General features: G+C 37.7%; 1 protein-coding gene across 3 annotated transcripts; it reads left to right on the forward strand.

Annotated features, from left to right (window-relative positions):
* The first annotated feature begins 13,125 nt into the window (after nucleotides 1-13,125).
* LOC124510805 (zinc finger MYM-type protein 2) lies at nucleotides 13,126-115,690 on the forward strand. 3 transcript variants are annotated; one of them, XM_047077469.1, is made up of 26 exons: nucleotides 13,128-13,356; nucleotides 14,484-14,549; nucleotides 46,360-46,861; nucleotides 47,123-47,216; nucleotides 51,621-51,906; nucleotides 53,430-53,595; nucleotides 54,330-54,542; nucleotides 67,650-67,721; nucleotides 71,630-71,780; nucleotides 72,723-72,838; nucleotides 73,554-73,670; nucleotides 75,834-75,984; nucleotides 78,528-78,700; nucleotides 85,588-85,753; nucleotides 86,327-86,361; nucleotides 92,902-93,031; nucleotides 93,721-93,836; nucleotides 94,847-95,018; nucleotides 96,263-96,388; nucleotides 97,673-97,767; nucleotides 99,011-99,179; nucleotides 99,431-99,582; nucleotides 111,749-111,863; nucleotides 112,757-113,008; nucleotides 113,271-113,391; nucleotides 114,818-115,690. In XM_047077469.1, exons 3-26 carry the CDS (start codon nucleotides 46,370-46,372, stop codon nucleotides 115,008-115,010), a joined length of 3,873 nt encoding a protein of 1,290 aa, XP_046933425.1. In that variant the 5' UTR covers nucleotides 13,128-13,356; nucleotides 14,484-14,549; nucleotides 46,360-46,369; the 3' UTR covers nucleotides 115,011-115,690. The 3 variants fall into 3 exon arrangements, with proteins under 3 accessions (XP_046933419.1, XP_046933425.1, XP_046933434.1); XM_047077478.1 differs by lacking the exon at nucleotides 13,128-13,356 and adding an exon at nucleotides 13,400-13,650; XM_047077463.1 differs by having other exon boundaries at nucleotides 13,126-13,356; nucleotides 46,360-47,216.
* The last annotated feature ends 28,489 nt before the right edge of the window (nucleotides 115,691-144,179 follow it).

Genomic DNA, 144,179 nt, shown 5'->3' on the forward strand with positions numbered 1-144,179 from the left:
AAACATTTAAAAAAGAAGAAGAAATAGAGTTCATCCTCAATGGTGAACCAAAATAGGGGCTAGACAATGTAGTAAACAGTCCTTTTCTTCCACCTAGTGATGGAGGGGTGATTTCTTAATCTACTCTGAAATTGGAAGCATTCACAGAAAACCTACCTCTTTGGTTTGCTTAAACAAACTCACTAAGGTTCTCCCAAACTTGCTGTTTATTATATGGTCTGATATTTGCTACATTACAAATTGTTAATCACCACTTTCTTCCCATTCTTTACTTGCAGTGCTAGCCTATAGGTGTTTTTTTCTCTGAAAACAACAACAAAATATTTTATTTTTTTTAATGTTTATTTATATTTGAGAGAGAGAAAGAGAGAGAGAGAGTGTGTGCGTGTGAGGGGCAGAGAGAGAGGGAGACACAGAATCCGAAGCAGGCTCCGGGCTCTGAGCTGTCAGCACAGAGCCGAACACAAGGCTTGAACTCAGGAACCGTAAGATCATGACCTGAGCCAAAGTGGGACGCTTAACCGACTGAGCCACCCAGGTGCCCCAAAGATTTTGTTTCTTAATTTTTTTTAATTTGTATTTATTTTTGAGAGAGAGAGAGACAGAGTGAGAGCAGGGGAGGAACAGAAAGAGAGAGGGAGACGCAGAATCTGAAGCAGGCTCCACATTCTTAAAAGTCTTTTACTGATCATCTTCTTATATTGCTCTGCAACAAAACACAAAAATATGTGAATAAATAGTTGAAATTAAAAATTTTCTAGGCCCATAAAACTAAGTATTAAACATTTTGTATCAGTGAATATGAAATAAATTATGAAATAAATTGATAAATTTTTATCAATAAATTACTAAACCAACATGACGTATTACACATTTTTAAAAATGTTTATTTATTTTTGAGAGAACGTAGGCAGGGGAGGGGCAGAGAGAGAGGGCGACAGAGGATCCAAAGCAGGCTCTGTGCTGACAGCGGAGAGCTGGATATGGGACTCAGACTTACAAACTGTGAGATCATGACCTGAGCCGAAGCTGGATGCTCAACACACCGAGCCGCCCAAGTGCTCATTTTCAATTAACGATTTTTGAAAAGTTGAATTTCATAAAAATATCTCAATTGCATAGAAAGGAATTTTAAAAGTAGCTCATGAATCTTTGGATGAATATAATTTTTGCTATAATGGGCCAGATTCTATTTTCCCCCTTTTCAGTTTTATGGATGTAAATGATGAGAAAACTGGTTAACATAAATAAGTAGATTAAAGTAGGAGTAGGGGGAGAGGGGCGAATGGGTGATGGGCACTGAGGGGGGCACTTGTTGGGATGAGCTCTGTGTGTTGTATATAAGCAACAAATCATGGGAATCTACCCCCAAGACCAAGAGCTTACTGTGCACACTGTATGTTAGCCAATTTGACAATAAATTATGTTAAAAAATAATAAAACAAAATAGGTTATATAAAAAAGTAGGAGTTTCATTTAATGCAGTTTCTCAATTATTTTTAACTCTTTGGAAATTACCTGCTAAAAGCTATACATAGAAATCTGTAGGGGCGCCTGGGTGGCGCAGTCGGTTAAGCGTCCGACTTCAGCCAGGTCACGATCTCGCGGTCCGGGAGTTCGAGCCCCGCGTCAGGCTCTGGGCTGATGGCTCAGAGCCTGGAGCCTGTTTCCGATTCTGTGTCTCCCTCTCTCTCTGCCCCTCCCCCGTTCATGCTCTGTCTCTCTCTGTCCCAAAAATAAATAAACGTTGAAAAAAAAATAAAAAAAAAAAAAAGAAATCTGTGTTCATTTCCTAGGGCTGTTTTTTTTTTTAACTTTCTAAAAAAGTTTATTTATTTATTTTGAGTGTGAGAGAGAGAGAGAGCTCTGAAGGGGCAGAGAGAGAGGGAAAGAGAAAGAGATTCCCAAGCAGGCTCTGTACCATCCACACAGAGCCCGATGTAGAGCTTGAACTCAAGAACTATGAGAGCATGACCCGAGCTGAAATCAAGAGTCAGTCACTTAACTGACGGAGCCATCCAGGCGCCCCTCCTAGGGCTGCTTTAATAAAGTGCTAAAACTTGAGTGGCTTAAAACAACACACAATTTTTTTATCTTATAGTTTTGGAGGCTAGAAATCTAAAATCAAGTTGTTGGCTGAGCCAAGCTCTCTGCGGACTCTAGAGGAGAATCCTTCCCCGCCTCTTCCAGCTTCTGTGGTTTGCTGGTAACCCTCTGCATTCCTTGCCTTGTAGATGCATCATCCCAGTCGAGTGGCCATCTTCTCTGTGTCTTCCCATTGCGTTTTCCTCTGTGTGTGCCTCTGTGCCCAAATTTCCCCTTTTGACAAGGAGAGCAGTCTTATTGGATTAGGACTCACCCTTGTGAGCTTTTAAGAACTTGATTACCTCTGTAAAGGCCTTATTTCCAAATAGGGTCACATGTAAGATACTGGGGGTTAGGATTTCTGAACACGTTTAGGAGCAAGGGACAAAATTCAACTCAAAACACCACCTGTTATCAAAAGTTATTTTAAGGACTTATCAGCTGACATCCCTAAGTTTTGTTGAAAATAAAGAATCTTTAAAAAGTTGTTACTCAGTCGTAAGAGCCATCAATTTACATTAAAACTTACACCAGCATTTCAAATTGCCCTTTCGTTGGGCACCATGCCTGCCTTTTGTTTTCAAGTGGGAGAAGGTGGATATGAAAGCACAGCTTTACCCTAAGGAGTTCTCAGGAGGGTCAATTTTAGGAAAGAGTACTGCTGAACTTGAGGATGTGGAAACTGATCTGGTGAAGCTGTTTTTGCCCCTGTACTATTTGGAGAGTGTTTGTAAATCCCAGGGGTATGTGTACCCAAATATGAAGTTTCTGACTTAAAAGTGAAATAGCTCACCAGACTGAGTGGAAGTCAAGTTTTTACTAGTTTGAGGTTATAGAACAAAGTCGGTGTCTATTAGAAGTGTCCGGAATGGTTGGGGAAGAATAAATCATCCAGGGTGCTTAGCATGCTGGCTGTGTAAAACATTTTTTTTTCATATTTATTTACTTTTGAGAGAGAGAGGGGGGTGGGTAGAGAGAGAGGGGACAGAATCTGAAGCAGGTTCCAGGCTCCGAGCTGGAGCCGGATGTGGGTCTCGGGCTCACAAACCGTGAGATCGTGACCTGAGCCGAAGTCGGGGCCACCCAGGCGCCCCGACATGATGGCTGTTCAGAGGAACCAGAGGGGAGTTGAGGGTGGATTAGTGGGCAGCACTGTGAAGTATTTATGGCCATTAAAAGAACTTTGGAGTCTATATCCTTTGGGCAGCCTTGGAAGACACGGGTCTCTCTTTACTACTTCTCTTTTGAATATTTAAAAGCTCTTCTCTTCACCCTCATCTTTGGTCACTCTTTCCCTCCATCTACCACTCTGCATTCTGTGATCGTCCAGTTCCTAAGACGAGTTTAATTCTTGCCTTTCCTGCGATTTAGGACAATATTCCTTTGGTTATTCAAAATAGCCGCTCCTTTGGCAGATCTGTTTGAATGTTACTGCCTCAGAAAGATCTTCCATATGACCACGAGTCTCCCCTGCTATTCTCTATAAAGAGGTTCTGTTTGCCAAAGCATAAGAGACTCTTAAAAACTGAGAACAAACTGAGGGTGGATGGGGGGTGGGAGGGAGGGGAGGGGACGTGATGGGCATTGACGAGGGCATCTTTTGGGATGAGCACTGGGTGTTGTATGGAAACTAATTTGACAATAAATTTCACATAATAAGAAAATTAAATTAAATTAAAAAAAAAAGAAGTTCTGTTTATTTCCTTCTTAGCACTCAAGTGTAATTATTTTATTTATTTTGCAGGTTCCGTGCTTGTTGTCTCCTTCTAGTCTAGGCTGTACATTCCATGAGGGTAGGGATTGCATCTTATCCACTGTTCTGTGCCCAGTACTTTTCATCGTCTCTGACATGACATAGACACTCAATATTTGTGGAATGAATGAACAAAGATCTTAATACAAGTTCCACGCTAAGCTAGTAACAATGACAACTTTTTATTACCACCACTAAACATCAGTTGATAAAACCTTTCTGTCACATCAAGTTTGATAACTCTAATGTTGATTACAATTCTTTTTTCCTTGTTACATTTAAAAAATGATGACCAGGCAGACAGCCTCTCCTTTGCTGACCTGCCCTCTATTCCCTTGCAATATATTCAATGAATTTCTATCTCCTTAAAAAAAACAATAATAATTAGATCCAAAATTAGTTCCTTCCCACCAAAGATACAGTCTCAAAAGCATTTTCCACAAACTATTTTGTATCACATAACACAGTAAATAAGTATGTCTGGCGTTTTTATCTTCCTACCAATTATGAGTGTGCGGTGTATCTCAAAGTGCCACTTTTTCATGGGTGGATCCGTAACCCGATTTCTTACCCAAAATTTACTGGTAGAAGCAAGCTAAAGTGCAATTCTTTTTGTAGCTTCATATTAGTCTCTACTATACGCATCTCTTCTTAAAGTCTCTTTACCCGTCTGACAAAAGCAAAATGAAGATGATGACCCTATTTTCACAGGCAATTTTATTCCTCTGATCTCACCAGTTCTTTAGAGAAACTTTTCTTCATGTCTATGCCACACCATAAAAAAGTTACCAAGAGATAGTTTTGTGAGTGTTATAAATATTTTTAAACTTTGTGGAAAAGGGGGCACCTGGGTGACTCAGTCTGTGGACCAACTCTTGATTTTGGCTCAGGTTATGATCGTGGGGTTGTGAGGATTCTTTCTCTGTCCCTCTCCCTCTCTCTCTCTCTCTCTCTCTCTCTCCTCCCCTCACACATTCTCTCTCTCAAATAAGATTAAAACTTTTTTTTCCTGTGGAAAAATAAAGTCATAAAATATTGGTATGTCAACATGTCGACGATGTAAAACAACGAGATACCACTATACATATACGAGAACGGTAAAAATCCAAAACACAGATAACACCAAATGCTGGTGAAGATGTCCAACAACAGGAAGTCTCATTCATTACTGGTGGAAATGCCAAATTCCAATTTGGAAGACTTTTGGCAATTTCTTATAAAATCGCACATACTCTTATAGTCATATCCAGCAATCTCACTTCTTGTGTTTATCCAAATGAATTGGAAACTGACGTCCACACAAAGACCTGAACACAGATGTTTATAGCAGCTGTATTCATAATTGCAAAACTTTGGGAGCAACCAAGATGTGCTTCAGTAAGTGAATGGATAAATTGTGGTATATCTAGACAATGGAATATTATTCAGTGCTAAAAAGAAATGAGCTACCAAGCCAGAAGAAACGTGGAGAAACATTAAGTTCTTATTGTTAAGTAAAAGAAACCAATTAGAGAAGACTACATTAACATATGATTCCAATTATATGACATTCTGGAAAATGCAAAACTATGGACTAAAAGGCCAGTGGTTGCCATGAGTTAGGGGGCAGGGAAGGATAAATAGATGGAGAACAGGGTATTTTCAGGGCAGTGAAACTATTCTAGATGATACTATAATGGTGGATACATGTCATGATACATTTAGCAAAACACATAGAATGTACAATACCAAGAGCGAACTGATGTAGTGATGTAGTCTATGGACTTTGAGTGAATACCATATATCAACGTAGGTTCATTCATTGTAACAAATGTACCACTATGGTGTGGAATGTTGTGAGCGGGGGAGGCTATGCATGTGTGGGGACAGGAGGAATATGGGAACTCTTTGTACTTTCTACTCAATTTTGCTATGAGCCTAAAACTGCTCTAAAAAGAAAGGTGTTGAAAAAGATGTTAACAATAGTTATCTTTGGGTGCAAGGATTATTGGTAATTTTTTTCCTTCACATTTTCAGGTTTTCCAAGTGTTTGGGTTTTTTTTTTCCCCACTGTGGAGACAGGAAAAATATTTAAAAATATAAATACATAAATTCAAACTGTTAGACCTGCTTGATTTTAGGTTTTAATGTCTTAGAGAATAACTACGTAGCACAGAAACTCAAAAAATAATAGTTGTTAATATGAGGAACCCATAATGGGCAAAATTAAACTTGAAACCATTATTTTCAGCTTATGATTTTATAAGATCATATAACTGAGTTACAGGAAAGGACCTCCATAGTCATCTAATCTATATATTCTCTCTTAAAATTTGCTTCTATTTTCCAGTGAGTACCTCTAAAGCTTAGAAGGCACTTGGGTGGGCAAAACTGTCGGGGACATAAAATGAGGAACATGAGGGCTTCCCAGACTCCAGTGTGAACCAGGGAAGGAGGAGTGAAGAGCCATCTTTGCAAATAATATAGGGTAACCATATTTTATTATTTCATAAAATAGCCATAGGAGCTGACATGAAAGGATGGAGTGTTCATAATAAGCTGGAAAAGTAAGAAAGGGTTGGTTGAAGGTATTGGATCCCAGGGGATAAGAAAGGAAAGGAAAGGAAAGGAAAGGAAAGGAAAGGAAAGGAAAGGGGATTTTTCTTTACAGGCATATTGTGTACAATTCATTTTATTGAAGAAGAAACTGAAGCTCAGAAAGGTCTAGGGTCACAAAGCTAATGAGTGGTGGGATCAGTGTCCACTCCAACTCTGCCTTCTTTCTAAATTGATACATTGCTTTTCCAGAGACATTGTTAATCAGCTGCATTACAGTTTTATCAAGTGTAAAACTTGTCGTTAGGAAGGAATAAGGAACTCATATATTTAGGAAGAATGACAGCTTAAATCTCTATTTTTAAAAATGAATTTGGGGCGCCTGGGTGGCTCAGTTGGTTAAGCATCAGACGCTTGATTTCTGCTCAGGTCATGATCTCCAGGTTCATGGGATCAAGTCCTGCGTCAGGCTCTATGTTGAGGGTGGAACCTGTTTGGGATTCTCTCTGCCTCTCTCTCTGCCCCTCCCCATACATGTGCACACGTGGGTGTTCTCTCTTGCTCTCTTTTCTGTTTCTCAAAATAAACTGAAAAAAAAAATGAGTCTTTCAACCCATAGTTGATTCTGGATTACTCAGTTTCTGACATCATCTTGTGTTTTTACTTCTGTTTTAGAACTTGATTTTATCCCTGATTTGCTTTCTTCAGAGTAGTGTTTTTCAAACCACAGTTTATAATCCATGAAATCAACTTGGAATGATGAAACCACTATTTATTTTTTTAAAAATGGAAGAAAACAGTATAGACTAGATTTAAATAGACTAGAATAGAAAATATTGAATTCCATCTTAGGTAATAAAGGAAATAATTCTACTATGAAACTTTTGCTATCCAGTAGTGAATATAGGTGACTTTGCAATTGGTCTCTACGCATAATATATATCCTAGTGGTTGTCATGGTCAAAAAGTTCATAAGCCACTGCTCCAGAGTGTATTATTGGACTGTGTTTTGAATTATCTAAGATGATGTATTTAAGAGTTTAATTTGAAGAATTAGGAGAAGACTATCCTGGAGGGGCAGAATGCTGAGGTGGTTAAGAGTATGACTGTGGGGTCAAGAATCCTGGGATCATGAGTCCCTCTCCATCACTTTGTAGCTATGTGACCTTGAATAAATTCCCTAACCTTTTTTTTATTCTTCATTTTATTTATTTTTAAACAGCAAACGCTACACCCCACATGGGGCTTGAACTCATGACCCCAAGATCGAGGATAGCTCGCTCTACTGACTAAGCCAGCCAGGTGCCCTGCCCCTCTAACCGTTTTTCTCATACGTAAAAGTGGGAGAGTGATATTAACTACTTCGTAGAGTTCAGAGGATAATGAGTTATTATTCACAATGAACATACACAATTCCTGGAACTATAAATACTATACAAGCAGTTTATTAAGTAAAATTGCACAATTGACTTGTTTTAATTTTTCAGGACTTCATCTTTTCTTCTCAACGGTAGAACAACATTATTAAGATTTTTATTGGTATAATATGATACCAAACATTGCCCAGTATAAGCAAATTAATAAAAGTCAAACATGCTAAAACTAACAATTTTTATTTGATGTGATTTTTAATTCCACTAGAAGCAGTCTACCCAGGTGTACTATTTTTGTAAAGCAATTAGCCATGTTGAGTTTCTTTCACTTTCTCTTCCTTCTCCCACAGAAAAACTTCCCCAGTGCTTCAACAGTTAAATTATTGCTTTTTATGTCCTTCTCTCTTTTTTTTTAAGTTTATTTATTTTTGAGAGAGAGAGAGAGAGAGAAGCAGAGTGTGAGTGGGGGAGGGGTAGAGACACAGGGGGAAATAGAGAATCTGAAGGCAGCTCCAGGCTCTGCGCTGTCAGCACAGAGCCCGACGCGGGGCTCGAACTCACGGACTGTGAGGTCCTGACCTGAGCCGAAGTCGGAGGCTTAACTGACTGAGCCACCCAGACGCTCTGCTTTTTCTTTCCTTTTCAACAGTAAAAGTTAAAATGTTAGTCTGCATTAGCTCTCCAATCCCCAGCCTCAAACAAGTCTTCTTTCCGAACTTCTAGTTTCCTACTATCCATACTGGGAAGATGAGACATACCATGTGATTATACTAAGCTCCTTTCCAAGAAAAAAAAAAGGACTTTGATTTGAAATACATTTTTTCTAAGATTGGTGATGGTGATTATGATTATGATTGTGTGTTTTAGATTATGCACTAGCATAGTATTGATGGTAGATATATCAGTATGTTTCTCTTCCTCACATAATATTATAAAGAATTTAAAAAATATTCCACTAAATCAGTTATCAGTAATAAAAACAGCTAAAGCTTTGAGGTCCTAACAAGTATGAGGTGCAAATTTCACATGTGTATGCCCATTGAATCCACCCCCCCAAAAAAACTATGTGAAAGTGAAATTATTATCTACATTTTACACATGTTAAAACTTAGAAAGTTAGCACATCACTAAAATCACCCAGCTGGTTGTGGATAAAACCAGAATTCAAACTTGGACATTCTGGCTCCTAAGCTGTGCTCTGAATAACTGTTATATTGCATGTCAATTACTGGTGAGCTCTTCTACACACACACAAACACACACACACAGTATAACTGTATTGATATATACAGAGAGAGAGAGAGAACGGGAGAGAGAGAGAGAAATGATCACCACAGTAAGTCTAGTTAATATCAATGACCACACAATTGCAAATTTGTTTTTCTTGTGATGAGAACTTTTAAGATATACTCTCTTAGCAACTTCTAAGATTTTTATGTTCTAACACTTGAACAGAAGTTATTTGGTTGTTACAACAACACTGCATTACTTTCTTTCATAAGTGACTATGGGGCACCTGGTTGGCTCATTCGGTTAAGTGTGCAACTTCGGCTCAGGTCATGACCTCACAGTTCCTGAGATTCAGCTCTGCGTTGGGCTCTGTGCTGACAGCTTGGATCCTGCTTGGAATTCTCTCTCTCTCTCTCTCTCTCTCTCTCTCTCAAAATAAATAAACATTGGGGCGCCTGGGTGGCGCAGTCGGTTGAGCGTCCGACTTCAGCCAGGTCACGATCTCGCGGTCCGTGAGTTCGAGCCCCGCGTCGGGCTCTGGGCTGATGGCTCAGAGCCTGGAGCCTGTTTCCGATTCTGTGACTCCCTCTCTCTCTGCCCCTCCCCCGTTCATGCTCTGTCTCTCTCTGTCTCAAAAATAAATAAACGTTGAAAAAAAAAATAAAAATAAATAAACATTAAAAAATGACTATACTGAGGCTCAGAGAGAAGGTAATTTGTTCAAGGTTTTGAGTGGCCAACAAGTTATTTATGTTGCCTTCCTTCAACGCTTAGTATGCTTTTGTGATTAGTACTGAATAATTCCACAAACGCGCACACACATATGCACACATTAAGCAACAGCTTTATTGAGTTATAATTTGTACCATAGAATTCTCCCACTTAAAATGAACAATTCAATGTTTTTAGTGTATTCATAGATGTCCAACCCTCACTACAGCTAATTTTAGACATTGTTCCTTCTCCATTCACTCCCTACCTCCCTATGCCTAGGCAACCAATAATCTACTTTCTGTCTTTATAGATACACTTAGCCTAGACAATTCACATAATCATACAATGAGTGGTCTTTGGACTTCTGTTTATTTTCCCTGGCATAATGTCTTCAAGGTTCATCCATCTTGTACCGTGGATCAGAACATCATTCCTTGTTACAGATAAATAATATTTCATTGTATAGATATTCCACTTTTGGCTTATGCATTCAATCAGTTGATGGACATTTGTGTTGTTTCTACCTTTAAGGAAATTAAATAATGCTGTTATAAATATTCAAATATTTATTTTTAGAAGTACTTTTATATAAAATTAAGTGTAATTTTTATTTAAATTATGACATACAAAGTTGTTTTTTTTTCCCTACCAGTTCTAAGCTTTCAACTAGATTTCTCCGTGATATTATGCAGGCAACCCAGTGAGCATTTTCTTGGACAAATAGATTTACTTATTTTTGTTAAAAATTTTTAAGTTTATTTACTTATGAAAAAAAATTTAAATGTTTGTTTATTTCTGAGACAGAGAGAGACAGAGTGTGGGTGGGGGAGGGTCAGAGAGAGAGGGAGATATGGAATCTGAAGCAGGCTCCAGGCTCTAAGCACAAAGCAGGGCTTGAACTCACCAACTGCGGAGATAATGACCTGAGCTGAAGTAGTGTGCTTAACAGACTGAGCCACCCAGGCGCCCAAGTTTATTTGTTTCGAGAGAGAGAGCAAGCAAGCAGGGGAGAGGCAGAGAGAGTGAGAGAGAGAATCCCAAGCTGGCTCCGCACGGTCAGTGCAGAGTCCAATGCTGGAACCCATGAACTGTGAGATCATGAGCCGAGCTCAAGCCAAGAGTCAAACTCTTAATGGACTGAGCCACCCAGGTGCCCCTTCCCGGGCACATAGATTTAAATGAAGGGATACAAATGTGAATAATATATCCTACTGTAATTATCATTCGTATTAATTAATTATAAAATGGCAATGATGCCAGGAATTGGTAGCAGTTTAGAACTTCCTCAAATTAGGGGTGCCTGGGTGGCTCGGTCGTTAAGCCTGGGGCAGTGATCTCATGGTTGGTTAGTTCAAACCCCACATTGGGCTCTGTGCTGACAGCAGGAGCCCACTTGGGATTCCGCTTCCCTCTCTCTGCCCCTCCCATCCTCATGCTCTCTCTCTCTCAGAATAAATCAATACACATTAAAAAAAAAAAAAGAACTTCCTCAAATTGGACAACATGTGGAAGTCTCTGACAGAGCTTACTGGAAAGTATCGGTATTCAAGCCTTTCAAGTATAAACTCAGTGAGTACTGGCTATTGCCATGGTATAAGGTTACGGAAGAGGGATGGTGTAAGTTTTCAACAGAATTATTACAAGGATGCCCCGCATCTGGTAATAGAGGGTGTTTCTGTTGTGAAGCTAGTGACATCAAGAATGTCAATGTGAAACAGCACTGTGTAATATAATATAAAGTCTTGCGAGGATATTGTATTGAAAACTGACAAAAATTTCAATTATGAAATAAAATGCTGAAAAATAAAAGCAAGCAATACTGTTCTGAGCTGGTTGAAATACATGCTGGATATTCTCCAACTTAAATAAACAACGGTGTCTTTATTGCAATTAGCTCTAGGTGGAAGGATTATTTGATTTTTCAAGTCACAGTGAATGAATAAATTTCAATTTCTGCTAGATGATGCTATGTAGTCAACGTCTAAAACACGTTTAGCGGCAGTCTTTACTGAGAACTTGGATGATTAACTCATTAAAAAACTCGTGTTCCTCATCATCGTGTTGAACTTCAAATTGTAACAGAACACGTCTACGTATTAATAGGCAGTGTGTTAGAGAATCATGAAATTGAGAAGTCTAATTTATCCATCCATTTATTACCCCAACACCGTCAGTTGTAATCCCACGAACAACCGCTAGGGTGGGACGAAAGAGGCCTCGCTTTCATCTTTACACGGAATCTTGGATGTCGCACGGCACCCTGACGTGCGCCGAAGACGTAGGTGTAGACGGTGAACAAAAGAGAAGCCCCATCGTCGATGTGGCTTCTCCGGGCACACCCGCCCCGGGGCGCGCCGCAACGCCGCGCACCTTCGCTCGGCTCCCCGCAGCCAGGCCGGCCCCGGTCGGGCGAAGCGATGGAGCAGGCGGTGGAGCGGAGACCCCATCGACCGTTGAGGACCAGGCGGTGGTGGAAGGCAGTGGGGAGGCCGGGTAGAGGCTGGGGGAGGGCAACGGAAAGAGGCCGCGGAGGAGGACGACGGCAGCGGCGAGGGACGCACCGAGGGGAGGCTCCGGCCCTTCCAACAGGCGGGAGCCCAGCTCCAGGGGAGCCCGCAGCTTCCTCCATCTTGGTTGATGGAGGCGGGGAGCGGCGTCTGGGTCCCTCCACCGTGGCGCCCGTCCCCCAGGGCCCCTCAGACGCAGACGCCGGCATCGGGGGCCGTCCCCCCGGCCGAATGGCGGAGCCCAGTTGGGGCTTCGCGGGAACAAGTTTCCCAGCCCCACGGGGTCTGGTTTTGAACTGGTCCCAAGTTCCCACAGCAGTCCCGACAAAATGGAGGACGTCGTCTCCTCCTGCAGCCATGACGGGAGGTGGGGGGACTATTCCCCACGGGGGTGAGGCGAGGGTGGAAGCGCTCCCACTCCCCGCGGCACGTTCGGGAACCCACTTCACCCGCCGCCCCGACCTCCCACTTGCAATCGCTCCAGCCCGTGCCCGGGGGCTCGCCCCTCTCGGGGGGCTTCAGGAACTGGACAGGGAGGGCGTTGGGGACATCGAGGCCGCGTCTCTCCTCGGGCAGGGTCGTTGGGAGCGGCTGCAGCAGCCTGGGCGCCCAGGCCCGAGCCAGGGCAGGCGGCCACGGCCTCAGATTCGCGGGCTGTCCCGGGCCCTGGAGGGCACCCCGGGCGCCCAGGGCCGGAGCCCGTGGCCGGTGCAGCGGGCGGCGAAACTCGGGCTGCCTGACCCTGACGGACCCGGGGGTGGGGGCGGGGTGGGAGGCGGGGGTAAGGAGGGGAGGGGACGCGGCCGAGGGCCGGGAGCGGGCGGAGGGGGGGAGTGGAACGGCGACGCCGGGGGGGTGTGGCCTGCGCCTGACGGACAGCCTTTCGGACCACCCCCCCGAGGGGGGTCCTGAAGGAAGGCAGATGTAGCCAATGGACGTGCCCGAGGCGCCGCGGCCCGCCTTTCCGGCCAGCCAATGAGGGCGCGGAGGGCGGGGCCTCTCCGGGCTCGGCCGCACCGCCGCCTCCTCCGTCTCCTCCGCCTCCTCCTCCTCACCAGCGCTAAACCCGGGACTGGACCGAGCGGAGTTGTGCGTGTTGCCGAAGGGGGGTGGGCCGGGGGAGGGGAGGTTCGTTCCGCGGAGCCGCAGCCAGAACCGGGTGAGGCTTATCCCCGCTGTCTTTCCAGCCCAGGTCCGCCGATAGTGGGGGTGGCTGGGAGCAGCGCAGCCTCGGGAGGAGGAGGCGGAGGCGGAGGCGACTGGGGAGGCGGAGATGGGTGAGGGCAGCCTCCGGAGCCTCCCACCGACCCGGGATTAATACCCCGCGGCGCGGCCGCCGTCGCCGCTGCCGCGTCGGGGCCTCGGGGTCTCCTCCGGGCTCCGCTCATGTCACAGGCGTCTTCGCGTGCGGCCCGAAGGGCTGCGAGAGTGAGGGCGAGGCCGGGAGGGCTGGGTGAGGCGGACGCCAGAGGCGGGGGTCGCTCGGGGGGCGGGGGTTGCCCGGGCCGGGGCGGTGGGAGGTCGCGGGGTATTTTTCCCTTTCTTTCTTGCGGGGGGGGGGGGCGGAGGAGGTAGAAAGGTGGGGGGAGGGGCGCCTCAGTGCGTTCTCCCGCTCTCGGGGCTGCGCTCCCGCTGTCTCCGCGGTAGCCCGAGGTCCCCAAGTTTTTCGGGGCGAGGGTGCTGCCTCTTCCCCCACCGGGTCCCCTCCGTCGCTCTTCTCTTGCCTGGGCTGCGCTGCGCGGCTCTTGCTCTTCACGTATTGTTTGGCTGGGTCTCTAATGGCGGACGGGGAGGCAGCGCTGCCGGTCGCCGACTGCAGGGGGGGGGGGCAAGTCTCGGGCCCAGGGCAACTGCTTGGGGCAAATATGGGAGATAGCAGCCCAGCGGTGACGTGAGCCGCCCCTTACCTCCGAATTGGTGCCCCGAGTGACGGGGATGACGCTGGGTGGGCAAATTTAGGAGGGAGTACAATTCCCCTGCTGGCGTCGAGGCAACGTTTTCCCTTCCCCCCCCTCCCTTCCCAGTAGCAGGCTTGGTGCCCTCCAGCCTCCTCCCTCCGGATTTTGCCTTTCACGTGGGCTTTGGTCCCAAATATATGTTTTGCGCCGTTTTGCTCCACTTTACGTGGGAGGGGACTGTTGGTCGCGGGCTGTGGAGTAATAATAGAGGGGCCAAACCTCCTTGACCTCCTGCTCCCGTCTCGGCCTCCTCTTGGTGGAATGGGCTTTGGTTCTCCCACCTGGTTAGATGTTCCTGATCCATTTGCCATTTTTCCTTTTACCCCAGGACCAGGAATCGCCTCCAACCCCAGCTGGTGCATCTTTGGCAGAAAGTGAGGAAAACACCCCCATTGTGAGTCCTTCGCCTCTAATTTGTTGCTCTTAGAGGACGTGGTCGGGTTGTAGGGGTTTAGCCAAGGGACTTGTCTCTCCCCGTTGTTTTGAGGGGGAGGAGCCTTTCCTTGGGTGGCAGCTGCCCCCGGGGTGAAGCCTGGGTAATGGCTGGTGAGGCAGCTGGGAGTGGGCGCTGCTGTTTCCACCGCTGCAGACATCTCTCCTGCTGCTGCAATACCAACCTCAGCAACCAGACGACGGGCTCCTGCAGCTGCTCACGTTACCCGGGAGGAGGGGTGGTGCAAAGGAGGGCATATTTCTGGTGCCCTCTAGAGTTCCAAAGTGGGAATTGAAGGTACTCGTTGGAAATGCTGTGCATGCAACCATCTTTAACACTTTTTCTTCCTTTACAATGGATGATTGAGTGTAGGGATTGGAAAAAATAGGCTCCCTGAACGTTTTGTTTGTGTCTAATTTGAAAGACGACTTTCGACTCTTAGGGCTCATGAGTTGATGGACGGCGCGAAGTCCACTCTTCTAGTGTTCTAGCTCATCCAGGTGGTTGACCAACTAGTGTGCTGATGACACTGGCCCACTGCTCCAGTTAAATCTCCCCCCGCCCCGTCTTCGGTGTTGATTGGTCTTCACTGGAGCCATTCTTGGATGTGTCACCTGAGTTATTGTTTAATGCTTGTAATCTGTTGGTTTTAAGGAAACGGTCTTGTAATATGCTAGCTAGTGGAATAAACATGACTTGTCAGTTGAAACTAGTTACAAAATATCCATGAAGCCAGCACTCTGGACACATTGTCTTTCCTGAGCTCTGGTCACATTGTATCTCATGGACAGTCCATATTGTAACTTGAAGATTTCTGTCAGAGGTGACATAAATACAGTAGCTTATGCTTAGATATTAAGTCCCTGATGGTTCAAAAGATAGCTAATTGAAGATGAATATTTGCCGAATACTGATTGCGAATGATAACGTGAGGATGTTAATGTATATTTTAATACACAACAGTCTAGACACACTGCAGGGCCCTTTCATGTATTACTTCCTTTAATCTTAGCAGTTATCCTGCGGAGTAATGAAAATAGCACATATTGACCCCTTAGTATATGGCAGTATAATTCCGAGTTTTAAAAAAATGTTTGTTATGATAACTTAAATTTGTGAGTGAGGATAGTATGCTGAACCTTTGTGTGCCTGTTATTTATATTCTATAATTATCAACACATATCCAAACTGATTTCTGATATGCATTTAATAATTTAATCCTCACAAAATGAGGTCCTCTCTGATAGTGTGACACTGTGAGAGATCAGTGATATAAGTAGTTTATATTCCTAATTTGTAGAGGAGGAAACAGAGGATACCCAGGTAGAAGTAGTATTAGTATAAAACAGGCAGTGTGATTACAGTGCCCAAGTTTAGCTCCTATGCTGTCCTGTTTCAAAGTACTTAATATTCTTGTTTTACACATTTAGAAATTGAAACACTGGAAGAGCCAAGGTTAGAATTCTCTCAGCTTCTGTTCTTTTCCTGGAGAAGAGTGTGTAAACAAATAGCAAATGTTTGAATCTTACTGAGTATCTTTTTAAAAAGTTCTAGAACTGCAGTTGTCGATTAGATTATTTTACTGTCTTATTTAAAAACTGTATTTGAATCAGAAGTAATATGTTCCCTTTTTTCAGTATGTCTGTATACATTGTAGGGTCTATAATTGTTTCCTAAATACTGCAACTTGAATGAGTATAACTTGGTGTCACGAGTTTAAAGCTCTTTTCAGGTATTAGATCATTCAGATAAAATGGATCAAGGATCAGATCTTTCACATAAAAGGGCAAAGCTTATATTATTAACACATAGTTTCATGAAAGATTTAACTTTGTCATATTTTTTTCCTTTGTTCTCAGCTGTGATGTGGGGAAGGTTGGTAATTGGTTTATATTTAATAAACATTTGGGGAGGAGGACGTAGAAAATGTGTAATCTGGATTATCTGTCATGTCAACACATATGTACTAATGAAGGCCGTGGTTCGTTCTGATGATACCAAAATGTTGTCCTTGTTCTGCTTAATGATTTAGCTCAGAATTTAAAATTCCTTTGCTTAAAAGACACCAACTAATGGTGCTTTAATGTGCCAGATAGTAAGATGAAGATAACATGATTTTTAATTGACCTTGGCTAAATAAGTTCTTTATTATACTTACTGTCAGACACTTAATGTGAGTTAGGTGCTTTTATGTGTACTTATGAAGTGTTTTGGCAGTTAAAAATACGTTGCATATTAATGGCATCTTTCTTCAGAGCATCCTTAACAGTATGTATTCCCATCTCCTGCCTGCCCTTTTAAACACTTGGAAGAAAGATACAGGGTGGTTTCTACTTTTCCCTGTTATATATATAATCTCATGGGCTGGACCTTTGTATCTCATGTGGTGGGACAACCCCGTTTCACTCAGATATCACACAGGTGCTGACATGAATGTTTCAAACTTGCGTGATACGGAGCTTAATGTACCGTCTTTGTATAACAGTGTTATTAAAGATTCTTCTATTTTGCCCTTGTTTGAGGTTCATAAGTGCATACTCTTAATACATTTGAGACAAAGTCTTAAAATCAGATGGTATGGTATATTACTGTGATGGAAAGAATATATATGAAATCCTGGAACACTCTCTTCGTTGTCAAAAGGTGTATAATCGGAAATTTTATATTTTTTGTTTTCTAGGCGTTAATATCTCTGTCTATCCCCTTAGCAGTGTTACTAATGTACATATTATTATATTGAATAATATTTATTTTAAGAAGATTGGCATATTCAGTTTGCCTGTATTTTTTAGGTGAGCACAGTGGATTCTCAAATAGTATTTTGTGAAGGACATTTTAAATTAGGAAACAAGCATAGAGATTACTTTGTCTCTGCATTTCCCATTTTTTAATTTCAGTTTGTTAATTTTCTCCTATTCCTGTGAGATCATAGAGTTGGGATTAAAAAAAATTTTTTTTTTAATGTTTATTTGTTTTTGAGAGAGAGACAGAGTGCCAGTGGGGCAGGGACACAGAATTTGAAGGAGGCTCCAGGCTCCGAGTTGTCAGTGCAGAACCTGACAACGGGCTGGAACTCAAAAACCGCGAGATCGTGACCTGAGCCGAAGTTGGATGCTCAATTGACTGAGCCACCCAGGCGCTCCTGGAATTGGGATTTTAGACTTGAACAGGAGTTTTGAACTATTCAAATCTAAAAGTTCTCATGCGCAACTGATCTGTAAGACCTATAAAGTCTGTGAGAAAAATTGCTGTTGGATAAATTCATGAGTTTGAACTATGGAATTCTGGGTAATAACTGTAGCTTATTTTTTATTTTGGTTTGGCAAGAAAATTGTTTTACGTAGTTGCGGTTGCACATTTTTTAAATCTGCAACCTGTTTTTTAAACAATTCACTTTGTAATCTTAGGTTTCTGTTATTAAAATAGAAATGGGAAGGGAATTATGCGGGCCAGCACCATTCACATACTTAGTAATAAGATAAGTTGGTCATCTTAAAATGTCTTAAAATTTGGATCACAACACATTTTGAGCTTATCTATTTTATTGCATATTTTAAAATCTATTAATTTTTTGCTTCAAGTTTCATTCAACACTAGTAGCACTCTAGAACTGCAGAAAAACAATTGTAAACCAATGGAGAAATCTATTGTAGAGTTAAAAATTGATGTGTAGAGAGGTTTGCAAAATCACTTGGTCACATGATTAGTTTGGGATTTGTTCTTAGTTCTATTTTATTTTTAACTTCATAGCAGTACATTGAAAGAAGTAATACAATTGAATAAAAATTCATGGTCTGTAATTTGAAAGAAGGATATGACCATTGGGGTTTTATTGTTACTGATTTGATTAGTGTCCTATAAGTATTGATATTTACTGTTACAAGATATGATTTAAGAGTAAACTTTGGATATTAGGATAAGTAGGTAATGAATATTTCATAGCTCTGATTTAAGAAAAAACTTCTGAATATGTGTTTCATTATCCTGTTATCTAGTTTTTGTTTATCCTTCTTGAAGAGTTACATTACTGTTAAAGAATTTTAACCACTCTTATTTTTATTTATTTCTTTAATGTTTTTATTTATTTATTTATTAAAAAAATTTTTTAACATTTATTTATTTTTGAGACAGAGAGAGACAGAGCATGAACGGGGGAGGGGCAGAGAGAGAGGGAGACACAGAATCTGAAGCAGGCTCCAGGCTCTGAGCCATCAGCCCAGAGCGCGACGCGGGGCTCGAACTCACGACCGCGAGATTGTGACCTGAGCTGAAGTCGGACGCTTAACCGACTGAGCCACCCAGGCGCCCCTTACTTATTTTTGAGAGAGCATGAGCTGGAGAGAGAGAGAGGGAGACACAGAATCTGAAGCAGGCTCCAGGCTCTGAGCTGTCAGCACAGAGTCTGATGCGGGGCTTGAACCTGTGAACCAGCAAGATCATGACCTGGGCCAAAGTTGGGTGGTCAACCCAGGGTGCCACTAACCACTCTTTAGTGTCAATAGACTGCCAAGGGTCAGGTTTCTCTTCTCCAGAGGGTTCTAGATTTTTTTTTCCTCTGGCGTTCTTAGTGAATTCAAAGATCAAATTTGTTACGTGAATTTAAAATTTAAAGGTTAAGGGATGCCTAGGTGGCTCAGTTAGTTAAGTGTCTGACTTTACCTCAGGTCATGATCTCGCAGTTTGTGAGTTTGAACCCGCGTCGGGCTGTGTGCTCACAGCTCAGAGTCTGGAGCCTGCCTGGAATTCTGTGTCTCCCTCTCTCTTTGCCCCTTCCCCACTCACACCCTGTCTGTCTCTCTCTCTCCTTCAAAAATAAACATTAAGGGGCGCCTGGGTGGCGCAGTCGGTTAAGCGTCCGACTTCAGCCAGGTCACGATCTCGCGGTCCGTGAGTTCGAGCCCCGCGTCGGGCTCTGGGCTGATGGCTCGGAGCCTGGAGCCTGTTTCCGATTCTGTGTCTCCCTCTCTCTCTGCCCCTCCCCCGTTCATGCTCTGTCTCTCTCTGTCCCAAAAATAAATAAATTAAAAAAAGGCAGTGACTAGCTTTAAAAAAAATAAATAAATAAATAAACATTACAATTTTTTTAATTAAAATGTTAAAAAATATACCTAAACTAATAAAATGTTATATGTCAATTTGATCTTAAGTTTTAAAAGGTTTTACAACATTTTATTCTTAAATTATTAAATATTTTAGTATGATTCTGATATTTAAAATTAATATTAAATTGTAATTTAAGATAATTGTAATTTCTTAGGAGTAGAATTGTTGCAACCTCATTAGAATAATTGAGAATAATATTATAATTCTTAGAGTAAACTTCTTTTTAACTGTACCTTTAGGTTGGATTAAAAAATACTTAAATGGCTATTTTAAGTAAGATTGTGGTGCTTACTTCAGATGGAAGAAAGTTCCCAAAATGTGACAGAATGAGACAAATTCTTCAGTTTTTTTACTTTGTGGCCGTGCCATGTGTATATTACTTTTGCCGTAGTCACCTAGATAGAGCTGTTGTCTGGATTTAGTGTTACAAGAATTTGGAACTGCTATTATGGTTCTGTAACCAAAAGACATTAAAGTTTGAGACATTTTTTGTAATACTATAACAATTTTATAATTTATTTCTAAGAAGCATGTCTTTTGACTAAGAAGAGGGATGTTTCTTGGATTATTCAGTTCACTGGACCAGACTGAATATAGTTTAGGGTAATCAGAAATCACTTATTAAAAAAATTGTGTGTTGTAACATTTACTATATATCAAGTAATTGTAAAAAATGTGTTCTGTTAAGAGTTGGCCAGCCCTCTCTCTGCCTCAGTGCTTGCAAGAGCATTTCATTTAGACTTCTAATGCTATATTCTAGGACTTTAATTTGGAATTTGTAAGCTTCTGGTTAGGCCAGTGATGATCAGATTAGTTAATTGTGTTTCCAGTTCTGTAGCATTAAAGAAATGTCAGAGTAGGAGTAAAAATTCAGTTTAAATAAAATTTTAAGGGGTACCTGGGTGGCTCAGTCAGTTAAGCATCTGATTCTTGGTTTTGGTTCAGGTCATGATCTCATGGTTTGTGGGATCCAACCCTGCGTCAGGCTGTGCACTGGCAGCACAGAGCCTGCTTGGGATTTCTCTCTATTTCTGCCCCTCCCTGGACTTGTTCTCTCCCTCTCTCTCTCTCTCTCTCTGTTTCTCAAAATAAACATTAAAAAATGAAATTTTTATTTTATCCTTTTGTTTTAGATCTCTTTGTATTATGTATCGTCATATTTTACCTATCTATCCATCTGTCTAACTGTCTATCTATCTATCTATCTATCGAGAAGAGAGGCAGGGAGAGGGAGAATCCCTAGCAGGCTCCGCACTGTCACCTTGGAGCCTGGCGTGGGGCTTGAACTCATGAACCGAGCTGAAACCAAGAGTCGGACACTTAACTGACTGAGCCAGCAGGCGCCCCTTTATTGTTATATTTTAATTAGTTCAGTTTATTTTAATTAATTCTGGCCCTCACATGGTATCTAAATTCTTACATGTTCATGGTTCTGTTTCTAAAGTAATGAAAATTTTGTTTTTGTTTCAATTTTATAAAATCATTACTATAAAATTAATCTAGTTTTAACTTTACAACTTTAATTATTATGCATATTGTCTCACTTTGTGTTTTTAATTTTGTTTGAGTCTCTTAATAGTGTATAGTTCTGGTTCTTAAGTTTTAACTCTTGCCTAGGAAGTCCTGTCATTCCAGTTTTATGTTGCATATCAAAGAGAAGCTTCTGTTTAAGTTAGTCTGTCTTTCATGACCCTGACTCCTGACTTCTATGATGCCTTATTTTCTTCATTTGTATATCCCATTTTCCATCCTTATGTCCTTGCCCAGCTGTTTTCATCCTATCTTTCTCCTGGATTTAAGTGTTCATTTCTCTTCTTCATTTCTAACTCCTTTTGCATTTAGAAAAAAAATACCACATAGTCTGTGTACTTTTTTTGCTGTACTTGTATGAGGCATATCCAAATTTTAGTAAACTTTTGAATTTGCTGAGATCATGGAATGTGGGTGTGGTTCTAGTGGTATGTTGGGGCCTCACATGGAAGGGGGACTAGTGGGACTTAATTTTAGAGTTTTTTCTGCCTAAAATTTTTATTTTTGTTACTTGATGTTGCTAGGGGATTTGCAGTGTGACATGAGTTTGAAGACGAGAGATTTGGGTTCAAATCTACCCTTATGAGGGAATTTTTGGGGTGATGAGAGTTTTCTTAAATTAGATTGTATTGATGACTGCATACGTATATAAATTTACTAAAAATTTTCACTAAAATGAATAAATTTTTATCACATGCAAATTATGCCCTGATGAAACTGTTAAAACCAATTTTGCTCTACCATTTATTTACTAGTTTGTGATCTCTGGTAAGTTATTTAACCTATGAGCCTTGGTTTACCCATTTGATAAATGTGTATGATGATGCCTGCTTTTTTGTGATTGTTATGTGATAAGAATTAAAAATAATACAGAGTATATGACTGGCCAATAGATGTGTAGTCAACAGCAGCTAAGGTCTATAATCTGTTTGAATGGACCAAATATCATGAGATTCTTGCCAGTAGCCTCACTGAATTGAATGCTCATCTGATAGAAGGAATTCTCTTTATCTTCACTGACTTCTCTCTGCCTGCTCCTTTGTTGGTCTGTAAGAATGCTGAAGTGCTCTATCCTTCAGAATCTCTACAGAATCTTTTGCACGTCTTCTGCTTCATTTTCCCGTACTTTTCAAAAGAAATTTCACTGATTTCACTCACAACACTATACAGGTACTTTTTTTGAGATCACTGGTGATTTAATAGTCAAATCCTTCAGTGCTTCATTTTTGTCTTAATTCTGTAGCATTTGGAATTAAATACTCCTTGAAACTCTTGATTTATGGGTCTGTGAAGTAACATGGTTTTATATTTCTGACCGTCTCCTTCACCTACCCTCGTTAGACTCTCAAATGTTGAGACCTTTAAGTGTTCTTTTATTCTAAGGCACTCCACTGTCTCTAGTTTTGTTTTGTGTGTTGACCATAGTCCGTTTTGTTAGATAATAGGGATTTATATATACAAAGCAACTTTCATTCTATTCCTTATTCCAGTCTACAACCAGATTAATTTTTTCTAAAACCCGGTCTGATCACATCTCTTAGTTTGTAAAAACTTCAGTGATTCTTGTTGGCATGTGAAACAAAATAGGAACTAAGCTTTAAAACCCTTAAAAAAAAAAAGCAATTAGGAAATGTCATATGTGATTTTTAGGTAGGTTCTCTGTGTTCATTTTGAGGAGACAATCATGTAAATGAATGAATATAAACGATGCATAATAGAAAATATACAGACATGAATAGTTACATGCATGTCAGAAAGGACAGTTCTTTCCTTATTTATTTTTATTTTATTTTAGAGAGGGAGAGAGCATGAGCAGGAAGAGGGGCAGAGGGAGGGAGAGAGAATACCAAGAAGGCTCCATGCTCAGAGGGGAGCCTGACTCTAGGCTCGATCCTACGAATCTGGGATCATGACCTGAGCCAAAATCAAGAGTTGGTCGCTCAATTGGCTGAGCTACCCAGGCGCCCCAGAAAGGAGTTTTTAATACTTTGGTTATAAAAATAAAACATGCCCTAGTGGTGCCCGGGTGGCTCAGTTGGCTAAGTGTCCAACTTCGGCTCAAGTCATGATCTCATGGTGCATGAGTTCAAGCCCCACATCGGTCCCTGTGCTGAGAGCTCAGAGCCTGGAGCCTGCTTCGGATTCTGTCTCCATCTCTTTCTGCTCCTCCCCTCCTCATGCTCTGTCTCTCTGTCTCAAAAATAAATAAACCTTAAAAATAAATAAAAACAAATAAAACGTGCCCTTAAGTACTAAAATCTTCAAGTACTAAAAAAAATGTGGTGGAGAAAATGGAAGTTCCTCCTAATCCCATTTTATATGAGATGTTTCTGTTTTTAAATGTATTCCTATAATTGTTTTCCCTGTTCAGCATACTAATATTTCACACGTATACTATTATCAGTAATTGACATTTTCTACACAAGTCTGACATTCTTGTAATTCCTTCCCTATCCTTAGGTTGCAAAAGTCTTCAGTTGATTAATGTTTGAATTCTAGTGGTCGGTATATTAGAATAGTTCATGAGTCTCAGTTCTTTGTGATTAAGGGATGGTGTATAATGAAAGGTATGTGGACTTAGTCACAAACCCTGGTTTTGTACCTAACAGTTACAGTCTACCATAGGAAAGCTACCTGATTACACAAAATAGCTTACTCATCTGCCAAATGGGGTAATAATAATATATTTAAGATATCTATTATGAGGTATATTTTAAGGTAGTTGTAATGAGTATGGTACCAAGTATGTCTTTTAAAATTGGTAGTTGTTATATTAGGTGTGTGATAAAATTTAGAGACAAAAAAGTAGAACTCAGGTCATGAAGGGGCTGAAGAAAAGGGATAAACTGAAATAAGACTGCCTCTGCTTCAGAGTTTCACCTATTTATTACACAGTTTAAAAAACAAAAAACTGTGGCCGTTGGGTGGTCAGTCAGTTGAGCGTCTCACTTTGGCTCAGGTCATGGTCTCATGGTTCGTGAGTTCAGTCCCCACATTGGGCTCACTGGTGTCAGCCTGTCAGTGCAGAGCCTGCTTCGGATCCTCTGTTCCTGTCTGCCCCTTCCCTGCTTGCGCTCGCCCAAAAATAAATATTTTTTAAAAAGTAAAAAAAAAAAAAAACCAACTACATTGAATTGTAAACGATAGGTAGGATTGTATATTTACTTTCCATAATTTGTCTACCAAGGAGAAGAAAACACAGATTTTCTTTGGTATACTCCATGTTCTTTTTGTATTCCTTTCATTTTAAGAGCAATCAGTGAATCTCTGAGGAACATATCTCTAGGAAAGAATTCTAGTAATAAATTGAGTCTTAAAAAACACAGGGAGGGGCGCCTGGGTGGCGCAGTCGGTTAAGCGTCCGACTTCAGCTCAGGTCACCATCTCGCGGTCCGTGAGTTCGAGCCCCGTGTCAGGCTCTGGGCTGATGGCTCAGAGCCTGGAGCCTGTTTCCGATTCTGTGTCTCCCTCTCTCTCTGACCCTCCCCCGTTCATGCTCTGTCTCTCTCTGTCCCAAAAATAAATAAAAACGTGGAAAAAAAAATTAAAAAAAAAAACAACACAGGGAATAGGTTTTTATTTAGTAGTAATCTGTATTGGAAAAGTAGACTCAGTACCTGAAGCTTTTTCGAATCTGTGGTTTCATTTGCTTATTGATGCACTTATTATTGTGTCTTTAGGTTAGATGAGTCAGTCTTTTTTTTTTTTTTTTTTTTAAAGTAGGCTCCATGCCCAGCATGGAGCCCAATGTGGAGCCCAACGTGGGGCTTGAACTCACTACCCTGAGATCAAGAGCTGAGCTGATACTAAGAGTTGGACGCTCAACCAACTGAACTACCCAGGCGCCCTGCCCCCCCTCTTTATTTATTTTTTTTTAGTAAGATGGGTCTTAATCATGGGACTTTTGAATTCATGTAAAGAAGATACATTCTTTTTAAAGCCATTTACTCAATCGTGTTAAAAAACATTGGGAAACAAAGTGATTACACTAGATCATAGATTAGGAATACCAAGTGTTTTAAGAATAAATGAATGTTTCCAAATTAACATACGTAGTTGAAGTTTACTTGTGTTGTTGTAGATTATAAATTATGTTTGGAGAAGGAAGTGTGGGCTTATTTAGCTTCTTTGGTTAAGGGTTAAAGAAGCTAGGGTAGGATAACCTTTTATTAGGGTCTAAGATTAACCATGTTACCAATTATGTATGTTGAGTATGGAAGTAGTAAAAAGTCATAACCAAAGATACGGGGCAGATTTCAGTTTTTCATCTTTTGAGGACTTTATTTTAATTTCCTATTCTATAATGGGTAAACTGAAGCTCAAGGGTGAAATGATTGTGCTTTGGACAACAGGAAGGGAGGGGGAGATAGAGTTAGAATTCACTTGTGGGGAGGTGATAGTGGGGTAGCAGAAAAACAAAACAAACAACAACCCAGAAAAGTTATTTGTTACCTCCCTTTATTAGAGAAAAATAGTAAATTTTGGGCAGACATTACGTTAAGTACGGAGGATGCAGTAATAGACAATAAGGACATAGGTCTTTGCCCTCATGGAACATACAGTATAATGGGGGATACAGATGACAAAGTAAACTAAATTACAGGGGCCCTTGGGTGGCTCAGTCGGTTGAGCGTCCGATTCTTCATTTTGGCTCAGGTCATGATCTCATGGTTTGTGAGTTTGAGCGTTGGTTCCCGGCTGTGTGCTGACAGTGCAGAGCCTGCTTGGAATTCTCTCTCTCTCTCTCTCTCTCTCTCACTCTCTCTCTGCCCCTCCCTCACTCGTGTCTCTCTCTAAATAAACTTTAAAAATCGAAAAAAAGCCCATAAAATTACAAATTGGATAACTATAGCTGAGGAAATGTGTGTGATAATATAATAAGGGAGAACTTACTTAGACCAAGGATGATGGGTTAATTACACTTGATCTTAGCCAAAAGGCCAAGAAGCGATGATGATGGGTTAATTAAATGTTTGACAGAGAAAGATCTTGGGAGAGTGACATTTACCTTTATTTTTTTAAGTTTTTTTTTTTTTTTCAACGTTTATTTATTTTTGGGACAGAGAGAGACAGAGCATGAACGGGGGAGGGGCAGAGAGAGAGGGAGACACAGAGTCGGAAACAGGCTCCAGGCTCTGAGCCATCAGCCCAGAGCCCGACGCGGGGCTCGAACTCACAGACCGCGAGATCGTGACCTGGCTGAAGTCGGACGCTTAACCGACTGCGCCACCCAGGCGCCCCTATTTTTTTAAGTTTTTATATAAATTCCAGTTAGTTAACATACAGTGTAATATTAGTTTCAGGTATATAATACAGTGATTCAACACTTCCATACATCACCCAGTGCTCATCACAACAGGTGCCCTCCTTCATACACCATCACCTGTTTCACCCCTGCCCTCCCACATCCACCTCCTTTCTGGTAACCATCAGTTTGTTCTCTGGAGTTAAGAGTCTGTTTCTTGGTTGGTTTGTCTCTTTTTTCCTTTTGTTCATTTTTGTTTTTTAAATTCCACATATGAGTGAAATCATACGGTGTTTGTCTTTCTCTGACTGACTTATTTTCCTCGGCATAATACTCTAGATTTCATTCTTTTTTATGGCTGAGCAGTACCCTCCTGTGTGTGTGTGTGTGTGTGTGTGTGTGTGTGTGTGTGTGTGTGTGTGTGTACACCACAACTTCTTTACCCATTTGTCGTGGACACTTGGGCTGTTTCCATAATTTGGCTGTTGTAGATAATGCTGCTGTAAACATTGGGGTGCATGTATGCTTTTGAATTAGTATTTTTGTAATTTTTGGGTAAATATCTAGTAGTGTGATTGCTGGATGAAAGTTTTAACTTTTTGAGGAACCTCCATACTGATTTTCAGAGTGGCTGCAGCAGTTTGCATTCCCCCCAGCAGTGCAGGAGTCTTCCCCTTTCTCCACATCCTTGTCAACACCTGCTGTTCCTTGTGTTGTTGATTTGAGCCATTCTGACAGGTGTGAGGTGACATCTCATTGTAGTTTTGTTTTGCATTTCCCTGGTAAGTGACGTTGAGCATCTTTTTACATGTCTGTTGCCATCTGTGTGTCTTCTTTGGAGAAATGTCCTCTTATGTCTTCTGCCCATTTTTTAATTGGGTTATTCATTTTTTTGGGTGTTGAGTTTTATAAGGTATTTATTTAAACACTTTTTTTTTTAATTTTTTTTTTTTCACCGTTTATTTATTTTTGGGACAGAGAGAGACAGAGCAGGAACGGGGGAGGGGCAGAGAGAGAGAGGGAGACACAGAATCGGAAACAGGCTCCAGGCTCTGAGCCATCAGCCCAGAGCCCGACGCGGGGCTCGAACTCCCGGACCGCGAGATCGTGACCTGGCTGAAGTCGGACGCTTAACCGACTGCGCCACCCAGGCGCCCCTTTAAACACTTTTAAATGTTTTTATTTATTTTTAAGAGAGAGACAGAGCGCGAGCAGGGGAGGGGCAGAGAGACAGGGAGACACAGAATCTGAAGGAGGCTCCAGGCTCCGTGCTGTTAGCACAGAGCCCCACGCGGGGCTTGAACCCACGAACTGTGAGATCATGACCTGAGCCGAAGTTGGACGCCCAACTGAGCCACCCAGGTGCCCCTAGTTTTATAAGTTATTTATATATTTTGGATACTGACGCTTTGAGATAGGTCGTTTGCACATACCTTCTCCCATTCCATAGGTTACCTTTTAGTTTTGTTGTTTCCTTTGCTATTGAGAAGCTTTTTATTTTGATGTAGCCCCGGTAGTTTGTTTTATTTATTTATTTTTTAAGTAAGATCAAGGCCCAATGTGGGGCTTGAGTTCATGACCCTGAGACCCAAGAGTTGTATGCTTTACCAGCTGATCCAACTAGCCCCTCAGTAGTTTTTGGATTCTGTTTCCCTTGCCTCAGGAGATGAGGGAGTGACATTTAAACAGTGCCTGGAAAGATGCTCGGGAAAGATTGTTTCAGACAGAGGAAGATTGTGTGCATAGGGTCCCTTGAGCCAAGGAGGATCTTGGGCTCTTCCATGAACTAAAAGAAAGCCTAGTTTAGCAGAACCTTAGTGATCGAAGTGGGGAAGAGCAGTGCTGAAATTGAGCCTAGCAGGTAGGCAGGGATCAATCAGGCAGGAATCGGGGCACCTGGGTGGCTCAGTCGGTTAAGCCTCCGACCTTGGCTCAGGTCATGATCTCAGGGTTCGCGGGTTTGAGCCCTGCGTCTGGCTCTGTGCTGACAGCTCAGAGCCTGGAGACTGCTTCGGATTCTGTGTCTCCCTCTCTGTCTCTTTGCCCCTCCCTAGCTCGCTCACTCGCTCTCTCTCTGTCTCTCTCTCTCAAAAATAAACATTTTTTAAAAAGTTAAAAAAAAGTTAAGAATGTTACAGGTCAGGGGGAAAATCTTAGGTTGTCTCCTTAGTACACTGGAAAGTCACGTAAGAAGTAATTGGCATTGTCTGATTTAATTTTTAAAAGGATCTTTGGGTATTCTAGGGAATATGGTAGATAATGTCAGTAATCTGGCATCAAAATGATGGCGAATTTTTAGGGTTAGAGGGATATCAGAAGAGATGGATTAAAGTGGACAGTTTCTTGAAATGAAAAAAACCAAAAACTAGAATTTAAATAAAAATTTGAAAAGAAAAAAAATGGACATTTTCAATATTTATTTTGGAAGTAGGATTGGATTTGGGGATGACATGACTGGAAGTGAAGAAAAAAGAAATTGAGAATGACCTCCAGATTTCTGGTATGAATAGCTAGACATAGCTGGCAACGACTGAAGGAGTTGCGGCTACAAGAGTGAGAACGCGAGTTAAAAGAACTAGATGTAGGAAGCAGACAGTTTTGGGCTTTGGAACCACTTGATTGAGATAAATTAAGGAGACTAGGGTATTGGTAATATTTAAAATCAAGGGAATGGATGAAATCCCCACAGAAAGTTAAAATTACTTGAAAGTACTTTGCAGTTAAATTGTGGTCCTATGGGAAAGAAATGATTCCATATGCCTAGAAATTCTGTGCCCTAGAGATAACCTGAATGAGTTAATTGATTATTCATTTATTAGATCAAAGAGATTTTTGTTTAGATTCTATCATAACTCTTGAGTGGATTTTAGTATATTAATGATTTTCTATCAGTTTCTAAAACCACAGTAGCATCATTTTGAGTAACTGATGAAGAACTGTTAAAAAGAAACTTTTGTGGCTATATTGTAAGCATCATGAGGGTATTAATCTATCTGTTAAATCATCAGTCAGTGGTCTCTTGGCCTTTCTTCACTTCCTCAGAGATTAGTAGTAGTATTACCAATTTAGTGTTTATTACTCCAGATACTTTTCAGTGCACATACTAATATGTACCCATAAGAATTATAATTTCATGTGTGCATTTGTGTGTGTGCGTGCGCGCGTGTGTGTGCGTTTTAAAAACGTATACTGTATATATCTTCCTGCTACTTGCTCTTCACTTACTGGTATGTTTTCTATATCTTTGAGTTAGTACATAAGGATCTACTCGTAGCTGTTGTGTGATATTTCATTTGGTGGATTTAATAACATAGTTTAGACATTCTTCTGGTGCACATTTAGTTTATTTGCAATTTTTTATAACAGTGCTACACAGAATATATGTGTAGTAGTTTCTCTGGGTTCATGTGTGGTTTTGCTGGGGGAAATTCTGATGATAGGTGTGAAAATAGGAATTGCTGAGTCAGAGTATATGTTTATGTATTTTAATAGATAATTGCCAGATTGTCTTCCTCTGGACCACTGTATTGACCGCATTTCCACTAGTTTCTCCACGTTCTTGTGAACACTGGATATTATCGAATAAATTTTTGTCAGTTTAATTTGTGTTCTTTCTAAAGTATAGATGTCAATTCTTTGTTGTATCTATTAAAAATATATGTAAATGTAGAATGTACATTTTTTATTTTCTACATTTCTATATCTTCTTGTTTTTTGTTTTTTTGCTATGTAAACATTTTATAAGGTAATGGGAAAAAATCCATGTTAGTATTGCAAGATAGAATAATTATAATGAATATGCAAGGCTTTTATGAAGGAACTTATAAAATAATACCATAGGACATATAAGATAACCATAATGGAAAGGCATGCATATGTCTGAATGGGAAGGCTTCAATAATGTCAAAACGTTAATTTTTTTGTCTCTAATCTCTAAATTCCGTGAAACCCTAATCAATTCCTAGTGTATATGGAAATGGTACCAAATTTAAAAGGTAGAAAGGATAAACAGTGAGAAGGAAGACTTTCCTCTTCTCCCAACCCATTGGCACAGTTCTCTTCCCTACAAGCAAACCACTGTTATCATTTTCTTAGATATTTATCTAGAGATAATATATGCATATGTGTGTGCATATGCTTCTCTGTGTGTGTATGATGTTTGTGTTTATCCATTGTTCTGTACCTGGTTTGCACTTAATTTAAATGAGAAGTTGTTCCATATTAGTATGTAAGGAGATTTTTAGAGCTGCCTTGTGTCCAGGACTGCAAAATACTGTATTGTCTTCATCATCATTCAATTTATCAGGCTTTTGAGAGAAATTTAGGGTGTTTCAGTCTTTTTACTTCTCAACAAGTATCCTTTGATGTTTTGTTTTTTAAAAAATGAGATAATGTGTCTGTAGGAAGGATGCTTAGAAGTGGAATTGCTTGGTTAAAAATATTTTTTTGAGGTGCCCTCCATTAAAAGTTATACCAGTTTACACTGACTTATGGTATGAGGCTCTTCCTGTGCTGTTAAGCCTTTATTTTTCTTAAGTTTTTATTTAAATGTTTATTTTGAGAAAGAAAGATTGCATGCACATGTGAGTGGGGGAATGGCAGAAAGAAGGGGGGAGAGAATAGACCCCGGGCTTATCCCATGACCATGAGATTACAACCTGAGCTGAAATCAAGAGTCGGACACTCAACTGACTGAGCCACCCAGGACCCCTCTTAAGTTTTTATTTAAATTCCAGTTAACATACAGTGTAATATTAGTTTCAGGTGTATAATGTAGTGATTCAACTCTCCTGTATGACACCTGGTGCTCACTATGACAAGTGCTCTCCTTAATCCCCATTACCTACTGAATCTGCCCCATCCACCTCCCTTCTGGTAACCATTAGTTGTCTATAGTTGAGAGTCTGTTTCTTGGTTTGCATCTCTCTCTCTTTTTTACCCTTTGTTTTGTTTCTTAAATTCTGCATATGAGTGAGATCATAGGTATTTGTCTTTCTCTGACTGACTTATTTCCCTCAGCATAATACTCCCTGGCTCCATCCATGTCCTCGCAAATGCCAAGGTTTCATTCTGTTTTTTTTTTTTTTTTTAATGGCTGAGTAATACTCCATTGTGTGTGTGTATAAAGATACGTGTATGTATGTGTATGTGTGTTCATATACATACATACATATATTTATATACATGTATATATATATACATATACACACACACACACCACAACTTCTTTATTCATTTGTCAATCAGTAGACACTTGGGCTGGTTTCATCATTTGACTGTTGTAAATAATGTTGCTATATAAACATTGGGGTGCATGTATGGCTTTGAATTAGTATTTTTGTAATTTTTGGGTAAATACCTAGTAGTGCAATTGCTGACTCGTAGGGTAGTTTTTAACTTTTTGAGGAATGTTTTGATCTTTGTCAATGTAAGCAAAAAGTGGTTTCCCTTTAGAATTTAAATTTGCATCTTATAAATATTTCATATATTTAAGAGCCACTGTATTTCTTTTTCTACTGAACTGTTTTTTTTTTTTTTTGTTTTTTTTTTTGCCCTTTATTCTCTTTGGTTGTTGGTTTTATCTTATTGACCGTAGGACCTTTTTATCTTGATTTTTTTTTTTTTTAGGATATGAGTTGCAAATAGTGCATCATTGTGGTATTCCCCCCCCCCCCCCGTAAATATCTGGTAAAATAAAGGAATGTAAAATTTATCATTTTTTTCTTTTAAGTATACAGTTCAGTGGCATTAAGTATACTTACAAATGTTTTGCAAAGATCACCATTATCCTATCTAGAACTTTTTCATCATCCCAAACAAAAATTTTGTACTCTTTAAACAATAATACCCAGTACCCCTTTCCCCCACTTCCTGGTGACCTCTGTTCTATCTTTTTGTCTGTATTAGTAGGCACCTCAGATAAGTAGAACCATAAAATATTTGCCCTTTTTGGTCTGAATTAGTTCATTTATCATAATTGTTTTCAACGTTTTCTGTGTTGTAGCATGTATCAGACTTTTTAGGGCTGAATAATATTCTGTTGTGTGTACATTTTGTTTGTCCATTCATTTGTTGACAGACTTTTGGGCAGTTTCCATCTTTTGGCCGTTGTGAATAATGCTGGTGTGAACATTGGTTCACAAGTATCTATAGGAGTCTCAGGTTTCATTTCTTTTAGGTATATACCAGGAAGTGGAATTGACTGATCATATGTTAATTCTGCATATAACTTTTTGGGGAACCCCGAACTGTTCTCCATGGTGGCTGTACCCCATTTTACATGACTCTGGCCAGCAATGCAGAAGTGTCCAAGTTTTTTTCAGAAGTGTTCTATTTTTTGTGCATTTTTGCCTTGTTATTATTTATAAAAAAAGAACTCCTTCCTAATTGCTGTGAAGTGGTTATCATTTTGTTTTTTTCCCCTTATTTTGTTTTAAATTGCATAAAACACATAAAATTTACTGTCTTAACCATTTTTAAGTGTATAGCTCAGATATCCACGTTATCACACAGCAGATCCCCTGAACTTTTTCATCTTGAAAAACTGACACTGTACTCATTAAACAATTCCCTATGTATCCCTCTCCTAAGCCCCTGGTAACCACTCCTACTTCATATTTGTATGAATTTGGCTTGTTTAGGTACTTCATGTAAGTGTGATCATACAGAATTTTGTCTTTTTTCACTTCATGTAATATCCTCACTATTCATCCGTGTCATAGCACATAATAGGTTTTCCTTTCTTTTTATGGCTGAATAATATTCCATTGTATGTGTATATACACATTTTACTTAGCTATTCATCTGCCCATGGACATTTGGTTGCCACCTCCTGGCTATTTGTGAATAGTGCTGCCATGACTGTAAATGTGCAAAAATCTCTTGGAGATCCTGCTTTCATTTCTTTTAGATATATTTCCAGAATTGGGATTGTGGTATTATATGGTTATTCAGTTTTTAATTTTTTGAGTAACCTTTGTACTGTTTTCTATAGTTACTGCTCCTGTTTTAACCATCAATGCACAAGGCATCACATTTCTTCAGCCAGCCAACCAACCAACTGACCAGTTGCCCCTCACCAACAATTACTACTTTTTGTTTGTTGTAGCCATCCTTATGGAAGTGAGATGATATCTTCTGGTTTTGATTTGCATTTCTCTAATTAATAATGTTGAGCATCTTTTCACATGCTTATTGGTCATTTGTATATCTTTTTTTTTTTTTTTGTATATCTTTAAGATACAGAAAGTACTTAAGTCTTAAGGCCCATTTTTAAATTGTTTTTGTTGTTGACTTGTATGAATTGTTTATATATTCTAGATACAAATCTCTTTATCAGATGTATGATTTGCAAATACTTTCTTTAGCATTTTTTGCACAGAAGTTCTAAATTGTTTTCAGCTTTCCCAGTGAATTTTATCCTTTTTTTTTTTTAAGTTTATTTATTTGTAGAGAGAGACAGCATGAGCAGAAGAGGGACAGAGAGAGCGAGAGCGAGAGCGAGAGCGAGAGAGAGAGAGAGAGAGAATAGATCCCAAGCAGGCTCCATGCCCATTGCAGAGCCTGACCTGGGGCTTGAACCCATGAACTGTGAGATCATGACCTGAGCCAAAATCAAAAGTTGGGTGCTTATTTGATTGAGCTACCCAGGCGCCCCTGAATTTTATACTTTTCATATGTTTTCCTGTTATTATTTTTTTTTTCAGTGTTTACTTATTTTTGAGAGAGAGAGACAGAGTGTGAGTAGGGAAGGGGCAGAGAGAGAGGGAGACACAGAATTCAAAGCTGAGCTGTCCCCACAGAGCCCGACGCAGGGCTAAAACCCATGAACCGTGAGATCACGATCGGGCTGAAGTCGGACGCCCAACCGACTGAGCCACCCAGGCGCCCCTGTTTTCCTGTTATTATTAGTGCCCTTTTGTTTTAGATGAGAATTCTCTTTAACAGGTCTTGTAAGGTCAGACTAGTGATGATGAACTCCAGCTTTTTGTTAGTTTGGAAAATTTTTTATTGTCTTCAATCCTGATGGAAAACATTACTAGGTAGAGTATTCTTGATTGTCAGTAGTTTTCTTTCAGCATAACATTTTTAATTTTGATGATGTCAAGTTTATCTAGTTTTTCTTTTATTGCCTGTGTTTTTGATGTTTTGTATCCAGGAAATCATTAACAAGTCCAAAGTCATGAAACCTTTCCTTTATTTTAAGAGTTCTATAGTTTTAGTTCTTTAAATGTAAGTCTTTGATCCATTTTGAGTTAATTTTTTATATATGGTATGAGGGTTCTGTTGCACCCTTTTTTTTTTTTTTTTTTTTTGAAATGACCTTTATCATTGATTGATCTTGGCATTCTTGTGAATTCACCTGACTATCTGGAGATTTCTTTCTCGGCTCTATTGTTTGTCATTGGCCTATATATTTGTCTTTATGTCAGTACCAAGCTGTTTTAATGTACTGTAGTAGCTTTGTAATAAGTTTTGCAATCTGAAAGTGTCAGACCCCTCTGGCTTTGTTCTTTTTTTTCAAGATTCTTGTCCCTTGAGATCCACATGGATTTTAGGATGACACTCTGCAAAAAAAAATTGGGTTTTGTTAGGGATTGCATTAAATCTGTAGATTGCTTTAGGTGTAATAGCGTCCTCTTCATGTTAATCTTTTCATCCATGAACATGGTATATCTTTCCATTTATTTGTGTCTTTAATTTTCTTTTAGCAGCGTTTTGTAGTTTTCATAATACAAGTCTTTCAACCTCCTTGGTTAAATTTATTTCCATGTATTTTATTATTTTTTGATGTTACTGTAAATGGAATTGTTTTCTTAATTTCCTTTATGGATTGTTCATTGTTAGTGTGTAGAAATGCAACTGATTTTTCATGTTGATTTTGTGTTCTGAAACTTTGCTTATCTTTTCAAAATATAAGATTATGTCATCTGCAGAAATGATTTTACTTTTTGCTTTTCCTATTTGGATGCCTTTTATTTCTTGCTTAATTGCTCTGGCCAGAACTTACTGTACTATGTTGAATTAAAATGGTGAGAGTAGGCATCTGTGCGTTCTAATCTTAGAGGAAAGACATTCCATCTTTTACCATTGAGTGTGATGTCAGCTGTGGTTTTTTCCATATGTGGCCTTTATTATGTTGCAGAAGTTTCCTTCTCTTTGTAGTGTATTATTTCTATCATGAAAGCATGTTGTATTTTGTCACAAAACTTCTTTGCCTCAACTGGGATGATGATGTGTTTTTCCCCCCTTTTTATGTATTAATATGGTATATTATTTTGATTTTCTTACGTTGAATTACCCTTGCATTCTGGGATAAATCCCACACGGTCCTGATGCATAATCTTTTTTATGCTTCTGATTTTCTCCTGTTTTGTTGGGGATTTTTGCATCTATATTCATAAGGAATATTGGTTTATGGTTTTCTTGTAATGTCTTTGTCTGGATTTGATATCAGAGTAATGCTGGCCTTGTAGAATAAATTTGGAAGTGTTCTCCCCTTCAGTTTTTTGGGGAAGAATTTGAGAGGGAGCAATGTTAATTCTTTAAATGTTTGGTAGAATTTATCAATGAAGTCATCTGTTCCTGGGCATTTCTTTGTTTGGAGATATTTGATGACTGATTTAATCTCCTTGCTTGTAGATCTGTCTAGGTTTTACATTATCTTATCCAATCTAATCTCTGCACCCAGTGTGGAGCTTGAACTCACAACCTGGAGATCAAAAGTCTACCAACTGAGCCAGCCAGCTGCCCCTAGATTTTGTATTTCTTCCTAGGGTAAGTTTTGTCAGTGTGTGTATCTAGGAATTTAGCCATTTTATCTTGGTTATCTGATTTTGTTGGCATATAATTGTTCATTGTGCTCTCTTATAATTGTTTCTATAAAATCAGTAGTGATGTCTTGCTTTAATTTCTGATTTTGATAATTTGAGATTTTCTTTTGCTTCATAGTCTAGCTAAATATTTAATTTTTTCAAAGAATCACCTTTTAATTTTGTTGATGTCTCTCTTTTTTTCTCTATCTGTGCACTAATCTTTATTGCATTCTTTCTGCTAGGCTTGGGTTTAGCTTGCAGATTCTGTTTTCTTAAAGTATAAAAGTTATTGATTTCGGATATTTTTAAATGTAGGTGTTAATAGCTGTAAGTTTTCTGCTGAGCACTGCTGTCATTGCATTCCATATTTTGATAGTTTGTTATGTTTGTGTTTTGTCTTGTAAATTATAGGAAAAAAGTACTCATAAATTAAAAGTACAGTAATACTGGCTTTCTGTTGATTTATGTAGGTAATTTCACTTACATTCTTTATTTCTTATGGCTTCAATTTATTCTGTAGTGTGTTTTTATTATTGCCTGAAGGGTAGCATTTCATGCAGGTAGTAACATTTCATGCAGGTAGTAAACTCCTGCTTTTGTTCTCCTGGAAATGTCTTAATTTCTCCTTAATATTGGAGGGATTTTTTGCTGGATTTAGAATTGTTAGTTGACGTTTTGTGTTGTTGTTGATCACTTTAAATATGTCATCTCACTAGCTTCTGGCGTCCGTGGTTTCTGATGAGAAATGAACTGGTAATCTAAATTATATTGAGCATTCATTGCACGTGATGAGTGACTTCTTTCTTAAAATTATCTATCTTTGGTGTCTATAATTTGATTATTATGTGTCTTGTTGTGGATATCTTTCAGTTTATCTGACTTGGAGTTTGTTGAGCTTGTTGGATGTGTGTCATCCAGCATTTGGGGCTTTTTTTGCCATTATTTCTTCAATATTTTTTCCTGTCCCTTCGTTCTGTTTATGATACATATGTGGGTATGTTTGGTAATGTTTTGTAGATTCCTCAGGCTCCATTCATTTTTCTTCCCTTTTTCCCTTGCTCCTCAGACTGGGTAGTTTCAGTTATTCTCTCTTCCAGTTTACTGATTCTTCTGCCTCTTAAGATCTGCTATTGATCTTCTCTAGTGAATTTTTCATTTGTTATTATATTTTTCATTTACAGAATTTTTACTTGGTTACTTTAAAAAAAATTTTTTTTTTTAACGTTTATTTTTGAGACAGAGAGAGACAGAGCATGAACGGGGGAGGGTCAGAGAGAGGGAGACACAGAATCTGAAACAGGCTCCAGGCTCTGAGCTGTCAGCACAGAGCCTGACGCGGGGCTCGAACTCACGGACCGCGAGATCATGACCTGAGCCGAAGTCGGCTGCTTAACGGACTGAGCCACCCAGGTGCCCCACTTGGTTACTTTTTATAATTTGTATCTGTTTGTATTTTCATTTTGATTATGCATTGTTTCCACATTTCCTTTTGTTCTCTGTCAGTGCTTTCCTTTAGCTCATTGAGCATATTTAAGATAGTTGATTTAATGTCTTTGACTACTTTTTCCAATGTTTGGGATTTTTCAGGGATGGTTTCTGTCAAATTCTTTTATTACTGTGAATAGGACATATTTTTTCTGTTTCTTTGTATGTTTTACAACATTCTGAGTATATTATGTGTAACTCTGGATGTCTGACTCTCCCAGTCTTCACAGATGGCTGAGTTTTTACTTGTTGAGGGATGGAGCCATTTGTTTTTGACTTTTTCTAAATAACTTTAACAAAATGTATATTTCTTGTTGTCATTGAAGTTTCTGTTCCATTATTCCTATGGTGAACTAGTGACTGGACAAAAATTTCCTTAAGTATTGGGGTGAAAAAAAATGAGATAAAGGGTCATGTCTCATTAGATAGATGCTTTTGGGAAAGCTGCTCCTGCCTATACAGATGAAGCCAGGAGAAGATCTGCTCCAGACCACCCAAACACAGTCCCAAATTTTTAGAAGTTCCTCACTGCCAGTCCTCTGACAAGCCAGACTCTCCAGGAATGCAGGATGCTAACCCCATAGCCAAGTGGGGGTGAGGAATGGGGGATGGTTGCCGGTTCATGCATTTGCTTACTTGTGAACGATCAGCGTTATCTTCCTCAGGCACTGCCCTGGTGATTAATGAGTGTGTTCAGTGGGGTTTCAGGGATCTATAAGTGGTTCCAGTCACTCTGTCCAGCTCAGTGGTTACTTGGGTGGAGGGACCCTTACCTAGAACTTCCCACTTTGCCATCTTGTTGATACCTGTCTTGATTTATTTTTCATATTGTACTTAAGAGGACCTATCTCTTTGTTCCTCTGAAAATTTTGTGGTGATCGGGATACTTTTTACCTTATGACACTTGAATCTTAACTACAAGTTTAACTTTTCTTGTAATTTGGTCATTTCAAAACTTTATTAGGTGTTAAAAGAATTTTACCATTTTGAGGCATTCAGTCATGATGAATCCATGCTGTTCTGTTTTTCCTCTTCTAACATTTTTTATTGTAAATTTATGTTGTCTTCATTTTATTTTACTTATTGTTTATTTTTTTTTACATTTTATTTATTTTTGAGGGAGAGAGAGCACAAGTGGGCCACCTTGAGGTGCAGAGAGAAAGGGAGACACAGAATCTGAGGCAGGCTCCAGGCTCTGAGCTGTCAGCACAGAGCCTGATGCGGGGCCCGAACTCACAAACCGTGAGACCATGACCTGAGCTGAGCCGAAGTTGGACGCCCAACTGACTGAGCCACTCAGGCACCCCTCTTTATTTTATTTTATATATTTTTAAATATAATTTATTGTCAAGGTAGCTAACATACAGAAGTAAAACAATTTGCTCATTGTAAAATAGCTAATTAGAATTGACTCGGTGCAGAAAAGTGCCTAATGATATAGGCTTTATATAGATAATGTAGAAGTGGTCAACTTTTAATCAGATTTAAATCAGATTTAATCAGGTCAACTTTTAATCAGATAAAAGGAGTAAATTAAGTGTTTGGTGGTTGAAACATTCTCAGTGACATACAGAGGTGGCTAAATTCATTTATAGTCTAGGATTTGGGAACAGTTGTTATAGTTGAGTACTTACTCTGTTTTTGAGAAGTTGATTACTGCAGAGAACTAACTGTGGTAAAAGAAAGTTCTATTCTCTGCTCCACTGTTTTCTTCTGAGAAGAATGAATTGGTACCTAGCAGCCAGCCACCAGAGGGAAGTCAGTTCTAGCTTTTCTGTCTTGGAAATCGTCTTCTGTTTTAGGTGTGCTAAAACCATAGAAAGGATCCAGAGAACTCCTGCATTAAAAGCCTATACATTTCATATCATAACATCAATAGATTTATGCCTTATTCCTCTGAAAATTGTCACCTTGATGAGGATATTTCCTGCCTTATGGCACATGAATATTAACTGCAAATTAAAGTTCATTTGTTTTTTTAAATCCCTTTTAGCCTGGCACTTGGGCTTGATACCTCTTTTTTTTTTTTTTAAATTTTTAATGTTTCTTTATTTTTGAGAGAGACAGATACAGAGCATGAGAGGGGGAGGGGCAGAGAGAGAGGGAGACACAGAATCCAAAGCAGGCTCCAGGCTCTGAGCTGTCAGCACCGAGCCCAACGCGGGGCTTGAACCCATGAACTGTGAGATCGTGAACTGAGCCGAAACTGGACGCCCAACCATCTGAGCCATCCAGGTGCCCCAAGCTTGATATTTCTCCTTTTGGATACTTGCATTTTTTGAATATTGAGTTGGTTTTTGTGTTACTGAATTTTTGATTAATAAGAACTGTGCTATATTATTTTATTGTTTAATATTTGATTACATATTGGATATCATGAATATTCAAATCCTGACCTCTGACTTCTTGCCTGTGGTCTTGGGCAACTTAGCTTTGAAGATGATAGTGATTATTTTTTTAAGTAAGCTCTAGGCCCCACGTGGGACTTACACTGACATCCCTGGGATCAAGAGTTGCATGATCAACCAGCTGAGCCAGCCAGCGCCTCTTGTTTTTAGATCTGTGTGAAGACGACATAGTGATTTCCTTCATGGATTTGCTTTAACATGAATATTTGGCTCATAACAAGCATCAAATAGATGTGAAATACTACTGGATGGATGCACTAGTTTTTAAAAAGTTTCATTGAGTCATGAAAATTTTGAATCAATGTTATTCAGCATATTTCAACTTTTAATACCTTCTGTAGGGGCGCCTGGGTGGCGCAGTCGGTTAAGCGTCCGACTTCAGCCAGGTCACCATCTCGCGGTCCGTGAGTTCAAGCCCCGCGTCGGGCTCTGGGCTGATGGCTCGGAGCCTGGAGCCTGTTTCCGATTCTGTGGCTCCCTCTCTCTCTGCCCCTCCCCCGTTCGTGCTCTGTCTCTCTCTGTCCCAAAAATAAATAAAAACGTTGAAAAAAAAAAAATACCTTCTGTAGAGTGGTAATGTTAAAAATTTTTTTGATGTTTACTTAAATTTATGTGGAGGCCTTATGTGAAGGTTTCCCTTAGCATATATTACTGTTTTACCATGAAGAAGTCTTCCTTAGTGAGGAACTGTTTTAGAGTAATGGTGTATATATATTTTAGTTTTTGGAAATATTTAAAACATCTTAGAGTGTGGAATGGTAATTTGTAGATCTTTGTGAAAGGCAAGTAGTCACCTCTTACAGTTTTAGATACGATTCTCCATTTTCTTTAAAGCAGATGTAAATGTATCTTCTGCCATTTTTCAGTATTAGCATGTCATCCACACTGGTGCACATACAGCTCTTGCTCTCAGAGCAATGATTTTGAGACTGGTTTTGGAATTCACCTTTTGGTTTTTAAAAAAAAAAATTTTTTTTTTTAAATTTACATTCAAATTAGTTAGCATATAGTGTAACAATGATTTCAGGAGTAGATTCCTTAGTGTCCCTTACCCATTTAGCCCATCCCCCCCCCAGCCCCTCCAGTAACCCTCAGTTTGTTCTCCATATATATGAGTCTCTTCTGTTTTGTCCCCCTATTTTTATATTATTTTTGTTTCCCTTCCCTTATGTTCATCTGTTTTGTCTCTTAAAGTCCTCATATGAGTGAAGTCATATGATTTTTGTCTTTCTCTGACTAATTTCACTTAGCAGAATACCCTCCAGTTCCATCCACGTAGTTGCAGATGGCAAGATTTCTTTTTGATTGCCAAGTAATACTCCCTTGTATATATAGACCACATCTTCTTCATCCATTCATCCATCGATGGACATCTGGGCTCTTTCCATACTTTGGCTATTGTTGATAGTGCTGCTATAAGCATGGGGTGCATGTGTCCCTTCGAAACAGCACACCTGTATCTCTTGGATAAATACCTAGTAGTGCAATTGCTGGGTCATAGGTTAGTCCTATTTTTAGTTTTTTGAAGAACCTCCATACTGTTTTCCAGAGTAGCTGCACGAGCTTGCATTCCTATGGAATTCAGCTTTACACATAGTACTTGAATTCTGATGTCTTGGAACCATGGGTAGTTTTAATGTATTGAAGTATGGCTTTATTATAGAAAAGTTAAAATCTATTTTATTTAACTCAGAAGAGGTTTTTGTCACAGTTAAGTGAAAATACAATAGCCATTCTTATAAAATACTGTTTGTTACTACAAACATTTCATTACTGTGTTAAATAGGATGTGATGCCCTCTGGAAACTAAACTTGGTTTAAGTAAGATGCTTAATGGTTAGAGAATAGCACAGTATATATCAAATAAGGGATCAGAATTTTATAAGTAAAGGTTACTTAAAAATAACTCTGGTAATCAAAGTTAACATAGGGGTTTTTGCCTTCTTGCCTTTCCACAAATATTTGGGGAAACTGAGTGTATACTCTGTGCCCAGGCACTGTTTTAGACAGGCAGTGAGAAGAGCAATTAGTTATGGTCTATCCAGTGTTTTCATAAAATGGTTGATATACCCCTATTTAATGTCTATGAAAAGTGCTTAACCTGTATTCCTCTTGTATCTGGTGATAATTCCTTCATCTTTAACTAACGCTTTATCAACTTTTTATTATATTCTGTCCTGACTCCTGTCTTCCCCATTACTTGTTTTTAAAAAACATTTATTTATTTAAATAATCTCTACACCCAATGTGGGCCTCGAACTCCTCACCCCAAGATCAAGAGTCACATGTTCCTCTGATTGAACCAGCCAGGTGCCTGTTTTTTCCATTATTCATTCAGGTGCTTAGCTGCCTGAAATTCTTTTTAGATTAATGTTGACTCTTAAGTACAATTTTGTGGGACTCCTGACTGAGTCTTGATTTTGTCTCAAGTCATAATCCCAGGATCATGGAAATGAGCCCTGTGTTGGGCTCTGTGCTGAGTATGGAGCCTGCTTGGGGTTCTCTCTCTCTCTCTCTCTCTCTCTCTCTCTCTCTCTCTTTCTCTGTCCCTCTACCTCTCTACCCCTCTGCCTCTTTCCTCTGCTTGTGTGCTCTCTCTCTCTCTCTCTCAAAAATATAAATAAATCTGAAGTGCAACTTGTTGGTCACCTCTCTTACTCAGACTCCCTGCTTCTCCCATAAGCAATGTCTATCAGTATAGTGTGATCCTTACAGAGTTTTTTTTCATGAATTTACATAAAAGTTATGTAATTTAGGAAAAATAGAATATGTGTGTGTATGGGTTTTTGGGGAATGCATAACGTTGTAGTAATAATACTCTTTTCTTGTAACTGTTTTTTGGTCCACAGTAATCTTACTGATCTTTTCATGTTAGTAAGATCTGCTTTTTAAAAAACCCTAATCTGTTCAATTTTTTTCCATCTCCTGTCGTCACCTTTCTTTTCAGCTACCATCATCTCTCAGCTGGATCAATGGCCTTCTGGGTGGTTTCTTTGCCTCTAGTCTTGCCTTCTCATCCATTTTCCACATAGCAGCCCGGGAGATGTATTAAAAACATAAGTGACATGTTAACCTTTTGGTGGAAACACTGCAATGTTTCAGCCTGTTACAGTAAAATCCAAACTTGTGTTTAAAATTCATGATTTCTGATTGCAGGGAATGTGTTTTGTTTGTTGATTCCCACTCTCTCCCCACCGCCCTCAGGTGTCCAGATCAGTGTCCTGTGCATACTAGGTTGGATGCTTTTTAAATCTTTGTTGAATGCAGTTAATGAATTAACTTGTTGTCATTGGAAGCTTGTTCCGTGCATGTTTTTATATCTCCTACAATTCTTCCCTACCTTGTTCAGCCACATTGGTCTTTATTTTATTGCTTGGATTCACCAGCTTCATTGCCTTCAGGCTTGAATGTAGGAATGCCCTTCCTACAATTTTGCCACAGTGAATCTTTCTTGTCATTCCAGATTTCAGTGTAAATGTCACCTGGCCAAAGAGGTCTTCTCTGATAACTCTATTACCAATTTGTTGTTAAAAACTTTAAATTTTGCTTTAAAAACAAGTGAGAAATTGTGTTCAAAAATTAAGAAAAACAATGAAATATACAATGAACAATTTCTCTATCCCTGTCCTTGTTACTCCATCTGCCAAAGTGATATGTATAGTAGTGTCATCTTCATTGTTTCAGGAGCTCTTTATAGCAAAATAAGCAAATGGCAGCATATATGAAGTAGTAAATGTTCTTAAACCACCCTTTTTTGTTTTTTATTTTTTTAAACCGGGCTAAATGACTTTATTAGAGAAAGAGGATTACAAAAGACTCAAGAGTTGGCCTTGGGGCTCTTGAACCAGTCTTTTAAGACTTGTACAACCACTGTTTTCTCACCATCTCAGAAAACCTACTTTATGAAAATTAGGCTACCATGTATAAACCGCTTCAAATTCCCGTCCACCTTGTCTCCAAACTAACCTACACCCCCCCGTCCCTTTTTTTTAACCTACAGTCTATATCCACCCTTTATCCTCTGCCTCTTCTATATTTTCTTTCCTGTTTAGTCACTGAAACTAAGGTGATTGATGTTCAAGATTAGTTCTGCTACCACCTGTGTCCATGACCTCATCTTCTCCCATTGCTCAAGAACTTACCTTATTTCTTTTTGGCTCTTCACTGTTAACTCTTTGCAGTCTCTTTGGCTTCAGCATAGCCCTGCATATTTATCAGGAGCTCAGAAAATAATTGGTTGAATACAGCAGAGTAATGAAGAGTTTGGACTACTGAGTTATAAAGACCTGGGTATGCATTTTAGCTGTGTGACTTTGGCAGGTTAATTAGCATCTCCAAGACATAAATTCTTCTTCATTAAAAAGGGACAGAAACTGGGGCGCCTGGGTGGCGCAGTCGGTTAAGCGTCCGACTTCAGCCAGGTCACGATCTCACGGTCTGTGAGTTTGAGCCCCGCGTCAGGCTCTGGGCTGATGGCTCGGAGCCTGGAGCCTGTTTCCGATTCTGTGTCTCCCTCTCTCTCTGCCCCTCCCCCGTTCATGCTCTGTCTCTGTCCCAAAAATAAATAAAAACGTTGAAAAAAAAAATTAAAAAAAAAAAGGGACAGAAATTATAACTATATCAAGTGTTATATTGAAGATATAACTAGGAAGTGTAGCATATATATTTCCTGTGGCCATTGTAACAAATTACCATAACCTTGGTGGCTTAAAACAATAGAAAATTTTTGCTCTCATAATTCTGGAGGTCAGAAGTTGGAAATCAGTGACACAGGGATCAAATCAAGGTGTCAGCAGGGCCAGGCTTCCTCTGGAAGCTTTGGCAGAGAATCCATTCCTTGCCTCTTCTACATTCTGGTGACTGCCAACATCCCTTGGCTGCATCACTTCAGTCTCTGATCTGCCTCTATGCCTGTAATCTCCTTCTACGTCCCTTTGCAAACTGGTGCATTTAGGGCCCACCTAGCTAATCTGTTTCTAAATTCTTGACCTTAATCATATCTGCAAAGACCCTTTTACCATGTAAGGTAACATTTACAGGTTCCAGGGATTGGGATCTGATATCTTTGGGGGCCATTATTCAGCCTGATACATGGATATAAAGCATACAGCAATAGTGCCTGGCAAATAAGGATTTAAGCTTTCTGGATAAGGTCAACAAGGATTTCAGATTCTCAGAAGGATTCAGTTATATAGTTGTAAGGGGGCCAGGGAATATGAAAAAAAAGGGATTAAAAAAAGATGAGGCAAGGGAAATTAGGGATTAGATCATGTCACCTTATTCAATACAGTAGATACATAGGATAAATGTATAGAGAAGGGATTTTTATTGCCAGGCTTTTGTTATTTTCCTGTTCAAACGTATATTGAAGGATTTATCCATGTTTCCAATGGTAAAGTTTATAGCTTAAATAGTATGGTAGAAAGGAGGTGGTGGAAGTGGGAATATACTACATATCATTACTGAAAATTGGAGGATTACCTTTTTATATTGCAAGAGGTCCCCATGGAGACTATATGAAATTTAGTGAATGACATCATAGAATGGGTACCAGATTTTTCCTTTATTAAATAAGAATTGTCGGGGCGCCTGGGTGGCGCAGTCGGTTAAGCGTCCGACTTCAGCCAGGTCACGATCTCGCGGTCCCTGAGTTCGAGCCCCGCGTCGGGCTCTGGGCTGATGGCTCAGAGCCTGGAGCCTGTTTCCGATTCTGTGTCTCCCTCTCTCTCTGCCCCTCCCCTGTTCATGCTCTGTCTCGCTCTGTCCCAAAAATAAATAAAAAACGTTGAAAAAAAAAATTAAAAAAAAAAAAAAAGAATTGTCATTTAGAATAAAAAAGAAAATTACCTTTAAAAAGTTCTTTCAGGGGTGCTTTGGGTGGTTCATTTGGGCGTCTGACTCTTGATTTTGGCTCAGGTCATGATCTCATGGTTTGTAAGGCTGAGCCCCACGTCAGGCTCTGCATGGACAGTGCTGAACGTGCTTGGGATTGTCTCCCCCCGCACCCCCCTCCCCCACGCACCCCCCTCCCCCCCGCCGTGCTTACATGTGCTCACATCCTATCTCAAAATAAACACATAAACTTTAAAAATAAAAACCAAATAAATAAATAAATCTTTCAGTTAGAATAACAAAAGATTATACTGACATTTGTTTTCTTTTTCTTCTTTCCATCTCCTTGACAGGTTTTTTGGCATGGACACAGGTTCAGTGGGAGGATTAGAATTGACTGATCAGACTCCTGTTTTATTAGGGAGTACGGCCATGGCAACTAGTCTCACCAATGTAGGAAATTCATTTAGTGGTCCACCTAATCCTTTAGTTTCTAGATCTAATAAATTTCAAAACTCATCAGTGGAAGATGATGATGATGTTGTTTTTATCGAACCCGTACAACCTCCCCCACCTTCTGCACCAGTGGTAGCTGATCAAAGGACTGTAACATTTACGTCATCAAAAAACGAAGAACTACAAGGAAATGATTCCAAAATTCTTCCATCCTCAAAAGAGTTGGCTTCTCAGAAGGGAAGTGTAAGTGAGACAATTGTCATTGATGATGAAGAGGACATGGAAACAAATCAAGGGCAAGAGAAAAATTCCTCCAATTTTATTGAACGGAGACCTCCTGAATCTAAAAACAGAACCAATGATGTGGATTTCTCCACTTCCAGTTTTTCAAGAAGTAAGGTAAATGCAGGAATGGGTAATAGTGGTATCACCACAGAACCAGACTCTGAAATTCAGATTGCTAATGTTACAACCTTAGAAACAGGTGTAAGCTCTGTGAATGATGGCCAATTAGAAAATACTGACGGGCGAGATATGAACTTAATGATTACACATGTAACATCACTGCAGAATACCAACTTGGGAGATGTCTCTAACGGACTGCAGTCAAGTAATTTTGGTGTTAATATACAAACATACACCCCATCTTTAACTTCACAGACCAAGACTGGAGTAGGACCTTTTAATCCTGGTAGAATGAATGTGGCAGGAGACGTATTTCAGAATGGAGAATCTGCAACTCATCATAATCCTGGTAAGCAGTACGTGATCTACCCCATGTAAATGAATTTATTTGCTTGCTCCTTTTTTTATTGTAGTAATTGGTACTACCTCGGTTAGTTTACTCATGTAAGATAAGTTAATTCTGTTGACTTGTAAGTTTGAAATTTTAGCTAATAAGAGATGTAAAACCATGTATTTCTCTGCAGATTATTAGAAAATCACAGAAATTTATGTCTAAAGGATTGGAGAAAAATGCCTTTTACATTAACTACCACTGAAGTCTAACAGTTTGGCATCTTACTTGTCATGTAATTACTTTTTGCTAATACAATTTTAGTTCTGTCTAGTAGTAATGTGTAAATAGTGAAAAAAAGATAAACACACTTATGTAACAACCTAGTATTGTATAATAGGCACATTTAGATTTGTTTTTACTTTACTTGTGTTTAATTTTGACTCTTATCTGATTTTAATTTTTTCTTACTAGCATTTTATATTTTAATATTTGAAGGCTGGTAAATTTCGCAACTATCTGAAAAATTTTTCTTTAGACAGTTTTGCTCTGTGAAAACATTAAAAAGAGAAGTTACAAGAACTCTGGCTTTTTGGTGACCATGTCTTTGTATGTCTCTTTATCTTTCACCTCTGCCCCTAAACCTTTATATGTCTGTCTTTCTCATATATCCTTCTTTCTGTTTCTCTCATTTTTTCATCCTTTTAGGCTTATTAGCAACTTTATCAGCCTAGAAATTGTGGAGAATAATAAAGAATGACTAAAGCTTAGTGTAGAATGCTATAAAATGCTGGTCATTTTTCCTTTTTACTTATTTATTTTGGTTATGAGTGATGTTTAATTGTTGAAGAATGTTTGGAAAATCTGTAATTAAATCCCTGATAGTATTTTATTAACTGAAGATTACCGCGTCAGTCCTTTGAGTGGTTTTCTTTCAGTCTTTTTCCTTTGCATCATCACTTGGTTGACATGCAACTCTGAATAATTTTGCTTCCTGTTTTTTTCCCATTTTAATATTATGTTGTATTTTCTCATACCAATAACATTTATATACAAGTTTTAATGACTGCATAGTGGATATGGGTATATCATTCCCATATTTGGTGTTTACAGTTTCCCATATTTTGCTATTATAGATTTATGATGAACATCTTTGTTCAAATTTCTCATTATTTCTTTAGAGTATATTTCTAGAAATGAAGTTACAAGGCCAAACGATATCACTGTCCCTATCCTTCCAAAGACTTTTGGTTGAAAAAAAAAATCTATCTGGTTTATAATGACTTTGGAAGAAATGTTCCTTACTATTGAATTTGTAAAATATCTCATGCCTTCCAAGACTCTTTCCCTCTATGTGTGTATATGTATTTTCGTAGGCAAGTCTGGGTATGGGCATGTATCTGTGAGTTTGTATGAGCATTTTAAAGTTGTAGAAATATATTGTCATATTGCCGTCCAGAAAAGTCTTACAAACTTACACGTCAGCTGTCTATATGTTAGTTTCTTTCTCATTGTAACTTTCAGGCTCAAATAAAAGTTTAAGATGCTAATGCTCAAATTAATTTGAAAATAAGTATTTTGTCTTTATTGTAATTATAAATATTTTAAAAACATAAGAGTATGAGGAAGGAAATAATCTCACCATTGAGAGTAGTATATTTAATTGTAACCTGAGATCATAGTTTAGGTATTGTTTTGTAAACTCTTTCCTCCTACTACCCCTTTAAATACCTAACAAAACATCTTGAACTTTTGGCCATATCAAGTCCACATGTTTGATTTATTCTCTATTTAGCTTGGTTCCAGTTTTCACTATTTAAATAACTCTTAAGGATATTTTTATGCCTGTATCTTGAAATACTTATTTCTTTAGGGATATTGTTGAGTCAAAGGGGCATATCATTGTAAGAATTGTGTTTCTGGGGGTGCCTGGCTGGCTCAGTTGTATAGTGTGTTACTCTTGATCTTGGGGTTATTGGTTCGAGCCCCATTTTGGATGTAGAGATTACTTAAGAAAAATAAAAAATAAAAAATCTTAAAAAAAAAACCCAATTGTGTTCCTTTTTACTCAAGCTCTTATACAAGGGAATGTATACTACTTATCAGAAAAAAACTGAACAGATATACCTTTTTGCTCTTTTGTTTCTGAATTCGCTCTTGTTGTTAAATGTGCTGTTTTTATTAGTAATAGGGAGTTATAAAATCTTGGCTATTTATACTAGCTGTCAGACTAATTGTGATTTGGGCAAATTAAACTGCTGCCCCCTGATGTCCTTTGAATAAAATAGAAGGTTTAGACAAAACTTACCTTCCTAAAAATATTTTCATGTTGGAGGATGTGAAAATTTGGTAGCAGAAATATATAAGAACTGAAAAATAGATAAATGGAGACATATTATTTATACAGGGTCTAAAACTAAATTAGAAAAAAAAGTATGCCTTTTTTTTTCAAAATCAAGTTAATAGATGCCCTTAAATTTAACTCATTTCTTTAAGAATATGTTCAAGTGATAAACCTGCAAAATTGAGCATATGTTCAAATACGAGTTTTGATTGGAGGGCCTTCATAAGGTGGAATTTTCAATTAGTGACTACAGTTGGCTCTTAAAAACATAGTAAGGGTGAAGAGTGTCAACTTCCCCTCTCTCCCCACCCCCCATGCACTTGAAAAATCCATATATAATTTTTTGACTACTCCAAAACATAACTACGAGTAGCCTTCGGGTTTTGTTTTGTTTTGTTTTTAACTAGTAGTCTACTGTTGACTGGAAGCCTTACTGGTAACAGCATGTATTTTCTGTATGATATGTATTATATACTGTATTATAGTAAACTAAGCTAGAGAAAAGAATGTTATTAAGAAAATCATAAAAAAATACTTTTACAATACTGTAGTATAAAAAAATCTGCATGTAAGTGGACTCAGTTCAAACCCATGTTGTTCAAGAGCCAACTGTATATTCTTTGTAGTCATTAATGTTTGTATCTATTTATTAAAACTGGTCTATTACCCTGATCATAGCAGAATAACAGGATTCCAGAATGCACTGTTTATTCAGCATATGAAGTATAATTTTGTGGAGAGGGGTATTACGGACTAAGGTAAAATTTCAGTAGCAGTGTTATGTAGCCCCTTGAAATAATTATATTGATGGACTGGGTCGGAACCAGGAAATCTCCCTCTTCAAGGTTTTGAAAATAAAGAAGTTTTCCTGAGCTCTAGATAAATTTGTACTTCCTGTGGAAGGAAAGAGACCATTGTTTTTCATATAGAAGGGTAACTTTTTATGTATGGAAGTTGAAAATTTGGAATAACCTAGAAAAGAAAAAAATTACTAGAGACAGTAGTAGAATTTAGAAATGGTGGCCTGTAAAGTTTCAAAAGGAAAAAAGGTTATGGTATTGATAGTGTAGTGAGAGATCTGTGGAGCAGTAACTAGTGTAGTAAGTAGGAGACTTTCTGCTAAGTACCAGCTTAAGAGAGAAAAAATAAAGTGTGCACTCTACTGTTAATGTTGCACATATCTTTTAATTCTGTGCTATGCTGAAACCGTTTGCAGTGAGACCGTAATAATGATGTTGGATGAGTCACTATACGTTGGCTTATCATTTCTGTGTAACACTCTAATTTCTTTGGTATTATGTGGTCTATTTTGAGGCCATGGAACTAAACATGGGAAAAGCTGTTTTTATTTTTAAAAATGTTTATTTGAGAGAGAGAGAGCGTGCGCGCATGCGTGCAGGTATATGAGTGGGGAGAAGCAGAGAGAGATCGGGAGAGAGAATCCCAAGCAGGCTCCACGCTCAGTGCGGAGCCCTACGTGGGGCTCTGTCTCAGGATTGTGAGATCATGATCTGAGCTGAAATCAAGAGTTGGATGCTTAAGCAACTGAGCCACCCAGGCACCTTGGAAAAAGCTGTTTTTGAAAAGGTGTTTTGAATATAATCATATATACAGTTTAGCAGACCTGTATTATATTTGTCTAGTGTTTGGCCAAAATTTTATTATAACTTTCATTATCAACTTTTATGTTTATGTATGTGTTCCTTACTTAAAGGAATATTCTGTAAATTCTTGTTTAATCAATAATGGCTAATATTTTTTAATGCTTCCTCTATGCTACTTACTATGTTTTATTGCATGTATTATCTTATTTAATGTTACCATTCCTATGAGGTTGGTACCATTTCCAGTTTAGAGAAGAGTTAGGTACAGAGTTTAACTTTCCAGTTTAGTAGGTGGAGTCTAAATGTCAACTAGGCATTCTTAGTCCTTGGGTTTTTACCTCTCTGCTACATTGCTGCCTTATTAATGTCTTAAACTTGTACAGGATGGGAAGTTAAAACTGTTTCTTTGATAGAGATCCCAATGTGTATAAATACCTGTTTCATTTATTCTTCCTTGTGCATTTTGTTTTTAAGATTCTTGGATTTCCCAGTCAGCTTCATTTCCTCGTAATCAGAAACAACCAGGGGTGGATTCTTTATCACCAGTGGCCTCACTTCCTAAACAAATTTTCCAGCCTTCTACACAGCAACAACCCACTAAACCAGTTAAAGTCACTTGTGCAAACTGTAAAAAACCTTTACAGAAGGGACAGACGGCTTATCAACGAAAAGGATCAGCTCATCTCTTTTGTTCTACCACCTGCCTTTCTTCCTTCTCTCACAAGCCTGCTCCAAAGAAACTTTGTGTTATGTGTAAAAAGTAAGGTTTACCTCTCTCTCCTTCTTTTTTTTTTTTTTAAATGAAGTACAGTTGATACACAGCGTTACATTAGTTTCAGGTGTACAATATAGTGATTGGACAAGTCTCTTAAGTTATGCTGTGCTCACCACAAGTGTAGGTAAGGTTTACCTTTTAGCATAATTCCATGTGGTTGAATATTGGTGGTATATAATTTTAGGAAAATCCTGAGTCTTAGAGGCAAATTATGATGTTTGAAAAATTGGTAAGCTAGTTGTTTGAATCTTAAAGCAAAACTCAGATTTGCAGTGGCTTTGGAGGATTCCCTGCTACCACTGGGTGGCTGATGATTAAAAGGCTTCTTATTTGGATAGGGTTTGGGGTTGATTTAGATAACAGGCCCTTGTAATTAATTTTGGCTCTAATCTCCATTGAACTCCTTGAATTTGTCAAAATGCATGTTTATTTGCATTATTAATTATTAGAATTCTAGCCAGATAAAATTGTTTTGCAATTTATATCACATTAAAATAGGTCAAATTTTGTACTATCTTCATATTAAGATTATTTTAAATTGGCAAGTCTTTGGATTTTATGTTTTTATGTTAGTTTTGAACATTCAGTCATTACAATGCCCAGTGTTTTAAGACTCAAGTACCAGTTTTTGGATAGCTTTGGGGAGAGACAGTTCTTTCTTACATTATTTTTTAGGTCTTGCTTCACTAGTTAAAAATAGCGGAACATGGTATATTATGTGCACGGTCGAACCAGGTGGGCTTTCCTTCTGTGCCATCTCTTGGAGCGGCCCAAATTTGGGAAGATAGTTTAGATCTTAGAACTTCGGAAAGGTTCTCTGTACAAGTTTAATAAATGCAAGTATTGGAACGGTTACATAGTTTTTAGATTGCTTTACAGTAGTAGACTTTTACATACTGTAGTATAGGATCTTGAAATTCAGAATTTCATTAAAGGAAAACTTCACAGGTCATCACTTTTGTTTCCTACCATTTCGAATTGCATTACAGAGCTGTACAGAATGGTAGGTGGGGTCCTTTTGGGTTATGGCTATAGGGGTGTACCTAAATAAGTTCACATATCCTCTCTAGAATGTATGTCATATTTCTGTGACCTAGATCGTTCCAAGTTTTCTACTTACCTATGGGAAAGGAATTGACTAGGTGTTATAAGTTTGTATCTCAGGAAATTAGGCTTTGATGTTAAACTCCATATAAATAATAGCAACTGATTTTTTTTATTTTTATTTTTTAAAGTGTTTCCAATGTCTGAAAGCCTTGTTAAGGAGTTTGAAGATAAATTGGGTACTGACAAAGATTTAATAGTATGAAATCATTTTGGTTCCTTATCTTCTGTGTTCACATTTTATTGCCAAGAGTTTTTAAATAGTAAACGTGATTTAATGGATCTAAAAATGGTGTTTGATTCCCAGGGTAAAATATGCGGAAATTAGAAATGTTAATTATTACTCTTACATTTGATTTTTTTTTAAATACAAGTTGACTTTAAGCTGTTCACTTGCTTTTCAGAGATATAACTACGATGAAAGGAACTATTGTCGCTCAAGTGGATTCAAGCGAATCCTTCCAGGAATTCTGTAGTACATCTTGTTTGTCTCTCTATGAAGACAAACAGAATCCTACTAAAGGAGCTCTAAATAAATCAAGATGTACAATTTGTGGTAAACTAACAGAGGTTTGTATTTTTGTGCCTTCTCTCTTAGTTCTAACTAATGGGAATATTCTTAGCTTTATTTAATAGTTACGACGTCATCAGTATATAGTTCTTTAAAAGTGGAGATGTATATTCCATTATGTAATCCCTGTGGGAGAATGATTTAGGAAATTTTAAAATATAATACTTTTTCCCTGAGGGTTGGAGCATGTAGAGACAAAACCATAGTGTTTAAATATATAGACTTGACTCAAAACTACCATGCTTAAGAAAGAGAACAAATGGAGGAAATATTTTTAATAACTTAACATTATTCATATGGTATTAAAGTTTTTGCATTTGATTACATTAAAAGAAACCTGTGTATTATACATACCTCATCTGAATTATTTATAACATTGGTTTTCTCCCTACCTTTCTAGAGCAGTGTATTTTATTTATAGTTCCTTTTGGATTTGTCTAAAGATTTCCAGTCTCTTTGTTTTAGAAGTTTTATCCAAACTGGGTTGTTTCCTATCATTTTTAGATCTCTCTAGAGAGGTTCGTAGTGATGTCGCTAATGCTTGCCCCTCTGCCATAAGTGTATTTATTGTGTGTATAAAAATAAGTTCAAAGAATCGCGAACGGTACTTTGTCTTTCTTTTTCCCTAAATAAGCCTTCCACAGAAAAATTATTGAGGCATTTTCTATTGGAGCACCTTGTTATTTAGCTACTTGTGATACTCATTTATTTCTTAAATTTTGTTTGTTTTTAGATTCGCCATGAAGTTAGCTTTAAAAATATGACTCATAAGCTGTGCAGTGACCACTGCTTTAATAGATACAGAATGGCCAATGGTTTAATAATGAATTGCTGTGAACAGTGTGGAGAGTACCTGCCCAGCAAAGGTGCTGGAAATAATGTCCTGGTGATTGATGGTCAGCAGAAAAGATTTTGCTGTCAAAGCTGTGTCAGTGAATACAAACAGGTAACTCATGATCTAATCAAAATTGGCCATTCTTTTGAATATGTTTTAAATTGCTATAATAGCTTTATTTTAGCAGCATTTATTTATACTCTAGATTTATCCTGGAATCTCATTTAATTCCATTGTTATCTTCATCTCTTGGAGATAACATATCTCAAATGAATACTGATATATGTAAATTACTAGAAATTGTGATTTTACATATAATGGTAAATGCTAGCAGAATGATTACTCTTTTGAAATATTACATATGTATTTTTTGCTGGGGCGCCGGGGTAACTCAGTTGGTTAAGTGTCCGACTCTTGGTTTCGGCTCAGGTCATGATCTCACAGTTTGTGAATTTGAGCCCCGTGTAGGGCTTTGCTCTGGCTGTGCAGAGCCTGATTGGGATTTTCCCTCTCTCTCTGTCTCTCTCTCTCTCTCTCTCTCTCTCTCTCTCTCTCTCTCTCTCTGTCTCTCTCTCTCTCTCTCTCTGCTCCTCTCCTGTTCACATTGTCTCTCTTTCAAAATCAATAAACTAAAAAAAAAAAATATTTTTGGGGCGTTGGAGGAGAGGTGTTGCAAATATGATTTTTCAAAAAGCTTTGTTTAAGAAGATTATTTATATTTCAGTTTTAAGGTCTTTTGATGTAGTTTGTTTTTGAATATATTCAAAAGTAAAATGTACGTTAAAATATATGTTCAGAGAAAACCAGCTCCTGTTTCTATCTTCTTTTGGTTCCTACTTATCTTTTATAGGTATCAGTTTTTCAGTTTTTATTATTTTATAGTTTCTCTTCTTTATGAAGAATTAAGAAAGTATGTATGTCATTCATTCTTCGTTTCTCTTTTTCCTATACAAAAGGCAACATATTGTATGTACTACGCTGCCTCTTCAATGTTTCATTTCACAGCGTATCTTGGAAATCATTGTCTATCAATGATATATGGACTTTTCCTCTCTTCTGTTTTTTAATGGCTGTTCAAGTTAAATTTTCAGGAAAACTATGAGCTGGTTATTCAAAACATTAAAAATAAATTGTATAAACATAGATAAATTTCTAGGGCTGCCGTAACAAAATGCCAGACTAGAGGGCTCAAACAAATTTCTTTTGTCACAGTTCTGGAGTCTAGGAGTTCAAGTATCAACCTTTATGGGTTGGTTTCTGGTGAGTCTGCTCTTTGAGGATTGTAGATAGCCTCCTCTTTGTGGTTTCCTCACATGGTCTTTCCTCTTTACAAAAGGGTGGCGTAGGGAGGGGAGGGGAAGGGATCTCTGGTCTCTCTTCCTCTTCTCATAGGATCTTTGTGTCCTGTATGGTTAGGCTCGCAATCTTAGGACTTACTTAATATGATCGCATTGGGAGTAGGGCTTAAAGATACGAATTTTATGGTGCCTGGGTGGTTCAGTCAGTTAAGAATCGACCTTTGGCTCAAGTCATGATCTCATGGTTCCTGAATTCCAGTCCTGCACTGGGGAGCTAAAGCCCTGCTTCTCTCTGTCTGTCTGTCTCTCTGTCTCTCTCTCCATCCCTCCCCCCCCCCCTTGCTCACTTGTGCCCTCTCGTTCTTTAAAAAAAAAAAAGATGAATTTTGGGGGAACACAATTCAAACCTCAACAATATTGAAAATAAAAGAAGTACACAAAACCTATTACTTCCTAATTAGTTTAATGTATTTTAATATTATTTGTATTCTTAAGGTTATTTGTGTCTTATGTTTATACAATGGACATTTTACAAATAATGGTGTGCTTCTGTGTGTCTCTTTCCAGTTTCATGTTTGGTTTTATTTTGTAGCTGAAATTAGCCATAGTGGGAGTGTTTTCATGACAAATGTTGCCAATTATGGGGTCTCCCTTAATCTAAGAGCTAGTGGTTAACCATGTCCCAGACAGCACTGGGCTATATAATAGTTTATTTGATCACTTTGCTATTGGATGGTCTTCAGGTTATTTCTGGTACTTTGCTATTATAAATAGCAGGTGGTGAATAACCTGATGTATTTTCTCTGTATTCGTGGAGGTATGGTTTTAGGGTAGACTCTTAGAAGCTGGCTGCTTGCCAAAGGAGTGCATATGTTAGTTAGTTGGACATGTTAAATTCCCTTCTGTTGTAATTGTGCCAGTTTGTATCTCTCTTAGTAGTGTATGCTGAGTGCCTGTGTCTCCACTCCCTCTCCAACAGAGAGTATTAACACATAATTTTGATTGGGAAAGATGGTATGTTGATATAGTTTTAATTCATATTCCTTTTATTAGGAATGATGAGCACTTTTTCATATTTCAGAGCTACTTGTCTTTCCTTTTCTGTGAACTGTTTATTTTTTACACATTTTTTCTTTGGGTTTTGATCTTCTCCGTTTTTTCCATTAAATTGAACATTTATTTTAATGAGCAAAATGCATTTGTAGTTTGTTTACAAACAATTGCCCCTACCATGTTGCAAGTATTGTCCTAGTTGCTGGAAATAGTATAGTGGAAAGTAAACATAGATCCTCCTTTCATAGGATTTTCATTGAGGTGGCATACTTCAAATTCATTAGTGTAAGGATCAGACTAATTATAATCTTCCAAGACCTCCCTGTCATGTTTGATGTTGATGATTATGTTGCATTTATTATCTTCTGATACATGGAAGGTTTGGTTAAGAGTGCTAGCTTTAGTTAGTTGGCCTGTGTTAAAATCCTGGCCCCACCAGTCATCTATGTCCTGGGCAAATTATTTAACCTCCTTTGTGTCTTGCCTCATTTCACCATGTGTAAAGTTGTAGAAGTAGCAATCCCTGTCGCATAGTGTTATTAAAAAGTGAAATCTGAGCCTCCTTGATTTTTAAGATCCTCCTTCAAGAAACTGAACGTTACCAATTCAGCCCCTTTGTGTCCTCTCCCAGTGACTTTCCCCTTCTACCTCTTTAAAGATAACCACTGTCTTTGACTTCTAACATGGTTTGACTTTTTATAAAGTTTATTAAGTAATGATATCCTACCATGTTATAAATAACTGTGTTTGGATGCTTATAAAAATTTTTGCCGTGTAAAATTTTTATTTTTTTAATTTGGTTTTAAGAATCTTTTTTTAAAGTTTATTTATTTGAGAGAGATAGAGAGTGAGCAGGGAGGGGCAGAGTGAGAGGGAGAGAGAAAATCCCAAGCAGGCCCCACTCATCCTGGTGCCCCAGCTTGGGGCTCAATCTCAACGATTGTGAGATCATGACCTGAGCCACCCAGACACCCGTAATGTAAAATTTTTAATTATTTTCAAATTTAACAGTTTTTTTTCTTTTTATTGTTTCTGGATTTTGTTTCACATACTTTCCTTACTCCCAGACTATAAAGGAATGCTTTTCTTATTTCCTTTCTAATGTTTGCAAGCCTTCATTTTAATATTTAAATCTTTAATGCATGTAAGGGAGTTTATTCTGGTATATTGTTAAATTATGGGTCAAATATTTTTTCCATCCAAATGACTGTCATTGAGAATCAGCATCTTTATGTCAAAATATCCCATTATAGAACAAGGGATTTCATTCTGTTAGATCAGTTCTTATTAAACTTATTCAAAAATACTTTATCTTTTTGTTACTATTTTAAATGAGGTTTTCTCTTCCATTATTGTGTGTGTATATGTATATGTACATATATGTAGGTACATATATGTATGCCTACATATATTTTTAAATTGATTTTAAATAGCTGCTGTCTAACTAAATCATCATTATTGGTTGATTTTCTTGGATTTTTGACTAAGTCATCATATCATCTGCAAGTAGAGAAAGTTTAGATCTTCCTTTACATTTCTTATTCCCATTATTATTTTGTCTTGCATAATGGCTTTCCTAATAACTCCAGTAGAGTTATAAAGAGTGGAAGTATCTTTTTGTTTTTCCAGTGGGAATGCCTTTGGTATTTCCTCATTAAATTATTTGGCTTTAGGGTTGAGGTCAATATATATTAAATATATTAAAGAAGTACCCATTGATTTTTGTTTTATTAAGTATTTCACCGAAAATGAATGTTGAGTTTTGAAGGTTTTCAGTGTCTATGGAAGTGTTATGTGATTTCTTCCCTCCTTTAAATCTATTAATATGTGACTTTTTGTAATGAATTTCCTAAACCATGTAACCATTCTTGCATTGCTAGAATAAACCATACCAGGTCATTGTTATATTTTAAATGTTTAGTTGGAACTGTTAATATTTTATTTAGTATTTTCCCATTAGTATTCATAAGTGACATCATGTTTAATTTTTGGGGGGATGCATTCTTTAAGATATCAATAGGATATTTATTTTAAAAAATGCTTGAGTAAAATTCAAATCCATACATGCTTAAAACAATAAAAATGAAAATAAATGAATTAAATATTCAACTCAAAAAGTTGTAAAAAGAACAAACTAAAAGGAGAAGAAAGAAATAAAGGTAAAAGTAGAAATTAATGAGTTAAGAACTAAAAACAGTACCAAAATAATTCAGAATACTGCTTCTATGATAAATCAGGTCTGTGAAAAACTAGACCCACTGATCATCAATCTAATCAGGAAAAGAGGCTTAAAAAATGGGTAAATTCACAAAAATAAGTGACAAGGTAGACTGAAGCATCAAAACAGAGGAAGTTGAAGAAAATCAATCATAAGGGACTACTTTGTGTGCAGCTTTATATAAAAATACTGACAACCCAGACTGAGTAATTTTCTGTGAAAATAATTTTTGTGTGTGAAAATCTAATTTACCTAAATTGACTGCAGATGATACAGTAAAGCAGAGAATCTCCCTAGAAGAAATAGAGATAGTTATCAGTGAACTAACCCACAAGGAGAAACAGACTCAGATGGTTTCATAGGAAAATTCCATCAGATTTAAACTAGGTAATCTGAGTGCTATTTTAAATCATTCCAGAGCATAAAAAAGGTGTAAAATAACTTGAAATTTTTTTAAAATTGTGATAAATATATATATAACCGAATTTCCAATTGTTCTGAAACATTTTTAAGTATTCAGTTTAGTGGCATTAATTGCATTCATAATGTGCAACCGTTGCCTCTATTTTCAAAACTTTGCAATGACCCAAACAGAAACTGACAAGCCCTGGTAATCTCTAATCTTCTTTGTGTCTTTATGAATTTGCCTATTCTAGATATTTCATATACTTGAAATCATACATTACTTTGTCCTTTTGTGTCTGGTTTATTTCACTTAAACATTTGTTTTTTATTATAATCATTTCAGTAGGTGTGGGGTGGTATCTCTGGTTCTCATTTGTATTTCTGTGATTACTAATGCTGTAGAGCATATTTCCATGTGCTTATGGACAATTTGTGTATCTTTGAAAGTATTGAAGTCCTTTTGCCCGTTTTGATTGAATTGCATTGTTTTTTCCTTTTATTTTTCAATTGTAGTAGTTTTTTATATGTTCTGAATATTAATCCCTTATTTGACATATGGTTGCAGATGTCGTCTCCTGTGTGTTGCCTTTCTGCTTTTTTGATAATGTCATCTAAATGTACAAAAATTTTGATACTAATAAAGTCCAGTTAACCTCTTTTTTCTTTGTTGATTATGTTTTTGGTCCATACCTAAGAATTTGTTTGCAAAATCAAAAGTTAAGATGGTTTATCCCTATGTTTTCTTCAAGACGTTTATGGTTTTAACTTATGTTTAGGTCTTTGGTCCATTTTGAATTAATTTTTGTTTAGGATATGAGACAGGCATCCAGCTCCTTTCTTTTGTATGTGGAAATCCAGTTGTCCCAGCAGCATCATCTGTTGAAAAGAGTATTGTTTCTCCCATGGAATGGACTTACTATACTTGTGAAATACTAATTGGCCATAGATGAGTAGGTTTATTTCTGGACTCTCATTGGATATTCCATTCATCTACGTGTCTGTTCTTACGCAAGAACCACACTATTATGATAACTGTGTAGTAAGTTTTGAAATTAGGAAACGAGTCTTCCAACTTTGTTGTTCTTTAGAGATTGTTTGGATATTCTAGACTCATTGCAATGTTATGTGAATTGGAGGATTAGCTTTTCCATTTCTCCAGAAAAGGCTATTAGAATTTTGATAGTGATTGCATTGAACCTGTAGATTGCTTTGGGTACTATTGACATTTCAACAGTGTTAAATCTTCCTGGCTGTGGATATGGGTTGTCTTCCTATTTATTTAGACCTTTCAAAATTTCTCTTAGCAGTTTTTTCATAGTTTTCAGTGTACAAGTCTTCCATTTTCTTGGGTATATTTATTTCTAGGCATTTTATTTATTTTTTTTTTTAATTTTTTTTTTAATGTTTATTTATTTTTGAGACAGGGAGAGACAGCATGAACGGGGGAGGGTCAGAGAGAGAGGGAGACACAGAATCCGAAACAGGCTCCAGGCTCTGAGCTGTCAGCACAAAGCCTGACGCGGGGCTCGAACTCACGGACCGCGAGATCATGACCCGACGCTCAACCGACCGAGCCACCCAGGCGCCCCTAGGCATTTTATTTTTAACACAGTTGTTAATGTAATTGCTTTATTAACTTCCCTTTCAGATTGTACATTGCTAGTGTTTAGAAATACAAGTGATATTTAAGTGTTGATCTTGTACCCTGCAACTTTGTTGAATTTGTTTTTTAGCTCTAGTAGCTTTATTGTGGATCCCGTGGAATTTTTCCCATCTAATTATGTCATGTGCAAATAGCAGTAGTTTTACCTCTTTGTTTCTAATTTGGTTGCCTTTTATTTCTTTTTCCTAAATGTTTTGGCTAGAACTTTCACTATTTTATTGACTAGAAGAAGTGACGAAATTGAGCATCCTTGTTTTGCTTCTAATCTTGGAAGAAAAGCCATCTATCTTTGACCATTGAGTCTGATGCTAGTTGTGGGTTGTTCATACATGGCATTTATTATGTCGCAGTACTTTTCTAATATTCTTAGTTTCTTGAGTGTTTTAGTCATAAAAATATGTTGGATTTTGTCAAACTTCTTTTTTAAAATTTTTTTTTTTTTTTTCAACGTTTATTTATTTTTGGGACAGAGAGAGACAGAGCATGAACGGGGGAGGGACAGAGCGAGGGAGACACAGAATCGGAAACAGGCTCCAGGCTCTGAGCCATCAGCCCAGAGCCTGATGCGGGGCTCGAACTCACGGACCGTGAGATCGTGACCCGGCTGAAGTCGGACGCCCAACCGACTGCGCCACCCAGGCGCCCCGGATTTTGTCAAACTTCTTTACCATTTGATTATCATGTGGTTTTTTTACCTTCATTATATTCATGTGGTTTATTACATTCATTATTTTACGTTGAACCACTCTTTGCATTACTAAGATAAACCCCACTTGACTGTGTTGTATAATACTTTCAGTATGCTGCTGAATTTGCTTAACGTTTAACCTCTTAAATTTATATCTAATTTAAGCTGGTAACAACTTAATTGGCATTTAAGAACTCTGCTCCTGTAGGGGCTTCTGGGTGGCACAATTAAGTGTCTGACACTTGGTTTCATCTCAGGTCATGATCTTGCAGTTTGTGAGTTTAAGCCCCACGTTGGGCTCTGAGCTGCCAGTGTGGAGCCTGCTTGGGATTCTCTTCCTCTCTCCTTCCCTCCGCCCACCCCCCTTTCTCATAAACTTAAAAAAAAAAAAAAAAAAAAAAGAACTCTGCTCCTGCTCCTGAATAGCTCCAGCCCCATTTATGTTACAATAAATTACATCTTAAACATTGTTTGCACAATAACAGGTTTACAATTATGTTTTGTACATTTGTCCTTAAAATCATGTAGGAAGAAAAGGGGGCACCTGGGTGGCGCAGTCGGTTAAGCGTCCGACTTCAGCCAGGTCACGATCTCGCGGTCCGGGAGTTCGAGCCCCGCGTCAGGCTCTGGGCTGATGGCTCGGAGCCTGGAGCCTGTTTCCGATTCTGTGTCTCCCTCTCTCTCTGCCCCTCCCCTGTTCATGCTCTGTCTCTCTCTGTCCCAAAAATAAATAAACGTTGAAAAAAAAATTTAAAAAAAAATCATGTAGGAAGTAAAAAGTGGATTTATAAGCTAAAGTACTCCAGTACTACGTTTTATATTTGCCCATGTAGTTATTTATTTTTTTTAACGTTTATTTATTTTTGAGACAGAGAGAGACAGCATGAACGGGGGAGAGTCAGAGAGAGGGAGACACAGAATCTGAAACAGGCTCCAGGCTCCGAGCTGTCAGCACAGAGCCCGACGCCGGGCTCGAACTCACAGACCGCGAGATTATGACCTGAGCCAAAGTCGGCCGCTCAACTGACTGAGCTACCCAGGCGCCCCTGCTAAAGAGTCTTATTTGTTCACTCTGTTACTGTCTAGTTTCCTTTCCATTTCAGCCTAAATCTTTGACCGTCTTTAACAATTCTTTAGAGTAGGTCTGGTGGTAACAAATTCCCACAGTTTTTTATTTGATATGTCTTTATTTGTCCTTCATGTTTGGATAACAGTTTTGCCGGGTATAATATTTTTGTTTGAAAGTTTTTTTTCTTTCAGCATTTTATATATGTCCTCTCATTGCCTTTGGCTTCCATGGTCTCTGATGAGAAATTGGTGGAAAATCTTACTGAGGTTTCTTTGTACTTGATAAGTAGCTTGTCTCTTGCTACTGAAGATTCTCTGTGTCTTTCAACAGTTTGATTATAATTTGTACTGTTGTGTGTCTTTTTGAGTTTATCCTACTTATAATTTGTTGTGCTTTTCAGGTTTGTGGATTTCTTTACGATCATCAAATTTATGAAGTTTTCAGCCATTGTTAAAATAAAAATTTGCTTGTTCTCTCTATTCTTTTAGAGCTGTCATAATGTACATGTTGGTCTGCTTAATTTGTCCTATAGGTTCTTTAGACTTTGTTCACTTTTTTTTTTTTTTTTTCATTTTCTTTCTGTTCTTTAGACTATATTTAATTTCAGTTTTGGCCTTAGTACTGCTGGTGAAAGTTTGACTCTGCTAGTTCTCATCTTGACGGGTAGGTGACAAAAGTACCTTGTTACTTTCTGATAGGTTAAGAAGTTCAGGCTCCCTACTTGACCTTTTCTTATGTCACCCTAGCTGGGTTGCTGGCGTGGGGTACCTCATTATAGCTAGGCAAAGGTGGAGTCTAGGCTTTCTACTTGTCCTTTCTAGTGTGGGTGGGGTTGGTGCCACATTGCTCCTGTGGTGTTTGGATTGAGTGGAGGGGTCTGTTGACTGAAAGTTTTCTGTCCTTCTAGGTTGTAATTCCAGTTGTATTTCTCCTGTAGCTGTGTCGTTTCTGTTGCTGGTTTTAAGATTTTTTTCCTTTGTTTTTATTTTTATCCAAATTTTAATATTATTTAAAATTTTTCAGAAATTTGACTCTGATATATTGTGATTCCTTCAGTTTATCCTTCCTGGGGTTTGCTCAGCTTCTATCTGTAGGCTTATATCTTCTGCCTAGTTTGCAGTGTTTTCAGACATTTTTTTGAGAACTTTTTCAGCCTTATCCTCTTTTTCCTCTCCTTCCAGGACGCTAGTGATATGAAAGTTAAATATTTGTTACAGTCTTACAGATCCCTGAGGCTCTGTTCGTTTTTATTTTTTCCATCCAAGCCTGTTTTCTTTCTATTCAGATTGGATAATTTCTGTATTTTCCTTCACTGCTTCTTTCCTCTGTCTTTGTTCTGCTATTTGTTGTTTTTTTCTTGTTGTTTACTAATAATTTTTTTTAGAATGGTTTTAGTGTTATAGAAAAATTAAGAAGATAGTACAGTGTTCTCATGGTAAGGTCTTCTGTTGACACCTTAAATTAGTAAGATAATATTTGTTACATTTACTGAACTGGCATTATGGAAAGTCCATAGTTTATTTGGATTTCCTTCACTTAAAAAAAAAAAAAGTTTATTTATTTTTGAGAGAGACAGAGTATGAGCAGGGGAGGGGCAGAGAGAGAGGGAGACAGAATCTTGAAGCAAGCTCCAGGCTCTGAGCTGTTAGCACAGAGCCCAATGCAGGGCTTGAACTCATGGACCGTGAGATCATGAACTGAGCTGAAGTCGGATGCTTAACTGGCCCACCCATCCAGGTGCCCATGGATTTCCTTAACTTTTATATAATGTCTTTTTTCTGTTCTAGGATCGTATCTAGAATACCACATTATACTCAGTAATCATGAAACCTTAGGGTAGTCTTGGTTGTGACATTTTCTCATAGTTTTGTTTTTAATGGCCTTAACAGTTTTTAGGATTTAGGTATATTGTAAAATGCCTTTCTGTTGGAATTTGATGTTTTCTCATCATTAGATTGTAGCTGTAGGTTTTTAGGAGGAATGTCACAGATGTGTTTACCTTTTACAGTTTTGACGTTTTCAGCATATCATAAGGGTACTCCTATCAACATGATTTAAAATGACTGCTGAAGTTGATGTTTATCACCTTGCTGCAGTAGCATTTGTCAGGATTCTCCGTTGTAAAGCCCGCCTCCTCCCATTTCCATGTTGTATTCTTGAAAATGAAGTCACTGTCTCCTTTAGGGTGGAGTATACAGTTACTAGGGCTTTTTCTGCATAAGAGATTTGTCTTTTCTCTTACATTTATTACTTCATTCAGTCATTTATTAATATCAGTAGGGACTCCTGGATCACATGGCAACAAAAGGCAAAAGAAAAACAATTCAGTTTCTTTACAGTTTACAGCTCATTGACAAGTCCTGAGACAGGCAGAGTGACCTTCCTCTAGGAATTCAACTGACTCAATATTAATACTTTAGCTTAACATTAGCCTGCCTCCAGGATCCTAGAAGTCTCCTTTAACATGTAAAAATTCCTTTGGAAGCTTCCTTTTATCTCTACCCCCAAGATGTATGTTAGTAATCATCCTCCAAGCTTATGTCTCCATGATATTTATCTGAAAGGTCTCCTGACTAAGGTTTTACTAGACCATAGTAAATGACCTTTTCCTAACAACAGCTGGCTACTAGCCCCTCAAGGTTCCAGAAACCTTGCTTCCAAACTTAGAGTCTTATGCTATCCCTAACTCCCTCCCAGCTTGAAGGTGTATAATCAGCCACTCCTCACAACCCCAGTGCAGCTCTTTCTGCCCTCGGGTCCTATCCCTGTGCTTTAATAAAACCAACTTTATAGGGGTGCTTGGGCGGCTCAGTTGGTTAAGCATCCGAACTCTTGATTTTGGCTCAGGTCATGATCTCGTGGTTTGTGAAATTGAGCCCTGTTTCAGGCTCTATGCTGACAGAGCGTAGTCTGCTTGGGATTCTTCTCTCCCTCTGTCTTTACTGTTCCCTGTTCCTGCTCTTGCTTTCTCTCTCTCTCTCAAAATAAATAAACATTAAAAAAACAAACAAACAGAAACACCCCTTTTGCACCAAAGACACCTCAAGAATTCTTTCTTGACTGTTTGCTGCTAAACCCCAACGTTATCACATCAATGGGTATTTTATAATTTGGGGCTATAATAAAATACAGGTTTCTTTTGTTAATCAAAATTTTCTAGCTTTGGCCATTGGGAGCATTTTCACTTGATTCCTGTGTTCTTTTGACATATCTTATATATCCATTGATTTTTAAAATGTCTGTTAATAGTTTTTTTCGGTCTAGAATTTCCATTTGGTTCTTTATATCTTCTTTTCTTCTCTTTTGATGAGAATTTCTATTTTTCATTGCTAAATATTTTTATTCTTTATTGAAGCATTTTTATCATGGCTGTTGGGGCACCTTGGTGGCTCAGTGGGTTGAGTGTCTGACTCCTGATTTCAGCTGATTTCCTGATTTCCTGATCTTGTGGTTCATATGATCAAGCCCTGCATTGGCCTCTGTGCTGACAGCACTGAATCTGCTTGAGATTCTCCCTCTCTCTCTCAAAATAAATGTTTAAAAAATCTTTGTCATATAATTCTAACATTTCTGTTCTTTCTATGTTAGCATCTACTAATTATCCTTTTCCATTTAAATTGTTGTTTTTGTGGTTTTTGGTAGGATTCATGATTGATTGATCGATCGATTGATTGATTTTGTTAGAAGCCTGGAAATTCGGGGTATTATGTTGTTATATTCTGGATCTTATTTAAACCTTCTGCTTTAGCTGGCTTTATTTGACACTGCTGTGGCAGGAGTATGAAGGCCTCAGTATTGCCAGGTGCAGGTAGAAATCCAGGCTCTCCACTTGGCCTCTGTTGACACCCATGAGGTGGGAAGAGCTCCTTGTTACCTTGGAGAGGAGGGTAGGAGTTCTGGTTCCCCTCTGGGCTTTGACGGATCCATCCTAACTGGGAGGAGTAGGAATATCTTCTCACTGCTCTTCACCTAGCCTCTATTGACACCAAATGATCCTATTCTAGTGGGTATAGAAAATACTCTTTATACTGTCGTTAAATAAAATAAAAATTATTTTAAAAATGTTTCATCTTTCATTCTATAAAATATCATTTTCATGTTTAATTCATATATTGCATGTTGATAATTTACAAGTAAGCAAATGGAAATCCATGCATACCGTGTTACTTGATAAAAGGACACAGACATTTTTGGAGAGCCCTACACATGATGCTGTAGTGAATGTCTCTTCCTATAGCCTGGGGAAACTGAAATTGAGTGGTGATCTTATCCTTGCCTTCCCCTCCCCTTTTGACCTTTGTCTCTAACATTTTAACTTGGCTACCATTGTTGTTTATGCCCCCCTTGGTGAATTAGTTTCTGGAATATACTGATACAGGTAATTAATAATTTAGATCCTGGCAACGGAGATTGTATGATACTTACCACTTCCAGTATTTTATTTTCCATTTTCTTGCATAGTATTTTGATTTTAATGGAAAGCAGGATGCTTTTCTGCAAGGAATAAAGGTGTAAATTCGTATGTGCTGTAAGCTGTCACGTGTTCTGAAAAGAGTTTCCAAAACAACCCATTTGCCGATAATGAAAACTGTAACTACATACTTTCCAAATCACTTCATTTAGAATGCTTTGAGGTACCAGAGGCTGTAATGAGATCTTACAATACATTGTCGCCTAAGAGAAATAAGTAATTTTTCTTTTTGGCTATGTCAGAATAGAGGCAAGTCAAGTCTAAGAGTCTGTCGATAATTTGTTACCTGTTGTTGTATTATTTTATTATCAAATGAGGTTTTTTTCCTATAAAGTCTTAAAATCTTTTTTCAGGTAGGTAGCCATCCAAGCTTCCTGAAGGAGGTTCGAGATCACATGCAGGACTCTTTCTTAATGCAGCCTGAGGTAAGCAGGAATGTGTCTCTGGTTAAGCCCTTGAGAATTCCCTATACTGCTTTACTGTCTTTATTACGTATCTGAAAAATCACGGGCATTTTAAAGTATTATGTTAAAATTTATGAACTTAAAATATGTCAGATGATGATTGTTTTCTTATGTTATTCCAGGCAAACTTTATTTCACTAAACTTTACATGTATTTTCTTGTGGTATGCTTGTTTGCTTTTAGGTATTTGTTATGAAAAATTATTTCCAGATAAAATTTAGGCACAGTACCTTGTCTACAATAGGCACTTAAATTTAAGGTATAAAAGGCCCTTTTGTGCCTACTTCAAAGGTATTACAAACCCTTTATTTCATAAAAATTTCCAAATTCATATTCCTTAATCCAGATGAATAAGTTGGTTTATAAATTAATATGTGAATGATAAATGTATACAACTAATAGTAACTGTAGTACAAGGAATTTCATATTGAGATAATGCTGCTATATGATTAATCTATAGACCTTATTTGAATTTTAAAGTATTGATGTCCCTTATGTAAATGAAAAACAATTATTTCTTGTTTAGGATCAAGTCTAGGATCATAGGCCATTCATTATTTCTCTAAAAATGTGTATCTTTTTCCCTCCCTCTTCTTCTGAGACCCGACTTCCAGATATATTAGATTTCCTGCTGTTGTTCCATGGTCCGTGTGGCTCTTGTATTTATTGGTTTTCTTTCTTTTTTTTCTTCTTCATTTTGGACAGTGTTTACTGTGTCTTTAATTTTACTAATCTTTTCTAATCAACTGTGAGTCCCATGTGGTGTGTTTTACATCTTAGCTCTTGTATTTCTCATCTCTGGAAGTTCCATATGGGTCTTTTTTATATCTTCTTTTCCTTGCCTCATTATGTTCGTGTTTTCCTCTACCGATTTCTTGAATATATCAGCATATTTATCATAGCGCTTTTAACATTTTGCCTACTATTTTCATAGCTGTCATTTCTAGATCTGTTTCCACAGCTTGATTTTTTTTAATTTCTACATAATGAGTTATATTCTGTTTTGTGGAATGTTTAAAAGCCATTGTTTCATATATTTGGTATAGTTTTCTAGTTTTTAAAAGTGGGAGGTTAAATCCAGCCTCTGATACTCCCATCGTGGCTGGAGTGGAAGTCCCAAAGTCCCGTCTGCTTTAATCTGAAATAGTTCCCTAGTCTTTGTCTTTCATGACATTGACATTTTTGAATCCTATAGGACATTTCATAGAGTGCCCTCAGTGTCAAGTAGATTAAACCTTTATCTCTTGAGTACCTTCCCACGTGGTTCACCGACTTGGTCAAAATGTAGTCAAAGAAATGTATTAATTAACATGTAAAAGGAAAAATTAAAGGGAAGTTTTAAAATCATGTGATGATTAATTTTGGTGTGCGTATGGAATTGGTTAAACTTGAAATGTAAGGCACCATTTTTCAATGAGTATACTGAAAATGAACCAATCTGCCATAAACTCCCCATTATATTTACCTTTTGCCTTACCAGTATCTCGTTTTAATTAGTTCTACCTTAATTCTTTTACACTGAATTTATAAGTAGGTTTATTTTCTCCCATGCCCGAATGAGGAATATGATAATGGTGAATTTGTTACAGTTAATTTTGTTTTAAAAATCACTCAATGTATAATTTATAGGATGAATGAAACTTAAATATGATTATTTTGATTGTTTACATATAAAACAGAAAACATGGCATGAACGGATATCCTTTTTTTTGCTAATGTTCTTTCATTAAGTGAGTCCTTTTATTTTTGATGTAGTGGTGGCTGTGAAAGTGGCTGTGTTAAAATATTTTCAATATTAATGATTCTATCTTTCTGATAGTACTTTCTCATTCTCTTCAGATAAAAGTATTTGTCAGTGTGGACCAGTTGCTTAGCTCCTTGTTTACTTGACCCAATTCAACTGGTCTACTTTTTATTGGTACGTCTTAAAACTTACTAATTACTTAACCATTCTGCCAATAAAATTATTGTCAACTTGAAGGATGTTTCTAATAAGTTAAAACAAAAATCTAATCTGAGATTAGATTAGATGGCTGTACTTCATTTATATTGGGAAAAGAAATCTTTATGGGTGCTGCTACATGCAGGTCTTGTACAAACATCTACTGAGAGCTACTTGGCTTTATCTCTCTATAATCCTGTGATCTAATGGCAAGTGTCCTGATAATTTTAGTATTCCTAATTTGTACTGTGGTGCCAGATTTTAAACATTCTTTTTTTCTTTCATTGTTTTATTGATGTTTTCTTTTATCCTTTCCCCATTATAAAAATTTAAATTATCATATAGGCCTCAGGAAAATATTTTGTCATTTCAAACAAAAACCAGCATTCTCCTCTTTGTAACATTGGGAGAGTCATAATTAGATTTAATAGGTTTGCAGCTATTCTTTTTTGTTCCTTGTTACCATTCTTTTGCTGTTGATAAGTATTTCCTTTTGCAGTCTGTCAGATGTTGAAGAAGGAGTTGATTTCTACTTTGAAAAGTAAAACTTAGGACTTATGTTGAAGTAATATGAGACTTAAGTAAATGAGGAGTAGACAGCGTTGGTTACTTTCTTACAGTACCAGAATGCATATAACATACATTCCTGGCACATAAACAGCTCTGTTTTTTTTAATACCTCTTCTGTTTGTTGCATGCTAAGAAAGTTTTTTTCTTTCTTTGATGTGGATGTTAGTTATTTGTTTTGGTTATTTTCCCTTCAACTTACTACCTTTATTTCCTAAAATCCTGTGGCGCTCATGAAATTTGTCCATGCAATTTACCCATTTTGTTATTTTTGGCCTGCTTGTTATCTTCCCTGATGTCTATTTATCAGTCATCTATCCGTGGAATATTTTAAGGCCTTTTAATATCATATTGTACTGAATGCTTTGGGGTATGATGAGGAGAAATAATCTCAACACCGGGTAGAAAGGTGGATACAATTATTTTGCAACACGATACGTGATACTTGATCTAAGTAGTTATGATGATTGTGTATAACCACTCAGAAGACAGCTCAAATACAAGTTGCACCTATCGCTTTTCCGTATGTTTGATTTCTAATGTGACTATTTGTGTTTTTCATATAAACATACCAGTTCATCTGAATTGTATTTTTGTAAGACTCTATATTTCAGTAATACTGCTTTTGTCTAGTAATTTTCAACGTGTACCTCCTTTAGTCTTACCATCATGTATTTTACCTTGTTGCTTTGAATTAGTGTTGGCAAATATTCACTCTTGCCAGAAGGATTGACTATTCTTATCTGTGGACTAATTATTAGCTTTAGTTAATAGCCCAAAATCATGTTGAATGACTTTGTTTTAGTTAAAAAAATTTTTAAATACGGTGTTTTGTGGTTGAATGAGGTTTTAAATGTAGAATACAAAGGTATGGTTAATTGGTTTTAAGAGAAGTTCCATAAGTTTTTGGGACAGCAGCACAGCTCAGTGCAAAAAGTATTTAACATCAGACTTTTCTCTGAAGGACCATAGTCATTTGATTATTAAGGCTTACATTTTATAGACACATTTAATTTCTTCTGTCAGATGACAAAGAAGTGTGTCATGGTCAATAGAAAACACTGTGTCTTTGTTGTTTTCAGTTTTTACTTAAGTATATATAGGGATTCTGTTAAACTAATTAATAGGGGAAAAAATCCAGTTTTTGAAAGAGACTTAGCTGAGATCATTACTTTTGTTTGAACCTAATTTAGATGCATTGCAGTTAACAGTTTGCATCCAGATGAAGATTTCTGACCCACTAAACCTGATTAGAGATTAACAGAATTATTTTGCAGAGAGAAAAGGTGTACTGAAAAATAGAATTTTTTTCTAATTAAATTGTGATTTTCTTAATTTTCTTTTTTGTTTCAAATTTTAGAAATATGGAAAACTGACCACTTGTACTGGTTGCCGAACACAGTGCAGGTTTTTTGATATGACTCAGTGTATAGGTCCTAATGGATATATGGAGCCATATTGTTCAACTGCTTGCATGAACAGTCACAAGACAAAATATGCAAAATCACAAAGTAAGTTTCAGGTATTTGGAAAGTTAAAAAACTTTAATAACATGACTAATTTCTTAACTGCACTTTCCCTTTAACTTTGTTTTTATACTTGTTTTTAACTGCATAAACTATTTTTATTCATCACATTAAACTTTCTTACTGCAGACTTCTTAAAAATTTTTTTTTAATATTTATTTTTGAGAGAGAGACAGAGTGTGACCAGGGGAGGGGCAGAGAGAGGGAGACACAGACTCTTAAGCAGGCTCCAAGCTCTGAGCTGTCAGCACAGAGCCCACATCGGGGCTCGAATTCATGAACTGTGAGAACATGACCTGAGCTGAAGTCAGATGCTTAACTGACTGAGCCACCCACATGCTCCCACTGCAGACTTTTTTAGTGGTTTTTAACCATTCCATATATCTTTCATTTTCTTTAATTAAAAAAAATTTTTTTTTTTCAACGTTTATTTATTTTTGGGACAGAGAGAGACAGAGCATGAACGGGGGAGGGGCAGAGAGAGAGGGAGACACAGAATCGGAAGCAGGCTCCAGGCTCTGAGCCATCAGCCCAGAGCCTGACGCGGGGCTCGAACTCACGGACTGCGAGATCGTGACCTGGCTGAAGTCGGACGCTTAACCGACTGCGCCACCCAGGCGCCCCCATTTTCTTTAATTTAAAGTGATTGGTGAAGTTCTGTCCATGGCTGCATTCTTAGCAAAATTGTTTTTCCCTCAGAGATTAAAACTGAGATTGTTTCATATATCCATGTTTGTTTTAGAGATATGATATTGGACTCTTTATAACAGTATATTTTAAGGTGGACATGATCTTGGAAATTTATTTTAATAAAAGAATAGTTTACAGAAGGTTCCATTAAAAATTACTCTCAGAGGTCAAGTAGGATTTGTTTTTAGGCTTTTATTACTTTATAAAGAAATCAGATATGTACTTTTTCTCTCCTAGGTTTGGGAATTATTTGCCATTTTTGTAAGCGAAACTCCTTACCTCAATATCAAGCCACAATGCCTGATGGGAAACTGTATAACTTCTGCAATTCCAGTTGTGTGGCTAAATTTCAGGTTTGTTATTTATTTTGGATCTTTCCCACTCCCAGCAAAATACACACGGGAAATAAACAGTGTAATATGCTTCATCTTTATTTAATATGTTAACTTGCGTGTTGTTTGTTGAGGGCCAGACTGCAGGCGGAGGTCATAGAGTCACGGTAATAGACATGGCTGCAGATGCTTACTGTGTGGCATGGAGACTCTGATTGACTTTTCAGTTGTTATTTATATAACAGACTTGAAGGAAAATAAGTTTTAGTATAATTGAGCGCGATGCCTGATGTGTACTATTTTCTTAGTGGTTTCAATAACATGTGACTCTGAAGGAGACTTCTGTTTTATGATAAAACAAAAAACTATGACAAAACTATGAGCAACATGAACAAAACATACGACAACTATTTGTCAGAAATCTGCCAGTTAAAAAGGGGATTGGACTTGTTACAGTGGGCCCTAATTTAATACAAAATCAGTTTAGGGAGACCTTTTTCATTTTTGTAAAGGTAAAGAACTTTCTGGCATACTTCTTCAAAGTTGGGGTTATGGATAGTTTCTGAAGATGTATTACTGGAAGTGTTCGGACAAAATTGAGAAATGTGATTTTATGTGTTGAGGAAATATTTAAGCAAAATACTGTTTTCTGGACATAGTCAATATTTGACAGTAGTTACAAATAAAAATTCTAAAATCTGTGTCAGGCTCAGAATGTTTTTATTCTTTGTTTTAGGCTCTAAGTATGCAGTCATCTTCCAATGGCCAGTTTGTAGCTCCAAGTGATATTCAGTTGAAATGCAACTATTGCAAAAATTCCTTTTGTTCAAAGCCAGAAATCCTGGAATGGGAGGTAAGTTCAATTTTGTTATGTATATTATCTTGCTTAAATGAGAGTATAGTAAACTAATAATGGTGTTTCAATTTGAGGATCTATTTCTTAGTGTATAGGGATTCTTCAGAATTTGTGATGATTGAATTCTTTACTTTCTTATGGGAATAGCATCGACAAAGGGCATGTTTATTTTTAGGTCAAACAAAAATTATTGAAGTCATATTCATATATTGACATTATGTTTGTGATAGTGTATGGAATGTTACTCTGTTTAGCTACATATCTGGAACATCTGTTTGTACCGTGTTTTTTCATTTTTACTCTCATCCTTATAAATATTGTCTTTGAACTGTAATATCTTGTATTGCCTGCTACCTGTATAAATTAAAATTTGTTAGTCACTTAACATATTGTCATTTAACATTATATAATTGTCTTAATAAAAGAATCCTAATATAAATTTATTTTATTTTCCCTTCTCATCACTCTTGCTTTCACCAGTTTGACATATTTTTGCCATTAGTAAAGTCCTATCGTTATTGTTTATTTAAATAAGGGAACAGTGATGGATGGATGGATGGATGGGTGGATGGGTGGGTGGACGGAAGGATTAACAGACAGGTGGACCTGGCTGAACATTGCTTTCTTGATCAGTGTTCATCCTTGGCCATTCTTTCTTTTCTCCTTTTTTGATGGCATGGAATATGTAATAAAATGGTGTATAAGACATTAGTATTAACAATAAATTGCTCTTGAACCAAAATTTGTTAGTGGCTATTGGCAGTCACTCAGTATCTGAGTCTTAGGAGAAAGGTGTAACCAGAACGTGACTACATGAATACTAAAGTATTCTGGGAATCTGAAATTTCATTGTTTTAAATTTAGTCCCTAGAAAATTGTTTAGTTTGTTAATTTGTTTGGTGCTTTCTCAAGAGCACTTAAACCAATTCTTGGAGACTGTTGTTGGTACCCAGTGATGACTTTTAGTGACTGTAACTCTCTCTAAATCATAACAGAAAAAATGTTGAAGGCCTAGTAAGAATAAAGGAATGGTGGGGAATGAGGAAAGAAATCCATAAGCAAGCACATGGAATAATATCATATAGGGAATAAAGATCCTGCCTAAACTGAATTTTGATCATACTAGATGAAATGGAGGTCCTTTCTGTCGATCTCCATGTTAGAACTACCTGGCTTTTGTAGTCTTGGTGTTGATTTTATTTACATGAAGGTTAAGTATTAGGAGGAGTTAATAAACATTGTCTATCAAACTGAATTAGAGTTGAGCCATTCCCTCAGGTGATTGAGAATTCAGAGGCTTTGTTCTTCTCATTCCATGGTTGGCAGTTGTGGTTTCTTTGTTGCTGTTTTTCCTCTTATAAGTTAGATGTCCATGATGGGGCAATTTTCCACTGATGATTGCCTTACTACTTGAGTTGCTTCCTAGACTCTTTCACCTTCCTTATCTTGGTCTTCAGCTATCTTTGCCAAGCATTAGGTAGATAGATTAGACCTAGTCTGTATCCTTCATAATAACAAAGGGGAAAAGGTGCTGCCCTGTAAATTTTAACTTGATTGTGTTTGGCTGAATATTTGGAGAGTGTAGCTCTGGCTTTATAGGTTTGGGGCCAGGAGAAGTAACTAATAATACTAACCTAGCTCCATTCAAGGGAACCAACTGAGTCTCAAGTTTAGCAGCATACTTACAATGGCCCCAAATGAATACTTTATCCATCATAGGTCTGTGATAGGAATGTGATTGAGTCTGCTTGGCTGTACCTATGAAGAATATTTCTTTTTGAGTGAAACTGGTGTTAATGTCATATTTCTCATCTTTTCTTAGTTTACCCATGTTTTATCTTTCATTGTTTTCTACCCATTAATCCAGTTCCCTTAGCAACACCAGACTGCCATCTTGTTTTAGTGGTACCTTTACTATTTTACTGAGTAATTTTGGGGTAGTTAATGGTATTGAAGTTTGTGGAATTATGTCTAAATATAGCAGTGAATTAGTTAAATTAGCTGTCTGTGGCCTATTGAAAATGTATCCCCAGGGATTATCAATCACATTAACTAGGTAAATGATTTAAGTTTATTTCTGTAAAAGTGGCTTGTTTATTTCTTAAACTTGTTCTTGAGGTGGTTGTCATATACTTACCAAGGTTCCCATTGTGCATTTAGAACAAAGTGCATCAATTCTGCAGCAAAACTTGTTCAGATGACTATAAGAAGTTGCATTGCATAGTTACATATTGCGAATACTGTCAAGAGGAGAAGACTCTTCATGAAACAGTAAATTTCTCTGGCGTTAAGAGACCTTTCTGTAGTGAAGGCAAGTGTATATACAGTGTTGTTCATAACTTTTATTAATATTTAATGTTAATTTTGTGCCAAAATATTCTCAAATATATTAACTACATATGTCCAGGGTAGCTGTGCAATTTTAGTGTAGCTGAACAAAAAAATTGAATTTGATTTTCTACTGACTTGTTTTGTTATTTTTATTTGTAGACCTTTGGGCCTCAAGGTGTTTTATCTCTAAAAATTTGATAACCTTTTTTCCATTAAAAGGAAGTCTTGGAAATAAAAACATTATCATATGTCAAATCTAAGCATAGAAAATGTGATCTGAAAGTTGATTTTCCAAGTGGAATAGAATTATTTTCCTTTGGGTTCGTTTCCCTGCCCAGCTTACTGCCTAGCCTACAGAGATTTTCTGTATACCAGAAAGAAAATCATATGTGGCATTACTACAGTGGAAAAATACTTTTAGGTTTTAAACAGGCAAACACTGGCTCTTACTATTGTATATTGAAGAATTCTTTTTCTTCTCATTTGCACCTTTGCTGCTCTGGTGCCAGGCAGCTGATTATAGAAATGAACTCCTGTTCTTGATTCTGATTGTCCAGAGATAGGAACCAGGATTGTAACTATGGATTTGGGGCTCTTGGTTATTATTACTTTCCCCCCCAAGTGACACATTCTTGCTCTACACTGGCTTTCACTTTCTATTCTTTCTTTGGTCCTAGGCACTGAACTCTCGCAGCTGTTCTATCTGCTGTCCTCATCTGTGTTTCCTAGTTAGATTCCACTCCTCCCCCTCGATCCATGTTTTATATGGTTTTCTACTGTTAGGGGCAAGAAAAAGGTTGGGAGAGTCCTCTAAGTGCCAGCAGTAGTGAATGACCAAAAGCCCAGAAGATTATCTGTCCATTCAGTTAGTGTCTTCATCTAATATGTTATACATTTCACATGATAAGATCATGTATAAAAGAGGGTATTGCTTGTAAAAAAAAGGCATTCCTGTTTTTATAGGCTTAATTGAGTACATTTCACCTGGAATGAGAAAGGTAAACGTGTTTACTGTTAAGATCACAGCTGTGATGAAAAGTGACATAATGTTTCACTGAAAAGATTGATTCTTTATTTTGCTCATTATACCTGAATTTGTATGCATTGACAATCTTTAGTGATCCATTAAGTCTGAACATACTGGTGTTGATGGCTAATATACCCATACGTGATCTTGTATCCTTTAGATAATGTAGATTTTACTAAAATGAATAGACAATAGCAGCGGATAGAGAATTGACATTAAAGAGAATTTTCAATTAGAGGGACTTCTATCTTTAGGCAATAAAAGTTTCAAAAGGATGTGTGTCTTTTTCCTGTTCAGTAATCGATTTTGTGCTTTCTCTGACTGCACCTAGTTCTCTGCTGGAACTTGGCAGAAATAACAAAACATGTAATACCCGATACTACCATCAAAATCTAATTAGAAAGATAAAGCTTTAATAAGGTAAAATATTAAAAAGACTTAAATTTCAAGATAACAGAAAAGAAGTCATAGGACAGTACATAAATAATTGCCAAATAAAATAATAGAAAAACAATTAACAGTTTGAGTTCACAGATAAGAAGGATCACTTAAAACTAGGCTAGAGTACAGAGTTTGTGGAGAAGGCGTAATTTGAGCTCCTTATTAGTATGGGTAGGATTTCAGTAGATATGAGTGCGTGGGAATTCTTATGTGGCACAGCATGAGTAAAAGTATGGAAACTTTTTTAATTCTTTTTTTTTTTAAGTGTATTTTTGAGAGAGAGAGAGAGAGAGTATGAGTGGGGGAGAGGCAGAGAGAGAGAGGGAGGAGAATCCCAAGTAGGCTCTACATTGCCAGCATAGAGCCTGATGCAGGGCTTGACCCACGAACCATGAGATCATGACCTGAGCTGAAATTAAGAGTCAGACACTTGACCGACTGAGCCATCCAGGCGCCCCAAAACTTTAACAGAGATATTATAGAGATTAAGGCTGATACGTGAAAACACTTAAACTGCTGCATTCATATAATAGACAAAGGAAATACTTATTAATAAGAATAACAACGTTTTCTCTAAACAAGTCTATATACCACTTTTCCTTTTCTGAAGGTCCTTGTAGGTTGACAGAAAGGTAAGGCTAGAAATTTTGGCTAAAATGCCTACTTAGCTGAGTATATCTTTATGTTTACTCAGTGCTTCTCAACAGTCTACATTGTTTCATTTCTCTAATGCCTATTTGTGGTGTGTTTGCTGTATGATACTTCTATTTAAATAGAGCAAACAAAATAGTTATATGGCATTGCTAGATTTGAAAGTCTTAGAACATTAATTATTTGAATTCACATGAGATCTAATAAAGTATTCCATATTCTGTTTCAATATTTACAGGTTGCTGATCATACTAGATTTCAGTTTTGGTCAGGAGAAAAGAGGACTTTATATGCAAACTTATAGACTCTTCTATAAAGCTAATGAACTATTTGACCTCTAAGTACTTTCTTAATGTGTTTTTCTTTGTTTGTTTGTTTGAATATGAAAACCTTGTGTTTTTCAGGCTGCAAACTATTGTATAAACAAGATTTTGCACGACGTTTAGGACTGAGATGTGTTACTTGCAACTATTGCTCTCAGCTGTGTAAGAAGGGAGCAACTAAAGAACTTGATGGTGTCGTGAGAGATTTCTGTAGTGAAGACTGCTGTAAGAAATTTCAGGATTGGTACTACAAGGCAAGTAACTAAAATTTTTTATTACAGCAGCTGCTTTAACCAATCTTTGATAAGACATTACAGTTATTATCATTACACTTATGGTAGCTTATGTATTTAAAAAATGTGCACACATTAAGCTTAGCCCAGATTATGGAATTCATTAAAATTTTTATCATTTCAGTTTTTCTTTATAACTTGAATAGCATTTTTACTTGTTTTATAACTTAGCTATTCCCCAAAACTAGGATATAGCTTTGTTTTCAGCAAAACAGAATCATTGTTTTCATTTTAAACTATATTGCTTAAACAAAATAGATTATTTCTTTAAAATTTGTTGGGTCTTTATTTCACCAAATAGAAACTTTTTTTTTTTTTTAATGTTTGTTTATTTTTGAGAGAGAGAACAGGGGAGGGGCAGAGAAAGGGGGGGGGACAGAGGATCTGAAGCAGGCTCTGTGCTGTCAGCAGACAGCCTGATGTGGGGCTTGAACTCACAAACCGTGATATCATGAGCTGAGCCGAAGTCAGACACTTAACCAACTGAGCCGCCCAGGCAGCCCACAAATAGAAGTATTTTTGATGAACATGATCAGTGTTGAACAGTAGCAGGTAATTGTTTTAGGCACTTATGTGTTTTGAAACACTTTGTTCTTTTTTACCTTTTAAATTGTCAAATTGAAAAGACACTATATGAATAGAGGCCAAAAATATTTAATTTGAAACTGTGAATAGTGTGTGTGTGTGTGTGTGTGTCTGTCTGTCTTATTAAAATCTACTTCTAGAAGAGTGAAGATAAGTCACTTGTCCGCTGTATTTTTTTCTATATAAGAAAAATGAGTGTATATTTGAGCTTTGTTTAGTCAGATATTACCCAAGAAAACGTTATTAGTTCATATGTCCATAACAAGGAAAACCATGTCAATGTTAAAACTTCATTATAGTTGCACTTCTAAAGCATGTGAAGACAGACATCATCATAACTTCAAAACTGAAATATTGCTAAAAGAAATAAAGAGTAAAATGGCTGAAACATATAGAATATTATTTAGTTCACTTAGTGCAAGTGATTATCGTTAAATGATACTATTTAGGAGAATTCTTGGTGTAGTTCTTGAATGTCTACAGCTCAACATATTGAGTAACATTTTTTATTTTATTTTTTTATTTTTATTTTTTTTAATTTTTTTTTCAACGTTTATTTATTTTTGGGACAGAGAGAGACAGAGCATGAATGGGGGAGGGGCAGAGAGAGAGGGAGACACAGAATCGGAAACAGGCTCCAGGCTCTGAGCCATCAGCCCAGAGCCCGATGCGGGGCTCGAACTCACGGACCGCGAGATGGTGACCTGGCTGAAGTCGGACGCTTAACCGACTGCGCCACCCAGGCGCCCCATTGAGTAACATTTTTTAAATAAAAAGAAGATACTTTCCAAGTTGTAAGAGTTGTGGAGGCTAAGAGTTTTGGTGCACTTCATTATTTTACTGTTGCTTCTGACTAATTTAAGTCTTACAGTTAAGGTTCAAATTTTAGAAACACACAGGACAGGGGCGCAAAGGTGGCTCAGTAAATTGAGTGTCCGACTTCGGCTCAGGTCATGATCTCTGGGTTCGTGAGCTTGAGACCTGCATTGGGCTCTGTGCTGACAGCTCAGAGCCTGGATTCTGCTTCGGATTCTGTGTCCCTCTCTCTCTTTGCCCTCCCCTGCTTATGGTCTCTCTCTCTCTCACTCTCGTTCTCAAAAATAAACATTTTCTAAACATTAAAAAAAAAAAACCATACAGGACAAACATACTAACACCCTCTAACATGCATTTCTTTTAGTCTAAACCAACCTCTTATTTTGTTATAGACAGTGGCAATTTTGAGAACAGTCGCTCATAATGTTACTTTAGTACCTTTAAAACCTCAATTTTAGTTTAGCACATGTGAACACTGTCCACTGTTTAGGAGGTTTTATTTTTGAAAATTCGTTTTGGGTAACCTCAAAACAGTAAAGTGGCTACAGATGGGAGAATTCCATTTTATTCTTACGGTTACCTTTTTGATAATTTATTTTATAGTTTGAGAGGCAAAGTTGTTACCATGTGATAATGATGATTTCTCTGTTATTTCACTGTATAAATTTCTGCTTAATTGTGAATCCAAACCTTTAATTAAAAAAAATTTTTTTTTTGGAGGATTTTGTTTTTTGTTCAAAGGACACTGACAGTATTTCTCTGTTTGGCTTCTTTCTTTGAATGAATTCTTGTTTTCCTTTTATATTAAAATAGAGAAATCTTTTGGTGGGTTCTCCCCCCCCCCCTTTTTTTTTGGGAAAGCAAAGAAGTGTTCTTTGGCAAATGACCACGTTATTCTAGATGTTGCCATTTGTTCCATTTTGCTATTTATTTTAAAGGATAATTGTATCTAATGTTTTTATTTATGCACTGTTTAATGAAATTTTGGTGAGGCAGTGCATTTCAGAACATATAAGAACATGTTAGTTTAATAACCAGTTGTTACTATCTGTTGGTTTAATGTCAGTATTCTATACCTTAAATACATATTTATTATTTGTCTTATTTTAAGCCCAACAAATGTTTGTATAATATGCACTATAACATTATTATATACTATACTAATCTGAGGAATAAAGGTAAGAACATTTTTGTCATGTGGTAGGGATTTTTAAAGCAAGTAATGACGATTTTTCTGTGTAATCAGTAGGAATACCAGCTTTGAGATGAAGAGTTGCCCCCCCTCATTCATCATAGGCTTCTCTGTGAAGGCAGCCAACACTGTAATCAGGGAATACGTTTGCTCTGTGTGCTTTCTACTTGAGTCACGTTGTATTTTCTTACACCTCCCATGAGTCTCTTCTGTTCACTGCTAGCAAGCATCCTGTCATCCTCTCAAAAACGTAGTAAGTTGAGACCCCACCAAATTTTGATTATTTTGACCTTCTTTCCTCTTCCACTTTTGAAATTTAAGAACTCAAAAGTTTTACATTTTTAGTTCTTTAAAACATGAGACCCTTTATACAGTCCATCCAGCTTTTAGTAGAAAAATCATTTTTTAAAAAGTGTGTCATCAAGGAAACTTTGAAAGCAACGGCTAGCCAACCCAGTTTAACTTCGCCTTTAGTCATGAGCATTGCTACCTAACCAGAGGAGCACATCCATTGCAGTTTCCACCTTCTCTTAGCTTTGTGCTTCAGTTGGAGAGACTATGTGTTTTTATTTATTTAAATTAAATATTTATAATTCTTATGCCTTAACATTTTTGGCTTATGTTTGTTTTACTGGACAAGACGTTTTGAATGATCTGTTTTTGGCATTATAATGGTTTACATTTGGATTTAAATAGAGGCTTATTAAATACTCTTCTCTTCTAAATTGGAACACATGCAACCAAAAGATGTTGAGAATAAAATTAACAAACATTTTTTTCTTCTCCCAGATAATTCTTTAGAAGGAAGTAGATTTTACTTTTCCTCAAAATAAATGTTTCCAGGCATATTGTGAAACCAGGTGGGAAGATAGTTCTTCGATCTCTATAAGTTAAAAATTTGGGGACAGAAAGGAGTTAGTATTATAATGGAGTGTGATATGTTTAATGTAAAGTTAATTTAAAAGACCAACTGTTTCTTCAGAATACTTCACAGTACTTAGTAGAACTAATAATCTTGATTTAAATGTTATTACTTCAAATTACAGTGTTTTAACACAGGTTTTGACTTGTTGTCCAAACCAGTAGTAAATGGTAGGGGTATTAAAGGCTTTAATGTGAATACCCTCTAATAGTATAAAAGTATGATTTATGGGTTTTGATCAAATTAATACTTATGTTTTAGTAAATCTGAGTCATAAAAGGAGCTCAGTAAAAAAGATTGGGCTTTAAAAATTTTGTCTTTTGTAAAAAAAAATTGCTGTAAGTACTGATTTTAAAAGATTATTTGTTTTTGAAATAATTTTAGAAAGGGAATATCTAATATTCTTACTTTAGATACGCTTTTTGGATAACTGAAGAATTCCTAGCACTTTATTAGATCTTATTGATAAAATAGGAAACAAGTAGATACGAAAGTTACAAAAATGTATATATATCACCCAAAAATGAGAATTTGAAATGGCCAGATAATAGGGACTGCATCAGTACAGGCTGAATGAAAAACCCTTTGTCAGTTACTGAAGGAGAAATTCCTGTATTAGCTGAGATGTTGGATTAAGAGTTTTGAATTAAGAATTTAGCACCTGCGTATTTAGGTTGTTTGAACTGTTGACTGTTACCCACTTTCCCCCCCACCCCGACCCCTTATAACAGACAATCCCTGATTTTCCACAGTGACAGGGAAACCACTAAGTAGATGATGAAGTGGTATTTTTTTAAACCAGCAATTAACTCATACTTCAGTTCTTTTGCATAGAAATGTTCAGCTTTTCTAAGAGTTCTCTTCTGTGGTTGGGAAGAAGTGGTTTTGGTAAAGGAATGATGGTCATTTTTAACCATGTTTCCCAGTTAGTCATTGTATTTGAAGCTCAATTCCAAACACTTGCATCCAGAATTTGCATGAGTGGTTGTAAAAGAAAAAAACCAAATGGAAAAAAGGTTTACAACTTTTAAAACTTTGATTATGGCATTAAGTTTGGGATTAGGATTGAGTACTGCTATTATCCTTCCATTCTGAAAATGTGTATACACGTTTTGTTTCCATTTGCACATTGGCATTAGTTTTGCTCCTCTTCAGATACAGAGAAATCAAATTAATTCAAACAAATTCAAATTGTTTTGAATCTTTCTGGAAGAAAGGAGCTTCAAGCACAAAATCCAAATGTCTATAGTAATCATGAAGTGATTTCATTGTTCAGATTCTTTGAATATAATGTGCTGGGCTTTATGTCCTTAACCTTCTAAATTACTGTGGAAATGGAAGTATTTTAAGAGTTAGCATAGTATAGGTAGTGGTTTGAGTAAGTTTTACACAGATTGATTTGGGTTTTAGATATTACATGGAGAACCTTCTTGCAGCATTTTACTTCTGTTAGGATTTGTATTCTCTGGTTAACTCATATTAATTCATTTTGTCTTTCCATTGTCTTTGTAACTTGTTTGATTTGGATTGTCTGCCTTGAATCCTGTCTCTGCATTTTTAATGTTTGACCTTACACAAGTCACTTGATCTGTTTGGACTTTCGTTTCCAGCATTGTGTTGAGGATTCCAGGGAGTAGATACGACATGCGGGGCTTTTATTTTTCAGGTTCTCGAATGAGGTAGTCAGGCAACAACTTCACTTATGCTATGTTCTTACACTGTTTAGACTCAATGGTTAGAAGGTTAAGCTTTTGATTTCTTCCTTTGAGCTTTGTCTTTTAGTGTAAAATGTGAAAAGGGAACCAAACACTGAAGCTTTTAATACTTCAGAGGTTATTTTAAAGAACAGTTTTTGGGTGGTGACCAGGGACCTTTTTCTTTATTGAGTAAAATACGACCTGGGTGATAGTAAGTGCTAATTATACTGAAGTTACCACATAGTCTTACCAGCAATATAAAATTTGAGGTCACAGTTTTTTGGACAAGAGATGTGATATTGGCATCACTTAATAGTCATAATTTATACTACAAATCTTCATTCATTTAACATTTATTCAGCAGGAGAAATACCTGACCTGGAGAAAAAAAAGAGCCTGTGTTCTAACCTTGGGGTATGTTTGTTATATAAGACCTGTTTATCAACAAAATCATTTGTAATATTCCTGACTAGGAATTTTGATGCAGTATTTATTCATAGAACTCCTATTGAAACATAAAATGAGAGATTTCAAAACCCACAGTATAGAACCATAGATTACGTAGAGTAACGAGGAAAAACCACGTGATTATTATGAACGTAATATGTATTGCTTTATCAAAACTTTTAGGTTGTTAAACCAAAGGGTGATTTAAGAAATATGGTAATTTATTTCTACTTTAACTGGATCAAATACTTAATTATGAAAAGAACTGTATTTGAAATTAACCATTCATATCCTTTGGTCCACTCATTGATCAAGTTGTTAAGAATTAGTGAAAATGGGCAAAATTTAGGGGATCACTAAAAAATAAAAATCTGTCTCTCTATTATGGATTCACCATCATAAGGTTTAACTTTTTATGTATGGATTTTATTTTCGTTTTGTGGGTTTTTTTTTTTTCTCTTTCTTTTTTTTTTTTTTTTTTGCCTATGAAGTTGTTAGACTAGTTGAGGGTGAATTGTGTTCCTAGAGGTAGGTCAAAATTGTTGTCTTAAAGTATAATTATTTTTCAATCAATTAAATATTTTGAGTATTTGAAACATGAACTTGAAGTTCTTGTTAATAGTTAAATCAGTGTATTTAATAAAGCTCTTTAAATTTATTAAACTGTTGAATACACTTCAACTTAACACGCATGATTTTCTCATAAGAGCTTGTTTCAGAGTTTTTCTGGTCTTACACAACTTCTTTAAATTGATTTTTCATGAGCTATCAGTTGAACGCAGGAAATCTGTTTATTACTCAGAGATTTTCAGTGTAATGATTGTAGAAAACTTCTACAGTATGTCATTAGAGTACTCAAAATTATTTTAAAATAGTAAAATATACTGTACCTATTTGGTCTACCAATGTTCACTTTTTTAGGTTATCCTATCTTTGTAATGCTGGTCTTTAACTTCTGGTAAGTATAGAAAGGATTGTGATAATTAGGTAAATTGCTACAGTTTTTTCACTTTTATTGTGGATTTTATTGTATGTTTATGATTCATACCATTTTTTATCAGAAATTGTTTTATCACATTTGGCAGAATTACTGATAAACTTTTAGAAATCTTTTAAAATATATATCTGACTTTAAAAATTTTCTAATTTGAAATGTCTGATACCTTCCTTTTTTTTTTTTTTAATTAAGGCTGCAAGGTGTGACTGTTGTAAATCTCAAGGAACACTTAAAGAGAGAGTGCAGTGGCGTGGGGAGATGAAACATTTCTGTGATCAACACTGCTTACTACGTTTCTACTGTCAGCAAAATGAGCCCAACATGACAACTCAGAAAGGACCTGAAAACTTACATTATGGTATGTAATAATTTAGGTGGTAACTTGAAAAACCTGTACAGCAGTGTTTAGTTTCTAACTGATCTGAATTCAAAGTAATGATAATGAATAGTTGATTTTTGACATAGTTTACTAGCAGATTTCATAGTTTTTCTCGGTGGAAGTGCCCCACGTGATGTTTCTGTAGATTTATTGCTTTTTATTTTATCCTCTTTTAAAACTTTAGTGCTAGTTAAAAGCAATGCAATTCTGAATGAAAACCATTTTTAGCACATCGTATATGCTGAAACTCGGTTCGGAGGAACAATAAAAACTCTTTACAAGTTGTGACTTATTGAAGAGTTAAACATAAGAACATAGTATTGACCCCAAAGCAGCAAATACTTTTTGAGAGGACAAAATGGGAAAAGGGTTAATTCCACTTATTTAGCTTTGTGTCGCAGCTCTCACATTTGATATTCTTTACTTAAAATAGCTTAAAATATTTTCTTCATTAACTCTTTTTAAAAATCAGTAACATTTAATGAGAAATACAGATTTAGAACATTGTGCAGAAAGTGTTACTTGTCTTATTTTTAATTTGTTTGTTTTTAGATCAGGGTTGTCAGACGTCCCGAACCAAAATGACAGTAAGTATTATTTAAGTAAAGTACTAACTGTTGATTTTTTAATGTGGGTATAAATAAAGAGTCCAATTTAATCTGATCATCATAATAAAATAATTTTACTTTCCCCTGTTGGGACAGTTGAAGTATTCAGCTGAAGTACCCAGCATTAACACAGATACTTTGAATTACTTATGGCCTCTACCCACATTGGAGGAGATAGACTTATAAATGGTATTGAAGTTGAAGTGCCTATAATCTTTAAGGCAGTAGCAATAGTATGTTTGAAATGATTGACTGAATGATTGTGTCTGTTCCTGGTGGCTGTGAAAAAACTTCTCAACAATTTAGTAGAAGGTTGCCAGGTAGAAAGGGATGAAAAGTAGGAGAAATGTGCTAAGGGCTTGCATAACTATTCATTAGGGCCAAACTTAAGGGGGACCTGTGGTGAACTCAGGGGAAATGAGGGTGAAAAGATGGGCCGGGCCAGATTATTAATGGCTTTGAGCATATATTTCTCCAATAGGTATCTGAAGATATATGTTGGGGCCCAGAACTTGTGAGTTTTTAAATATGAGAAATAACTTTCATAACATGTCCTGTGGACTTTTTTTCTTTTTTCTTTAGCCTTTTGGTGTAATACATCAAATTCTGCTTTATGTTGGCATTTTAAGACTTTTGTAGTTTGAAAGTGGCGGCCATTTGAGTAATGAATAAAGAGAGGAAGCAAAGTTTTGCTATACTTTGAAGCACATTGAGATACCCTTTGGTATGCTGAGTAACAATAATCACCAGTGTTGGAATGCAGGTATTTCTGGTATGCTTACCCAAGGGAACCTCTGTAGGAGTCATTTATTGGCATTATATTAACCCTCTGAGCTAGTTTTTATCTTGGTAAGAAAGAATAAATCAGTGGTTCTTAGCTCTGGCTACACATTAGAATCACCTGAGGAGTTTTCAGAACTTTCCAATGCCTATGCCCCAACTCAGAAATTCTGCATTTTTAGAAAGTTCTTGAGGTGATTTTAATATGTAACCACAATTTAGGATCACTGACATTGATGAAAAATTGGTGATTTTACATTATTCCAGTCAGTTTTTGCTTGTGATGTTAATAGTTAGAATCCTAGAAAGTAAGAGTGCTTTCTCCTTTGCTTTCCTCCCCTATACGTCATCCCCTCTGCCTTGTGGAAAATTATATTTAAAATCAGATAATTCATAAATACTTTGAAGACTTTGGCTGAATCCTCTGATTTCAATACCAGGCACTTTTATCCGAAATGAGGAATATAAGGATGGCCACTCCCTATTTTGTTAACTTTGTACAGCCATAAGGCAGTTTCTAGCCTTGTTTCAAAGGCTTTAAGGCACCCCTTCTACCAGCACAGTATTAAATACTTTTTTCCTCTCAGAGCACTTGAGCCACATTATTATGACAGACAGGATGGTCTAGGGGAGAGTAAGTCAGTGTGCCGCTGCGGCTATTACCTTTTGTCTTACTAAAGCCCTCTCCCATTTTTTCCTTGTAAGCTTTTGGAATCTTAATTCCTCACCCATGAACTTCAAAGGGTGAGAGCCTAGCTGTATAATTTTGGACAAGTCCCTTCACAGAAGTTCTCTGTGAATTTCCTTATTTGTAAAATGGGGATGAAGATAGTGCCTGCTTCAGGGTTATCACATAGTAAGTATTAAACTCATGGTAGCTGCTATGTTCCAGACCTCATAAAGGCGGTATGTATGGTAGTTAACAACATGGGCTTTGTTGTTAGATGAATTTACTTGAGTCCTGACTTCAGAATTTTTAGCTCTGTCATTGTTACCAGGTTGTTAATTTCTGAGCCTTAGTGTTCTCATCTGTAAAGTGGGAGTGATTAAGTGACTTACTTCTTGTAATGTTACAAGAATTAAATAACCCATTTCATGAGTTATGTAAATTTGGTGCTTTACATAATGTCTTAGCCCATTTGAGCTGTTGTAACACAATGCCCAAATGAGATGACTTACAAACAACAGAAGTTCTCACAGCTCTGAAGGCTGGGAAGTCTAAAATCAAGTTGCTGGTGTCTGGTGAAGGCTCGCTTCCAGGTTTATGAACAGCTGTCTTTTCACCAGGTCTTCATATGGTGGAAAGGGGTGAGGAATCTCTAGGATTTTTTGGGTTTTTTTAAGTTTATTTATTTTGAAAGGGAGAGAGAGAATCCCAAGCAGGCTCCACATTCTCAGTGCGGAGCCCAAGGCAGGGCTTGATCTCACGAACCATGAGATCATGACCTGTGCCAAAATCAAGAGTCGGATGCTTAACAGACTGAGCCCCCAGGCACCCCAGAATTTCTTTTATGAGGGCATTAATCCATTCATGAGGGCTCTGCTTTCATGACATAATCACCACCTAATGACCACACCTTCACATGCCATCATATTGGGTATTAGATTTCAACATACGAATTTTAGGAGGATACAAACATTGTAGCACATAGTCCTTGGCATGAAGCAAATACTCAACAATTGGTAGCTTTTGTCATTATAATTTTCATTGTTTTGGGTCCTCCTTCAGTATTTATTTTTTTGAGTTTTTATTTATTTATGTTGAGAGAGAGAGCGCGTCAGCTGGGAAGGGGCAGAGACAGAGAGAGAGAGAGAGAGAGAGAGAGAATCCCAAGCAGGCTCTGCAGAGTCAGCACAGAGCCCAACGTAAGGCTCGAACTCACGAGACTGTGAGATCATGACCCGGTCAAAATCAGGAGTCGGACCCTTAGCTGACTGAGCCACCCAGGTGCCCCAGGTGACGTAGTTTAATTGACATGATGTAATGTTTCTAGAATGACAGGAAGTAAAACATTGACTAATCTAGGACATACATGATTTTGGACCCCTTATTCTTATGTGGGGATTCTAGAGTATTTTGCAGTTTGGACCGAACTTACCTAGTCTTAATATATAATAGATACACAATAACTCTATGTTAAATTATTCTTTCCATTTTACAGTTGAGGAAATTGAGACATGAGATTGAGTCAGTTGCCTGATGTTAACACAGCAGTAGTGTTAGAAATAAATTCCCTAGGTTCTTGTTCACAGCTCTTTTTCTTAGCTGATTAATTATGTGGTTTGAAATCCTGATGAATCTAGAATAATCTCATACTAGTACCAGCCCTGTGGCCATATGTATTAGTTTTTAAAAATTTATATCTTTCCACATCTTAAAATATGCACAGATAAATTTATTAAACAGTGATAATGTTTTAAGTACAATTGATCATCATTCATATTTGCAAATTTGCCTCTTCTCTAAAATTTATTTGTAACCCCTAAATCAATGCCCATGACACTTTTCAAAGACATGTGCAGACATGTGCAGAGTGGTAAAAAAATGTGAATTTCCTGAAGTGCATCTTCCTACTGAGGTGTGGAACAAGGCAGAGCTTTCCCTTCTTGTCAGCTCATCCTGTAAACAGGTCTCCTTTTCATAGTCTAATTAGTGTACCACCTTTATCATATTTTGTCCTTTTTATTGGTGATTTTGCTTCATAAAAGATCCCCTAAACATAGTATTAAAGTGCTGGCTAGTATTCCTAAGCACAAGAAGGCTGCTTTTTGCCTTACAGAGGAAATAAGGTGTGTTAGGTGAGCTTCATTCGGTTTACAGTGAGTTTAATGTTCGTGAATCAACAATATGGTATACCCAGAAAAAAGGAATAAGAAATTCACCAATCTGTAGATGAGGCAACTCCAAGTGCTAAAATAAAACCTATAGTGCATGGTGAAGCTGTGGAAAAGAAGGAATAGTGACTCTATTTACGGATTCATGGACTTAGGACTAATTAAAAAAAAAAACCAAAAAACAATGAAATAGCATTGTGGTGAGACTTTGAGCTTACAGCACGTTACCCAGGATCAGGGCAATGTTAAACGCTCCCTGCCTCCTGCTGGCTGGCTCACGCATTTTAAGGAAAAATGGTGTGAAAAATGTTAAACTTGCAGGCAAGGTGGGTTCTGCAGATCAGAACCAGGATGCTGTGGAAGAGTACCAGCTGAGTGATAACACAGGAAGAAGGGATATCCAGACAAGCAGGTTTTCCACACTGATGAGACTGGCTTGCTTTCTCAAGGTCAGTGGCAAATGAACCCATATAATACAAGTGGTGTCCAGAGCCCCTGACCTTTAAGTCATTTAGAGACCATACAACCTTGCTAGAATGTGCCAGTGCCAAGAGTGGTTTTATGTGTAAATCCTTCGTGGTGCATAGAGCCCCAAATCCACGAGCGCTTACAGGGAAAAACTGAACTGTGTGCCAGCCCCTTGGAGGTGGGACAGAATGCATGAATGGTTATCTAAAATATTCTGGGATTGGTTCTCCCAACTGCTTCATCCTAGAGGTTGAACATGGTTTTCAGAATGAAAACCTTGCCTTTGAGGTTTTATTCCTGGATAATATCCATTGCCTTGAAGAACTCAAAAATGCCTATCTCAGTGTAGTTCCTTTTATGCCCCCAAATACTGTGTCCCCCATCCACCCCCTCGATCAGGGCACACTTAAAGCTCTCAAGGCCTACTTCATGAGAAAGCTTTTGAGGCTCTCAACACCAACAAGGAAACCACCCTGATAGATTACTGGAAGTCAGTCACCATACGCAATGTGATGGTTTTGGCACAGCTTAGGACAGCATCGAGCAGGCTGCTGTGAATAATTGTTGGGGAAATGTTTGACCAGACTGCGTTGAAAAGTTTCAGAGGCTTTGAAGGTGTTACAGAAAATAAAAAGAACAGTGTTAAAAACATAATGTGTGTTGCACCAAGTAAGTGAAGAAGGCTTTGGGGCCGTGCAGGAAGAAGATGTGGAGGAAATTTTGGTAGAGAAGGCAGTAGAGCCACCGTTGAAGACCTGGACAAGATGACCAAAAAAGGCATCAGATTCAGTGATGCAAGGCAGCCTAAGACTCCCAAGAATTGCTCTTCTAACAGTGGCCAAAATACTGGAATGGAATTCTGCCTTGGGAAAAATTGTCAGTGACACACATGGAAGAATGTGACTCTGTACTTGAACAAAGCCTCAAATTTAACACCACTGTGTTTGCCCCTTACGTCAAGACGCTTAAAAGATTTGAGGTGAGAAGTTAAGCAGACAAGGCTGACTTAATTCTTTGAAGCCAGTTTGGGAGGGAGAGTTGCTGATATTGTCCACAAGTTGCAAGAACCAAACTCTTGAGGTAGAACTGCCAGATGTCACCATGTCACCCTCATCGACTTCTTCCTCTTCTGCAGAATAATTGTCAACAACCTTTCCCTTGGTTTTTATGGGCACGCCAAAGGTTGAGAGGTTTAACCACACAGTGCACTGCCCCATTGTACATCCTGCAGGTCCACTAAGAGTAAGACGTTAATGTTTTTATAAAACTTTAAATGTTTAATCTTTGGTTTTTTTCCTAGGACTTTATTTGCATTAGTGTACAATATATAGTGTGTGTTAACAGGACTGAGTATGAGTACTGTATGGGATGTGTGTATTGTATCTTTGTACTGTGTGTGTGTGTGTGTGTGTGTGCGTGCGCGCGCGCGCGCGCGCACACATACCTGAGTGCGTCCGTAATCCTAGTACAGTACGCAAAATGCTATAATCATAATGTGTTATAAAGAATCTACATATAATTATTTGTAAGAAATATATATGAAATCAAGGGTGTTTTCAGCAGAAACAAGGTTATGCATTGATGTGACCAGAGGCTTGAGGCTTGCAGGAACCTAACCTTGTATTTCCTTTTGGAGTAATGGTTCAGTAGTGTTCATGGTTACCGTCTAGAACTTAAGTACCTCAGATATTCTGTACCTTTTTTCCTAGATCAATAGGTGGTATGGAGAGCACCTTATGTTTTGTCCCTTATGGACAGATCATTAGCTTATTTTAGATTTTATGTGTGTGTATGTGGGCGGGGGAAGGGGGAAGCGTTTTCAATTGTAAATAATGCTACAGTTAACATGGTGAAAACATCTGAGACTATTATCTAGAATAAGTTTCTGAAATTGTAATTGTTGGGATATAAGAATATATAGTTGGAAGCTTGATAATATTTTTGGTAATTCTTTTCATTGTTTTTTTTTTTTTTAACTTTTAAAATTTAGTATATAAATATACAAACTATATATCCAGTACAGGGAACTAGTATGTATCAGATGGCCATAATAACTAAGAACTTTTTTCTTTCTCAAATAAATTTTAAAAAGCCTAATTATTTGCAAAATTCAGGTTAACAACCTTGCTTTTTTTTCCTTTTTATTTAAAAGTGGCAATTGTCTTTTTATGGTTTTTTAAAAAATGTGCTGGTGGTATCCATTGAAGGTCACAAAGTTCTGTAGAATGAATGATTACTACTGCTTTGTCTGTAGTTAGGACAGATTCATACTGATCCTTTCAGATTAAGACTATGGTAAACATAGTAATAATAACATAATTTGGTTATACTCTTATACTTTTGTGTGTTCCCTCCACATGACCTAGATATTCATTAACACCAGGAAGTAAGAAAATTAGAGGCAAAAATAAAATGTTTCCCTTTGCTTCTCTGTAGGGTTCAGCTCCACCCCCTTCTCCAACACCTAACAAAGAGATGAAGAACAAAGCCGTTCTCTGCAAACCTTTAACAATGACGAAAGCTACTTACTGTAAACCTCACATGCAGACCAAATCTTGTCAGACAGGTAACTTAGGAAAATTTGACTTAACACCTCACTCACCGAAATTCATGCTTGTCTCAAATAATAGGCTACGGAATGTGTCTGCTTGGTCACTTTGTCATTCCCTGTTGATTTTGCTTATCCAATTTTTGATATTGCCTTGAGAATACAGCGTAATATTTAAAATCATTAATGAAAAGCTGTGTTAAAGGTCTAGAATAAAAATTATGTCATAGGTGAAAAGCTATATTAAAAATTTCCTTGGGGCTAAAATTCACTAAAGTTAAAGTGTTGCCTCAGAGATCACCTCTTTAAGAGTGACCTGTAATGTTAACAATTCTATTTCCTTGTCAGAATGCAATGAAATAATTCAAATATGTGTTTTTATGAGATTTAAATGTATCTTAATTGATTAGATACATATTTTTGCAGGGGTTATGAGGGGAATCTAGGCTATCTGGAACTATGTAACATTTTTAAGGGATATTTTCTTTGTATTAAGAAAAAAAAAGACCTAAATTCTATTTTTATTCTCTTTAGGTTAATACAGCTGCTATATTTAGTTTTGTTGTTTTTACATCACCTAATTTTGTGAAAACTGAGAATTTCTTTTAAATGGGAACAGAGGCACTTAAATATTTCTTTGTTACCAAATTATTTTAACACTGAGTAATGATATATAAATGCTCTTTAAACACATTTTGTATTTTTAGATGATAATTGGAAGACAGAATATGTTCCAGTGCCTATCCCTGTGCCTGTGTATATCCCAGTACCTATGCACATGTACAGTCAGAATATTCCTGTTCCTACTACAGTTCCTGTTCCTGTAAGTCGGACTTTAAGTTCTTTTTCATTATGAGGTTTATCAGGCATTAAGTGGGAGAACAGTGTTGTTGTAATTACTATCTCAGTGAAGCTAGTAGAACAGAGGGTTGAGTCTTCAGCTTCACCAGTTAACTTAGGTTTGGTTGACTGTCAGTGTTTGATTTGTGTTTAATCGAGTAGATCCTTAAAGGTGAAGTTTAGCAAGTGTCTGCATCTGCTTTATGCACATGATGTTTTATTTTTTTTTTTTTTAAATTTTTTTTTTTTTTCAACGTTTATTTATTTTTGGGACAGAGAGAGACAGAGCATGAACGGGGGAGGGGCAGAGAGAGAGGGAGACACAGAATCGGAAACAGGCTCCAGGCTCTGAGCCATCAGCCCAGAGCCCGACGCGGGGCTCGAACTCACGGACCGCGAGATCGTGACCTGGCTGAAGTCGGACGCTTAACCGACTGCGCCACCCAGGCGCCCCTATGCACATGATGTTTTATATTCGAGTTCATTGTAGAGAAAAACATTTGTAAAGTTGCCAGGTTTAAAACTGAAACACGGAAGAGAATTTCGTATATATTATAATTACATTATTTTGTCCTAAAACACTTGTGGTACTTAAGACACTATGCCACGGCTTGGCTGTCCCAGTCCTCTGCGGGGGGGGGAACAGAAGTACCTCACTTATTTTTCTTTAATGTTTATTTCAGAAAGTACCTGGCTTATATTCTGGGCTTACTCTGTTATAGTTGATATCTTAGTTTTGATATGTGTTTTCTCCCCCAAAGCTTTTATCCATCCTGTGTTAGAATAATTTTTAATTTGGAAAATTATCTTTTTTTTTTTTTTTTTTTAAGAAAAGATTTTATTTTTAAGTGATCTCTGCACCCAGCATGGTGCACAAACTCATGACCCTGAGATCAAGAGTTGCATGCTCCACCAGCTGTGCCAACCAGGTGCCCCCGGAAAATCATGTTTTAACATGGAGTAAACTTAACAGTAAATACTTTGGTTAACTAGGTGCCAGTTCCTGTTTTTCTGCCTGCCTCCTTGGACAACAGTGAGAAGATCCCTGCAGCAGTTGAGGAGCTAAAAAGCAAAGTTTCCTCAGATCCTCTTGATGCAGAGCTGCTTACAATGACAGATATGATGACTGAGGACGAGGGCAAGACGGAAGCTGCCAACATCAACAGTGAGCTGCTCTGTATTGCACTTTGTGAATAAGTGTATTATTGGTTTTCAGAGGGTTGTAATTGTTAAAGTATGTTCCAGAGCATATCCTTAAGTTTCAACTTGATACGGGAATGGGGGAGGCATTGCAGCAAAGATGTATTTGAAGAGACCATACTCTAGCCACAAGCTCTCTTCTGTCAAGCCCAGTTTCAAGCAGGAATTTGAATGGTCCATGTTTTAATTATAATAGGATTTGACTTCTAAAATTAACTAACTCAGAATTTTTCCTGTTTTAGTGGACTACCTCAGACACAAAAACAACTTGTAGTCGGCTTTCATAATGATCCAAACTCTTATATTGTAATGGTTGTCCCCAATTTGTTTGTGGGCTGTACTTGGTAGCTTGCATTATCTAAACGAGGGTTTATCCCAACTTCTGTTAGGGCAGTGCTTGCCAAATGGTGTATATGATGAGTATGCCGTGGATGATTCTCTTGGAATATTTATTCCTACCCTTACTCCTCTGGTAACACGTAGAGTCCTGTTTCAACCATAAGCTGCCTAATTCACTTTACCCTAGTGTACAATAGAAACACTATAAATTCTCTCTATTTCATAATGTGACCTTGTTTGTGAAAGACTTGGTTACAGTGGTTTTGTTTTTTAAGGAAGTGAAGTGGGAAAAATGTCACTGTTAATCTCATAGAAAGGGTATTTTTTGTGAAACCTTTGTTTCGTGTGTGTGTGTGTGTGTGTGTCTTTCTGTCTGCTATCACCAAAATGGATAAAATGCATGTCTTACTGTGGCTTACAATACAAAAATGTTTGAAAGCAACTGATCAGAACATTAGAAAGCTGTTGTAATTGAATGATATGGATAACCTAGGTCACAGTTCGTAAAGAGTGCTGAAAATTGCAGTGATCCACCCTCATTAGTTTATTTTTGACAAGAGATTGCTTTTAGAAATATCATACATACATACTGGAATTGCTTTACTATCATTAACTTTTGAAGAGGGGCAGTCAGAAACTTAAAGGATTAAACGTTTCCATGTACTCATGATCCTGTAACAATTGTATAGTATTTTACATTTCAAGATGGCTATATAACTTTTCCTTTTATGACTATTAATACATGTGTTTATTCTTGTTTATATATTGTTCATATATGTTTCCAGACTAAATATAAGTACTGTTTGCCAGATTAAATATAGACTAAATATAGGTGTTTTGATTTGTAATTATATCATGAATTGATTACAGGTGTAATTATTGAAACAGACATAATTGGTTCAGATCTCTTGAAGAACTCTGACCCAGAGACACAGTCCAGTATGCCTGATGTACCATATGAACCAGATTTGGATATCGAAATAGATTTCCCTAGAGGTACTCAAAATGCTATTATGCTGTTTTATTCTTTCAATGTGAACTTTGGTTATGGAATTTAGTTATGGAGTCATAATTGTGGTTATGATCATTAACCATTTAATGTTCATGTTATTGCCTTTACTGTTTATATTTGGTTTTGTCTGTTTTTTTTTACCAAACAAAACTCAACAGTTAACTTCTGAGATGACGCATAGGACTTAAAGAAAATTTCTTAGAGCCAAAAAAAAAAAAAAAATCTTTCGCAAAGTAAGATTACTTTGAAAATAGAGAAAAGTTAAAGAAGTGACTGTTTCTTTTCTTTTTTTTTTTAAACGTTTATTTATTTTTGAGACAGAGACAGAGCAGAAGCATGGGAGGGACCAAAAGAGAGGGAGACACAGAATTCGAAGCAGGCTCCAGGCTCTGGGCTGTCAGCACAGAGCCTGACGTGGGGCTTGAACTCACGAACTGTGAGATCATGACCTGAGCTGAAGTTGGATGCTTAACCATCTGAGCCACCCAGGCACCTCTTTTTTAAAAAAATGATTGTTTTTAAAAAAATTTAAATAATCTATTGATGGCTAATAAGCACACTAAATAGAATGTAAAGCATTTTGGGGCACCTGGGTGGCTCAGTTGGTTAAGTGTCCAACTTGGACTTCTTCCCTGGCAGTGGAGAGTTCTCTCTCTCTCAAAATAAATAAGCATTAAAAAAAAAAAAAAAAAGAATGCAAAGCATTTTATTTTGAGAAAGATTTGGTATGTTGAAACAGATTTGTACTGAGATCATTTGTTACTTTTTAGTTTTTTTAAATGTTTACTTATTTTGAGAGAGAGAGAACATAGCAGGGGAGGGGCAGAGAGAAAGGGAGAGAATCCCAAGTAGGCTCCACACTGTCAGCTCAGAGCCCCATAGGGGCTCAGTCCCGTGAATCGTGAGATCACGACCTGAGCCAAAACCAAGACTTGGACACGTAACCGACTCACCCACCCAGGTGCCCCTGTACTGAGACCATTTAGATCTTAGAATTGAATTTCAGGTTGTAATATTTTTCTGATATTATACATTTTCATGAAAATGTCGTATTGTTATTCGGTATACATGTGTTTTATGAGTCTGAATAGGGTTTATCAAAACTCAAGACAATTCTCTATTCACCCTCTCCTGTAGCACAGGTTACCCCCTGTATATAGGTGTTTGTTTATATTCTGTGATTAGTTCTTTGTTGCTGGCTGTATTTATGTAACATAAGCCTGTGCTGTTATATTTGGAAATAAAAGTTCTTCTGATTTGATTGTTAGCTGCTGAGGAACTTGATATGGAAAATGAATTTTTATTACCACCTGTTTTTGGAGAAGAATATGAGGAACAGCCTAGACCTCGATCTAAAAAAAAGGTATAAATTAATAGTATTCTTGCATTCAGCCACTATCTCTTTGTAGTGATAACCTCTTTTAGTTATAGAGCAAGGATACAGTGAGTGACCCACAGTTGTGTTGAGAATATGGGAAGACTTTTTTCCCTTAGATGTAAAAAGACTTCAAGAGTTAATGTGAAAGTAATAATTTTCCAAGTAATAAAAATGTCTCATATTTGTAACTTCATAGAAGAGCAAGTATTTTTGCCATTTAATTTTTCTTTTTAATTTTATCCTGACAAAAGGTTGACATAGTTGCTCAAAAAGTAAACTCCATTCTTTGCCAAGAATTGAGACTATTTTCTAGGGATCTGTTTTTTCCACTGTTATTTCTGATGAGACTAATCTATGAGGTTAAGTTACAGTGTGTAATATCTGGTCTTTTTTACGCAAGCGAGTACATAGAAGGACATGCTGGACAGTTTAATTGTTTAGGCAGACCAAATCTTAATGTTGTTAACAGATGTGATTTAAAAAAATACTTTATCAACAACTTTACTTATTTCTGATTTTCAACATAAAGCAAGATCAAAAGAAACAAAAAGGATGACTTTCACAAATTTTCCCACAAAGAAAGAAAAAAACTGAAAAAGGAGTGAGTACCTGCAGTAGAATGAAGTTGGACTCCTATTTGACACCACACACAAAAATTAACTCAAAATGGGTTATAGACCTAAATGTAAGAACTAAAATATAAAACTCTTAAAAGAAAATAGGCCTAAATCGTCACTGCCTTGGGTTAGGCATAGTTCTTTGACAGGATACCAAAAGTACAAGGAACAAAAGGAAAAAATAGGTGAATTAGGTATACTACATCAAAATTTAAAACTTTTATATAGTAAATAATGCCATCATGGAAGTCAAAGGAGCTGAGTGAAATTGAAATTGAAAAGTTCAATTTCTCTCTTACCTTAAGATTTAGAACCCTTTTCAGATTATTCATTGATTATGTCTTAATTTTCTTACCAGTCTCACAGCAGGAGTTACTATGATTTTGATATACAAAGTGGATTATGTAGAAATATGGCATTTCTGGAGATATATTTCAAGCAATGTTATAGGTAGCTATTCTCAGATTTCAGAATACCAGTCAATTCTAAGCATATAAATAGATGTTATTTCTCTTTTAATTTTCATTTGTTGAGGGATGGCTTACATAAAGTCGTGAAATAATGTAGGTATTTTTTTAAAAAAAGATTTTACAATGGTATTTTACTATTAGGGAGCCAAGAGAAAGGCTGTATCAGGATACCAGTCTCATGATGATAGTTCTGACAATTCAGAATGCAGCTTTCCTTTCAAATATACGTATGGTGTAAACGCATGGAAACACTGGGTCAAAACTAGGCAACTTGATGAAGATCTTCTTGTATTAGATGAGCTAAAATCTCGTAAGTGTTCTGATTTTGTTTCCTCTACACCCTATTTCAAATCAAGATTTTTGTTATTAACTACCTTTACTTAAAAAAACATAAATGTAGCTTAAAATATTTTAAGTACATTTAAATGTAGCTTTCATTTTACTTTTAAATTCTAATATAGTCTAAATCAATTTCAGAAAGTTTCTTAATCTTAAAAAAGAGAAAGTTTCTTAATCTTAAGAATAAATAATAATAATTACTAATGTTTTACTTCTTTTTAGCTAAATCAGTAAAGTTGAAAGAGGATCTGCTCTCTCACACCACGGCTGAGCTTAACTATGGGTTAGCTCATTTTGTGAATGAGATCCGACGGCCAAATGGAGAGAGTTATGCACCTGACAGCATCTATTATCTTTGCCTTGGAATACAGGAGGTTAGTAATTTGATGGCTATTTTTGGATATAATGTTAATAAGAAAGGTTGTTGTGGTAGGGGTGCCAGGTGGCTCAGTTGGTTAAGCATCCGAATTCAGCTCAGGTCATGTTCTTGCAGTTCATGGGTTCGAGTCCCGTGTTGGGCTTTGTGCTGACAGCTCAGAACCTGGAGCCTGCTTTGAATTCTGTGTCTCCCTCTCTATGCCTCTCCCCTGCTTGCACTGTCTCTCTCTCTCTCTCTCTCTCTCTCTTTCAAAAATAAATAAACCTTAAAAGAAAAACAAAAAAGGTCGTTGTGGTAGTTTTGGAAGAGAAAAATGTTACGTTTCAAGAATATTAAGGGTGGCTTTATGGAACATAATGATTTCTTGGCTTGCCAAGAAAGAAAAAAGAATTTACTCTATTTGAATATATAATACTAGGATATTCTAAAGGATTTTCTTACTTTGTGTATAGGTTTTTCATAATGAGATCTGTTCCTCAAAATCCTCAAATTCTTGAAAACTGTCGTACCAAAACCGAAAAGAATTCATGTTTAGGGGCACCTGGGTGGCTCAGTTGGTTAAGCGTTGAACTTCAGCTCAGGTCATGATCTCACGGTTTGTGGGTTCGATCCCCGCATCAGGCTCTGTGCTGACGGCTCGGAGCTTGGGGCCTGCTTCAGATTCTGTCTCCCTCTATCTCTGCCTCTCCCCCACTCCTTCTCTTGCGCGCGCGCGCACGCGCTCTCTCTCTCTCTCTCTCTCTCTCTCTCAAAAATAAACATTAAAATTAAAAAAAAAAAAACATAGAAAATGGTGTTAGGGACAAGTCACTTGAAACTCCTGCATCTATCTTTTGTTACAGTTAGCAAAGCTGTATATTTGTTGCCATATATATGATAATCAGGATGGCTTCATTTCTTCCTTAAAATTGCAAATAAATGAATTAACATCCTGAGGTGTGATCCTATATATGTATATATAGATCCATGCTGGTATACATGTAAACAGAAAAATGTGTTCCTTTGCAGATAGTGGATCTGTTTCAATTGTACACTTCTGATGTTTCTAATTTGTTATATAGGTAAATTACTCTTTATTTTTTTGGAATCATCTTATAAAAGAAGATCATTCTTTAGGGGTTTAAATAAGCCACATATCTGTGAACCTTGATTGAGTCTACTTTCCGTAATAGACATAAATACCAACTTTAGGTGTTGGCTTGTAATTCTGAACAAATTGTTCAGGTTTGAGCCCAGAGGTCAGAAGGTATCTTAGCTTAACATCCTATGTATTTTTTAGCTGTGATAAATGATAGAAGGAGCTCTTTTTACGTAGAGTTTTGTTTATAGCCCGAGAATTTAATGTTATGTTGCCAACTGATGTAGTCACTGAAATTATTCAGAAAACTAGAACTGTCTTAATTTGTATTTTAAGTTGTGTTCTCTTCAGGGTAGAAATTTGCCCAAGATTACATAAGTGGTAGTGGGAAGGTAGCACATGGCTGTAAATTATTGTATGTTCAAGGGCCATCGTATATTTTGCAGTAGCAACCTAAAAAATATATAGTAGGTTTTACTTTTCTTTATTCTTCTTTGATAGATTTATACATACCTTAGCCTCATATTTAGATGGTGACAATAGGTCATCCACCATTCCAGATCTCAAAATCCCTGAAAACTAGAGATTTTACTCTTTAGTTTTTCAGAAACACTCATTTGGTAGTAAAACCTCAGTTGAAGAGTTGTGAAGTTTTTGTCTATTTAGTGTACTTTCTGTTTGATCATCTACAGAATATTAACTACATAATTCACTATAGAATAGTTAACGTTTCTAAAGGAATAAAGGGTACTTTCCTAGATCACTTTAGGAATATTATGTAAATATGTACATGCCCTGAATTTCCTCTGTAAAATCCAAAAAGTTATGAATTCCAAAACATATCTGGCCTCAGTGGTTCTGGTTCAAGGTTTATAGACCTGTGTGTGTTCCCCCACCCCCCATTTTCATCATACCTAGGAGTAAAAAAGAGTAGGAATAGCAGGCAAAACCATCTCAACTGTCTGGTTTCAAAATAAGTTACCTGTTACGTAATAAAGACTCTTCTTCAGAGCAAATAGGATTTGGGTTTTACTCTTTGTGTCTTACACCATGCAGGCCCTATTGTAGGCACTCATTAACCTGGATAATTGTCAACAGCTAGTACACAATAGACCTGTATTGTCCAGTTTTTCTGCTGCTTTTTATTGTATGTATGTATTTAAGATGGTGGAACAATCTTTTTTTAAAAAGAACATTTATATCATCATCTTGGAAGTAGTTCAGTTGTTCAGATCAATCATTTGTAAAAATGTAGAAGAGGATATTAGGGTTCTCCCAAGTTAACTCAGCAGGAAGGAAAGAGATTGAGTTCTAGGCTCTTATTTGTGTTGTTTTAATGCAGCTCTACTTTTTGGTATGTTTTGGGGTTCTGTATAAAATTTCATTTAAAAATGGCTTCTAGAAATTCAGCTTAAAAAACTAGTACCTGAATAATAAAATTTTAAATCACAGGGTAATAAAAGACAACAAAATGAGCAGTCTCTGTCTTACCCATCTCTGTTCCACTTAGTTCACCTCCCTGAAGTCAAATACTCTCTGTTGGCTCTTTCCTTTCCTCGGACATTACTTTGCATATAGAAATATAATGGATTTTTGTATATTCATCTTATATTCTCTATGTACCAATTCATTATTAGTTTTGTTAGGTGGTGTTAAAGACAGTTTTGCCTCTTTATTTCCAATCTGCATGTCTTCTTTTTCTTGTCTTATTACATTGGTTAGGGATGTCAGGCCTCCTTCCCCCTCCCAACATTGAAAGCAAATGATGAGAGCAGAAACCCTCACCTTGTTTCTAATTCTTGAGGAAAGATGCTTCACCATTAAGTACGATGTTGCCTATAGGTTTTTTGTAGTTTCTTGTTTGTTACCAGGCCAAGGAAGAGAACTTCTATCCCTAATTGGCTGAGAATTTTTCTTAACCTTTTATTTTGTTACTGAGGGTTTTTATCATAATCGGTTACTGAATTTTGTCAACTGCTTTTTCTACATCTATGGAGACAATCATATGGTTTTTCTCTCTTATTCTTTTAAGAGAATTAATTTTCAGATATTAAATCAACCTTGAATTTCTGAGAGATACTGCATTTGATAATGATATATTAACTTTTTTATATACTGCTGATTAAACTTGCTAATTTACTGTTAATGACTTTGCAGAGGTTCATGGAGGATAGTAGTCCATAGTGTTCTAGAGATCTTTCCCTGGCTTTGGTGATACCACTGGCCTCATAAAATAAATTGGGAGGTGTTCCTTTCTCCTACTTTTTTTTTTTTTTTTTTTAAAGCTTGCTTGCTTTTCCTCCCTCCCTTCCTTCCTTCCTTCCTTCCAGAGAGCATGAGCTGGAGTGAGAGAGAGAGAGAGAGAGAGAGAGAGAGAGAGAGAGTGAGTCAATCTTAAGCAGGTTCCACACTGGTGTGGGGCTCGATCCCAGGACCCTGGGATCATGACCTGAGCTGAAATCAAGAGTCGTATATTCAACCAACTGAGCCACCCAGGACCGCCCCCCCCAGCCCCCCTGCCTTTCTTCTCTTTTCTGAAAGAATTTGTGAGAATTGGTATTATTCCTTTCTTAAGTGTTTGACAGAATCCAGTGAAGCTATGTGGGCCTGGTTTTTTTTTTTTATTTTTTTTATTTTTGTGGGGTTTGAGGTAGTTTAAATTACTAAGTCAATTCATTTAATTTTTATACGGTTATTTAAGTTCACTCTTTATTTTGAGTTCATTTTAGCAGTTTGGTCTTTAAAGAAATTTGTGCACTTGATCAAAGTTGTCACATATTTGTTAGCATGGGTTGATGTTGATAGGTAGATAGCAGCTTAAAAATGTAATGGTTTATAATGATAAAAAACATAGCCCTTAGTTTATACATTATGAAAAACAAATGGCTAGTGGGATTGGGCCTAATGGGGCTAGGGTTCTGGTTTGCCTGTATTTGCTGATCTAGCTAAAAGTTTATCAGTTTTCTTTTATTGATTTATTCGGAGAGCCAGCTTTTGGTTTCATTGATTTTTCTCTGTTTTTCTGTTTTCTCTTTTTTGGAGTCTCTGACCTCCATTTGTTTTCTTAATTTGTTTTCTTTTTTCCGACTTAAGATCATTGATCTTAGACCTTCTTTCTTTTCTAGTAAAGCATTTAAAGGTATACATTTTCTTCTATCAGCTAGTTTACTTGCATTCCATAAATTTTTAAAAATATTTTCATTTTCCTTAAGTAAAGAGAATTGGCTGGCTACCCTATAACTCTATTATAGGAAGTTGAATCTCTGGATTGCTTTTTACTGAGTGGGTTATTTAAATATTAGAACTCCAAATACTATTAGAGGTTTGAGATCTAAATGGATTGCATAAGAAGGAATTATAAATTATGTCTTTAAGTTGGTCTTTTTTTCTAATTTTTTTTTATTGTGGTAAAATACACGTAACATATAACTTACCCATTTTAACTGTTTTTAATGTACAAGTCAGGGATATTAAGTACATTTGTAATCCTGTGCAAACATGACCACCATCCATCCCCATATAGCATAACTGAAACTCTGTACCCATTAAACAGTAACTCATTCTCTCCTCACTCCACCCTTGGCAGTCATCATTCTGTTTTCTGTCTCCATAAGTTTGACTATTTACGATATCTTGTATAAGTGAAATCATACAATATTACTCTTTTTGTGACTGGCTTTTTGCACTAAGCATAATATCTTCAAAGCTTATCCATATCGTAGCATATGTCTGAATTTCCTCCCTTTTTAAACAGGGTCTTTACATTTGACTAAAATTGTTTCCTCAGAAATTTTTTTTGCTACTGAACTATACACTTTAGAATGGTTAAGATAGTAAATTTTTCTTTTCTTTTCTTTTTTTGTTTTTTTTTTTTTTAATTTTTTTTTTCAACGTTTTTTATTTATTTTTGGGACAGAGAGAGACAGAGCATGAACGGGGGAGGGGCAGAGAGAGAGGGAGACACAGAATCAGAAACAGGCTCCAGGCCCAGAGCCATCAGCCCAGAGTCTGACGCGGGGCTCGAACTCACGGACCGTGAGGTCGTGACCTGGCTGAAGTCGGACGCTTAACCGACTGCGCCACCCAGGCGCCCCTCTTTTTTTGTTTTTATACCATAATTGAAAGAAGTTTTTTTTACTATTCTCATCATTGGACATATTTTCACAGACTTGATTTAATTTTGTAAAAGGCTGTATGGTATTTATAAGCAGCTTTAAAAATAATTTAAACCTCAGTGTAAAGATAAGCTATCTAAAATATACTTTACAGAAATCATTGCTGTTTAATGTTACTTCAAGGATGTACACAGAAATAGAAGCTATTTTTGGAAGAGTGCATATTTTTCTGTTGCATTTATTGATTTTGTTTGCATCTGGGAATAAAATAATGTCGAAGAAGTAGGACTTTTTTTATATTTGTTTATTGAAGGAATAACATCTTTAGTTGTGAGGACCAGGTGTTGTGAATGTAGGTAGTAAATAGGTAGCCGCTTCTGTACTGCATATTGAGAAATTAGGTATAATTATGGATGTTTAATTAGTACTGTGTGAAGGGGGTGCACAGCATTTTTTTTCTAGCTCACAAACAGAATAGCTGATTTTCCCCCCTGATTGTATAAGGATAATGGTTATTGTTAAAAAAGAAAATTACGTGAACTCCTACAATCATGATCATTCTTTCCTCTCATCCACTCTTACCTTACACATGTGAACACATGCCCTGCACACCAAATGCATTGTCAGTGGAATTGTGGATACCGTTTTCCTGAACCTTCCCCACTTCATCATGGTTAGCTAAATGTGTATGCTTCTCTGTATTTTTTTATGAACACGGCAAAAGATATAATAGTTTGTCAGCTAAGAACATGGAGCCATATTAAACTCTTTTGTACTATAGTTTCCTTCCTTCTGTTTCTCAGCACATTGTGGCAGTCCCTCTAAGTCGGCTGGAACAGACTTAACTGTGTGTATTTCATACTACATTTAATTTAGTCATTTCAACAATGATGAGCATTCCCTTTGTTTCATAAAATTTTGCTATTATAGATAAACAGTGTACACCTTCTTTCCCCTCCTTCCCCAGATATTACATAATGATCCTAAAGATCTTTTTCAAAAAAAAAAAAAAGGTTTTTTTTTAATGTTTTATTTTTGAGAGCGAGAGACATAGTGTGAGTGGGGGAGGGGCAGAGAGAGAGGGAGACAGAGAATCTGAAGCAGGCTCCAGGCTCTGAGCCATCAGCACAGAGCCCGATGCGGGGCTCGAACCCACAAACTGTGAGATCATGACCTGAGCCAAAGTCCGATGCTTAACCAACGAGCCACCCAGGTGCCCCGATCCTGAAGATCTTAAAGATCTTATTTCTATGAGATTAGATTTCTGAAAGGGTATTATTAGACCATAAAAAAAGCATATGTTTTATTTTATTTTTTAAGTTTATTTACTTAGAACGTGCACATGCAAGCGGGGGAGGGGCAGAGAGAGAGAAGGGGAGAATCTCAAGCAGGCTCTGTGCTGTTAAGTGCGGAGCATGACACAGGGCTCGAACTCACGAAACTGTGAGATCATGACCTGAGCCAAAGTCTGACACTCAACCGACTAGCCACCCAGGTGCCCCAAACATACTTTTTATTGTAAAAGCTATCACGATATTGCTTCCCAAAAGTGCTGAGGATCTTTTTAGTTGGCCATTTGAGTTAGCTTTTCTGTGAAGTTTTGCTTTGTTGGGTTGTTTATGTCTTTCCATTTGTGAGAATTCTTTGTTTATTCTAGATAGTTATTCTCATTTTCCAAAAATTTTTCCAAAATTTCTTATCTTGAAAAATGCTTTTTTCAAGAAGAGTTAGAACTCCATTTACTATATTAAAAACTAGAGTAAACTCACTTATTAATTTGAGCTTGTTAATTTGAGTTCTATTATATAGGACTTTTTAAAATTCTATTAAAATATGTATAACATTTTAAAATGTATTTAATCTTTGATTCAGGAGGGCCTTAAGAATTTGCCTTATTTTTCACAGCAGTGGTGTAATGCATTCAGAGTTTTGCTAACTTTCTTTCATTGGTTTCTTCAGGAGACATTAGTTAACTGTTTATTGTATGCTGAACATTGGAGCAGATATTAGAGATTACTTTTTTTTTTTTTTTTTTTTTACTATTTACTGATTTCCATGCACTGTACTAACTGCTTGACATGTCATTTAATCCTCTCAACAACCTTACTATTCTTCTCACCATTTTTTTTTTTTCAACGTTTTTATTTATTTTTGGGACCGAGAGAGACAGAGCATGAACGGGGGAGGGGCAGAGAGAGAGGGAGACACAGAATCGGAAACAGGCTCCAGGCTCCGAGCCATCAGCCCAGAGCCCGACGCGGGGCTCGAACTCACGGATCGCGAGATCGTGACCTGGCTGAAGTCGGACGCTTAACCGACTGCGCCACCCAGGCGCCCCTCTTCTCACCATTTTTTAATGATGAAGGAAAATTAAGTAGCTCACCTGAGTTTATATAGCTCATATATTTTGAATCTGGTAAGCAGTCTGACTTAAAAGCTGTAATATGTTCTGCCCAAGGATTTGGAACACATACAAAAATAATACTTAAACAGTGTTGTTCTCATGGTATGGTATGTTGGTGGCACAGAGGTGGGACTAATTGGTTCTATAAGGATGTAATCTGAGAAAATAGTGGGGAAGATCTTTAAATTGAACTTTGAAGTAAATATAGAAATTCTAGGCAGGAGGGATGAGGGAAGAACAATGGCATTTCAAGAACAGAGAAAAATATATACAGGGCACAGTTTTCCAGGAACTGCTTGGCATGGCTGGAATGTAGAATATGAAGTGTAGAGAGCTTTGGGTGCAGGTGGGGTATGAAGTAGGTAACAGTCATGCAGCAAAGGGCCTGTATTTATTGTTAAAATGTTTAGACATCTTTTATCCAGGTTGAAACAGGAAAAGGTTTTAAGCATTTTTTAAAGATCACACTTGATTTTTTTTTTTTTTTTTTGCCTTGGAGGTAGGCAGCTGAGGGTTGGAATAATATTACTGAAACACAAATTATTGTGCAGAGCTGCTGATTTGTAGCTAAATTAATGGTGGGTTGTGTTTACATTGTTTTTAATGAAGCTTTATGCAAGTAGCATTTTATAAGACCATCAATTTTAGACACCTATAAGTATAATCTCTTAAATATATCTAATAACCCTTAAATGATCAGTGTCTTCTATTCTCAACATACTATTTATAAATTGTTATGCATATTGTTACATATAATGGGTTTTGCTTAGCTAGTTTTCTAAAAACATTGTCATTACATATATATTAGTGACAATTCATGTCTAAACAAACATGTTACTGACTGAACATTTTCTAAAACATATGATTTTCAACTGTTAGTAGACTTATATTCTACTTCTCAAATACCAGTGCCAGAATTTCTGCTTAAGTAGATAGATAGTTACCAATGTGCTGCTTTGCATTTTTAATCCAAAAGAGAACAGAGCCCTTGAAACTTAGCTCATCTGAAATAAGTGCTCTACGTGTAAAATACACATAAGATTTCAAAGAATTTATATTTTAAAAATGTAAAACGTATTCTGTCTCCTTCTCTTTCTGCCCCTCCCCAGTCGCAGTATCTCTGTCTCTGTCAAAATAAATAAATAAACTTTAAAAATTAAAATAAAAAAAAAGATTTCTAAGAAGGGGCGCCTGGGTGGCTCAGTAAGTTAAGCATCTGACTCCTGGTTTTGGCTCAGGTCATGATCTAACGGTTTCATGGGTCTGAGCCCCACATTGAGCTCCTCTGTGCTGATGGTGTGGAGTCTATTTGGGATTCTCTGTCTCCTTCTCTCTCTGCCCTTCTCCCACTCACACTGTCTCTGTCTCAAAATAAATAAACCTAAAATATATATATAATAAATAAATAAAAATGTAAAATATCTGATTAAGTTTTATATTGTATGTTTAAAGTAATGTTTTAGATATATTGGGTTAAATAAAATATTTAACTATAACTTCTAAAAAAATTTTAGAAGTTTTAGACAATTTAAAATTATATGTGTAGATCACACTATATTTTGTTGTTCAATGATACTCTGTGCAGTGGTTCCAAAATTATCTCTGGATCTCTAGTTCTCTCAAATATTGTTCCAAAGCATTCTAAATGCAATGAGAAACCAGAACCCTTACAAAGGAATTTATATTTTGGGTAGAGAATACTTATTAATTTAAATAATTCTGTAATTATTGAGTAATTATTTTTTAGTAAAAATTTTTATTAAGGTTGCTACTCTTGGGGCACTTGGGTGGCTCAGTTGGTTGAGTGTCTGACTCTTGATTTCGGCTCAGGTCACGATCTCATGGTTCATGAGATCAAGCCATGTGTCAGGCTCAGCGCTGGCAGTGAGGAGCCTGCTTGGGATTCATTTTCTCTCTCTCTCTCTCTCTCTCTCTCTCTCTCAAAATAAATTAATTTAAAAAAAAAAAGAAAAAAAGATTGATACTCTTTAGACAGGCCTGACCCATCACCGTGTTTTTTCCAGGGTTACTTCCTAGAAGGTGTTGATGGCTTCTCCTTTGCTTCTGAACAGCAAAAGTTACTGCGCTTTGGTGATGGGGCAGATTAGGTGTTCATAAGTTGTGTAGATTGGGTGTTTGTAAATTGGGACTGCCTTAATGGAAAATAACAGCTATACCATAATATAGTATTGCTTTGAATACTACAGCAATGACTAATAAAGCTTATCGTCATTCCTTCTGTAACAATAAGAGCAGCAGGTCTTTTGATTTATCAGGGATTGCCAAAAAAAGCACATCTTTTAGGAGCTACTTGCAGTAAAGTGGAGTTGGAAGCATGGTAGTTTTTGGCTTGTTGTTAAGGTTCTGAATGTACATAGAAATTATTTCCCCCTTGGGGGGCGCCTGGGTGGCTCAATTAAGCGTCCGACTTTAGCTCAGGTCATGATCTCTCTGTGAATTGAAAGCCCCGTTTCGGGCTCTGTGCTGACAGCTCAGAGCCTGGAGCCTGCTTTGGATTCTGTCTCCCCCTCTCTCTCTGCCCCTCCCCATTCGCACTCTCTCAAAAATGAATAAACATTAAAAAAAAAAGTTATTTCCCCCTTATTGCTTGACTTATAGCTGAAAATTACTTCAGGATCATTTCTCTCATTATGATTGCTGCTTTAAATGGTAAGAACAGAAGAGAAAAATTGCTGTTCTGAACATGAGGATTTCACTTCTGCAGTTGTTTTGTATAATGGGCATCAACTTTACATTAAAAAACATTAAACAGATTGAATTGTGATACTGTATTTTAACCAATTAATGCTACAGTCATAACACTGAGAATTTCCAGATATTTTTATAGAGTTTCTGCCCTCTGACTAACTCATCAGTAGGGAAGGGATCTGACACTGTCACTTCATTGATTGCCAGGCACTTGCTTTGTCATCCTGTTCGCAAGGTATCAGTTACGAATTTTTGTTCTGCCATTTTGAAGTTATGCTGTCTCCCTTCTGACTAGCAGGACTAACATTATAATTATCAGTTCAGATGATGATACGCTAGTCTGATATTTGATTATTATATGGTGTTTTTTTTTTCCATTCTTTTACTTTTCATTCATCTGTGTCTGCATATTTAAAGTTAGGTGTCTTGGAGCACCTGGCTAAGTTGGAAGAGCATGCAACTCTTGATCTTGGGGTTGTAAGTTCGAACCCCTTGCTGGGTATAGAGATTATTTTAAAGAAAATAAAACTTAAAAAAAGTAGGTTTCTTGTTAAGCAGCATATTGTTGGGCCTGGCTTTTTTTTTTTTTTTTTTTTTTTAAGTCCAATTGACCAATCTTTGTCTTGGTATGTTTAGACCAACAAACCTTTTTTTTCCCTTTATATAAAGAACCAGATAGTAAATGTTTTATTTGTCTTTGCAGGCCACACTGATATATCATGCACCCATTCAGCTCTGCCATCGCAGTATGAAAACAGACTTTGGCAATATGCAGATGTCACTTGTGTCTGTGTTTCAAGGAAACTTTATTGACAAAAATAGGCACTGAACCAGTTTTGGCTCTCATTTGCCACCCTGGTTTAGATCTTTTATACTTAGTATAATCACGGCTGCCATTGGATGAGAATCTGCCATTGGTTGTTTTGTATTTGTTTTATCTGTTCATTATTGGGTTTTTTTTTTTTTTTCTCTGCTTTCTTTTGAATTAGTTATTTTTCTGTGATTCTATTTTGTCTCTACTGTTGGTTTATTTTTTGCCTCTTAAGTAGTTTTGTTGTGGTTGCCCTAGGATTTATAATATGGGTCTTCAGTTCATTATCTACCCTCAAATATTATTGTACCACTTTATGTATCACGTATGAACCTTATAACAGTGTCCGTTTCCCATCACCTGCCCCTTTGTGCTGTTGTTGCCATACATTTAACTTTTACGTTATTTTATTCCAGATTCCACTGGAGATGGACTTTGCAAACTTTAGTTTTTAAATCATTCCTTAACAACTCTCATTGTTAAGATTGGTCATAGTAAGTTATTAGAGTCAAGTTTGTACTGACTCACAGGAGTTAGAGAGGAGCAGTAAGTAAAAAGCATTCCTTAACAATTGAGTGCTAGAAGAGACCCTCAGACCACTGCAGAATAACATTTCATCCAATTCAGAATTTTTCTTTAATAATTTATAATTTAATTACTCTTACTTGAAAATCTAATTTTGTTTTCTCCATGTTCTATATAATGAACATTGGAACCAGATATTCTGTTTTTATCTGACAGACTGAAGATTTCTGCTAGTTCTTACATTCTGGATTCTTGGGTTTGTATTTCAGCTTTGAGTTTTTTAAGCCAAAGAGTAATTGGCAACTTTGATTCTTTATGATTTCTAGGTATATAGATAAAGCCAGTAATCTCTCCTGTTGTATTATTGTAGTGTGCCTGGTTTTTTGGTTTTTGATTTTTGGTTGTTTTTTTTTTTTTTAGATAAAAGCTTTCTTTCTTAAGACATATTGTATAAGTATATATTCACTCTTTATAATAAGCTGGTTTTCCTTCAAGAAACTTTTTTTTTTTTTATTGTAGTACTTGTGTGGTAGTAATCGAAAAGACAACATATTCATTGATCCAGGATACCAGACATTTGAGCAAGAATTGAATAAAATACTTCGAAGTTGGCAACCAAGTATACTTCCAGATGGTAATGCTCGCTTGCTGTCTCTCTCATATATATACATATATATATATATACATATATATTCTACATATATATATACATATATATATATACATATAAATTCTACATATATATATACATATATATATGTATCCTGAAAATATCCTGAATATTTATACATATATATATATATATGTAGAATTTTTCAGGATTGAGAGTTTTTAATGTAACTTCTCTACTATTGTATCTGTCTCCTATGAGTATTCTGGTTCTTGAGGTAATCCTCTCTTAAATAAAAGTGTTGCTGACTTGCTACTGGGATTTTTATTTTTACAGAAAGTATGTTAAAAATAATTAGGAAATAATTTAAATTAGTGTATTTTTCCGAGTACTTATTCATGAACTCATCTGTTCATCTTTTGTTGAATTAGAAATGAATGTGGTTGATAACTAGTGTTTATAAAGAACTTTGTAATAAATGTGACTTGCTTTCTCTGGAGTAAGAAACTGGGTGTGTATTCTTAAGCCCTGCTGTGGATATTGTGATACAAATTTCTCTAAGAAATCTGTTTTAGATGTGTGAAGAAAATGTGTGTGTGAATGGAAATCACCTATTTTTTTTCCCCAGCAATCGTGCAGATTTAAATTCCTTTCTGACTGTTGTGTGCTTGTCCTATAGAAGACCAGAAGCAAACATCTAGTCTCTTATTCCAGAGATGCTAGCACCATAGTCTTGTGTATTCCCTAGCTTCTTTTGTCATAGAGCTGCATAGGTAATTCTGAAAGTGTGTTTTGACCTGGTGTGAATGGAGGATTGAAATAGGTTTGTTCTTGAATTAACTTTATTTTTTTTTTTTAGATGGTTAAATGGTCATTATTTTATTTGTTGTAATTTTTAAAAAATATTTCTGTTTAAGGGTCAATATTTTCTCGAGTCGAAGAAGATTATCTCTGGAGGATAAAACAACTGGGATCACACTCTCCAGTAGCTCTTCTGAATACCCTGTTCTACTTTAACACTAAGTATTTTGGTCTGAAAACAGTGGAACAACACTTAAGACTTTCCTTTGGCACTGTGTTTAGGCACTGGAAAAAAAATCCTTTAACAATGGAAAACAAAGCATGTCTTCGATACCAAGTGTCTTCCTTATGTGGAACAGATAATGAAGGTAGTGTAACATATTTTTATGTTTGTATTGTCTGTGGCAGGGATGGCCAAACTTTGCCTTAGTAAAGACCACCTGGGTCACTTGTTAAGTCTCTAAGGACTGCCATTTTCATAAAGTAAGACAACCTATATCTTCTTAAGACATCTTAGTTCATTTTGTTTGAAAAAGCCACATATTTGGTATAACAGATAGAAGGAGTGAATAGTACTATTCTTTCTTCAAGATTAGTCTCAGGAAGTTCATGTAATTTTTATTTTTTAAGATAAAATTACTACTGGAAAAAGAAAACATGAAGATGATGAGCCAGTATTTGAACAAATTGAAAATACAGCCAATCCTTCTAGATGTCCTGTGAAAATGTTTGAATGCTACTTGTCTAAAAGGTAAGTGTTAATGATATTTAACTTTTTAAATGGTAGTATAGGTTAGTTTCCTTGAATTTAACACTACCAAGAGGTGACATTTTTCACTGATCTTTCTTAGATTTTTCTCTCACTTCTCACTCACATCTAATGTTTGTAAGTCTCATTATTGTAAAATACCTAGCTTATACTTCATACTTTAAGGTTCAAGCATATGTTAAGAAATTGTTGTTTAGTGAAGTTACTACTATTATTGTCATCTTTTAAATTACAGCAATTCCAATAATAAAGCATAGGACACAAACTTTTTTTTGTAAAGGGTCAGATAGTAAATATTTTAGGCTTTTTAGGCTATAGAGAGTCTCTATTGAAGTTAATCCATTCTGTTGTTATAGCCAGAAACCAGCCATATACTATTATAAATAAATGGCCCTATAGTATTTTTATAGTACTTGTAGTGTACAGTTTTAGTGTGTTCTAAAACCTGAGACAAACAAGTGATGGGCTATAGTTTGCCCACCCCCTGGTGAAAAGGTATGTTCAAAGGTAGAATAGATAGATGGAGATGAAAATGAAATCTTTACATGTAAGAGAAAATGTTCCTTTAAGAAGGTCTTACATAGTGTTCTGAAAGTACTATACTTTTCAACTATACCACCACTTTGTTCCCTCAATCTAATACCAACAGGCATTTTAGAAAATGTTAAACCATTGAGATGTTTAGAGATCATAAACTATTTTATGCTTGTCCATTGCTTTATATATATGTACTCTTTAATTTTCGAAGGCTTAGTATGAACTAAGAGTTCATTTCCTTATGTTAAGTGGTATAAATTATAGATAGGTCCCCAAATGAGTTCTTAAGAACTAATGATGTCATCTACAGATAATAGTAGTATTTTTGACTGGTTTGGGGTGGCCCTGTTTGGCTGCAACTGTGTTAGATCTTCCAGTGGTGGTAACTCTTAGTTGGAAATCCCCATCTCAGTATTGTTGGTATTTTAAAAGTGAAATTTCTATTGTATAATGCTATTAGGTATTTTTATTTTATGGGCTACTATATTTCATCAATTTTAAGACACACTTTTCAAATTTTACTATCTCTGAAACTGGGATGCATGTTATAATTGATACAACTTAAAATTATAATTGACAGTGTTCTACTTGTTTAGTGGCAACATTAAAATAATGATTAAAAATATTATTTCTTTTGATGGTGTTTTGGATTCAGTGAAATAATGGAATTCAAATGGTGGGAAAATAATCTTTTATCACAGAAATTAACTTTGAAAATATCTTAATGATAAAAAAAATTAATATAAGTAATGACATGATCTGACCACATAATATGGTTAGTAGTAACAGCATTGTTCTTGGAAGACGAAAAGAAAGTTGTGGGGAATTTTGTATATATACTGTGAAATTGACTTTCTCCTTTCTCCCAAAGTCCACAGAATCTTAATCAGAGAATGGATGTTTTTTATTTGCAACCAGAATGCTCTAGTTCTACAGATAGCCCTGTCTGGTACACATCTACTTCACTGGACCGAAACACCTTGGAAAATATGCTTGTACGGGTTCTTTTAGTAAAAGATATTTATGATAAAGACAATTATGAACTGGACGAAGACACAGACTAAAAAGGAACGTTTCAGAAGCAATCGGGATAAAACAGCATTAGATAGTCATGCTGCTAGATCTTTATTATGGAAAACATTTCAAGTTTACTCCTTCTGTTTTGAGTTTTGTAGCAGTGTACCCACACTGGGTATTACCATGTAAATAATCTGTGAGTGAAAGTTGCCATTATTCTATGTAGTGGTTTTAGGATACTTAACAAATACATTCAAATTCTTTTTTTATTATTTATTTGATTAGGTATGTTTGTAACTTTTTACATTACAAAATACGAATGAGAATGTGCCATGTATAATTTTTTTCTTGTAGTAAGAAACATCCATATTGCACAACTCTACTGTTGCAAAGCTTCCTTGAAAGGAGGCTCTTTTACTGGGTTCTTTACCAGATGGTTGTGTATGGGTAGCACTACTAAAAGTTTAGAACTTGCAGTGTCTTTCCGAATTTTTAAAATAAACTGTAAACTAATAGGCTGGGTTTTTTGTTTTGTTTTTTGGGGGTTTTGTTTGTTTGTTTTACGTTTTAGTTACTGAAGCCTTACAAGGTTATGTAGAGAGATACCATCTTCTGTACCAAAAATAGACAAGAGAATGCTGTCGATATTGGTGTACTGTAATGTGAATCTATACTGGTGAAAACAACTTTTTGTTCCCCTTATTAAAACCTTAGTGTCCTTTTCTCATTTGTGGCTTTCTGCATCACCCCAGTCAATAATATATATATATATATGTGTGTGTATATATATATATGTATGTATATATGTGTGTGTATATATATATATATATGAAGAATGATGTTGAAAACATGATCATTGAGACATTTTCTTTGTAAAAATGTCCAATGAAAGTACAAAATTCTGTTTTCTGTGCCAACCATAAGTATCCAAAATCCCATTCATTTATAGAAGTTTGATTTTTCTTTTTTCCCCTTAAAGATACAGATCATGTTGCAGTATCTGAGTAGTACTCTAAAACTTTACCAACTTTATTAGGATTTTTATATTGCCTTCAAATATGACTGATGGATACATTGGATAAAATTATTTTTAGAGATGCCGCTCCTAAAATAGTTGTTACAGAAGGTCGATCAAGTTTAAATAAGAGAGTATCACATTTTTACTATGAAGATTACCAGTGTAGTGATTCTGATATTTCAGATGATTGAAGAACAAAGAAAGAAACTGATGGATAAAGTCTGTCTCAAAGGAAATCACATTTGATGTTAGATTGTTTGGCTTTTAAAATTACTTCTTATAGAAGATAAAAGCATTTTAAAACTTTGTGCTTCTGCATAGCAATTTATCTGTTTAGACCTTTTCTTTTAGAGTAAGGAAGTTTACTTAAAATCCTACTTGATAGAGGCTGAGCAAAATGCTGGCTGCAAATTATTATAAAGAAACCATTTGGCTGACTTCATAGAGCATGTATGTAATCATATTGTTTTGTTTCTAATTCCTGACTCATCATGGTGACATTAGTTTTTTAAAATTGTTGCAGGGGGTGGGGGTGGGGCGGAATTTGGGCTATTTTCCACAGTGATTAGGCAACGTCTACACATCCCTTAGGTATTTCTCCTTTGCTTAGGATAAATGTTAGCATTCAGAAGAAATTTTCTCATCATGATATAGAAAAATTCACAAGTATAATCACTGTATTTTAAAGCAATAATTATCAGAAGTGGTTTTGGCATAAAATTACTTTATAATGTCCTAATTTGTTTTATAAGTTTGAATAACATACCTGTCCCTTAATTTTATATTTGTTGATTTCATAATCACACAGCAAATCTGATATTACTTTACTAAAATAGATTGCTCATTGTCTATTTAATTAAGAAAATTGGGTAACATTTAAAATATATACTATAAAAATTTCCTCACACTTAAACTTTTTCCAGAAGTACTTTAAGCACTTTTCCTATAGATGCATATTGTTGATTAAAAGGTGGTTAATCCTAGCCATCTTTTATTCTTCACAGTGGTGCTATATTCCATCAAGAGCAATAACGTTTTCCCCAAATGTCACTTAATGTTTATTCTCCCAGATACCATACATTTCTGCCACGGTGCTGTTAAGCACCTTGTCTGGCTATTTACATCTCCTTTATTGTACACTAGCTTTTCTAAACAGAAATGTCTACATAATTTTGATCTCGACATGATTGAGGATTTAGAGCTCTTGTTTTTGTCTTGAATGCAATCCAAGGATTAACTTGACTCTCAGGGGGAAAAGAAAAACAAAACTTTATAAGAATTGTTTATTCTGTGAAACTTATTTCACCTAGAATACATTTCATTGGTTCCTGGATGTCCTTAGTTTGTGTGGTCATAGCTGACTGCTGAGAAAAAGGACAGTGAAATGGTAGCAGTTTCTTTTTGCTTCTTAGTGATTTCTGTTTATAGCATCCTGTAAATATAACTTTATTGTCTTTAGATGTCTATTGGAGATGCTATATTTTTTTGTTCTGAAGGTTTTGCCATTTAAAATGAATCAAAGTTTTTATTCCTATTGAGAAAAGTGAATTTCCCATACAAATTGAATTTTCATTAACACGGTTTTTAGGTTTTAAACTGTATTAGGTAATATAAGACATTAAAAGATTTTTCTAGGCAAGAAGCTCAACTTTTTTTTTTTTTGGCATAAAAATATTACACAAGTTGTCACCAGTGCGTTAAACATCTTGAGACAGGAAAGAAGATGCATATTGTACTGTGCATTCAAACTTTTGTCACTGTTTTTCTGATGGAATTCCCCTTTGTCCTGGCCAATATGGAATGGGTGACTCATTTATGGGATAATCTGGAAATGAGATAAACTCTTTTATGCATAGCATGAAGGTTTACAGTAATGGAGAAATCAAAATTGCAAATTTTTGGTTTGTACTACTCTAATGTGGGTTCATTTTGTCTGAAATCTTAAATACCATGCAGTCTTAAATCACTATAAAAATTTACACTTTTATTTTGCCAGTTATTTCCAAAATGTATTGTTTTACATATGTCACTTATGTTCTAAGTTACCACTGACTGTAGGATAATGTCCTTGTTCCCCTCAAACAAAATAGTCATGAAAGTGTACATTAAAATATTTTTAAAGAATAAATTTCTTTAACTAAATTATAATACTTTTGGATTTCCCCCCTTAATAAGCCCCTTTCTCATTTTTAGAGAAGTTATTTGAATTTCAGTTATTCCATTTTACTATGTTTTTAGGAATAGACCATTTTTAATACTGTTTTCCAGTGTTAAGTACTTTTTATTGTTTCTGGGTTTATCATACTTGAAAATGATACTACTAACAATATCTTATAAATATAGCAGTGGATGTCCAGAACAGGTTAACTACATCGGTCTGGGTTTGAGAGTAGAGGCATTTAAAGTGATGTTTCAGTTTGTACTATTTTTTTTTTTTTCTTAGAAGCTACATGGTAGACACCCCAAATACGTTACTGTGATTTCTTGCCTTATAGTGAACTGGACAAGAGAAAGTCGTTCTTAAAATCTGGGCAGATGGTGTCCTAATTAATTACTGAGTTAAACAAGGTCATGAATTTAGGCCTTTGGAGGAAAAAGAACCAAAGAGAAGCTAAGATTTATTCTGTAAATAAAGAATTAAGAATAGAACCAAAGAGAGGGCCACAGACCGTTGGGTCTCGAATTGGAGGTCTTTGTATCTTTGAAGGAAGGCAGGTGTAAATCCTAACTGAGAGTATTTTATTTTCTATTGTAGTGCAGTGAAAAGAATAATTACAGCTCTTTCTGAGACTTTCAGCTGCATACTTGACTCTGATTGGACCTCAGTTTCTTTATCTGTAAAATGAAGGTATTGCCTTAATTTCTGATTCTGGAGTTTCAAATTAAGCATAGTTGATACATGGCTTAAGAGGCTTAGTAGTAAATCTTACAGATTTATGTTTGAAGCCTTATGATTTATTTAGAAACACATTTTCTTGGAGGGGAAAGATCTTTCCTAAAATAGACTTAACACAGGCTGTGTCATACCTGATTTTTATAAGTCCTATTCAAGTAATTCCTCAGAAGAAAACTCAGCGTAATGAAACTCAAGTTTTGTTGTAAAACTTAAACAGTGGATCTTCATTACATATTTCCTTTGTGCCAAAGAACTATTGTCAACCATGGTAGTTAAGGAGGAAGAGAAAGTAAAAGATTAAAAAGACATTAGTGTTGCAATTATGGGTTGTGAACAAGATGTACTGTTGTATGTATATTTAATTCCTAGGGAATATAGAATATAGTCATGATAGTTTACAACACAGAACACTGTGTACACTCAGAAACCCTAAAAAGCTTTTATGTTCTAGAGTAGGTTTCATAGCATTACCACCACCTGTAATTATATAAAACATTGGATTCCTGTAACGTTCTTGGTGGTGCTTTTAGCTCTGTTTAAAATGGCCAGTGGCACAATTTCTGACTATTTTGATGACACCAGTCTTCATCTCTGGCTTTCAGGCCAATTCATTACAAGAGTAGTTAAATATAGCACCCAAAGGAAAAGCTTAGAGTACCTTCATCATGCATTAGGATTCTAAAAGGTGTTAAACCACATTGAATCAAGGTGAGTAATTCAACTTGTAGGTTATGTTATATGGATGGAAGGAACACACAAGGTGCAATATATTAAGGATTTTTTTTTAAAACTTCATCCACTAAGGATTTTTTTTCATAGTAAATGCTTTTGGAAATAAAACCTCTCAAATATTTTCCAAATCTTGGATGTACTATTCTTAAACCTATAAGCAAAATTAAGCCTTTCCATTTCGATTACATATTTGTAGTTCTAAAGTGATGTCAGCAGATGGCAATAGTATACAGCACAGAGTTTCAATTGCCTTTTTTTTTTTTTTTTCCCTCCCCCTTTGTTAATGCTACTATGAGTAAAATGACCCTTGATCAGAAACCTTTGGGAGTTTTAGAATTGAGAAATTTCCCCTTTTCAAAAATATGTAGATTACATAACACCCTCAGTGGAGCCAGGGGCAGCACCCCCTAATCAATGTCTACAGCAGTAGGTCAGATATTCACAGTAACTAGAATAAACTATGGCTATAGAAAGCTTTACATGGTTCAGGTCAGTTTTTGTCACAAACAGGAAAAACTAGATTTTTAGATTTTTTTTCAGATCTCAAAATTGCTAACAAGGACCTGCAGGCCTGTAATAAAACTAATGTTCTACCTAGTGTTTTCTTTCCTTTTAATAAAACATCTGTTATGTTTTATTGCTTAGTTTTGATAGAAGTAACTGAAGGCTTTCTGTAAAATTTGCATATTAAAGAAAACATGCAAGGAATGCTTAGAATAAGCATAACTATAAATGGCAGTTCTAGAACCATTACTGAATTCTGAAACTTAAAAAATAACTACTTTTACTTTCCATTTTGCATTTGTATTTGTAGCATAATTATTCTTCATAGGTGATACACCTTTATGAGTAGCTGCAGTCATGTGATGGAGCCAGTCATTCATTCATTCAACAAAAACTTGAGTGATTATTTTTTTAGTTGCATTAAGCCAGGTGCTGAGAATACAATAAGATATAAGACCCACCCCCTCCTCTTAATGACAGTATAGCTGGGGAGAAATGAAAGTGTGATTATATGTCAGAATAAGCAAGGGTCTCAGGCCTTATTAAGAACAATCACTTGTATTAGAAAGCAAACTGATAGTCAAGTCATTTATCAATGTCCTACTCTTAGCTCAACTCTTTAACTCTTGACTGCAGTTCCAGGTTTCCCTGTTACACCAATCTGTTTCCCATTCTGGAAAGGGAGAGGTGCCAGCTACTTTTAGGGTGAAGAGGAAGATGCAAACTGAAAAATAGCAGCGAACATCTACCACATTGAAATTTCTCAGAGGTTATCAGTGTTTTTCAATTCGGTTTTTTATGATCATGCTGCAGTAGCAGAATATCTTATTAGAATGTAAGTTCTTGGAGGTAGGGAGTTTTTTGTTCCCTGCTGTATCCCAAGCACCTATAAAAGTTCCTAGCTTAGGGGCGCCTGGGTGGCGCAGTCGGTTAAGCGTCCGACTTCAGCCAGGTCACGATCTCGCGGTCTGTGAGTTCGAGCCCCGCGTCAGGCTCTGGGCTGATGGCTCAGAGCCTGGAGCCTGTTTCCGATTCTGTGTCTCCCTCTCTCTCTGCCCCTCCCCCGTTCATGCTCTGTCTCTCTCTGTCCCAAAAATAAATAAACGTTGAAAAAAAAAAATTAAAAAAAAAAAAAAGTTCCTAGCTTAAGCTAGGTGTTAACAAATGTCTGTTGAATGAATTAATGATTGATTATAAGTACTTCGAAATTCATTAACTTACAAAATAAAGGAACCATTCAAACAGGGCCTGCGATCCATAAAGTCACACCTGATTTTTGGTGTGCCTTTGAACACTTGCTTGTGTTTCTGTGGGCGTGTGTGTCTTTAATTTGTGCTGTGTATACTAGTACTGCTTGAGCTTCTATAACCTTCCATTTATGAGGGCCAAGGGGATTGGGAAGTAGGGCTCAACTTGTAGTGGTGTTCAAAATACAGACACTTAAAAGTCACCTGTGAAGTTTGTTAAAATGCAGATTTCTGACCTGTCTCTGGAGATTGAAACAGATTTACAGTGGGTCTCAGAGCTGCATTTTTTAAAATTTATTTTTCAGAGCGAGAAGGAGGGGATGGGCAGAGAGGGGGACAGGGGATCTGAAGCGGACCATGTACTGACAGCAGAGAGCCTGATGCAGGGCTCAGACTCAAGAACTGCGAGATCATGACGTGAGCCGGAGTCAGAGGCTTGCTTAACTGACCGAGCGCCCCAGGTGCCCCACAGAGCATGTTTAATTCCTGGGTTAAAAACCCGAAGGCCTACAGTCAAAAAAAATGGCCCACAAGCATTTTTTAAAACAGAATTGAGTGGAATAGAACACAATAAAGGTATTTTCCTCATGACACTTGTTGTATATTTGGGTATTGGGTGACAGATATAAAATCTATTTCTTAATGCTTTTCAGTCAAAGTTTGAAAGCCCTCTAGGAAACTCAGTAAGGGAAACTCCACATTTACGGAAGGATGTATTGATCTCCAACCCTCCCATTTTGTTTTCAAATGGCACTTAATTTTATCCACATTGAGCTCCAGAGAATCGTGAGCTATGGAGACACATGCTTTTCATTTTGAAATAAGTAAACTAATGTGGACTGAGATAGACCTATTTCTCTGCCTGTTTTCTATAAATTTGGGGCTTTTTTTTTTTTTTTTTGGAAGAGTGGGAATAAAATCAATAGTTATTGGTGTGCTTTTTGTGTGATAACCCATGAGGTTTGTTTGTATTCTCTCCAGTTCACAAATCAGTTAAGTGCTTAGGGCCACAAAAACAGTGCTGGGGCTGTGATCCAAACTGAGGATTTTATATGGGAAAGCTCATATGTGCTCCTTAACCTTTTGCTGTCTGTTTACTGTTACAGACATGAAAGTGGGTAATCCTCTCAGTCTACACCAGTCATCCATGAACTGCTTTTCAGTGATAGAACAAGCGTTTAGTAAGCGTATGCCAAGACAAAAGTGATAGGTGAGGATACAGCAACATTTTGGAAGATAGAAACCAGATGGCTAAATGGGTAGACCACGCAAGGCTAGTAATTGCTGCACCTACGATACTTCACTTCGCCTGCCCTCACCTGCAGGTCTGCAGGTTGGTATACCTGAGAGAGAGACACAACCATGACCGGCACTGTTCTAGTCCATTCATTGTCTCACTCTCCTAGGTTACTATTTCATACCTTTCCCTCTTCTCAAATCTCCCATCCCCCATCCTTAAAAGCTGACAAACTCTGTAAAAGGCCAGAGAATCTATATTTTGGGCAACATGGAGGTTATTATGTAGATACTATTATGTAGAGAAAATACGTTTCCACAAATTTATTGACGAAATTCAAAATCTAGTAATTTATAGAGTACAACTTTTTCTAATACAGATCTATTGAGAAGGGTGGAATGCTTTTGGGGGCAGTATTTTGCTTAATTGGAATTCAAAGTTTGCTATCAAAGTTGATTGCAAATGTTCATCTGTTAGATTTTGTGCATTTCAGCTTTGAAAATATCTTTTCAAACATAAGTACTGCCAAATACTGATGAGTCCACGACTGTATGATTTTGACCAAGCATCTTCATCACATGGAGGCGTTTATACAATTAAGATTCTTGATGGTGGCCTTTTAGCATGTCATGTTGCAGATGAATCACTTCTAATTGAAACTTAGATGGAATATCGTCAGTTGCACAGTTAAATGAATTTTTAAATCTGGAATTTTCCTTTACACTTGCATTGATCTTTGAAATACACTGCTGGAGCTGTAGTTTGTGCTTGGAAGATGCACCTGCTATAGATATGTGTGGGAGTGAACGTGCTGCTGTTAACTTCCAATGGCATGAGAAGTGTAAGCAGCTGGATGGTTCAAGCAACATTAGTTGTTGGAAATTACAGCAATGTGTTTTTTATAAAAGCACTGTTTCGCCTTGTAATACGAGGTTGAATTTATTAAGGACCCATTATCAAGTCTAACAAAAACTAATGTCCAAAGTTATTCGGTGTTCAATATTAGTGGTTGAGTATGGTTCTTCTCAATGGAAAGGCCCTGAACTCAAAACCTCACAATACCACCTTATTGATAAGCCATCAGACTGCTGTCAGGGTATTCAGGATTTTCAGCTTCTTATCTGACGTATTCACAGAACTGATGGATGATGGTTGAGTCCATGAGAATGAATGAAGTTCACCCTTGATAGGACAGGTTCATTAACACATGACAGATTCAACTGAAGTAACTGCTGGAGAACAATACCGTGAACAACCAACCATGGGCTTTAAACATTTACATCTCAACTAAGAGTGTTTATACTCCATATACGTTTTTTTTTTTTTTTTTTTTTTTTTTTTTTGCCACAATTGCATCCATCTTACTTTTTCGGGTTTTACTAAATTAGGGTTTTCCCAACTTCTTTGAAAGTGTTCTTGCCTGTAGTTACCTACATACTGTTCATAGAGGCTAATTCTTCAGTCATTTCAAACTTGGCATTGACTGCTTGAAAAGACAACTAAGCAATACTGGTTTTAAAAAAAATCTTTTGACTCCTCAAGGGCTAGGAAAAGCCACTTGAAATCATTTACCTTGTTTTTAAATTTTTAAATGACTTAAAAGACTAAGCTTATTTTATCTGGATACATTGCTGCAATCAGATAGGATTTAATTTGCCATTGGTAAATGGTTTGCTTGGCTAACAGATGAACCACTTGGAAACTTATTTTGGTTGCAGTTTGTGAATGTTTTCTTTTTTGTGAGGAAATTCTGCTGGAATTCCATATTAAGTTTTCTTATTTTTCTGACCATTGCTTTCCTCTGAGTTGAAAATACTGTGATGAATGCCCCATCTGGTCATGTCCGTGGCCGTTGCATTCTTTTAGCACAGCCATAGTATCATTGCGTAAAAAGGCAATGCTTTCTAATTTGATAAATTAATGCACACTCCACTGTGCTTTAGGAGTGTGACATTCAAAAAATGTTTTGACACGATGGGTTTGTACTGGTAAAAAAACCCCAAAATTAAATATTGGTATATGGCAATACACATGGCACTTGAGACACTGTTTTCTTATAACTAAGTCACTGAGTAGCAGCCTGAACCTAGGAAAGCACCACATAATACTCTTGCAGTTCAACTGCCGTAGTATTGCAGAAGCAGCCATAACAACATGTAGATGAAAAGCGTGACTATGTTCCAGTAAAGCTTTGTGGACACTGAAATCTTAATTTCATGTGGTTTTCATGTGTCACAAAATATTTTAAAATTAATTTCCCAACTAGTGTTGGGCTAGTGTGCCATGCAAAAACAGGCTGTGGGTAAGACTCGGCCTGCTAGTCTGTAGTTCGCCAACCCCTGCTTAAGTCGTTTACCTTGACTCCTAATTCAACAAAAATAATTAATGCAATGTTAAAGCAGTCAAGAGACTTGCACTGATCCCACCATCACCTTTACCCACCAAGTGCATATGGATTGTTTCTATTAGCATACTATCTCTTGTGGATCTCATCTTTAAAACCTCTTAACTACTTTTCTGCCTCATTTCTCCACCCCTCTTTTTAAAAGAATTCCTCAAAATCGTTTTATATTCTCATGGTCTTTAATTTCTCTTCTGTTTCCTCTTAAGAAGGTTTTTGTCCCATCATTCCACTAATTGTGCTCACTAATGTCACCCATGACCTCTGTGGTGAAATCCAACGGGCAATTCTAATTCATCGTATTACTTACATATCAGAAGCATTTGAAACTGTAGACCACTTCCTCCTTTTTGAAATGCTTTTTAAAACTTAGTTCCCATGGGGCGCCTGGGTGGCGCAGTCGGTTAAGCGTCGGACTTCAGCCAGGTCACGATCTCGCGGTCCAGGAGTTCGAGCCCCGCGTCAGGCTCTGGGCTGATGGCTCAGAGCCTGGAGCCTGTTTCCGATTCTGTCTCCCTCTCTCTCTGCCCCTCCCCTGTTCATGCTCTGTCTCTCTCTGTCCCAAAAATAAATAAACGTTGAAAAAAAAATTTAAAACTTAGTTCCCAGTGTTCTACATTATGATTTTTCTCCTATTTCATAGAGCTCCTCTTCTCAGTGTTTTTTTGCTATCCTCCTTATCCTCTGATTTCTTTAAAGTTGGGGTGCCCAGAGGTCAGGTCTTGGGCCTCTTTTGTCTAACTTAATCCTTTGGGATTCTCATGTGGTCTCAATGGCTTTAAATGCCACTGACATGCTGAAAACTACCTTGGGAATAAATGAATGAATGACTTTGTTTTATCCTTATGCTTCAGCTGTATTAATTCAGTTAATACAACTACGCTATAAGCCAGGGGACAGAAAACTTTCTGTAAAAGGCCAAATAGGTTATTTTAGGCTCTGTGGTCCTCTTAAGGTTTTGTCACATGTTCTGTGAGTTCAGGTTTTTTGTTTTTGTTTTTGTTTTTTGCAACCCTTTAAATATGTAAAACCATTCTTAGTTCACATTAAAAAAACAAACAAAAACGGGCTGTGGGCCAGATTTGGTTTGAGGATTGTAGTGTGTTAACCCTTGATATAAGCTATTATACAGTAGTTGTATTATCCCCACTTTACAGATGGAGAAACTGAGGTACAAAGAGCCTAAATAACTTGTCCAAGCTCACAAGCTGGTGATGAAACCAGGGTTCCAGTAAGCAATGATGGCTCCGGAGACTGTGTGCTTATTCACTACACTACAGTTTCTAGAAAGTGAAACATGTAAGTCTGCAAAAAGATAAGCTAACAAAATGCTAGTGATTTATGCCCAGAACCTGCAAAAGTCTCAGGAACTGGAGACACCAGTTACTCTGAAGATAGGATACAGGAGATTGTTTAAAAGTCTACAAAAGAGGGACGCCTGGTGGCCCAGTCAGAAGAGCATGCAACTCTTGATCTGTGGGGGTCATGAGTTCGAGCCCCATGTTGGGTGTAGAAATGACAATAATTAAAATAATTAAAGTCTACAAAAGAAGTCATTTAGCCCTTTGCAAAATCCTCTCCTCAATCTATGCAGCCTTTCCCTACGCCTGTAGAAGTCTGGGGGTTTAGTGGAGGGTGAGACTGAAAGACCTGGGACTCAGAAACCAGGCATAACTGAGGCAGGAGCGAAAGGCTTTTCTGGAAACAGGATTGAAAGCGAGAGTCCTGGTCTTTGGTGCCCAGGATGCTTGAGACCAGGCTTCTAGCCTATCTGGCAGAAGATCTGAGGATTCCTCTTGGGAAACAACCATCCCAAGACAAAAGACAGATACCTACAGTCGCTGACATCACAATCTATAGTGAACATATACTGAACTCCAAAAGTCGGGAAACTTACCCACACCCACAGAGCTTCCTCTCAGGTGCTTTTACATTTTTGAGAAAGATGGACTAAACATTTGAGGAAAGCTTCAATGAAATATGGAGATCAAAATGAAGAAGGTGGAAGAAAAAGCCACAGTGTAGGAAGCAAAAAACAAAACAAAACAAAAACCTTAAAAAAAAATTAGAACACTCAAAAAAGACTAAAAAATTTACAATAGCAGAAATAAAATGTTCAGTAGGAAAACTGGATAACAAGGTTGAGAAAAATTTCATAAAGCCAAGAAAAAAATGAAAAAAGGGAAAGTGTGAGAAAGGAAAATATATTGCCTCTCATCTCTAAATGCTATTGGAGCTGAACCCCATGAACGCTCACTTTGCCCATGTAACAATGTCGAGCCTTGTCAGTAGAGGGCACTGGAGGACATTGCAAGAGGAAGGGGCTTCTGGATTTCAGGCTTTGGTTTTCTTGTTTTCAGTGCTCAGAGTGCAACAGATTGTCAGTGGGCAGCTTCCCAGAGGTTCAAACCAGGGGGTCCAACATCAAACAACTAGATGTTTCAGAAAGAAAACAGAGAAAGTGCAGGTGTGGAAAATGGCAGAGATATAATATGGGAAAAGTTCCCAGAATTAGAGAACAGGATTACCCATATTGAAAAGGCACAGAATGCCCAGAGAGATTAATTTAAAATGACTCAGACCAAGACACATCATTGTGAAATTTCAAAAATCTATATAGGAAAAAAGGATCCTATAATGCTTCCGCAGAGGAAGAAAAACAATCCAAAAAACGGATCACGTACAAAAGATCAGGAATCAGAATGTCATCAGGATTTTTTTTAATTTTTTTTTAATTAAAAAAAAATTTTTTTTAACATTTATTTATTTTTAAGACAGAGAGAGACAGAGCATGAATGGGGGAGGGGCAGAGAGAGAGGGAGACACAGAATCGGAAGCAGGCTCCAGGCTCCGAGCCATCAGCCCAGAGCCCCACGCGGGGCTCGAACTCACGGACCACGAGATCGTGACCTGAGCCGAAGTCGGACGCTCAACTGACTGAGCCACCCAGGCGCCCCTCATCAGGATTTTTAACAGCAGTGCTGGAAGTTAGAAAATAATGGTGCAATGCCTTTAAAATTCTGAGGGAAAGTGAGTTTAGAATTCTGTAACTAGCCAAACTATCAGGTACTGTAAGGACATTTTCAGGATGCATGTTCTCAGAAAGTTTACCTCTTAGGTAGCTGTCAAGAAGTGACACTACTACTAAAATGAGATTATAAATGGAGAAAGAGGGAAGATATGGATCCAGGAAATAGGAGACCAACCTAGATGGGAGGCAATGAAGCGTGGTGAAGGGGGCTTCCGATTACCTATGTCTCAGAAACATGGTGTGCTGTTTGTCATTATATTACATCTCAGCTCTATACCCACCCGTCTTCGCCCTCCTTTGTGATACTGGAGCTGGACTCTATGATTTCTTTTGCTGATGTCACAATGTCAAACCTCGTCAGTAAGAGGCACTGGTGGACACTGGAAGAGGAAGGGGGCTTCTCTTGGGTTTCAGGATTTGGTTTCCTCGTGTTCATGGTAAGGCTGCCCAACAGATTCTCAGTAGGAAGCTTCCCAGTGAGATTCACCGGCACCTCAGCGGTGGGTTCCTGGGTATTAGCCCAGCCTCAGCACCTCATCACACTTCTCTGCCACAACCACACCCTGTCCACCTTGGGGAGAGGGCTTTTCTGAGCGGGCCCTTCCGTGGGCACTCCCCTTCCACCCTGGAAATATTAGTTTCTCTGTACACCTGATATTTCTGTATTCTTTAGGGTTCTCTGTATCTCAGGTATTTCCCTAGTTGCTGGTTAATCATTCTTCCTGTTAAAGTTTCTCTGTTCGTATTACTGGTATGGTTTCTGTCTCCCAGCTGGACCCCGATTGGCACATATAGTACTATCAATGTATTTTATCAAAATGTGTGATGTAGTTGTATTGGCACAACGGTAGAAGGGAGATAGCTATAGTTATAAGAAGGGTGTGTGCAATAGGAGAGTCAGCTTTTCTATGATGGAGGGGTGGTGGTCAGCAGATTACATTAAAAAGTTAAAAACGGGGGCGCCTGGGTGGCTCAGTCAGTTAAGCGTCCGACTTCGGCTCAGGTCACGATCTCGCGGTCCGTGAGTTCGAGCCCCGTGTCGGGCTCTGGGCTGACGGCTCAGAGCCTGGAGCCTGTTTCAGATTCTGTGTCTCCCTCTCTCTCTGACCCTCCCCTGTTCATGCTCTGTCTCTCTCTGTCTCAAAAAGAAATAAACGTTAAAAAATTTTTTTAAAAAGTTAAAAACAAAAAAATACACTACAAGTGCATTTAGAAATATGGCTGAAACGACCAGAAAATGGAGCTTAACGACATGAAAGTTATTCCCTTTGGAGAGCAACAGGATGGCAGACGGGAGACTGCTAGTTTTCATTATACGGCTTTTAGTACTGCTCCATTTTTAAATTATTTAAATGTGTTACTTAAACATTTTAAATTTATTCACAATAGCCAAAAGGTGGAAACTCTCCAATTGTCTGTCAACAGATGAATGGATAAAAAAAATGTAATCTACAGATACAAAGGAATATTATTCAACCTTAAAAGGAAAAGCAAAATACTGACACATGCTATAACATGGATGAGCCTTGAAAACGTTATGGTGGAACAAACCAGACACAGAAGGGCAAATATCGTGTGATTCCACTTATATGAAGTACCTAGAATAGGCAAATTCATAGAGACAGAAAGTAGAATGGGGGTTCCCAGGGGACAGGGGGAGAGGAGGGCAGGGGATTACTGTTTAAGGGGTACAGAGTTTCAGCCTGGAAAGGTGAAGACGTTCTGAAAATGGACAGTGACGATGGTTGCGCATCTATGCGAATGGACTTAATGCCACCGAACTGCACATTTAAAAATGGTTAAGATGGTAAACTTCATGATGTCTATTTTATCATGTCAAGAAAGTTTCAATTTCATAAAATTGGTACGTTCAAGATATGGGAACATGTCTTGAAGAGGTAGAACATTAATTCGTACCTGATGACCTGGATGGAATATTAACACCTCTGAGGAGATAATTACACGTTGGTTTGAGAATGAGGTATTTGGGGAATTTTATTTAATCATTCACCACGCAAAGTTATCTTGTCTCTGTCTTCCATATTAAATGGCCACCACCTTGTTTCTTGTACCTCAGTCATTATTTCCCCCCTGAGAAAAACGTGTGTATCAAAGAGCCGTGTTCAACATGGCGTTCCATGACTCGCTGAACGGGCATTTCCGCCTCTTTCAAGAAGTATTGAAAGACCTACGACGGTTTCGGGCCTGCCAGGCACTGGGTAAACAGAGATGAACAGTATTCCCTCAGAACATTCCTCATAATCTAACAGGACGGACAAGGAGAAAAGAGGGCCCGTGACCCAACGAGAGACGAGACCAGGGAAGGCGCGGCAGGGCCGGAGCCGGGCCTCCAAGGTGAAAGGGAGTTCGTCCTGCGGCCGCGGGAACAAGGGAGAAGCGGCCTCGCGGGTGCGTCAGGCCGGAGACGCCCGGGGCGCCCGTCCTTCGCTCTGCTTCGAGTCGGTCACGGCCGCACATCAGCCGATCCCTGCGCTGCACTTCTGAGCCACCCGGTTCCCTTGAACGAGGGCTGCGAAACGCTGACCCTCGGGTCACGACCGCGGCGGAAGGCTGTGGCGAGTCTGTCTCCGGAGGCGTTCAAAACGGAGGCACGGAGTCACCGGGGAGATTAAACCCAGCGGCGGGGCCTGAGCCGAGACGGGCGAGGCGTCGCGCGGGTGCCGGAGGGCGTGTGCGCCCGCGGACTGAGGGAAGGGAGCCCCGGCCCCGGGCCGGCCTCGCGCTCCGACCTCTGGCGGCGGCTGCACTTGAGGAAGAGACGCCCGGAGGGCTGCCTCTCCCGCCCGCCGGCAGGAGGCGGGCGGTGGGGGCGGAGGGAGGGCCGCGGCGCTGGCCCCGGAAACGGAGCCGGCGTAGGAGTCGGGCGAGCGGCGCTGGTGGCTTCGCGACCTGGCACCCCTGTAAAATAACGCTCTTCCAACAGGATTGAACAGAGACGCTGCCCCGGGAGTGGCGGTGGGCAGAAAGGAGGCCGGGAGGAAGGCCTCAGCCTCTCGCTAAAGGTCCCCCGGGCGTCGGCTCGGGCCCCCGATTCACACACCCCACTCGGCAGGCGAGGGGTCACCTGGAGGCGCCCTCCAGAGGAGGCAGTTCGGGGGCCTTCTGTTGTGGTTTGGGTATGTCCTTGGGGGATGGCCTCAAGGCGATCGAACGGCGACCAAAGCCCGTCCTCCCACCACCCTTGCTGCTCTTGCTGAGAGGCGGTCTGCAAACACCAATTCTCTGTGTGGTCGTGTAAGCAGAGAGAGAGTGAGGGGTCCCGCCCCCCCCCCCCCCCCAAAAAAAAGACAGACTTAGCTTTTTGGTGATACAAGAAAAAGGCATTTTAGGCCCCGGGCATCTCGTGAAAGAACGTAGGAATAACTGGCCCCTATCAGGCCAGGAGAAACCCTAATCACATCGGGGACAAGAAATCGGTGGTAAAACTCCCAGTGCTGATTCCAAAGTGGAGATTGACCTGAGGCACATCCTTGAGTTATCTCCGCAAGATCTAAACCCCTGTGAGCACTCAGATAATGGAGCGACTGGAGCCAGAGACTCGTTGACCTTGACCCTTGCTGGCCCTCCTGACTTTGACCTGTATTCTCCCACCTTGGGACGACTTCCACGCTGAATGCCCCCCCCCCCCACTGCCCCCTCCGTGAATATGTATGCCCCTTAGCCTAAAACTTCCCCCTGTTTTTCTGTTGGAGGAGACACTGCTTTGGGAAAGATCCCTGGTGCTTTCCTTTACTTGTTGCAAGTAAAACCCTTCCTTTTCCTATTCTTTGGCCTGGTTGTGTCTCTTGGCCTGACACTCACCAAGCACCAAATGCAGCTTCCGGTAACAGTTACATTTCTGGTCATGTTTTAGTGCCCTTTACTGGACTGGCATCCCAACAAGAGGCCGCCTGGCCTACCTCGTCTCCAGTTGTAGTGGTGAGGATGGGCCGTGCGGCAGGCCTCGATGTCTGGCACATGGTAAGTAGTTGGTAAGAGCAATTATTATTATTATTATTATTATTAATTATTGGAAGTTGACTAGGCTTACAAAATTCTTCAGTTGAAAAGCAAGAGTAATGGCATCTGGGGGGCTCAGTTAGTTAAGCGTCCGACCTCGGCTCGGGTCATGATCTCACGGTTCGTGGGTTCAAGCCCCGCATTGGGCTCCGTACTGACAACTCAGAGCCTGGAGCCGCCTTCGGATTCTGTGTCTCCCTCTCTCTCTGCCCCTCCCCCTCTCATGCTCTGTCTCTCTGCCCCTGTCCCCCCCCCCCCAAAAATAAACATTAAAAAAGAAAGAAAGAAAAGCAAGAGTAAAACTATGTCAATTTTTTCTGAACCTGAAGGAAAAGGATCTGTATTTAAGTGTTATCTGTTGTCACCTGAGCCCAGCCGGGTATACTTGAATTTGTTCCTTTGGGTAAGAAAACAGCATGTGTTGACTTAAGTTGGTGGGTAATTCAAAGAGCTTCAGATCTTCACATCTTGAATAGCTTGTATGTGTTGGTCAGGCATCACGTACAACTATTTTTTTCCTCAAGGTGTACACGAAGGAGAGTTTTCTCTTTGGCAGTGTGTGTGGGATTGCTCTGTTTGAGGGACGTTTCAGCTAGTGATGAGGACGAGCGTCACTAAAGAAAGAATTGCATTTATTTTATAACTGAAGTCTCTGTGGTAGCTTCGTAGAAGCCCTCATGACCTAGCCGAGTTTTTTTCAAAGCTTTTTCTATGAAAAACCACGCCATCTGAAAGAAGAGGTAATTGTTTAAATTTCCTTCTTCTTTCTTCTTCTCTCCCCCCAGTCTGATGATGTTGACCAGAAGCTTCTCCATCCTGCTGAATTAAATGTCTGAGACCGTCATGTGGTCAAGCTTTCAGCTAATACACAACAAAGAACTGCAGGCCACGCACTGACACTGTGTAATGAAAGGCTGATGGAAACACATTCTGGGAACTGCAGGAAGTCGAGGACATGAAGGAAAAAGACATTAAAGACTTTCTGTGTCAGAGATAGTAGAAAATGATTGATTACCTTTTAGAGGTAGGATTCTTGCATAACGGCTTTCTGGACAATTCATATTCTTCTGGGTAAAATACTCTGCTTTGGACTTTTTAATTGTGGGGATCAGATTATTTTGTAAGAGCAGTAAAGAATATTAAATTGTAACCAGGAGGGAGAAACATCTTAACACAACAAATAGATCTGAAATTTGATCTTTTAGCGTGTGATTTCCCCTATCCGGTCCTTATCTGTGTATTCATATTCTTTGTATATAAATACAATTATGTTTATATTCCACATTTTCATTGAAATATGTGTTTTTATATAGTTCCTTTGATGGTTTTTCATTATGTACAATATTGCTGTAGTTACACACTTAAAAATGTTTTTAAGCATAAGGTCATTGGGAAGAGGCTGCCATTCTGTTTTACTTGTTGCTGTTGTCAAGGTGAATTTCATATTTATTAAGGCCCACCAATGAAATTCATGTCTGTGCTAGTCTTTGAAATAAGTTAAAAGATACAAAAAACTTAACCCCCCAAAGACTTTTGTGGATCTTTTCTCCAGAAATGGCAAAAACAATACTCTTCTCCCATTAATGCTTATGTATTTGATCAATACTCTTAATTGGATACACACAATGGGCAAGTCAGTTTCTGCCCTCGGTGAGTTCATTATCTACAGGAGAGGTAACTGACTGTCTTATAGTGATGTGTCTCAAATACCATGCTTTCACTCATATGTGGAATTGAAGAAACAAAACAAATGAGCAAAGGAAGAGAGAGAGAGAGAGAGAGAGAGAGAGTGCAAGTCAGGGAGGGGCCGAGAGAGAGGGAGAGAGAGAATCTGAATCGGGCTCCAGGGCTGTCAACATAGAGCCTAACGTGGGGCTTGATCTCATGAACTGCGAGATCATGTCCTGAGAGTCGGACACTTAACCAACTGAGCCATCCAGGCACCCCTAGACAGAAGACATTTTAGTATCAGAGATAAATAAAAGCAGTCACTAAAGAAAGGACCCCTAGGCATGTCAGAAGAATAACGAGTGGTCCACATTTGTTGAAGTGTAGAGTTCACATGGGGAAATGGTGCTGAAAAAGCCAACAACAGCGTGGCTCTGGGTTATGGAGGGTCTTGAGGATTTGTCTAAATGAAAAGCCACAGATTGGTTTTCAATAGGTAAATGACTTCAACATGCAGCTTTAAAATGTTAATCTGGGTGGTTTTGCTCAAGATGGGCTGAACAGGGGCCAGTCTGCGGGCAGAGAATACAGTTAAATGGCCAGGAAATGAGTGGCAGAAATAGAAGGTGAGGGTTGCCAGGCAGAGGAGCTGGGAACAGAAGAATGGATACAATTTGGATTGAAGAAGAGGGAGAAATAAACGATTATTCTGGGGTTTTGAGTTTGGGATGGTGAAAGATGCCACAAACTGAAAGGACCCTTAGGACCCTTAAGACCCTTAGTACTCAGTTTGAGGCAGTTCCTAAATCCAGCTTTGGATGTGTTGAGTTTGGGGTCTAGATGAAATATTGAAGCTCAAGCAAAAGGCAGGAAGAGACGGGGGTTGATCACAAAGACATACAGACCTAGAAATGAACGAGATCTCAAAAGGGGAACTGTATACACGGAAAGGAACAAAGGACAGAAATTTTGGGAATGACCATGTTTAAGGTTAATAGAAAGAGACTATAGGGCACAACCAGGAGCCTGGCGGTCAGTAAATACATTGCCGTAAGGCAGGGGTGGGGATTAAAAAAGATGGGGATGTCTAGGATGTCAGAAGCACTGGGGCAAACACAGATGTTGAATTAAAAACACAGACTAGGTACTTGAAAAAGTTCCACTGCCCCCTCCGGAGAACTTTGCTGGTGAAAAGGAAGAGGAGATATTGGAGCTCGGTTTCCCTTCTGAGGCTGCCCTGGAAGCAGGCACTTCAGTTGTCAGAGGGTGATTCATCCTGACTCACATTCCCTGTAGAAGAATCCCAGAGGTGGGGCCGGACTTCAGCCGCGCCCCCGCCCCCCTTGGGTTCCCAGCCCTCTGCGCACTTTTGCCTTCTGCCTGTCGTCTGAAGAGCTGAAAGGTTCCACTGGCCACTTCTCATCACAACGCAGTCTAGGAACACATTCAGCACACCTGTAGAACTGGAAGATGCACCCGTGACTGAAGAAATTTAACAGGAATTGAATTAAAAAAAAAAATTCAAATGGTAACATCTGAGCCAAAAGAGAAAGGGAGAAAACCCTATGTTTGGCCTCTCCCAACTGGTGGTTTTCACTGGCCGGTATACCGAATCCATTTGCATCTGGAGATTGGCAGAACTTCCCTCTTCCCCACCCTCATCCCAAACAGCGGCCCACATTGGACAACCCAAATCCAAAATGCCACATGCCCCAGCAGTCCGAGCCCAGTGACAGATTCGAAGAATTTCAGAGTAGGAAAGACTTCAGAGATAAGTAGTAGGTTGTAAACTACTGCCTGGTGGTCGAATCCTGCCATGGCCCTTTTGGGTAAAGTTTTATTGGTACACAGCCACACCCATTGGGTCCCATAGTATCTATGGGTGCTTTCTCGCAACAGTGGCAGAATTGAGCCGCTGCATAGAGACCGTCTGGCTGGCAAAATCTAAAGTGTTTACTGTTTAGCTCTGTACAGAAAGTTTGACGAACGCTGGATTATAGGGCTGGCTACCTAGCTAGCTGTGCTCTCATTGTGAGCGGACAGACCTCTCTCTTTCAACCTGGGAAAATTGTGACGCTTCTAAAAAGCACCAGGAACACTTTTTGGAAGTCAGAGTTTTCCATCAAGTGGCTTTGGCTAAATTCCAGATAGTTTCTATTCATCCGGCGGTAGAGCTGGACTGGGGCACATGGCGTAAAAACAATTCTCAGACCTCGCTTTTGTTTCTGCTCAATCCCTTGTCCTTTTAACCAGCACAATAAAAGTGCTTCAATAAGCAGGGTCAAGTAGGATATACCAGAGAGAAATGTGAACACGAGATTACAGGCTGTGATTAGAGGCTCCGACGTGTGCTGAATGCCCTTCAATCACATGGTCTGAACTAAGGCCACCATTTATTATAAAACAAACTGCCCAGCTCTTGGAGGCACGGAATAGATGACAACTGCATTTTAAAATGTTTTGTGCAAGTAAATGAATAGTCATTTTGGAAAACAGGGAAGCAAAGTTTCAAAACAGCTGAAAATGTTTTCAAATGTCCATATTTTTGTGTTCTTGGGGATTTTGGTTCTTCAAGTTCTCAAGCGGCATGTGAAATGATGCTCTCACACCAGTTCACAAGCACCAGGGTCTTTTGGGTTTAGATAGATGGAAAAATGAAAGCCTGTTAACTTTTGGGGATTAAGTTCACCGAACTATTCTGAATTTACTTGAATAAAGTCAGGAGAAGTCCTCCCATGTGGTGAGACATGTGTGCTCCTGGGCTGCCGAGAGGGGAATAATTTGTTATGGTGTTTTGGGGAAGCAGTTTGACAATATGAATCAAAAATCTTTTTTTTTTTACTCTAAACAAGTAATATTTTATGAGCACATATTAATTTTATAATTTTTATTCATTTTATTTTATTATCATTATTTTTTTCATCAGGATAAATGTACTCTTTAGTTCCCACCCCTTATTTCACCCATCCCCCCACCCACCTCCCCTCTGGTAACCCTCAGTTTGTTCTCAACAGTTAAGAGTCTGTTTCTTGAGTTGTTTCTCTCTCTCTGTTTTCCTTTGCTCATTTGTTTTGTTTCTTCAATTCCACATATGAGTGAGAGCATGGTATTTGTCTTTCTCTGACGACTTATTTCTCTTAGCATTATATTCTCTAGCTCTATCCATGTTGTTGCAAATGGCAAGATTACATTCTTTTTAAGGCCGAATAATATTCCATTATATATACACACCACATCTTCTTTATTCATTCTTCTACTGATCAACACTTGGCTGCTTCCATAATTTGGCTATTGTAAACAATGCTGCAATAAACATAAGGGTGCATGTATTCTTTGGAATTAGTGTTTTTGTATTTTGGGGGGTTAACAACCAGTAGTGCAATTACTGGGTCATAGGGTAGTTCTATTTTTAGTTTTTTGAGGAACCTCCATACTGTTTTCCAGAGTGGCTGCACCAGTTTGCATTCCTACCAACAGTGCAAAAGGATTCCTTTTTCTCCACATCCTCACCAACACGTGCTGTTTCTTGTGTTTTTGATTTTAGCCACTCTGACAGGTGTGAGGTGGTATCTCATTGTAGTTTTGATTTGTATTTCCCTGATGGTTAGTGATGTTGAGCATTTTTTCATGTGTCTGTTGGCCATCTGGATGTCTTCTATGAATCAAAAAGTCATAATCAAGTTTATTTCCATCAACCCAGCAATCCCACTTCTAGGAATTTGTCCTAAAGAAATAGTGGTGTAGGGGCACCTGGGTGGCTCAGACGGTTAAGCGTCAGACTCTTGATTTCAGTCCAGATCATGATCTCATGGTTTCGTGAGTTTGAGCCCTGAGTCGGGCTCTGTGCTGATGGCACAGAACCAGCTTAGGATTATATGTCTTCCTCTCTCTCTGCCCCTCCCCTGCTCATGCTCTTGCTCTTTCTCTCAAAAACAAATTTTTAAAAAAGTAAAAAAAATAAAGAAAAAAATAGTGATGTGGAAGATATTTACATATAATATGCATTCTTTAAAATAACAAAAATTGGAAATAATTTAAATGTCCAACAATTAGATTCTACTTAAACAAATTGTCATACATTTATTTATATGGTGGAATATCATGGAACCTTAAAATTAGGGTTTTGAAGAAAATGCATTAACATGGAGAAATGTTCATAATATATTAAGAAAAAAAGTATTTTTTTTGTTTTAATGTTTATTTATATTTGAGAAAGAGACAGAGACAGAGACAGAGCACCAGCAGGGGAGGGGCAGAGAGTGAGGGAGACACAGAATCTGAAGCAGGCTCCAGGCTCTGAGCTGTCAGCACAGAGCCCGACGCGGGGCTCTAACCCACAAACCGAGAGATGATGACCTGAGCTGAAGTTGGATGCTCAACCAACTGAGCCACCCAGGCACCCCCCAAAAAAACCATTAATGAATGTTAGCGAAGTTTATCTCTAGGTAGTGAGATTTAAAAATTTATTTTTATTTTTTACATGTATTTATTTTTGAGAGACAGAGTGTGAATGGGGGAGGGGCAGAGAGAGAAGGAGACACAGAATCTGAAGCAGGCTCTAGGCTCTGAGCTGTCAGCACAGAGCCCAGAGCGGGGCTCAAACCCACGAACTGTGAGATCATGACCTGAGCTGAAGTTGGACACTCAACCAACTGAGCCACCCAGGCGCCCCTAGGTAGTGAGATTTTAAATGTCTTTTATATTTTTCTTAATGCTTTGGTGTTTGTACTTTCAGTATAATGTGAAGATTTTTTTTTTTTTTTTTTTGGACTTGGGATTTATTGGGATTTTGATCTACGGATCAGATCTTTCATTAATTCTGGCAAATTCCTAGCTGTAATCTTTTCAGTTATTTTCTCTGCTCCTTCTCCATTTCCTTTCCTTCTAGTATATTGGTTACATATAAGACCTTCCCTATTCTTCCTGTCTCTGAACCTCCTTTTCATACTTTCCATTTCTTTGGCTCACCATGCAGCATCCTGGATGATTTCTTCAGCTATATCCATATTGTTCAGATCAGCAATTCTTTCTTCAGTTTTGTGTTAAATCTATCTACTGAGGGGCGCCTGGGTGGCGCAGTCGGTTAAGCGTCCGACTTCAGCCAGGTCACGATCTCGCGGTCCGGGAGTTCGAGCCCCGCGTCAGGCTCTGGGCTGATGGCTCAGAGCCTGGAGCCTGTTTCCGATTCTGTGTCTCCCTCTCTCTCTGCCCCTCCCCCGTTCATGCTCTGTCTCTCTCTGTCCCAAAAATAAAATAAACGTTGAAAAAAAAAATTAAAAAAAAATCTATCTACTGAGTTTTAAATTTCAATTATTATTATATTTTTAATTTCTAGAACTTCTGTTTGGTCATTATAATTTCTTGTTCTCTGCACATATATTTTTTAAAGTTTATTTATTTTTGAGAGAGAGCATGAGTGGGGGGAAGGGCAGAGAAAGAGGAAGAGAGAGAACACCAGGCAGGCTCCACACCGTCAGCATGATGCCAGATGTGGGGCTCAAACTCATGAACTGTGAGGTCATGACCTGAGCCAAAATTAAGAGTCAGATGCTTAACTGACTGAGCCACCCAGGAGCCCCTCTGCACCTATTTTTATCTTGTCTTTTAGTTGTTTAAAATAGTAAATATAGTTATTTTACATCCTGTGTCTGATAATTCTAAAATCTCCAGTCTTTGTAGGTCTGTTTCTACCATCTGTTGTTTCTGTTTATTGTCACATTTCTTTTGTGCATGTAATGAGTTTTATCTGTGTGCTGTATAAAGGTACAGTAAAAAACAGATTTTTGTGCTGATGAAAGGGAAAGGGATGATTACTTCTCCAGTAGCTACTCACGGGAAAATCATTCAAGGGTTTCTTTGAGACGTAGGATGAAGATAGATTCCTCTACAAAGGATTTGAAGATGTTTTTCCCAGTTTGAAGACACTGTAAACCCAATTCTCAGTGTGAAGAGGTTTTTTCAAACTGCTATTGTGAATTCAGGCTGCAAATTGCATGAGAACTAGCTGTGACTGTAAGTCATCTGGGGCATGATGCCCTGTCCACTGAGCTCCAAGGACCAAAGCAGACAAACTTTCTTGTGGTCTTTGAAGAGGGGAGGGATTTTTAATTCTTTTTTTTTTTTCTTCTAGTTTTTAATCTGTAGTCGTTTGGGGTGCCGGATTTTGGGTACCCATCAGATCCCTTGGATGGACTTTGTCCTTAGCCCTTGTGTTCCCCATCAGGCCGTAGAAATTGAGGCTCAGATGAATCCTTGACCCCTTTCTTTCTCACCATTTTGCACGATGAATCTGGCAGGATATCATAACGGCTTTATCTTTAATTATAAATAAGATCTTACTACTTCACACCTCCGCGACTGTTACCTCTGGTCTGAGCCACCGTCACCCCTAGCCTGGGTTGCCTGAACCTCCTGCTTCTGCCCTCGCACTCTAGCAGTCTAGTCTCAACACGGTGGCAAGAGTGACCTGTTACAGGTCAGATCATATTACTTCCCTGACCCAAACCCTCAAATGGCTCACTTCCCTTAGAGCAAAGCAAGTTTTTACAAAGCTCCAATTAGACATCTTGCCTCTCCAACGTCATTAACTGCCACTGTCCCCTCCCCCATGTCGTTCAAGGTACACGACCCCTCTGGGGTTTCCTTGGCCGTGCAAACTCGCTCTTCACTCAGCTGTTCCTCACCTCGTTTAAGGCTTTTCTCAAGTGTTAGTTTTCCAGTGAGGCCTACCCTGTTGAAGCCATTAATAATTGTGAACTTAGCAACACCACCGGACATCCAGTTGCTTTATTCTGATCTAAGTTTCCTTTTTCTTTGCATGCGCTTGTCAGATTCTAAGTATTGTCATTTTCTCGTGTTTGTGTTAATTTTTTATTATCCATATTACCTTATTAGATTTCAAGTTGCTTCACGTAGGCAAGAATCACTCTTTGCTGAGAAATATAAACCACAAACCCTCATTCACATGGTGTATGGTCAGAATCTACACTATTTGAGTGGTTTGAGAAAACCTGAGCCACCTGAGACACCACGACCACCACCCCCAACGACAGCAAACAGAACAAAACGTTCCTGAGTTAATAATGACCCAAGAACTCAAAACTAGACCTCAAACTATTCCAACAGAAAAAATTCTAAACAACAAAAGCTCACAAACTCATGTCGCTAAATGCGCGGAATACGAGTGAGAGTCAGCGGAATGAAATTCCTGAAGCAGACCCATGAAAACTGAAGAGACTGGAATTATCATATGAAATCATAAAATGAATGTTTAAAGAAATAAAAGAGAAAGTTAATATATGGCAATCAAAATGGAGTTATAAGGAGCGCCTGGGTGGTTCAGTCGGTTAAGCGTCCGACTCTTGATTTCAGCTCAGGTCATGATCTCGCAGTTTGTGAGTTCGAGGCCTGGGTCAGGCTCCACACTGACAGTGTAGCGCCTGCTTGGGATTCTCTCTCTCCCTCTCTGCGTGCCCCCTTCTCCTGCTCATGCACGTGCTTTCTCTCTCTCTCTCTCAAAGTAAATAAAAAGATGGACTTATAAGACCAGAAAATAAAATTTTAAAACGCTTTAGGACTGAAAATCATAATGATTGAAGTTAGAACTCAGTGGATGGGTTAAATAGCAGATTAGACACAGCTAAAAGTGTACCAGGGGAAACTACTCAGAAAGCCATTGACAGAGAAAAAGAGATGAAAATAAGACAAGGAGTTACAAAGAAGATGTCTGATAGAAGTTTAACTGGAGTTCCAGAAGTCAAGAGGCAATGTTTGAAGAGATAATGGCTGAGAATTTTCCAAAGTCAACAAGGGACAGCAATCCTCACAACTCAGGAAGCAGAAATCTTAAAGGGAAATCCATTCATTATAATGAATATGCTGAACACCAAAGAGAAAAAATTCTTTTAAAATACATGCGGTAAGAGGTGTTCTTAAAGGCCTCTTTACAAAAATGGGGAATGACCTGTGCTTAACTGCCCCAAATTACAATTTGCTTCAAGTGATATTCATGTGCCCCTTAGAAACATACAATGAGAAAATGTCCATAACTCCTCTGTATAAACACTAGAGAATGGTCTTGTGCTTATCTGCCAAAGTCTACACTTTCCTCAAAGTGGGTTTCAAGAGAATCCTTGGAGAAGTGAGGTAAGAAGTTTTTAAAACAATTTCGTATAGCACTGGGGCTCCTGGGTGGCTCAGTCGGTTGGGCGTCCGACTTCGGCTCAGGCCATGATCTCGTGGTTTGTGAGCTCGAGCCCCGCGTCGGGCTCTGGGCTGACAGCTCGGAGCCTGGAGCCTGCTTTGGATTCTCTCTCCCCTTCTCTCTCTGCCCCTCCTCTGCTTGCACTCTGTCTCAAAAATAAATAAATAAACATTAAAAAAATGTATAGCACTAAAAAGTGGCCTTTTCTTTGACTTCCTGACACTGCACTGGGAAGGGAGAACAAGCCTTAACAGCAGTTGTGAAGAAAGAGGAACTTCAGGGAAGAAAGAACAGTTATGCTTAGAGCAAGTCACTTTTCCCACAGTAATGGGGGCAGAAGACAGCGGGACGACATTTTCAAAAGTACATTAGCCTAAGTTTCTGCATACATTGAAACTGTTTTTTTTTTTTAATTTTTTTTTTCAACGTTTATTTATTTTTGGGACAGAGAGAGACAGAGCATGAACGGGGGAGGGGCAGAGAGAGAGGGAGACACAGAATCGGAAACAGGCCAGAGCCCGACGCGGGGCCCGAACTCACGGACCGCGAGATCATGACCTGGCCGAAGTCGGACGCTTAACCGACTGCGCCACCCAGGCGCCCCATTGAAACTGTTTTTAATTAGAAGGGGGAAGTGAAGATATTTTGGGTAAATAAAAACTGAGAGTTTACCAGCATTAAGTCTTCCCTTCAGGAAGCGGGAAAATGTCTGAGATTCAAGAAAGAATGGTTAGTAAAGAAATGATAAATACGATTAATCCAAAAAGTTACTGTATGATTAAAAGAATCTCTTCCATAAATGGTAGAATTTTCCTATGGAGCCATCCTATGAACCTAACCAGAAAACCGGTATTTTCTTTGCGGCAAGATTTTTTTTTTTTTTTTTTTTTTTTAATTTTTTTTTTCAACGTTTATTTATTTTTGGGACAGAGAGAGACAGAGCATGAACGGGGGAGGGGCAGAGAGAGAGGGAGACACAGAATCGGAAACAGGCTCCAGACTCTGAGCCATCAGCCCAGAGCCCGACGCGGGGCTCGAACTCACGGACCGCGAGATCGTGACCTGGCTGAAGTCGGACGCTTAACCGACTGCGCCACCCAGGCGCCCCAGCGGCAAGATTTTTAACTACTGGTTCAATGATTTTAATGCTTATAAAAGCATTCAGGTTTTCTTTTTCTTCTGGAATCTATTTTAGTAATCTGTATTTTTCTAGGAATTTTTAAATTTTATTTTTAATTTCTTAAATGAGTTTTTACTTTTCTTAAATAGCTTTTAATCTTCATTACTAATACTGCTCATTTGTAGCTTGTCTCATTTTGTAAAACAAGTTGGTATTGCCTAATGAAACTGAACGTGTAAATGCCAAGCAAGTTCACTCTCAGATATATAAAGCAGACATACGCTTGCACTTGAGCTCAAGAGACATGTGCAAATATGTTTGTAGCATCATTGCTTAAATTAGCCTACAGCAGAAAACAACCTGAATGCCCACCCACAGTAGATTAGATAGTAAATACAGTGGATAGAGCAATATAATACGCAGCGATGAAAATGAGCTTAATGGATAAACGATATGGATAAATCTCAGAAACCATTTTAAGGAACAAAAAGCGACGTTCAAAGCAATATATGTACACTGATTCTATTTATATGAAGTCCAAAGTAAAGGAAAATTAAGCAACGTTTATTGTCTAGGGATAGCTACAAACGCTGTAGAACCATAAAGAAAAGCAAGGGAATTATTAACATGAAATTTAGGATCGAAGTTACCTCTGGTGGGGAGGGAGGGCATGGTGAGCACAAAGAGGCAAAGGAGAGCTCCCTGGCTCTTAGTAATACTGCATTCCTTACTCTGAGGGTGGATGCTCGAGTGTTCAGCTTTTATGATTCTTTACGCTGGATAGACGGAACTTATAGCCCCTCTTCTCTGTGTGTAAAACATTCGGCAACACAAATACCGAGGGGAAGGAGAGCGGCTCCCGCGACTCCGGCGCAGGCTAAATTGCTGAACTGCGGATTCAGTTCTCGTAGCAATCAGCTGCGCCGAGGTCAACGACACTGGGGGACAAGGGCGTGCTTCTGCATCCCAGTCCCGGGCCTCTCGATGACTTTGTTTTCTTGAAGCGTCTCTGATTCTCCAGTTGTAGTAAATGTGATACACTGCGTGTGAAAGATTGATTGCCTTAAGGACCCTGCCTGCAGCTGTGTTCCTTCCCATGCGAGCCTTTGGTTCTCGCTAAAGAGAGGATGCAGCTCTCC

Source organism: Lynx rufus, unplaced genomic scaffold (genome assembly GCF_022079265.1).
Source record: "Lynx rufus isolate CCGP_SWC_20201006 ecotype Redwood Valley unplaced genomic scaffold, mLynRuf1.p SCAF_1, whole genome shotgun sequence".
Classification (NCBI taxonomy): domain Eukaryota; kingdom Metazoa; phylum Chordata; class Mammalia; order Carnivora; family Felidae; genus Lynx; species Lynx rufus.

Excerpts from the sequence above, each read along its gene's own strand:
- LOC124510805 (XM_047077463.1), top strand. The coding sequence starts at position 46,370 with ATGGACACAGGTTCAGTGGGAGGATTAGAATTGACTGATCAGACTCCT. Across the intron at positions 51,907-53,429 it reads CTTTGTGTTATGTGTAAAAA|AGATATAACTACGATGAAAG; the intron begins GTAAGGTTTACC and ends CTTGCTTTTCAG. Across the intron at positions 75,985-78,527 it reads GAGACCTTTCTGTAGTGAAG|GCTGCAAACTATTGTATAAA; the intron begins GCAAGTGTATAT and ends TGTGTTTTTCAG.